The following is a 144179-nucleotide window of genomic DNA, read 5'->3' as shown; positions in this document are numbered from 1 at the left end:
TGTGTTTCCATTTCCACATTTAATAACATTCTCTTTAAAATGCTGTGCCGAATGGCTGTTATGTAACTTCAGCATACACTTACATAGCGCTTCCTTCCCCCAATCCTTTTTTTTTAATATATTTTATTGATTTTGTACAGAGAGGAAGGGAGAGAGATAGAGAGTTAGAAACATCGATGAGAGAGAGTCATCGATCAGCTGCCTCTTGCACACCCCCCACTGGGGATGTGCCCGCAACCAAGGTACATGACCTTGACAGGAATCGAACCCGGGACCTTTCAGTCCCCAAGCCGACACTCTATCCATTGAGCCAAACCGGTTTCGGCTCCTTCCCCCAATCTTTACCAGAATCTACTTCTCTTTCCCAAATGGTGGGTATTGGGAAGAGAAAGGTGAATGTTCCTATCCTCATCCAAGCCTCTGTGCTGATCAATATGGGTCTTATGCCAAAGAGTAAACAATACAATGTTCATTCCTTAGGAGGAGCTGCATCCAAATGGTCTATTGAGTAAAGTTCAAGTGCACATACCGTGTTTCCCCGAAAATAAGACATCCTCCGAAAATAAGACCTAGCACATGGAAAGATAAGACATCCCCTGAAAATAAGACCTAGCGCCACTTTGGGAGAAAAAATTAATATAAGACACTGTCTTATTTTCGGGGAAACAGGGTAGTATATGAGCTTTTGAACTCTGAAAAAATGTGGCTTAGAATCCCCAAATATCTGGCTTTTGGAATAGACATTCCATTTTCCAGTCAGAATAGAGATCTTACAAAAAATGCCAGGAAGAAGAGATTAGTTTATTTGATGAATACATCAGCTAAGAAATGGGAGAGAGCTCCAGAAATAGTCGGCTAAAAGTAATACGTCAAGTATTTAGATAGTACAAGCAAGTCTTCACAGATAATCTAAATTTCAAAAAGGTATGTTCAAAATTATTCTTAAAGTATAAATCATCCCCAAAATACCACCGTAAAATAGCTACCGGTATATAAATTAGGATGGCATCCATAGATCTAGGACTATGGCAAAATCTACCGTCAATATTTGTTGGTCATCAAACTACTGAAGTCTTTTATATATATTTATATATATATATATATATATATATATATATATATATATATATATATATTCGGATCTTATCACAGTAATTCTACAAATTGCAGATAAATACAGATGTACCAGAACAATTAGGTCAATAACTTCTCCCACCACAGTGTCCCTACTTTTCTTTCCCAGAACTAATGCATTAAGAACTAATGAATTTTACAATCTTTGAATAACATATTACAAGCCCACTATATGCTAAGCTTTGTGCCACAGTGTTTCCCAAACTTGTGACATATATGTACCCCTTCTATAATTTTCATAATGCTGGGTACCCCTCGTACTCATGAGAACGTAGAATTAGGCGCAGCTAAGCACGGTGCAGTGCATATCCCCACCAAACTCCAGTGCAACGCATACCCCCACCAAACTCTTCCCGTACCTCTGGGGGTACGCGTACCACACTTTGGGAAACACTGATAGGGGATGGCCATCTCTCTTGGACTCATGATCATGGAGCTCCTTGGTGAGATCAGATCCAGGAGAACTGGGCTTGGGGATGTGCGTGTGCTCCAACCTAGAATCAAACAGCTACTTCCTGGTTCACAGGTCCAAGATCAACCACTGAGCCAGCCTGCAGGGCAATTACTGAGGTTTTCAGTGCCCCTTTTACATTCTGCTCCTTAGGTAAGTGCCTCAGTCCTTCATCCTAACCCTGCCCTGCCCAGAGATTATAATCCACACCAGGAGCTGGAAACTTTTTTCTGAAAAGGGCCAGACAGTACCTATTTTAGGTGCTATGAGCCAGGTGCAACTACTCAACTCTGCCTCTGTAAACCAAAACAACATAGACAACATTTAAACAAATGAATGCGGCTGTGTTCCAATAACACCTTTTTTTTTACAAAAAACAGGCTGCAAGTCACATGTGCCCCACAGGCTATGTAGTTCGTCAACTCCTAATCTACACTAAATCCTCATTTAGTTGTCAGTGCTAGAGAGCAAAGTAACTCACATTAAATTTTAAAGAAAATTAAAAGCACCCATAATCACACTATCTAAAAATAACCACTTATATCTTCAGTGAATCATCTTTAAGTCTTTTTTTTTAACACATTTTAATAAAGATTAGCGTATTGGGCAGGGTAGGCCTAATTATACTGTGGTAACAAATTAACCCTTAGTCCCAATGGCCGAAAGCAATTAAAGCTTATTTCTCACTCATGTTACCTGTCCATCGTGTGTCAGCAGGGGCTTTAGTCCACCAGAAACCTGGGCTGATTAGGAAACCCCACCACCCTGTAGCTGCACCTGGAACACATGACCCTCAGTCATCTTAAGAGATGAAGCCACAGCTGGAGGTTCTCACACCAGCTCTTTTAAGCTTATAGCCTATTGTCTGTAACTAATTATATAATCACAGATGAAAGAATGGAAATGTCAGGAAGATAAAAGTGAATGTTTAGTGACCATTATTAGTCTCCTTGTCATATATATATATATAATTTTTTTCTCTGTTTGCCCTTAAAATTATGCCTATTATAAATTATAAGTATTTCCTGACATCATCAAATCTCTTCATAATCATATAGATAGATATAACCCTTGGTCACTGAGTCACTATTATAAATATTGCTATGTGATTTATATGCATTTCTCATGCAATTCTTACACCTAGTCTATGAGGAAGATACAATAGTATGCCCACTTTACAGTTCTGAAAATAGAGGCCTAATGAGCTTAAGTTCCTTTTCCAAGGCCATTTAGCCAGTAAGTGGCAGACCTGAGACTCAAACACAGGATTGTCAGACCTCAAAGCTAGTGCTCTTAACCAAGGAGTGTGAACTAAAGAACCACAGGGAAGACTCTCTGCCTCCATTGTCTCATGGCTGTCTCTGTATCCAAATTTCCAGTCATTGAAAGCCCATCCTATTCCAATATGACTTCATCTTAAATTGATTACATCTGCAAAGACCCTATTTCCGAATAAGGTCAGATTCACAGGTACCTGATATATATTGGGGTGACATTGGTTAAGATTATGTAGGTTCAAATGTACATTTCCAAGATACATGAACTGTATATTGCATATGTGCCCACCACCCAAAGTCAGATTTTAACTATCTTTTGGGAGGGCACAATTCAAAACACAGCAGATGGCATAAATATGTCTTCAGGTTTTCCTTGGTGTATGTGAAAGAAGCAGAAAAAAGAAGAGTTTACTCTCCACCAATTGTAGTGGAAGGCTCCGAGTTGAGTCTTGATAAATTTGTACCAATAGATCCACATTCAAATATTCTGCCATAGGGTTAACTCTTGAGTGGGTTTTGGGGAGTAAAACTTGGTATGAATACCCCATACAGAGCTTTGTTTACCAACCCATCAATAAAAAGGGCTATAAGTTCAAACAAACAACCTACAAACAAAATTTGGCAACCATCCCATTTGAAAATAAGAAACTGCTTATAATTTTGACCATTACTCATTTTTTCTCTTTTTCCTAATGACTCTGTTATTTGGCATAAACTATTGGTAAATGCTTTGAGAACTTATAATAATCCCTAAACTAAATGGTTAGCAACCAATATTAACTGGTGATGATGATGATGATGATGATGATAACAATAACGAGGCTGCTGATAATAAGAATAAATCTAAATGGACATGTAAGAGTACACTAGCCTTCTGTTTTTATAAGAAGTAAATTTTCAAAAGTAGATAACTGCATTCAAGTATTTATTATTTCTTACATAATAAGTACAGATAGAGATCTGGAGCTTATGTTAAAAATAAAAAATCAACCAAAAGCTCAAAATAAATATACTCAGTAGGGAACAATGGTCGTATAACAATGCAGCCTTTCGCAGAGCACCTAGGAGTGATGAATCACTGCACTTGATGATCTTAAACAAGGTTCCATATAATTAGAGAAGCATGGAAGTCAGGGGACTGGTATTGTTATTCTACACAGAAATGTAGCGCCAGACATCTAATAAACATTCAGAGGTTTGTATTTGTATTATGTAAGAATTACAACAACCCTAACAGAAAAAAATCTCTAGTCAAACTGTAAAATGATTTTTCACTTCCGTTTCTGAGTCATTTACACTGTGAATAGCAAGCCAAAAATAAAAGTACACAATCAGGAAGGGAATCAAGCTAATTTTGTACTATAAATACAGCTAGATGATAGATATATAGATAGATCTTGTATCTTAAGTTTATAATCCATACATTCTTAAAATCTGAGAAATTGTTGCAAGAGTATTCACAAATATGTTGTGATACTGTATTTTTATCTTATAATCTATTTTATTAAAACTTCTAGAGACCAAATTTTATTTCAAATTATCTTAGTAGAGGAATCTTTGGAACTATGTGTTATTTAATACATACTACCCTTTTCTTCTAAAAATTAAAAATCTTGAACAACATTCTTATCCCCCCAAATTCTGCCTTCTTATTGCTATGCCTGCCTACTAGGCATAACCTGGCTCATGTTATCTGGTTGTCCTTCTTAAAATTCTACTATAATCCTTAATACTTTGAAACCTTAATTCTCCAGTCTCTAACCCTAGTTTCTCATCCCCACTGCTTCTCTTTTGGTATTTGACACTATCAAGACCTGGTCCTCTCAGCTTCAACTGATAACTCCTCCAGTGCTTAATATGCAAGCTCTTAACAAGGGGTGCAGAGGGCCTCTCCTTTACCAAATCAAATATAATTGAAGATTTGAACGTATGAGTGATTCTTCAGGTGCCTCTGACCTTATTTCTTGCTTACCCTTTCTTTGGCCTCTCTTTGGCCAGGAACCCATCACAGTTATATCTCAAGGCCTAGAAATCATCCTCCCTGGTTGTTTGAACTCCGCTGGTCACCCCCATGTCATTAGGCTGTGCAACAAGCTCTATCTGTTTCCTCCATCCTGTTCTAAACCTATAAAATAAACCTCTGATATATAGATAAGGTTATAGAGGCCTCTTGTCTCAACCTGGCTGGTGTTTCTAAGTGGTTAGAGCATAGGCCTGTGCACTGGAGGGTTGTGGGTTCTAACCCAGGTCAAGGACACATACCTAGACAGCAGGTTTGATCCCTGCCCCTGGTGGGCACACGTATAGGAGGCAGCCAATCGATGTTTCTCTTTCTCTCGCCCAAAGCTCTTCCTCCCACTCTCTCTAAAAATCAATGAGAAAAAAAAAAAATCCTTATTCCTCAGGTGAGGACTAAAAGTAAAAATAATAATCTATACTAATAATAGGAGAATATACAAATTGTCTGGGATGCCATCACAGTAACAGTAACAACCAATAGCAGGCTATGTGGAGTGACCAGGCCGGCAGGGGGGTTAGTGAGGACAACCAAATGACTTAACGGCAGCTGCGTGGGGCGACCAGGCTGGCAGGGAGGTTACTGGGGGAAAACCAAACTACTGAACAGCAGGCTGCATGGGGTGACCAGGCCAGCAGGGGGGGGGGCAGTTAGGGGTGACCAGGCCAGCAGAGAGGGGCAGTTTGGCGTGAGCAGGCCAGCGGCGAGTGGTGGGGACGAGACAGTAAGGGGAGACCAGGCTGGCAGGGAAGTAGTTAGCGGCAATCAGGCAAGCAAGCAAGTGAGAAGTTAGGAGCCAGAGGTCCCAGATTGTGAAGGGAATGTCCGACTGCCTGTTTAGGTCAGATCCTGGGCATTGGGCCTAAACAGACAGTTGGACATCCCTCAAGAGTTCCTGGATTGGAGAGGGTGCAGGCTGGGCTGAGGGGACCACCCCGATGCACAAATTTCATGAATGAGGCCGCTAGAAAAATAATTAAAACCTCTCTTCTCTATGAATCCTATAAAATAGCCAAAGCTTCAGAAAGATGTGCCTATTTCTCTTTAAATCCCTGAACACTCTATCCTAACAGGTCTATCTCAACGACCAATTCTGTCTGATTCCTAAACTCCCTAAAAGTCTGCCTGCTTTCCACAGAAACCTTCGGTTGTTTTTCCTATAGCCTCACCAAATCTGCAGGCTCCAATAAAATACCTTTCCTCCACAGAATCCATGAATCAAGACTTAGCCAGATTCCCAACCCAATGGGAACGCTATTCCTGTTTCTTTCATGAGAATGAAAGAGAAGGTAGAATGATTTGGTCAATTGGTCATGTCCAAAAAAATTAATATACATTACACCAGGAACCTAAGTGAGCTCAGATAAATTTAAGAAACAATCAGGTAACTTTTGATGCACTGCTCAGTAGTAAGAGAGCAACCATGTTTTTGGGGGTTTTTTTGGATCCCTTAGATTTTTAGAGAACAAGAATCCCAATGGAGGCAGGAAGGGCTACGATGTTCAAATCCCAAGAAAGATCCTCAAGTCCTCCTCAATAAGCCTGAACACCCACATACACCCACACACACAGGATCTAACAGCTACAGACTCAGAGACAGTATTATTGGGCAAGCAGAACTTTTACCTAGAGGCCAGCATACTCAAATGGACAAGGTCACTTGATAAATTACATCTAGGGAGTAATTCCAAATAAAGAATTTAAAAAAAAAAAATGATCTGAAGCTGCTTCATATTGAAAATATATATAAATACAGTCCTATATGTAGATAGACATATCTTATTACGTTAAAAAAATGAAACCCATTAGTGAAGTTAAGCAAGAAAAATCTTTACCAGTCTTTGCCATGTTCAACCTCACAGTTCTGGCCACTTGCCTTGGTGTGATGAATGGGGGTGACAATGGAAGAATTGCTTCTAACACCAGACATTACATTCATGAGTTTGAGGCAAGGACAACTTTTCTCACTTGGAAAATTAAATTGCTGAATTAACAGCCGCCAGCCCAGTTGGAAGGATAAGTGTTATTACTTATAAGAACAAATATGACATAATAACAACTAACGGCTCTACAAATAGTACAGAAGCAGGTTTCCTTTATGAAACTGAACATGATATGCACTGTTTCTTGTCAACACTGGTGGTACTGAGCTTGGCCATATGTGGAAAGACTAGTATTTATAAATGAATTTGAATGAGCTATAGCATCACTTGATAATTACATTCTAAAAACACTGATTTTATAGTATCAATAGAGGCCTGGTGCATGAAATTTGTGCATGGGAGGCGGTGTTCCTCAGCCCAGCCTGTACCCCCTCCAATCTGGGACCCCTCAGGGATGTCCAATTGCTGCAACCCACCTCCTCCACTGGGACCCACCTCCTCAGCACAAGGCAGTAGAGATGCCCAAATTGGCCTCCTCCACTCCACACAGAACTGCGCGAACCCCAGGCCTTATTGTGCAGAGCTGCTGCCAGGCCCCGCCTCTGCTGTGCATGCAGCCATCTATGGCAGCCATCTTGTGGTGACGTCACATGCAAGGACCACCTATGCTTTTATTAGTATAGATGGGACAGACATGACACACAAAAGAGATGCCTTAGCTAAATACACAACCAGAAGTTCAGTATCCACATTTCCATACCCAAAAGCACTATGAAGCAAAAGAATCTCTTTGATATTCTTAAAGTCAGAAACAGAATTTACACATAAACAGGGATTATTATACATAAGTTTAATAAGTGATTTTTTAAAAAGATCACTAATCAGTGAGAAGAGAATACACAATAAATGGTGTGATAATAAATTTGTATCTGAATCTCATACATAAATTTCAAATGGATAACAAGTATATGCAAAAATTTAGTTTTATAATGCCTAAAGGAAAATATAAAGAATTATATGTAAAAATCTATATTAGAAAAAAAAGCCACATGTTATTTTAAAAGTCATGATTTTTTAAAGTAAAAACTCTTTTTAAAAATTTTACAGTGACAAAATATACAAAATGTAAAACTTACCATTTTAACCATTTTAAATGTACAATTCAGTGGAATTAAATATATTCATAATGTTATGTTCACCACTATCTCTAGAACATTTTTATCATACCAAACAGAATCTCTACCAAATAAGCAACAATGACTCTCCTCAATCCTCTCTCCCCAGGCCCTCTGTTCTACTTTTTGTTTCTATGAATTTACCTATTCTCTATCTTATACCTGTGGAATCATATGAGTTCTTTTGTGTCTGGGTCATTTCACTTAGCATAATGTTTCCAGGACCATCCAAGTTGTAGTAGCATATCAGAATGTCATTTGATGTGCATATCACGTTTTGTTTTATCTGTTCATCTATTGATGGACACTTGGGTTGTTTACAACTTTAGTTATTATGAATAATGTTGCTATGAACATTGGTATACACATACATTTTCAAGTCTGTTTTTAATTATTTCCAGTGTATCTAGGAGTGGACTTATTGCACCATATGGTAATTCTATATTTAATTTTTTGAGAATCACCCTACTGTTTTCCACCATAAGATCTTATTGTTATCTGTTTAATCTCTGCAATATCTAAACATATGTCCCTTATTTTATGGTGTGTTTTTTTCTTATGTTTCAACATATTTTTCCAATTCTTTTCTTCTTTTTTAAAAAAAATATATTTTATTGATTTTTTACAGAGGAAGAGAGAGAGAGAGAGAGTTAGAAACATCGATGAGAGAGAGACATCGATTAGCTGCCTCTTGCACACCCCCTACTGGGGATGTGCCCGCAACCAAGGTACATGCCCTTGGCGGGAATCGAACCTGGGACCCTTCAGTCTGCAGGCTGATGCTCTATCCAGTGAGCCAAACCGGTTTCAGCGAATTCTTTTCTTCTTTTATTTTTTTTTTATTGTGGTAAAATTTGCATAATATAAAATGTATCTTAACCACTTTAAAATATACTCACTTAGTAGCATTAAGTACATTCGTATTGTCATGCAATCATCACCACGGTCCATCTCCAGAATTCTTCACCTTGAAAAACTGAAACTCAACACTCATAAAATAGTCACTGCTCCATTCCCTGGAAACCATCATTTTACTTTCTTTTTTCTTTTTACCTCCCCTTTCCCCCTCACACCCCAGCCTCTTGTAACCACCATTCTACTCTCTGTATGAGACTGGCTTTTTGAGTTTGTTGGATTAGATTCACATGTAATTGAAATCATGAAATATTTGTCTTTCTGTATCTGGCTTATTTCACTTAGCATGATGTCCTCCAGTTTCGTTCATAATGTTGCAAGTGACAGACAGGAGGATTCCTTCTTTCTTAAGACTGAATAATATTCCGTTACATTTACCACATTTTCTTCATCCATTTGTCAGCAAACAAACATTTAGGTTGTGAGTGATGCTGCAGGGAGCACGGGAATGCAGACATCTCTTCCAGATACTGATTTCATTTTCTTTGGTGATATACCCAGAAGTGGGATTGCTAGGTCATGTGGTAGTTCTATTTTTAATTTTTTAAGGAAACTCCATACCATTTTCCATTGTGGTTGTGCCAATTTATAATACTACCAACAATGGACAAATGTTTCCTTTTCTCCACATCCTTGCCAATACTTGATACCTTCTGACTTTTTTAAAACAGCCATCCTAACAGGTATGAAGTAACATCGCATTGTGATCTTGATGTGTACTTTTCCCTGATGATTAGTGATGTTGAGCATGCTTTCAGATACTTGTTGGCCATTTGTATATCGTCTTTATTATTAAGTCATTCAATACAATTTTCCTGCCACATCATTCGATCACTAGAAGTCAGAGTACCACAAGTTTAAAAAGACCAAATTAAACCATAGACCTAAGTCACACGTCTGCACATCAGATTACCCCGCGATGGGGCCTCAGCCCCCTTCTCTCTGAGTCATCTCAGTCCCACAGAAAGCTGTGACCCGGTGTTTCCAGGAGGACCAGGCACGCGGCTCTGCTGTGCAGATGAGTCAGAAGAAACCTGGCCAACCATACTTGACATCCTCAAACCTCCTCCCCGGGAGCTGGCCATTTTCCTTCCACTCACCCGTGTTCTTTCATTTCCCTCAAATTTCTTTCCAGGAGCCATCCCTAACTGAATTAGTATAACAAGAATATCCTACCCACTATGCCACGGAAAGCACCAGGAGACTTTCAAGCATCACTGCACTAAAAGTGATTCTACTACATGACTCCTACTTACAAAAGTAAAAGACTTTTTTTTTCCCCTCCACCACCAGAAAACAGTCCAGATTCTCAACAGTCTCCAGGCTCAGTGTGGTACCAGTGATTGCCATAAATAAATTTCTTACGCACTAAACCCAGTTTTGCCCTTTTCCCAGGAGGCTTTTCAAACGCTCAACATAAATTCAGCTATCTCATATGATGCAATTGCGATTTAGGAAAAGCCAAGACCATCATCAATACACGGCTCCATCCTCCCACACCAACAGCCCAATCTAACCACCGCCAAGTCCCCAAGCCCTGAAACTCCCACCCACAAGCTGCCAAACCCTCTGGCTGCCCTGTCACTGGCAGATGCTACAATGCTCTGTCAGTAAAAGGTTTGTGAGGAACGGAAAAGTGTACCAAATCAAACAGAATGCAAAGGCGTTTTTACTAAATTCAGGATTTCAGGATCCTGGAGTACTTAATGTTTAAGAATTAAGAGGGATTTGGGGGCTTCACAGCCCTGTGCTTCTCTGTCTGGCCAACTTGACAACGGCCGTTCCCAGCAAACCTCAAGGGAATCCAAGGTGGCCCTTGGCGAAGACTTTGAACTTGTCCCATGAAAAGCATTATGAACATACAATTCTGTAGAAGCAAACTATTTCAATTACAGGAAGACTCGTGTGTGCCACGGTCACCCCTTTGGTGTTGAACAATACGATGGACACTCACCAGGGGAGCGGCATTATCAGCTAAGGGGAAGCCACATGCTACACGCACTGCATTGAGCTGTGCCCCAAGACACTGACCTAGTAACGCGGTGAGCTGAAACACTATAATCACAGTTCGGTTACCTAGCTTGCTTTCTAAGGTTTCACCACATCATGTACCACTTATTTCAGTCTGGAAAGCAATCTCCATACTCTGACCCCCTTTGTCACATAAAGTAGGCTTAAGTTGTGAGTACTAAAAATACAGTTTGTTCTTGTATTATTATTCATTAATTATTGTATTATTTTTCCATACAAACAACTGTAAGCCTACTTTTGCCCTACCCTGCAGATGGGAAAACAGAGGTCCAGGAAGTGTAAAGACTTACCTGTATCAGACAGCTCAGCCGGCAAAATGACCAAAATCTGGATTTCTTGATTTCTAGCTCCATGCTCTTTCCACTCCCCTCTTCTGTTCCCCAGCTTAAAACAAGCCCACTGTTTTCAGATACTCTTTCCCCCTCCAAGTCTCACCTCTCTATGCTACTGTCTGTGTGAACCAAACCCCCAAATTGCTTCTCTGACTGCTTGAGCCGAACCACTCTTTTACTCAATCCCTCCTAGCCTAGCACTGTTCCCCTCCCTAAGGCTATGCTCCCTAAACCTTGTGCTTCTTGTCCTTTCCAATCACCACCTCCTGTCTCAGCTTTCACTACACTCGGCCCCAGGACTCTCTTCCTTAATTCCTGAGGCCAGGCGTCCTTCTTACCCTGAGATCTTATGTAATGCAGTAGTATGTTAGTTTTCTATGGTGCTATAACAAGTTCCTACAGAGTCAGTGTCCTAAAACGACACAAATCTATTTTACTGCTCTGTGGGTCCGACATCTGACACAGGTCTCACTGGACTAAAATCAAGGTACATTCCCTTCTGAAGGCTTTGGAGAGAATTCACTTACTTGCCTTTCCCTGTTTCTAGAGGCCACCCGCATTCGTTGGCTCGTGGCCCCTTCTTCCATCTTCAAAGCCAGCAGGGTAGCATCTCTCTGATCCTGCTTCCATCATCACATCTCTTTCTCTGACGCTCCTCTCCTGCCTCCTCCCTCTTCTACTTTGAAGGACCACAGTGATGACACTGGGCCCACCACAGTAAACCAGGATAACTCCCTCTTCAAGGTCAGCTGATTAGCAGGCTGAATTCCATCTGCAATCTTAATTCCCCTTTGCCATGGAACCTAATACACCCTCAGCTTCTGAGGCTGAGTACATAGAAAACATTGGGAGCTGTTCATCTTCCCTCTTCCCTTCAACACCCTCTCTTCACACCCTGACGCTGTCCAGCTCGATCTAGAGAATGGATTTGAGATAGACTGCGTCCATAAATGACCATGGGATACATCTTAGCTCATGTGTCCCAGTGGTCATTGGGGAATTCTGTCCTCAGAGGTCAGGAGGGACACTGGCCACGCCACTTCACAGCCCTTTGTCTGCATAAAGCTAGAAGGGACTGAGCCTAGAAATGGGGAAGAGAAAGGTGGTATATGGTGTGGAATCCAAGGATCCAGAAAGTGCTCTTGCTAAGGCTGGCCTTGGTGCTGCTCAAACACAATATGAACACACTGAATGAGTGGGTTGAGCCTTCAATAGAAAATTCCTTGGAAATAGACTTCATAGTTAAATTGTGAAAAGCCACTGCATTGTCAGATTATCTACATTTTGTTTTATCAAAAAAAAAAAAAAAAAAAAAGAGTCCCAACTCAGACAATTGGGGAAGGTGTTATGGAATCAGTTCTATAGAGTCCTAATAACCACCTTGTAAAAACTAAAAAATTAAAAATTTTGAAATAATAAAAGATTCACAATATGTTACAAAGATATAACAGAGAGTTCCTGTGTGCCCTTTACCCATTTGCCCCAACAGTTGTACCTTACATAACTATAAGACAGTATCAAAACCAAAGGATCGACATTTGCATAACATGTGTGCATAGTTCTCTGCCATAAGACTGGGCTTGCAACACAGAAACTCACAGACATGAGAAACAACTGCTGACCCAGAGCCCTGCTCTTGCTCTCTGCATGTTTTTCTTGGAGTGGACACTGGACCAGATGAAAGTTGGTCTTGTCAAAATGCCCCAGCTTAGTTTTGTCTTCCCAGAGGGAAAAGCCAGCCTTATTTGTTTACTTCATAGAAAGAGAGGGGGAAAAAGAAGAAGAAGAAAAAGAGAATGGGCAACCCTCAAGCACTGTTAATTAAAATGTAAGTTCACAATGAAGAGAAATTTGGCAAAATTGTGAAAAGTTAGAGATGCATGAATGCTATAATCCTACTCCTAAGTATATGTCCAAGAGAAATGGATATGTCCATCAAAAAAGTCGTATAAGATTGTCCAGAGCCTCCTTATTCCTAATAATAAAAACTGTAAATAATCCAAATGTCTAACAAAAGGATAAACAAATTTTAATATGGTCATAAAGTGAAATATTACCTAGCAACTTAAAGAAAACTGACTAATATATGAATCAGATGAATGAATCTTAGAAATACTATGTTGGACAAAATAATCCATGACCTAAAGTTACATGCTATATGATTTCATTTACAAGACGTTTAAGAACGGCAAAAACAAATCTAAACTAGGTCAAAATAATGGTTATTTCTGATGGGACATGGGAAGCAGAGCTGCTGACTTGAAAGGGAACATGGGAGAAGTTACTGGAGTGATAGAAATATTCTATATTTAGAACTGGGTGCTGGTCACATAGGTGTACACATATGTGAAAAGTAATGAAATTGTACACTTGAAATATGTGCATTTTAGCCGTAGCTGGTTTTGCTCAGTGAGTAGAGCATCAGCCTGCAGACTGAAGGGTCCTGGGTTCAATTCCAGTTAAGGGCAAATGCCCAGGTTGCAGACTCAATCCCCTGTAGGGTGCATGCAGGAGGCAGCCAAGCAATGTTTCTCTCATCATTGATGTTCCCTCTCTCTCCCCATCCCTCTCTGAAACCAATAAGAATATGTATTATATATATGTGCATTTTACTGATCTAAAGTATACCTCAAAATGTATAAAATAACTATATTAGCACTCTAAAGTATTTACTCAAAAGGAGTAAATAAAAGTGTTCACTTCCTACCTCTCAGATATAAACACTGGTTAATTGGTGTGGTAGCCATATATTTTTAATTTACAAATCATCCTACTTTTTAAATCTATTATTTCCTACTGGACATAGTTATCATATAACTAAGGCTTGGTGCACTATTTGTGCACTGCAGGGGGGAGAGGGCCCTCAGCCTGGCCTGCACCCTCTCGCAGTCCAGGACCGCTCAGGAAATGTCCACCTGCCCGACGGATCGGGCCTTAGCCAGCAGTCAGACATCCCTCTAGCAGTCCAGGGCTCTTATAGTCCAGGACCCTTCACTTCTTACTGCCCCACCTGCAGCACAGGCAGGAAAGGGTTAGGGTTAGGGTTAGGGTTAGGGTTAGGGTTAGGGTTAGGGTTAGGGTTAAGGTTAGTGAGTCCAGCTTCTGGCTGAGTGGCGCTCCACCTGTGGGAGTGCACTGACCACCAGAGGGCAGTTCCTGCATTGAACATCTGCCCCCAGGTGGTCAGTGTGCATCACAGCAACCGGTTGTTTCACTCTTAGGTCGATTTGCATATTAGGGTTTTATTTATATACTGTTGTTTTTATAATATGTGATCTTCAAACTTTTTTAAATTTATTTATTGTCTGAAATTTTACATGTGTCTCCTTTCCCCCGATTGACCCCACACACACCCTCACCCCCACCCCCATCCCCACTCAGCCATTCCCACCCAGGCAAGTCCCTACTGCCCCAGTGTCTGTGTTCACTGGTTATGCTAATATGCATGCATACAAGTCCTTTGGTTGCTCTCTAATCCCCTTCAAACTTTTCGATAGCACTAACCTTACCTGAAACAAAATTTTATGTGAACCCTCAATATACCAATACTGCTCTGGTTAAAGCATATTTAGAAAGTCATGCCCTACTACTAGTCCTACTCTTTGTGCACCTCTGGCAGCCTCTGAGCCATCTTAATATTACCCCAGCAGTCTGAAAATCCCTGTCTTGATTTCATTTGTAATAACTGCACTCCAGTACATAAATAACTCACAATTTATTTAACTCTGATGATGAATTTTAAATGAATACCTGAGCCCTGGCAGGGTGGCTCAGTTGATTAGACCATCATCCCATACACAAAAAGGTTGCAGTTTTGATTCCAGGTCAGGGCATATACCTAAATTGCTGGTTTGATCACTGGTCAGAGAATGTATGAGAGGCAACCTATTGATATTTCTCTCACATTGATGTTTTTCTCTCTCCCTAAATTCAATTTTAAAAATCAATACCTGAGTACTCACAGCCTCTTCTCTTTTAAAACCACAAAAGCAGCCGAAGCCGGTTTGGCTCAGTGGTAGACAGGTCCCGGATTCAATTCGGTCAAAGGCATGTACATTAGTTGCGGGCACATCCCCTGTAGGGGGTGTGCAAGAGGCAGCTGGTAAATGTTTCTCTCTCATCGACGTTTCTAGCTCTCTATCTCTCTCCCTTCCTCTCTGTAAAAAGTCAATAAAATATATTTTAAAATGTTTTTAAAAAATAAAAAATAAAACCACAAAAGCAGAGAATTATCAGCTGGGACACAGATATAAGAAAGAGAAAGCCAGGGAGGAAGAAAATAAACCTGAGTCCAAAAGAGAATATGAAAGAAATTTTGGACAGAAATAGTGAAGAGGGTGGGGAAAATATTGGAAATTAGAAAAATTTGACTTTGTGAGGAGCAACTGGAACAGGAAAGTTCCAGAGGATTTTTCTAAGATGAGTGAACTAGTGCCCCATCCAATGCTATTATTTCAATAACACATTTTTCTGCTGATTTAAAATGAATCTATAATTAATTTTATGTAATGCTATACACACTTGTGACTGCTTTGTTCTTTTTTTTTCCCTCTGTTCTTTAAAAAAAAAAATTATTGATTTCAGAGAAAGGGAGATAGAAACATCAACGATAAAAGAGAACCATTAATTATCAGCCTCCTGCACGCCCCACATTGGGGATTGAGCCCACAACCTGGGCATGTGCCCTGAAAGAGAATCAACCATGATCTCCTGATCCCTATGTCGACTGAGCTACATGAACTAGGATGCTCTGTACTTCTGATTCTGTCTCTGTGATCTGTCTATTTCTGAACCAGTTCTATGCAGAACAAATTATCATAGCTTAGTAATTATCTTAATAATTTATAGGGCAAATCACCCTCCATTACTTTTAAAAATATTTTTCTTAGATATCTTGGAATGTTTGTAATGCCATCTAAACTTTGGAGTCATTTTGGCAAATTCCCCAAATCTGTCATTGGATTTGGTTAGAATTTAGGGAGTGATTTGGAAGAAATTCACACATTTGTAATTTTGAGTTACTTCATCCAAAAATATGGTTTGTCTCTCCACTTATTCTTCTCTTCTCCTCAGGAAATCTTGTAGCTTTCTTCATATAGTCAAATATATTTCTTGCTAAATTAATTCCAAGGTCTCTATTTTTATGATGCAATTGTGAGAGAAATTTTGTTTTCTATCTATATTTTCTAACTGGCTTGTGTTGGTTCATATATTTTGTGATATACATATATATTTATATATATATGATATGTGGGGATAGCATACGATATGACATATAATATCACGATATGGTATGTATGTATGTATGTATGTATGTATGTATGTATATTGGCACACACACTTAAATTTGCTCCTTTCACTACATGTATCAGTAGTTCATTTGTTTTTACCGAATAATAGTCTTTTACATGCATTAGACCATAATTTATACTTCTTTTGATGGATATTGTTCTTTCATGTTTGTGGAGAGTATGAATAAGTGCTGTAAACAACCTTTTGTGGTATGTTTTCATTTCATTTGAATAAATACCTAAGTAGAATTTTTGGCCACAGCACGGGCATATGATTAATTTTATAAGAAACTGCCAAAATTTTTTCCAAATGATTACATAATTTTATACTCCTACCAGAAGTTTCTCCACATCCTCACCAACAGTTGATGTTGTCTATTTTTTTCTAATTTCTTCATGAGGTTTGGATACGAGTAGGCTGTGGACAAGATTCAAGTGTGAGGCACGGCAAATCCAAGCCTGAGTTATTTATCCCTTTCACGTGAAACTACCTCCAGATTGTGACACACACACATGATGCTGGGGCTTTAGGAGATGTCCTTCATCCTTGGACACACATGGTCTCTGCACATGGCAGTATGCTGCATGGGATCCAGGGTCAAAGTCCTGAAGGATCAGGTTCCCTGCATTGGACACGTCTGGACAGTTTGCTGGTACGTCGTCATGGCCCAAACTGCACATGAGTCTGCACTGTCCGGCAAAGATAAGGTCCTAAAGTCTAAGGTCCTTTCACCAGTGAGAGGGGGGCAGTGGGAGGAGGGGGATCTAAGGATCGCTGTCTATATTTAGTTTGAGTTCTTATAGATACTAGAATGATGAAGGTTATTTACTCTGGATCATGGGCTGGTTATCTAAATTTTGCAGGTTTTAACACAGTGATCAATAAATAAGGACAAACAATTTGAATTAAAAATTATCAAGTGTTAATAGAGTTAGTGAGAGAAAATGTATATGGGGGGACACTGAAGTCTGGAGAAGCCAGTGAACAGCCAGGAGTGTTTAAACCTAGAAAGTGAGTTGAAACAATGAACTTGGGTTTTCTGGATGTCTTCTACTTTCCACAGATTATTTTCTCTCACCACTTTCTAACAGTAAATAGTGTGTCTCCAATAATTTGTTAATTTCCTTTATGGACTTAAATCTGTGGAAACTCTTCCATTGTAAAGTCATGCAACTGCAAAGGAACATGAGATGGACCTGTCTCCAACCTGGAGATCCCCTCCCACATTTGCTGAGGTATCCGTTCAGTTCCCTTACCATCAGAACCATACTCCGGGTAATCAAATAAATCTGGGAGCTGTGCGAGCTCTAACGTGGCAGTGGGGGGTGAAAGTGGGGCACACCTGCTAAGGACAATCTGCTCTTTAAAGAAAAACAATTAGGCAAGGCAATAATTTGGCCCTGGATCTCATTCAGTTTTTCTACAATTGAGTATCATTAAGGTATTGAATATGCACTGTATCTTGCCTTTTAGTCTTTCAAGAACTATTTATTGAATGCCTACTACTATATACTAGACATTGTGACAGGGGTAAAACGGTAAGTAAAGAAACAGAAAAGAAAGCTAAGAGACAGTTATAAATGGGAAGAGTAGGAATGAGTAAGAAACATGAGCTGCTGGTGGGCTCCTTTATTACAAAAACTTTGTGTGTTCTTGGGTCCTTGAATCAGAAAAAAAAATGAAGTAGCTATTCTGGATATCCTCTGACAGTCATGGCAGAGAGTGTGTGTGTGTGTGTGTGTGTGTGTGTGTGTGTGTGTGTGTGTTTGGTGGGTTTTGGAGAAGATGAAGGAGCATAAGGAGAATACCTCAATTTCTGCCCAATAGAAGTGGGAGGATGGAATCACTGATGTTCCAGAAGCTAAGAAAGGAAAAAATGTAAATTATTTTCTTTACGCATGTGGTTTGCACAACATCCTCCAACATAAGACTCCCACTTGGAGCCTAAAGTTGGAAAAATCTAGGGAGTATGAGGAAGGGGAACAGAGAAACAAGACCTGACACAGTATGTCAGGTGTTAACACTAGCAGGCCAACTCCTAATGGGAGACCTCTGTAATATGTTCTCCAGGTCCATTAGCCATGTGCATTATGAATATGGGCTTAATGTCATTTACCTAAAATGTATTTCTCACATAACTTATATATAGGCAGGGTATCAATGAATGAGTTCAAGTCCCATTCTGTTACTTAGTCCCTACTGCTCTTTAGTAAGTCTATTAGCTTCTCTGAGACTCCACTGGCTTTATTTGTAAAGCTCAGATAATCAAATCTGTGCTACTAACTATTCCCCAGAGTTCTGATAAGAATCAAATGAGATCGTGTATGTGAAAACACTCCAAATGCTGTAAAATTTTACATTGATATTAACTAACATCCTTATACTTTATGGGCAATTTCAAATGAGGTTTGAAGACTGGTCTCTTTATTCAAGCCCACTGCTGCAACCCTTTACACAAATCAATACTTGCCTAATTTTAGCAATACCAATATTGTATCAATTCTTAGTATCAAATTTTATTTATTGAATTAAGCTATCACTCCGTGTCACTTTAGTACCGGGGTTTAATTAAGGTTTAATTACTACTAACTTGTCACCTATTTCATTTCCCTCAGATATCTTCTAATAATGTCACATTAACTTAGTAAAGAAACCACCCAATTGATTTACTGGCCCCATATATATTAACAGTTCTGACTTGTCTTAAACAATGTCTGTAAATTCACTTACCATAATCATAACTCCTCTCTAGCTGACCTTAATTATTCCATACTGAATTGTTCTCATCTAGGAATACCATTAGTAACCTCTCCTTCCTATTTCTGGTTTTCCCCCAATAGATAGGTCCTGCTCCACTGCCAGACCTAGTTCTTTTGTCCTGAAATCAAGTTTATTTATCAAGTATAACCATAACTAAAGATATCAGTTCTACAAGTTATGCATAAAAGTTAATTTCATAACTCTAATCTCACTTTACCTACGTACAAGTTTGTATTTTCTAGAGAAATTTTTTATTTTCATTTCACAAGAAAAATCATCAAACATATTCCAAATTGCTGAGAGGCTGGTTCTATTGGAAGCTTCAGATTTCTTCCCTTTGGAGAAAGGAAACTTGACATTAAACATAAAGAAATGGCACTCTGATAATGCAGTCTTGTACCAGAATTTATTTTCCTGTGCTTCAATCATTCTTTCCTGTAGTAGAGTTGAGCAGCATTCAAATCTTCCTTAGGTCTGTTACAAGATATCATAAATACTTTACTTTCTAAAATGTTGCTTCTTCAGAGTACTTTAAGTAAATGTAAAAGAATTCTTCCCAAACAGGAAATTGAAACCGTAAAAACTTCAACAAACATTGAAATTTGTAATGTAATAATCACATGCAATTATTAGCATCTACAATATACATCCTTAAGATCAGATGTCCTTCAAGAATGCTACTGAATTGTGGATAATATGTTATTGTAATATTCTCAGCTTCATTACTTTCCACCAGTAGCAATTAAAACACTTCTAAGATGCAAATTAAACATTTAGTTCTCAGGATCGCCACTAAAAAATTTCAAATCAAAAAATCATACTTAGGAAATTCACAACCATTATTTTCTATAACTACAGACAAATACTACCCAGGGCATTGCCCATAACTTTAAATATAGGCTTTATCCCCCTACAAATTGGTTTATCCCCCTACCTATTATATCATCTGAGAAACAATAAGAAGTTTAGCAACAACAGTCTCCTAATTTTGATGATTTCTAAATGGCCTAAAAGTAAACTATAAACCTCTTCCAACAACCATACCCTCTACATTTTCCAGACAATCGATTACATGTGAGAATATACTACATATTCTGTGAAATATGCTCCTGATTTAAAGAAAATCTGGAGCTAGAGATCTTCCCTAATTATTCTAATTCTAGATTATCAGGATTCTTAAAAAGCCATCCACTCCCCAGTCACCCATCTTTACAATCAAGTGTAGAACCTGGCCCCTCGCCACTAGAGGGGGTATTTCTTCTATTGGTTTCCCTTTCCCCTTACTTGGCTTACCAGAATTTCTGGTTGAACTAGAAATAAGCCTCAAGATCTACATCCTGGCCTTTACTTCCCCTTCATATAGTGTGGCCCTTTCTTTTCAGGCTGTAAGCTGCCACAAAAATATCAACTGCAATCCCCAATTACTGTTATGTCCCACATCTTTCTTCATTGCCTTTTCCACATAGACTAACAAGCTACATAGAGCTGATTCTAGAGACTTTGACAATAGTTCACTGGAAAACAATCAGAAAATTGAACAAAGATTAAGTATTCTTTTTTTAATATTTTACCTTATTATATTTAAATCATAATAATATTCTTGAAAAATTAGACAAGAATTAGTAACAAATTTCAAAGAAACTCAATGTCTTTAAGTGACTCAAGTGTCCTGCCCTCTAGATCATTTCTGGTGCTACTTATTCTGTGCCAGGAATAAAAGGCACTAGATGAGAAAATGGACAAAGTACCCTTCTACACCAAATATCTTATGATTACTTATTTAACTTAACTCACTATTTTTTCTGGCAAAGGTTATATACATCTGCTTAGAATAGCCCCATTGACCACAAGGTAGTCACAAAGCGGGAAGGAATGGATCTGGAGAAAGAGGAGCAGAAGGAAGAAGAGAGGAAAATAAATCTATTAAACAATCTTGATGCCCGATATAAGATGCAAAATATGCAAGAGCAGGGACTGAGATCAAAGCAAGGAATCAGAATCAGAATCAGAATCAGGAAATGAAGGAACAGTGACACCACCAGATATCAGAACAATCCAAAAGTCTCCAGAAAAGATGAGTACTGATTGGTTCCTTGCTGCTTTCTTGAAAAACCCTGGTCTAAAATAGAGCCCCTGAGAGAAGACTGAGATTAGCCAGTCAGAATCTGCAGCTAGAAGACAGGGAAGAGAAGAACGCCCAATGTTATTAGAATAAAATAAAATCCATCTGATGTGAATTTGCTTGGGACAAAGTGAGCATATAACCCGAATGCTTTGGACTGCATGTGACAAAATCCCAGATCACACTGGCTTACACAACAAGGAACTGAATTATCTCACAGAACTGGAAGTTCGGAAGGTAGGGGAGACCAAGTACAATACAATCAGCAGTACAGTAAGGTCATCAAGGGTCCAGGTTTCTTCTGTATTCTGTCATCTAGATCAGATTCATTCAAAACTAGTTTCTCCTAAAATGGCTTGGGCCATTATTTTCAGACAGGACATCATCAGCAGAAGAGGCACCATCTCTTTCTTTTATCTCTTTTTAGGGACAAGAAACCCTTTCCCAGAAGCACCCTCTTCTAGACTTCCCTTCACATCTCACTGGGCAGAACAGGTTGCAGGCCATTCATTCTTAACTCTTGTCAAAGGAAATGGAATTAACCAAGATTGCTTAGACTAATCATCTGGGTGGAATGAATGCTGCAGGTCAATCACCATGACCAAACCAGGGGCAATTTATAATGATGAGTATTATTGTGACACGGTTTTTACTCCATAACAAACCTGTAATTTAATTACGCTGCTTCCATAATCTTAACTATTAGGCATGTGCTCTGCCTGAGATTCAGATAATTACTCTTTGCTCACATCCCATATTTACCATTATAAACTTATTTATCAAATATAAAACATTTATAACTTTCTTGTTCAATCCACTATTTGCAAAATACTTTAATGCAACATTTTAGAGCAAGAATATTAAACAGCCCTAGCCAGTTTGGCTCAGTGGATAGAGTGTTGGCCTGCAGAATGAAGGGTCCTGGATTCAATTCCAGTCAGGGGCAAGTACCTTGACTGCAGGATCCCTGGCCCTGGTAGTGGTGAGTGCAGAAGACAATGAATCAATGTATCTCTCTCCCATCGCTGTTTCTCTTTTGTCTCTCCCTCTTCCTATCACTCTCTCCAAAAAAAGAATCAATGGGAAAATATCCTCAGGTGAGGATTAACAATAACAAAAAAAAAAAAAAAAAAAAAAAAAAAAAAGGAATGTCTCCCACAGCAACTTCAATAGATACAGCGACCTAGAATAACATTTCAATAAAGACTCAGAACTTGCCGAGACCGGTTTGGCTCAATGGATAGAGCGTCGGCTTGGGGACTGAAGGGTCCCAGGTTCGATTCCAGTCAAGGGCATGTGCCTTGGTTGCGGGCATATCCCCGGTGGGGGGTGTGCAGGAGGCAGCTGATCGATGACTCTCTCTTATCGATGTTTCTAACTCTCTATCTCTCTCCCTTCCTCTCTGTACAAAATCAATAAAATATATTTAAAAAAAAAAAAAAAAAAAAAAGACTCAGAACTGAGTTTGGGATCCAATGGGAAGTAGTGCCATGACTGAGTAGTGATGTCTACCAGGGACTTGGGTTTGGACACAACACATGGCATATATTTGCTAACAGTGGTTTAGAGAAAATCTCTAGATAATTTCCCTACAAAGATAATGACTTTATTTTTATTTTAGTGAGAATCCAATCTAATCCTCCTCTCACTGAACTCTCCCCATCTAATTTACATACATATACACATAATATACGTCAAGCATGAACTCCAAAATTTATTTTATATATACTATGGGAGATTCCACGGGCATTTGGAACTGAGTCCCTTTTGCAAGTCCACAGGAAGACTTGGCAGAATGGCTTCATTTACAAACTGTCTCCCTTTAAGGAAGCAGCAGGGGCCTTTGGGACTGGGCACAGGATTGAGGGAAAGAAGAAAAAAGAATGGCAACCCACTTCCAATTAAGGTAGAATGGCCCACACTTGCAAGACAAAAGGCAGAAAGGAACCGAAACCTAATTAATCCTGGACAAAGGTGACTAATCGATAATTGGAGAATGCTTAAATAATGGCAGATTACAAACAGTATGTAATGTACGTGTATAAAATTTATTTGAAAAGACACTAAAGAACAACAGTGGTTATTCCTGGGTGAGTTGATTTATGGCTTTGTTTTTCTTTTGTCCTTCTATTCCTTATCTACATTTTTCTGAGTGTCCTGTACTGCACATGCATTGCCTTTTTAATGAAGAGAATAAAAAAATAAAGGAAAATGTTTTTATCTTATCGCTCAATGTTTTAGTTGTTCCAATTAACCTCTTATTGCCTTGTAGTTAAGATCAAGCTTGTTCAAAAAGAAATTGGAGAAAAAAGAAGAAGAAAAAAGATTAAGCTTGTTCAAATAGTCTCCTATTATTGGGCAGCTAAGTTGTTTTAATTGTTTTGTATCACAAACACTGTCTGCCAGGTTGCAGCTGAAAATTAATTTGAAATGTAAAAGAAAAGTTAGAAAGGCCTTAGGAAATGAATCAAAAGTATTAATTATCCTATAATACACTATAAAAACTACTCAAAAAAAACTAGTAATTTAGGACATTTGTTGTCGTTTCTTTACCAAATCATTATTTTAAACAATTTATCTAGTTCAGTGGTTCCTCATGTTGTGGTGACCCCCAACCTATTGAGAACCGCTAGCAGGGTCGCCTAAGATCATCGGAAAACACAGATATTTACATTACGTTCATAACAGTAGCAAAATGACAGTTATGAAGTAGCAACAAAAATAAATTTATGGTTGGGGGTCACCACAACATGAGGAACTGTATTAAAGGGTCGTGGCATTAGAAAGGTTGAGAACCACTGATCTAGTTTATTAGTTTGATTTCAACTGAACTGTATTTGGCCAAAACTGGTTTCAAGTTTTGGCCAAATTTAACTTCAAGTCAAATTGGTGGACAAACAATAAACTACCATCATCAAGGGAAAGTCTGAAGGGAGAGACAAGAAATATTATCCGAAAGACAAAGAGAGAATATTAAAAGCAGCAAGAGAAAAGCAGGTAGTTACCTATAAAGGAGCACCCATACGATTGTCAGCTGATTTCTCAACAGAAACCATGCAGGCCAGACGGGAATGGCAAGAAATATTCAAGGTGATGAATAGCAAGAACCTACAGCCAAAAATACTCTACCCAGCAAAGCTATCACTCAGAATTGAAGGCCAGATAAAGAGCTTCACAAATAAAAAAAAGCTAAAGGAGTTCATCACCGCCAAACCAGAATTATATGAATTGCTGCAAGGGGTTCTTTAGGAAGAGGAAGAAGATATAGATAAAAATTATGAACAACAAATATGTAACTATCAACAAGTGAAACTAAAAGCCAAGGGAATTAAAAAACCTGATGAACAATATTAACTGGTGAATATAATAGAATCAGAGGTATGGAAAGGGAATGGACTGACTATTCTCAGGGAAAAGAGGAGTGGGGGGGTGCGGGAAGAGCCTGAACAAAAACTGTGCATCTATGGATGAGGACAATGAGGGATGGGAAAGGGCAGAAGGTGGGATGGGAACCTGGTGGAGGGGAGCAATGGAGGGGGAAAAAATGAGGAACATTTGTAATAATATGAACAATAAAGATTTATTAAAAAAAAATAAAACATAGGCACTGAGAAAGAAAATGTTAATGGCAGCTATCTCTGTATTAATACGTATATATATAAGTTCAGTGAATATTGAGTGTAGAATTATGTATGATTTTTATATTCCTTTTTGTAATCTATAATGGATATGTATTTTAATTGAGAAATATTATAGTATCAAACATCAACAAATATATTATAATTTAAAAAAAAAGAAATATGACCCATCCCAAAAAGTTTAATAGTAAAGAACCAGCAAGATGCCCTAGACAAATTTGACAGAGAAAGATAATCTAGGGCAATGATTCAAAGTAGAAGAATGTATTTGACCAAGGAGCTGTAAAACTAGTCCAATTAGCTTCAAAAATGCTAGTAAGGGTTTCAAATAAATTCATTTTCGTTTGCCTGCTTGCATACTTTCCCTTAGAACATTGTTGGGGTTTTCGCTAAGTTCCCTAGATGAAAAAAACTTAATCTTCTTGGGGTTCAATTAAGGATGCATGTTCCCCAAGTCATTCACCCGCAATCACTTCCTCAAGTAAATGAGGTTCTGGAGTAACCACTGCATGATGGGGAATCCAAACCACTTTTCTCGCATGTTATGGTTCCCGCTCCAAATTACAAATATTAATATGGCTAGAGAGAGCTAGAAGACATCTCTGATTTTAACAGCCTTCTAAGGAACCTGATTATAGTTAGGATTTCTTTTTAGCCAGTTATAGTCAATAAATATCCTGGAGATCTTTCTGAGCAGCCTCTATTAATTTAAATATTCACTGTCTGCCTGGATGTTGCTGAGGAAACTGGGAAGGTAGCACAGTGAGAGACATTTTTGTCATTGAAGAAGGCGTTCTATAGAAAAAAAAGGAAAACCGAGAACTGTATTCATATTCAGTCACAGCAAAGTATGTAAGGGGGAGAGGGTTATAGATTTAACAGTTTTGTTGTTTTGGGTAAAAAGTAAAAAAAAAAAAAAAAAAAAATGTAGAGATGGACTATTCACTAATGCTATTGGGGCAATTGAGTAGCCATTTGGAAAAACAAAAAAAATAAGTTGGACCTATATTTCAACCATACACCAAGAAAAATGGGTCAAAACTTTAAGCATAAAGCCTTGGCTCAGTTGTTTGGACCATCATCCCACGCATCAAAAGGTGGCAGGTTCAATTGCTGGTCAGGGCATGTAGAGAGAGGCAACTGATCAATATTTCTCTCACGTCGATGTTTCTCTCTCTCTCTCTCTCTCTCTCTCTCTCTCTCTCTCTCTCTCTCTTCCCTCTAAAAAAAATAAAAGCAATAAAAACATCCTCAAGCCGAAACCGGTTTGGTTCAATGGATAGAGCATCTGCTTGTGGACTGAAGGGTCCCGGGTTCAATTCCGGTCAAGGGCATGTACCTTGGTTGCGGGCACATCTCCAGTGGGGGGTGTGCAAGAGGCAGCTGATCAATGTTTGTCTCTCGTTGATGTTTCTGACTTTCTATCCCTCTCCCTTCCTCTCTATAAAAAAATCAATAAAATACATATTTTTTTTAAAAATCCTCAAGTGAGGATTAAAAAAAATATTTAAGCACAAAAATAGAAACCATCAAAGTAGTAGAAGACAATATGAGAAAATTCTTTTATAACCTTGTAGTATGACAGGGTTTTCTAACTATGACACAAAATCCAGACGTCATAAAAGAGAAGACTTACAAATTCAACTACATTTTAGAAAAATATCTACAGAGCAAAAGCACCATAAGCAAAGACAGAAAAATAAATAACAGGGTAAGAGGATGTGATGTTACAGTTCATATTTTAAAAAGCCAATCTTCATAATAATCAACTAGCCTCGAGATTGTTTTGAAATGACCCTCCCCTCCCAAAACAGACAAAGACTACCAAGACACTTACTAATGGCTCTTAAACATATGAAAATATATTCAAACTAATTCATAAGAGAAACAGAAATGAAAACTACGCTAAGATAACATTTTCATCTATCAGAATGGAAAAAATCCAAAAGTTCAATAAAAACATTTGCTAGCAAGAATATGGGGTAATCAGGGATTCTCATACATTTCTGGTGGGGGAGGTGAGTTTAAACTGTACCTCTATGTAGGCAATTTGGTTGTACATCTAAAACTACCATGATTTAAACTCTTTAGTCAGCAATTCTACTTTTAGGAACTTACCCTACAAATATATTTCACAAGTGTGAAATAATCTATGTAACAAAACTATTGCAGCATTACTTGTAATAGCAAGAGATTGAAAATTTTTCAAAAGTCTATCAATATGGGGCTGGTTGAATAAATGATGCTATAGACACACAATAACATGGGAGAGATACCCAATTACGTTGTTAAAGTGAAATATATTTGGATATTTTTCCACTGTTATGGAAAGAACTCGACATTGTTAAATGTAAAATGCACAATACATATAAACTTCCATTTGAATAAAAGAGGAAAGGAAAACAGAATTTTTGTTTTTATTGGCTTCAATATGCATTCTATTAAAACTCTAGGGAATTAGGTAGATGGGAACAGGGGTATAAGGGAAACTTTTCATTGCTAGACATTTTGTTGTTTGAATCATGTGAATGCATTACTGTTGCAAACATTAAATCTTAGAATGTTTAATAGATTAAATGTTTAGAAGATATAATTCAAGCTCTCAGGTAATAGTCTACATTTGGGCCCCTTAGTCTATGGATGACAGATCTGGAGACCTTGAATAGTAGCATCTAGAAATGGAAACAAAGTCAGGGTTATAGATGGAAATCTGGTGGCTAGAAGAAAAGAACTCCCTGATGGCAGGTTGCATATACCTAGGGAAGAGACAGTGGGGAAAAAAAAAAAGAGAGGGAAGAACGCAGTCTTGTGAAAGTGTCATGGCAAAAGTAGCACATCAAAATAAAGAGATAAGCCCTGACTGGTTTGGCTCAGTGGATAGATCATTGGCCTGCAGACTGAAAGGTCTTAGGCTCGATTCCGGTCAAGGGCATGTACCTTGGTTGCAGGCACATCCCCAGTGGGAGGTGTGCAGGAGGCAGCTTGTCGATGTTTCTCTCCCATCGATATTTCTGACTCTCTATCCCTATCTCTTCCTCTCTGTAAAAAATCAATAAAATATACTTTGAACATCAGGTTGGAACATCAGCCTGCAGACTGGAGGATCCCAGGGTTCAGTTCCAGGTAAGGGCACATCCCTTGGTTAGAGGCTCTCGATCGCTAGCCCCAGTGGAGGAGAGTGCGGGAGGCAGCTAATCAATGTGTCTCTCTCACGTTGATGTTTCTCTCTGTCTCTCCCTCTCCCTTCCATTCCCTAAAAGTCGATAGGAAAAAAAAATATCCTCAGATGAGGATTAACCACAAAAAAATTAAAAGAAAAAAAATGATAAAGAAAATAGAATATTTTGAAAAAAGCTTCTTAAAAACTGCTTTCATTCTTTCATCAAATGTTTACAAAAAACCTCTGCGACAAAAATTGCTTTAAGTGCACAATAAATTCTTCCCCAAAAAATAAATACGACCAAGATATTTTAAACAAAAAAGACATTTTAAGAGATTTTGAGAAAAAAAAGAATCTTCTCTCAAAAAAATTGAAATATGAAAAAGTCTCTAAAAAGTCAATTGACAACTCTAAGGTGCTACAAAACTATGGTAAAGTGATTTCAAATTTTATCCAGTTTATTCTATTGTTAATATAGTAATTTAACATGTGAATTTTAAATAAGGCAATCATTTTTCAGAAGTTACAAATAAGATACTGTATTTCAATTTTACTAAATTTAAATAACATAAATCTTTAAAATATGACTTTCTATTCTCATCACTACAATTAATAAAACAGAAAAACATAACTGGAAAAGGAAACTAATTCAGAACAGATGTTAGGGAAGAATTTTTCCAGTAGTGAACTATAAATATGCGGAATAAATACTGGTAAATGTATTATGGTTTTAAAAAAAATTCAGTTACTAATTACAAGATCTAAGCAGAAAACCAAATACCTAAATATGTAGAATAGGCATTTAGGAAATTGCCGTAAATTAATGGACAAAATTGTTTAATATCCAAACTTAGATAATACATTAACCTGCAATGTGTTAAAATTCAGGTACGTATTTCCCAATGCCTGATGGTGGGGAAACTTTTTACTGTCAAGTACCATTTGGATATTTATAACATTACTAGAGGCCCAGTGCACAAATTTGTGCACAGGTGGGGTCCCTCTGGGTGACCTACAGGGATTGGGCCAAAACGCAGTCCAAAGCCGCCTGCAGCTCCTACTTGCCACTCCCGCTCATCCCAGCCCCACTGTGCCTGTCAGGAGCTTGGGCCCAATCAGTTGCAATGGGGAGAGGCTTGCATTGCCACAGCAGCACTCACCAGCCATGAAACCTGCATCTGGCACCCTCCCAAGGGAAGTGGCCTGCGGGATGATGCTGAAATCGGCTCTCCGACATCCCCCTAGGGGTCGCTATTGCAAGAGGGCTCAGGCCAAGCTGAGAGACCTCACAGGTGCACCATCAGGCCGGAGAAGGGCGGTCAGAGAAGGACCGCGGGAGGGCTCCAGGGTGTGTCCAGCCCATCTCACTCAGTCCCAATCAGCTGGATCCAAACAGCAAGCTAACTTACCAGTTGGAGCATCTGCCCCCAGGTGTTCAGTGCATGTCATTGCAACTGGTCGACCAGTCAAGTGTCTGCCCCCTGGTGGTCAGTACACATCATAGTGAGTGGTTGAGCAGCCTTAGCATATCTTAGCATATTATACTTTGTTTGGTTGTTCTGCCATTAGGTTTATTTGCATATTAACCCTTTTATTATATAGGATTCTCAGGCCATACAAAATTGTCAACTTAAACATTAGCTATATTTGTTCAAACATTTAATTAGCAGACCAAAAGATTTCGTGGGACTTACATGACCTGAGGGCCGGACATTCCCCAGCCCTGGTTCATAATAGTCAGTTCTTATTTATCCATAAAGATGTACCCAACTGCAAGCCTAACAAGATTGCAAACACAATGTATTCTTTCTGCTCACTTTGCTAGCATTTTTTCAACTTAATAGCTCCTTGGTACTTTTCTTTTGACCTGCCTTCTTAATATTTCACTTTCTCCATTGACTCACCCTCTTAAAGGAGACATAAAAGACTTGCAACCCCAGCATCACCAGTCCTTCTCTAGGAAAAAGGCAGACAGGACACTCCTGCCAATGCTGTGACATTTAAGAAATGGCTAATCCTTAGCATGCAGTGAAGATCAGAAAAGAACTGAAAAGGAACAAACAACAGAATCCATTCCAATGCAAGTTTATTAATTTGTATGAAGTCAATTTGTGACTCATCCATAGTCAAATAATTGTACAAAAACAAATTTCAACGCTAAAAAATACAAAATGACTTTTGGACTATCCAGGTTTCTGCTTGTTTCCACTTTACGGACAGGCGAAGGCTGTGATGGCTGGCAGTACATGAACTCTGTCAGGCCACCAAGATCACACTCAATGGCTACGGTTCGTTGTCATGCAAAGCAAAGCATTTTAACACAATATTGCTACTCTAAGCACACGCGTTAAATACAAAAAGAGTTCAGGAGCCTCCTGACAAAACAGTCATAGAACAGGCCAGAGTTGACCCAGGAGTCACAATATTGAACGAACCTAAAAAAGCATTCAACTTGACAACCTGAAAGGTCCTTAAAGATCAGATAGTGAGCCAAACACCATCACTGTACAAGGCCCCACCAAAAGATTAATTAACTTGCCCAAGGCAGGGAGGGCTGCTTTACAGCAGCAAAGACAGATTCAGGCCTCTGAGAAGCAATCTAGCAGTCTCCCTGAGATACAGCATTCCACTCTTGGAGAACATGCTGAAGGAACTGAACTTGTACAATCGGGATTTTACAGTTTGGGGGTTTGTGTGTGGGGCTTTTTTCCCAGAGTTAGGTGATGGGAAAAAGGTGCACAGTGGAAAGGGATGTTAACTTCATACATCAACTGTAGCTCAAATGCATATCTTATTTCACACGCATAAATAATATTCTGAATAGGTTTAACACTCATGAGTAATAACTTTTCTCCTCAAACCACTTGTGGTCTTACAGAGTTTACCAGAGACTGGGGAAAACATGACTAAGAAATAAAAACTACCTTTTTAACTAGAATGCAATAGTGAAGAGAAAAATATTCAGTAGTGAAGAGAAAAATATTATTTAATGAGATTTTAAAAATATTATTAGCACTTATACTACCAAGTAATCTTTCCATCTTGGTTTTTCACTCTTTCCTAAACTTGTCTAAAACATAAAAAGTCTTTCCTGATCTACTGCGTTTTCTTTATTAAGTTTTAATTTCTAAGTCACATGGGTCTCTCTCTCTGAAAATTCTAACAAATCATAATTCCAAATTTTCTTTGCCCAGTTTATTACTGCATATATAGAGTCAGACAAGTCTATATGAATATACTTTGGAAAAGGTAAAGGATTCAAGAACTTTTATATTTAACTGTTTCTCAATTTTCTAAACATTAAGAAATTTTTCCAAAAGAAGGTATTAACATTTCCTAGCTTTTAAGCATCCAGTTTATCACTATGACAAAACAGTCTAAGAGAAAGTGCAAATAGAGGAAAGAGGGTAGAATGAGAGTCAAACCAAAAGTCTACCAGGAGGGGAAAAAAAAAATCATAGCAAATCTTCCTACGCAGATATTTCAGATAAAAGACAAACTGCAACTTCCTTGTATCACCATGCAGCTGTCTGGACTTGTGGCAGGCACCTTGACAAGGTATGTTCAATCACGAGTATCGAAGTTCAGATAAAGAAAACAACTAATGTATGATCTCATATACATCCATTCATGCTAAGATACCCATTCAAACAATTTGTTACTTATATTATTAATTCAAATTTAAGTGGGGGAATATTTACTATGGTAAACTGAGTTGCCACGGAAATCTCCAAGATGTGTGAAACATGCTCCTGAAGTGTATGGTTTGACAGGGGAACAAGCAATGAACACAGAGCACAAAAACATGGCAGTAAAATAAGAATTTTATGAAAGACTAGCCGAAACCAGTTTGGCTCAGCGGTAGAGCGTCGGTCTGCGGACTGAAAGGTCCCAGGTTCGACTCCGGTCAAGGGCATGTACATTGGTTGCGGGCACATCCCTGGTAGGGGGTGTGCAAGAGGCAGCTGGTTGATGTTTCTCTCTCATCGACGTTTCTACCTCTCTATCTCTCTCCCTTCCTCTCTGTAAGAAAAATCAATAAAATATATATTTTTAAAAAAAAAGAATTTTATGAAAGACTAAAGCACAACCTGAGCTAATTTTAGAGGAAGGGTAAAATTTCAATAAGCAGAGAAGGGGAAGAAGGAAATGCCATAAAAAGGGAAACTATGAATAAATGTGGCAGGGTAAAAGGATGTTTGAAGAACAGTGGAGATATCAGTTCGACGAGAACAGAGAAATCCTGTGGAAATTAAGAGGCCACCCTATAGAGGCTTTGATGTTTTATGGTAGAGATAAGATCCAACTGCTGAAGACTTTTGAGCCAGAGAGTTATATAACAAAAGCTATATTTTGGAAGATCAATCCGGTGATAATAGAGTTGATAAAGAAGGGATTGTATGGGGTAGGTCAGGTAAGCTACTGTAGTAGTCCCACGTACCTGAGCCCCATACACTTAAGTATATAAGTCAATGTAGCTCAGGTTATTAAATTTTATATACATCTCTTACATACAATATTGAATTTCTACACTGATTCTAGAAAACTTGAAGTTACACACAATTTTTTTTTTAACTTTCCTTCCTATATTCATCTTGGTTAACTTCTGGCTTGGAGTTTTTATTTTACCTTTCTTCACCCAATCTTTGCATTAATAAGACTCATCATCAAAAAAAGAAAAAGACTCATCATCATTCTTTACCTCTTTACCTAGCAAAATCAACAAGATTACATGCCATTGCTTAATCAGAAGAGCACTTAAAGCAAGTCCCACTTTGTTAAAGCAATTGCTTTCTATCACATATAATAATAAATGTCCCCAAATTTTCATGTTTTATTGTCAAACTTTCATTCTTGCAGATAGATTAAACCTACAAAACCAAAACAAAATGAAAGTTAATTATCCAGTGAACCATCTAAAGAGCCTTTAAGAGATTGGCTGCCATAAGTATTATGAAAGCGCAAACTACTTTTGTTTCTTAGGCCACACATAAATGTCCCTCTTCTAGAAAAAGGGCAAAACCAGCTAAGTTTTCAACATTTCATAAATTAAGGTAGTCTTATTCTATCTGATTTCCTAAAATGAGAGCTTTATAAAGTATTAACTTTCCTTTAATAATAAAAAAAAGTCATCCAAAAGGTAGATTACTGAAATAGTCATACACATGCCCTATAGAATATTACCCCTGACTTCTAGTAAATTAGACTTTTGAAAAGTTATAGCACATATATCAACTTGAAAAGAGAATGATTCCACCATAGCTCAGTGGATAGAGCATCAGCCTGCAGACTGAAGGGTCCAAGGTTCGATTCTGGTCAATGGCTGGGTTTCAGGCTCAGTCCCCAGTGAGGATCATGCAGGAGGCAGTCGATCAATGATTCTCTCTCACTGATATTTCTATTTCTCTTCCTCTCTGAAATCAATAAAAATATATATTTTTAAAAAGAGAATGATTCGCCGAAGCCAGTTTGGCTCAGTGGTAGAGCGTCGGTCTGCGGACTGAAAGGTCCCAGGTTCGATTCCGGTCAAGGGCATGTACATTGGTTGCAGGCACATCCCCGGTAGTGGGTGTGCAAGAGGCAGCTGATCGATGTTCCTCTCCCATCTAGGGACCTAGGATTAAGCAGGAGATAGTGTCCCATTTTGTAACAGAGTCATGTCTCTGCTTCTAAGACTTTCCATTTCGGTGCAAAAATGTTACCACTTATCAGTGACCATTGGAATCCTCCAACCATCAGTCCAGTTTCCTCCTCAGAGAAGCCCTACCTATGCCAGCTGATTGGTTCAGGGCAATCAGACAACAGCCCAGAACCTAGTAGTCATCAAGGAACAAAGATTAGTGACCACGGGGGTAGGGAACCACAAAATTAACCAACACAGATGTCCAGAAAGATACACTTACTCAAAAAAAAGAAATGCTTTCCCTGGAGATATGCAGCAAGGAATAGAATTATTTTTAATTCAAGGTAAACAAAAATGCAGGGTTGAAACTGAGAGAGCACAACTCATAAGAACAAACTCGGTTAAGTCGTTTTATAACTACCTTGAGTGGGCAAGGGCCTTTTACATAGTAACATTTAGAAAATGGAGCTTATGAAAAATAAATTCGTTGAAAGATGTCCCGTTTCCTAAAAACGGTGCCTAATTTTAGGGTTCCTGCTTTAGTGTGATTCCAATTCGGTGTGAGATTTCAAATTGAAGGGGGGAACGGGTGGGGTGCAGAACCCATGAAATTTTTACCGCATGGAAATAAAAGTATTTTTAAACCTTCTTGGGGGGGGGGGGGGGGGAAGACTTAGGCAAGAAGCAATACGTGGAAATTGTCAAGTGCTTCTCTGCACACCCACCCACCAGATACCATCGCAGCCGGCTCAGGGAGTCTCCCTCCTCCTGCCTTGACAGCTTCACTTTCTTTGAGGTCTGAAGCTGGTGATCACACTGGCCCGTCATGGTATTTTTCAGTTAACAAAGCAGTTACTCAACAGGGGAAAAAGCCACAAAGGAGCAGAGCAACTGCCTGCTGCACCCGTGAAGCAAGTGCAGGATGAGCCCGGGGCCGCCACCGCCGCCTCGGCTCCTCCGTGACGTGCGGGAGGGGTATCCCCGGCGCTCAGGAAGTGGCGGCCGCGGGCGGCTCCGCCCCCACGCGCCTCGGGGCCGGCCAGGCCGCGGGGTGGCGGGACCAGCCGCGACCAGACGGCCGTCCTCGCGCTCGCCCCCCCGCCCCCCCGCACTCCCCTCCCCCCCGGGCACATTGCGCCCCGCGCTGCCTCGCCCGCGCCCCCGCTCCAGACGGCGGACCCCGCGCCCCCGCGCGCGCGCGCGCGCCCACCCTCCCCTCGGGCCGCAACCCGCGCCGCCCGCGCTCCCGCCGCTCACACCCACTCACCCCGACCCCCAGCGCGCGGAGCCCGGGCCGGCTTCGCCCGCCAGCAGACGGGATCGAGCGGAGACCAAGATGGCTCCTCCGCCCCCGCCCCTCTCCGCACCCCTGGCGGGGGGTCAGGGCGCCCCCCTTGCCGCGGCGCGCTCGCCCCCGAGTCCCGGCTAAAAATAGCCGCGCCCGACTATATTTGGTGCGGCCGGATCCCCGCGCGGCGGCGCGCAGCGCGCCCCACCCCGCCCCGCCCCTCCCGGCGCGCCCCGCCGCGCCCCGCCCCGCCCCGCCCCGCGCGGCGCTGAATGGAGCAGGGGCGGGGGTGACCGAAGGGGAACCTACTCCGCTATCTGCCGCGCGCGCCGGCGGCGGGGCCGGGCCAAGCGCCGAATTTAGTAACATCGCCTGCGTCAATCATGCGCCTCGCGTGCGTCAGCGCCGCGCGGCTCCGGGTCCGCTCCCCGCTTCCCCCCCCCCCCCCCCACCTCCCAGCCTTTGAATGGATGCGAGGCAGCAGCGCCCTCCTTCCTGCCCAGGCTGGATCGGAACCCGCGGCAGGCAGCGCGCAGGCTGGGTTCCTCTCCGCCGCCGCCGGGTCAACTTTCGGAGCATCCTCCCACGGTCTCTCCTCTGCGCCACCCTGTCTCAAGGGGGAGTGGAGGCGAAGAAATAGTATATATCTATGTCCTATGGAATCCCGGTTGTGTTTTCAAGTTTCTGGTTAACTAGCTAGAACCTTCTTGGAGTCCTTCCCCCTCACACACCCCAAGATTGTGATAGGTTAAAGAAATACAATGTCACATATGATTTCAGTGGACACACGGGACCCATGTCTGTCTGCATGGTTGCACTCAGAAATGTTCAGATCTTTCAAAGAGGATGCTTTCCAGCTCGGATGCAACCTTAGAAACTAGGCGCTTTTTAACTCTTCTAGATTTTTTTTAGTTTTGTTTTCGGCAAGAAATCCACACTTAAATTCATCGTTTCCAGTAAAAAAAAAAAAAAAAAAAAAAAAAAAAAAAAAAAAAAATTACTCTCCCTCATCCAGTCGCCCAGGCTCTCTGCACACCACTTAATGACAAGTGTGTCCCAGGAGACCAGAGAAAATCCCTTAGGGAGGGGCTGGCTAATAAATCTTGTTGATGGATTTCGAAATGTTTAATTTGGGAGATGGGAAGGGAGGCCTGTCTTCCACCATCAAAAAGTGAAAGTGCAAACTGAGGGTTCCGTCTCAGATGGGGCGGAGGGGGGCGGGGGGGGGGAGACGGGGACATTGCAATAGTCAGACCCGCTCAGGCGTTCAGCACGTTTGTGTCTGTGTTACACACATTTCAATAGTTTCTGCTGCAGCGCGGATGTACATTTAGCTGGGTTACATTTATAAAACGCACACCTTCAGTATAAAGGAATAAAACCTTATCTCCCCAGAGCCATCTGCATCCCTGGGTAAAACCCGCAGCCAGCAAAGGATGGGAGGCGCGGAGGGCCGGCCGGACGTAAACAGTTCCAGAACTGTGCGGCTGGCGGAAAGCGCCGCTGCACCTTAGGGAATCTCTGGTCCGGAGCCTGCCTCCTTCTGCACCCCCTTGCCAGGTCACTCGGACAAGCTGGCTGGCGGAGCTTTCCTTTTCGGAAGAGCTGTCCTCTCTCTTACCCCCTCGCCCTGGCTTCCTGCCTCGAGGCAGCCTCGGAGGCGCGCCAGCAGCACTCCTCCAACTCTGCTCCACCCGAGCCTGACAGCTGGGCGGTCCCGCCTGACCCGCGGGCGGGCCGCCGCGCTCTCTCTCTCTCTCTCTCTCTCTCTCTCTCTCTCTCTCTCTCTCTCTCTCTCTCTCCCCCCCCCCTCTCTCTCTCAGACTCGTGCCCGGGCGAGCAGCGCCACTGCACCGGGGTTGCCAGCGCGGGTCGGAAAGGCCTCCGGGCTGGGGCTGGCTGCACCGCGTAGTTTCCATTGTGCCACCCGGCGAATGGCCGGGCAGCGCGCGCGCGCACATTCACAACACGCGAGCGCGCACACACACACACACTCCCTCGCACACGCGGAACCGGCTGGGCCAGGGGAGGAGGGAGGAGGAGGGTGACGTAGCGTCCCATGGCGTCACATTGACGTCTCGCATTCCAGGCACTCTATGGAGAGGCCGCTAGGGCTCCTGTGGCATAAATGACGTGCCGGGAGGACGGGCGAGCGCGCAGCCGGGAGAGCGGAGTCTCCTGGCTCCCGCCCCCCAGCCCTCCAGCTCCCGCTCCTCCTCCGCTCCCCACACACAGACGAGCTCACACCCGCTGCCTCGCTCGCACACACAGACACGCGCGCACACACGCTCCAGCGCACACACGCTCCGCTCTCTCCCGCGCGCTCACACCCCTCTCGCCCCGCGCCCTCGCGGGTGCAGCGCGGCGGCGCGGCGGCCGGACGCCCCTCCCGGGCTCACTTTGCAGCGCTGACAGCGGTGGCCGTGGAGGTGGGAGCGGCGGCGGCATCCTTGCCCCCGGTCCTGGTCGCGGCCGGAGGAGCCGGGACGCCAGCGGAACCCCTCGGCGGCGCTCTCCCAGGAGTCGGGATCGCAGCATCCCCTCCTGCCAGCCGCTCGCTGCCGCCTCCGGGAGCCGCTAGACTTGGACCCCGCAGCCCCTCCGGGACAGCAGCTGTGACTCCCCCTCCCCAGCGCGGATTTCGGGACAAGCTCTCTAGAAACTCGCTCTAAAGACGGAACCGCCACAGCACTCAAGTACGTATTCGAGATTCTACCGGTGAAGTGGGGGGACTTGTTAAAAAGTTGGCACGCCAGGAAGCGTCGCTCCCGACATGGACAACTTTGAGCGCGGGGTGTTCCTGCCTCGCCTCCTCGCCGCTGCCGCTTGGGTAGCCGAGAGGCGGGTGGATGCAGATCCGAAACTTTTCCCCAGGAGCGGACCCCCGGGGATCTCTGGAGCTAGTGGGATTCCAGCCCCCAACCCCGAGGGGCGAAAAGCCTCTAACAAAGAGGAGAGAAGCGGGATTTGTGCGTTAGCAGCTCCAGAGATGAGATTCAGGGTATTTCAGCTCTAGTTGTCATGGTAATGATGCTCTCGGCGGCGGCGGCGGCGGGGAGTTGCAGCTCCGGTGATGAACCGCAGTCATTTTCCTGCCTTTTTAACTAAGGATTGGACCTAGGGGCTGGGGGGCGGGGGGATGTCCAAGTGAATACCCCTCAGAGTGACCCCGAGTTGGTTGATTGGGAGGTATATAGCTTGGGAGGAAAGGGGCCAGGGCAGCCGCGGCCGCCGGAGTTTGCAAAGGCGCTCGCTCGGAGGATCTCAGGAAAGAGGGCGTCATTGTGGGAATGTGGCTTATTGTATTGAAATGAGCCTGGGGCTCCTCCAGGCACGTCTGCCCGGCCTCGCCGACCTGCCCGCTCACACTTTTCCCTCCGGAGGCGATGGGGTGTAATTGCGGGCTCCCGCGCTCCGACACGCGTGGGGACGGCATCCCTCTCCTCCAGACTTGGCTTCGGCGCGAGAAAGGCATGTTCTCCTCCCAACTGTCAGGACTCGCGCTCTGGGAGAAGTTGCTCCCGAGTGTTTTGATAGAATTGAAAGTTCTGGGTAGAGAGGAGAGAGCGCAGAGCGGTCGTGCCTGCGCAGCCTGCGGAGACCGGCTCCCACGGGGACCTCTAGAACCTGCTGGGAGTTTTGGGGGGTGGGGTGCGGTCGTGAAGTGTCAGCATTTGCTCCTGGATGCCCAAGAACGTGTTTCCAGGCGCGGAGGTCTTTGCCTAGGTCTTACCCCTTCTTGATGCCTCCATCACTCCAAAGGGGAAGAGCTAGCTAGCTGCAGGGAGTTTGGGGGGATCCGAAGTCTGGGGCGGGGGAGGGGGTCGGGGGAGGGCGTTTGTGATCCCAAGAGCCTTGGGGTGCCGCCGGGAGAGACATTCAGGGCGCTTGATTGGTCATTTCATAGCAGATTCCATCTTCTTTTCCCACGACAAAAGACATGTTTTCTAGAACTAAGTTTGGGGAAAAGAAACGTGTCCATCGTGGCGGCCGGGCACAATGAATGAAGTTAGAGTTTATTCGAGTTATCGTAGCCAAACACGATGCTCCCCGTGTGAGTATCAAAGGCTCCTCCTCGAGGCCACAGCAGCCTCCACACCCGCTCGCTTCCCCCGCTCCCACCCACCCACCCTCCCTCTCCCTTCCCTGGGGCCGTGCGCTCGCAGGATCTCTCCCCGCGGTCGGTCTCCTCTCCGTCGGTCTTTCTGAGAATCTCAGTCTTTCCCATCCCGCCGATCTCCTCCACTCGCCCTGCCCCCGCCCCAGCCTCCGCCCCCGCTCCCCTAGGCTGGAAACTCCGCGGAGGGACCGGGGTCACAATGGTGCGTTTCACGGTTTCCTCCGCTCGCTTCGCCACCGGGAGGGGAACACGGGGGTGTTCCTTTCGTCCGCCCACGAGAAAGAAAAGGGGCTTTGACAGAGGCGGTTATTTCTTCCTGATTTACAACCTCGAGGCTCCGTGCTCCCCATTCCCCGCGGCCGCGAGCAGGAGCCACCGAAAGTGTTTCCAGGCGCGGAGGCTTCGCCTAGGTAACCGGACGTTTGGAGGGGAGGGCGGGGAGGGTGTGTGTGCAGAGAGACCCAGGGGCGCTCGGCTGGCTCAGCTGTAGGAAACGTGCTGTGGCTCTTCCCCTCCAACGCTAGTGCCCCAGGAAACGCGACCCTCATTCCCTCAAGTCAAAGGCGGGTCGCTTGAGAAAGGCTCCGCTGGAAAGGCCCCGGGGCAGGGCGGGGATGCGGGCACCTCCTGGGAGAGGGGATGGGAGGTTTCCGGAGACCCCACTGAAGATGGGGGGCGGGGGGAGAAGGGCTGGAAGCACCAGCTACAGCCGTGGGAAGATCCTTCGGTGCTTGTACTAGAGTCAGCTCAAGCTTTTCGTAGGATCGGCTGGGGCTGCGGCTGGGGCTGGGGCTGAGGATGGGGCTGGGGCTGGGCCTGGGACTGGGGTGTCAAGGGAATCCCCCATTTCCTGGCCTTTGAGGGCTCCCCGAACCGGTAAACTCTTGAGTACCTCTCCTTCAGAGAAGCCATGGGCGTGGAGGTTGCAGGCAATGAAACTTACACGACCCTCTGGCAGCCTGCGCACCCCGGAGGATTTGGGGGGAGGGGTGTTTATTTTTGGCTCCACGTTGCCTGGGAGTGGGTCCGGACAAAGGTGGCGCTATAGGCCGGCGCTGGCGGCGGTGGAATCCTTCCTCGAGGCCCTTCCAGCTACAAAGTTTCGCTGGGGCTGTGCGCGGACACGCTGGGCCGGGAACCGCGCCGGCGCCCTCCGGAGGTGCCCTCTCCGGGCCGCCCGGGGGTGTCCAGAGCCTAGGAGTCGCCCACCCTCCAGGGGACCGCCCGCTGGGTGCAGGGGGGCATCCCTCCGACCTCCCCTGCAGCTGCAAACGCCGTCCGCCGCCTCGCCTGGCTTCCAGCACGGGCCTGTGTTCCCTGCGCCCTTTTGTTTGCTTGACCCCTGGCTCCCTCGAAGCGCGCGGCTAACAGACGCAAAGCCCCATTAGCATTTAGAATGAAAGGCTTGACTTTCTTAATTCCTCGGGGGCATTCGCGCATTCGTTCCGGACCTTGTGCATTTCCTATGCTGCGTGGAGATCTGTGTTGAAGAGGTGGGAGCGGGTGGGATTGGAAAATGACTATTTCCCCTTTCGTGCACACTCACGGATCCCCCCACCCTCCGAATCTGGGCGGGACTCTTCCCTCCACTGCTTTTCTTCTGTTTCCTTAACTTCGTGAGCGAGCTCGGGACCAATTGCTGGGGACAGAGGATCGATTTCTGGGCGATGTCAGGCTTTGCTATGTTAGCCTGGGCTCGGTGCCACAGAAGGGCGGTGAGCGCGGCTGGCAGGGACCACCTTTCCCCGGCTACCTGATGCTGCTGGTTTCAAGACTCCAGGCTCCTTAGAATTTTTTTTGTCATTAACATAGCATTGCTAGAGGCCTCCCCCAACTCCCCATAAGCCCCAGGCCCCGGTGGCTCGGCCTGGACTTGCTGTGACCTTTGTTCTCCCTCCGGGTGCCCGCAGAGCCCACTGCGGAAGAGCGCAGCCCGGCCAGCCCCGGCCCGGAGACTGGACCCACCGCGGAGCTGGGCAGCACCGCCACCGCTTCGCCTGGTCGTCCGTCTCCGCCTCCTTCCCTCTCAGCCTCCGCTGGAGAGACCCACAGCCCCACCATTCAGCGCGCAAGATATCCTCCAGGTAGGTCTGAAGGCGCGACCCCACCCCTGATTGCAACCCGGCTGGGAGAGGTGGGTGGGGGAGCCACACTACCAGCGGGCAAGGCGGTCAACTTGCCCAGCGGCCAAGACAGTGCCTGCTGGCTGCGCATTTCACAGCACAGGTGGCTTCCTTGCAGGGAACTCCTCTGGATACCACACCCTGTTGCTACAGAGCGGAGCCGCCAGATTACATTAAGCATTGCATTTCCCAAAAACATTTCTCCTAAGAAAAATACAAATACACCGTAGATTAGGATATTTTACTGTCCATGTCTTCATTGCTGCTCTTCCTTTACATGCAGTTTAATCCTTTAAGAATTATGGGGTCACTTAGAGCACTATATCGAGTATTTTTGTTTACATGAAATCCAAATCACTTGGGTGCAGAAGTGTGGGATTCTTGAAGCCCAGAGGGAAAGAGAAAAAGCATTTGACCTGACACCCAAGGAGTCAATTTTAAGCTGGCAAAAGGAAGGGTGGCGGACTTGGCTTGTAACATCTCTTTATGCATTTTGTCAGGGAGATACCAGGTGCCAGGCCTGTGTAGGCACCAAAGATATGCAGATAAATAGAATTCAGTCCCAGCAAGCTCACTGTGGAGCTGGGAAACACAGAAAGGCACAGGAGCAAATAGGCAGGGATTGGCAAGGAAGAATGACTAATAGGGAAATCCTAGAGGTCTAAAGGGGGGGGGGGGAGACAAAACCTCATGCAGTGTTCTTCCTTTTAAATGACTCGCCTCTCATCTCACTCCCAACAACTGCAAAGCAGGATAGGTAATCCTCTGACTTCAAACCAGTGAGTGTTTTTAAGGCCCTGTTTGAAAAATAGAGGCTTGAACTGGCCTCCATTGCTTCTCACGACAGGCCCACATCACCTTTTTTTTCAAGTCAAGATTTCATCCCATACACCCATGACTCAATCAGATTTGGAAATGTGGGTAAGAGAACGATGTCAGAGGAAACGGGAAGTACTCACTCTTCTATTAGTCACACATTTGACACTAAAAGCTCCACATAGACATGAAGCACCTGGTTTTCCTTTGGTTCAGAAAAAAAAAAAAAAACCAACCACCAGAAATTGCCCATTTTACCACTTACATTTAGCCACAAAGAAAGGGAAATCATTAGGTAAGTTATTCATTAGGTCCAATGCTTCTCAGGGCCCTCAGCCAGCTCAAGCTCTCTGAACAATAGTAAGCACCCTGGGTACAGTCGCTTTGGGGGGCTCAATATAGTCAAACTGGCAGAGAAACAAATACTAAGAAGCTGCTTTCTTTTTGTAGGGCTCCCAATTATTTTGTCATCAGATAATATGTAAACTAACCTGTTATGACAGCTATAACGTCATAAAACAGCCACTGATGTATTTTACTAGAATTGAGGAAAAGTATATTATATATATATGCATATATATATATATATATGCATATATACTGTATATCATATATTGCATATGGCAGAGAGCAGGTTTGGTGGGTGCTATGTTGCAGCTGCTGATCTTTCTCTTTGCAGATGGTGCAAACTTCCCCCAGTCCATTTCCTGGGCCTACTTTCCCACCTCAACACCTAGCTGGCTGAAGTCATCAGCAGGGTTCCAGCTTGTGCAGGCTGCTGGCCCTGTCTGGAAGAGTGGGAAGGGGGTGGAAGAAAAAGCGACCACAATATGTGTGGGTACCCTTAGTTGGCACTTATAAAATGTTAGAACGTGGCCGTTTCCCTTGGCCAGTAACTCCCATGTAGGACACCTTTGTTCGTTTATTTATTTATTTATTGTACTAACTCATAGAATTCATAAATCAGTGTGTGTGACTTGGGAGACCAGTAACCTCTTCCCCCCAAAAATAAACTAACAGGGCATTCCCTGGCTTTCTTTAGGCACCCTTCTCTTCTCCCTCCACCCCTCCCTCCCCCTCCCAACTAGTGGCTGAAGTCACTCCAATTTTCCCAGATCTGGTGTGGGATAGGGCAAGGGAAGAAAGGTGGGCACCGAGGTCCCCAGGAGGCTGGGTTCTGACATCCTGTAGGCCCTCCCACAGTCTGTAAGGGGTTCAGCTCTCCCCCCAGCCATGGAAGGAAGGAAACCCTGGGGTTTGGATCTGGGCTAGCAAGAGGAGAAAAGGATGTCACTTCCTCTGTGTCTCCCAGGCCTAGACTCCAGAGCCATGCTGGGAAAGCGTGCTGCTGACCTCCTTCTGAAAGACCCTTTGCCCTGTCCCCGCAGATATGCCCTGCGTGCAAGCCCAGTATAGCCCTTCGCCTCCAGGTTCCAGTTATGCAGCACAGCCCTACAGCGCAGACTACGCCGCGGAGATCATGAACCCCGACTACACCAAGCTCACCATGGACCTCGGCGGCGGCAGCACCGACATCACGGCCAGGGCCACCACGTCCCTGCCCAGCTTCAGCACCTTCATGGAGGGCTACCACGAAGCCAAGCCCTCCTGTCAGTACCAAATGCAACCCCCGGGGCCGCGACCCTTGATCAAGATGGAAGAGGGCCACCCGCACAGCTATCACCACCCCCATCTCTCCCACCACCACCACCACCATCACCACCACCACCACCACCATCCCCAGCAGCAGCCGCAGCCGCAGCCAGAGCCATCCATCCCGCCCTCCTCCTCCGGGCAGGAGGACGAGGTGCTGCCCAGCACGTCCATGTACTTCAAGCAGTCCCCGCCGCCCACCCCCACCACGCCGGGCTTCCCCCCGCAGGCCGGGGCGCTGTGGGGGGAGGACGCGCTGCCCGCGGCGCAGGGCTGCCTGGCGCCCGGCCCGCTGCTCGACCCGCCGCCGCCCATGAAGGCGCTGCCCGGCGGCGCGCGCTTCCCGCTCTTCCACTTCAAGCCCTCGCCGCCGCACCCCGCGCCCAGCCCGGCCGGCGGCCACCACCTCCCCTACGACCCGACGGCCGCCGCCGCGCTCAGCCTGCCGCTGGGGGCCGCCGCCGCCGCGGGCAGCCCGGCCGCCGCGCTCGAGGGCCACCCGTACGGGCTGCCGCTGCCCAAGAGGACAGCCGCGCTGGCCTTCCCGCCGCTCAGCCTCGCGGCCTCCCCCGCCGCCGCGGCCGGCCTGCTCGGGGAGAGCCCCGGCCTGCCGTCGCCCCCCATCCGGAGCTCGTCCTCCGGCGAGGGCACGTGCGCCGTGTGCGGGGACAACGCCGCCTGCCAGCACTACGGCGTGCGCACCTGCGAGGGCTGCAAGGGCTTCTTCAAGGTGAGCCTCGCCAGGGCCTCCCCCTGGCGCCCCTCCCTCCCCCTGGCGCCCCTCCCTCCCCCTGGCGCCCCTCCCTCCCCCTGGGGCCCCTCCCTCCTCCTGGCGCCCCTCCCTCCCTCCGCAGCCAGCCCCCTGGGCCACCTGCTCAAGGGAGCATAGAAGTGGGTCCTTCCCGATTCAGATCGGAGAGGTGTAATGATGGCTAAACTCTGCGTGCCTGCAGCCCAGCACCTTCACGTCTGTTTTCTCGGGGTGGCTGAACGTGAAGGCCATGACAGAAGGCCCTCCCCGGGTGGATTGGAGGAGCTGTGAGCTTCCTGACTTGGCCATTATCTTAGCATCATTTTTCTGGGGGAAGCAAGCTGCTGGCAGGTTCTCCAAGGGCTCTGGGATCTCAAAAGCGCACAAACCTAATTGCATTTCTCCCCTGACCATCTGAGGAGAAGGGTTTATGTGCCAGGCCAGTGGACATTTGTATCTCATTTAACCCTTGTAGTAAGAGCTAGGACTGTTGAGTCAGACAGACCTGAGATTGGATTCTGGCCCCGTACTAGTTATTTTTTAGGAAGTGTCTTGAAGGTGGATCTTAATTACCCATGTTTCATAAGTGAGGCCATGGAGGCTTGGAAGGGTTCTTCAGTGGCCCAGGACAAACACTCAGAGAGGGAGAGGGAGACTGGATGCCAGCGCATGCTTGCATGGCCCCAAAGTGCACGTGGTCTCACACCTCTGCGACAGTAGAACAGGCCCCTGCCTAGATGCAGTTTGTGACAGCTCCCTCCGAAGAAGATAGAAGCTGGGGTTTCACCAATTCACTCTACCTCTGGGCCACACGCACTGCCAGGTGTGGAAGTTGTTCATGATCTCATAGACCAAGAGGAGAATTTTAACAGGCAGGGAAAGAGGCCCTGTCCTCTTGCTACTCTGCTTTTGCTATTGACTCCCTGGCTTCTTCAGACACTTAATTCTGTGCCACTTTCCCCAATCCCCACACCCCTGGCCATCATCTCGGGCATTTGCAAAACCACAAAGGCTCTCCTGCAGTCATCACTCCCTAGCCTACAGGCTGGGCGGGGTGGAGGGAAAGGGGAAGCTGGATGCTGATTGGGTAATAGGATTTAGGAGGCCAACAGGATGTATCTGGGAGCAGGCTGGACTTGGAGAACCCTTAAATAGGAGGCCTTGATCTGTCCCCTACCAATTGTATGACACTGGGCATGATACTTCTTTGTAGGCCTCAGTTTTCCTAACAGGTGAATTAAGTTCAGAGAAGGGCTGTGAGAATTAAACAGGATAAAACAATTATGAAGGCATTTTATAACTTTTAAAGGATCATAAAAAAACAATAGTTTATTGTAAGTCAAAACTACAAAGTAGTGGTAAAAATTCACGTGTGTGTGTGTGTGTGTGTGTTAGTATGTGTATTGGTTATCATACCCACAAGCAACAGTTAATTTCGATCTGGGAGTAGAAATCATGTGATTAATTGCATTCTGCAGGAAAGTGAGAAAATGCTTATGGAAGGACTTTGCAACCATGCAGGAGACATGTACAGGTCCATGATATGTTAAATGTAGAGCCCTCAGGTTAGCCACTTTTTTAGACTTCACTACTCAAGCTTTACCAGGGCTACTTTCAAGGAACTGCATTCCTTTCACAAATTGGTTTTTATATCATTTCAGTGGAAATGCTGAAGGGCAGTGAAAAAAGATAGGCAAAAGGAGGAAAAGGAAGAAAAACAATTAAGAGAAATGCACGTAATTTCACATACAACCATCCCTGAATAATTGCGAGTTGACCAAAATACAGGAGTGGTAATACATTCCTAGTCCAGAAATGTCAATTAAGTGTTCCCCAACAGGGTTCCTTTTCTGTAGCAATCCCTTGAAAACAAATCTATATTTGAAAGGGCGGGGGGTAGGATGGGAGAGAACCATCCCACAGATCTGTTAATTAAGGGAATGGGAGCAGGCTTTACCCAGTGGCTTTCTACCATTAAATTGAATTCTTTAAAAATGTGACATGAAATGCAGTTAATGATGGAATTCAGTGATTGAACTGTAACGATCTCTCCTTGTCCTTAAACTGTGCAGGCACATACGACTGTGGGAAAGGTTTCAGGTTATTGGAAAAATGTATACCTGAAGCAAAATGCTGCCAAGCACTCAAATTGGCATATAACCTTGAGGACAAATGGCAAGAAATAGAGTTTTAGAAATTACTGCATGTTCGATGAAGAGAACTTCAATCAGAAAACAAGTTTCCTACCCCTAAAGAGTGCTGAGAATTTAAATGCTGGAAACTCAGAAGCGTGTTTGTGTTTTGGAATTTTGCATTTTAAACTAAAATCACCTACAAAGGCAGGGAAAATGTATCTGGCTTTGTTAGATTTTTTTTTTTAAGTATCATATAAGCAAAAATGATCTTCTAAAGTGAAATTAAAAGATGGAGAGGGTGAAAACTGATAAACGAGGGCTGAGAATTGCTGAAAGTAAAGATTGAAAATAAGCCTAGAATTTTGGGCAAAGAAATAGATTACCAATCCCAAATTACCCAGATTTCTTTTCTTTTTTTAGGCTTATCAAATAAATTTCAACTTTCTGCTTTATTTGGAATTGTATAGATTCAGGTAATTTCTGAATGATTTTACCCTAAGAGGTAAATAACACACATCCAGTTACACACGTTTTTTGTGGGGTTTTTAAATCAAGCCTCCCTTATATTGAGAGCATAAAATTATGCTCAGTTATTTCTCCATGTGCCATTTTAAAATTACATCTGAAGAATACAACATTATTTTATATCCAAGCCCAAGTTTTATGAAGTATGTTTTACAATATGGCTATTTTGATGTCTATGTCAATAGTCATTTACGAAATAACCAATCAATGGGAATTTTAATTGAAAATATATGGCTCTCATATTCCTTTCTTTCTCTCATTTCTTTTTGTTTTGGTTTTTCTTTTTTCCTTTCTTGGATGTGATAGTGGTTTTTAGTGTCCAATTTTAGGATTTTGGTTTTAAGTATCATGGCCATTTACCCTTGTAAATATAAACTACAAAGGCTGAGTAAGGGATTTGGGGGCACTTAAACATTATTTCCTATATATTGGAAATAGGTAAATCCTGATTTTTGCTTTTTTTATGAGTTCATCTCTATTGGGAAACAAAGCTAGTTACTATAATATTTGACTTACAAAAGTGATAGCCAACAAAGTACATCCCAGATAATTTTGATTTTATTTTAATAAGGTCAGCAATAATCAGGGGAGTGGAACAAGTAGAAAATTGTTCCCAGAGGGATATTAAAAGTGGAGATAATCTAATCCTCCAAGGTATGATATGTTGACCTGGTAATTTCAGATATGATTTTATCATTCAGACTTGGATGTCTCCTGAGACTTGCTTCAGAACAATCTGAGATGATTTTCATTGTCAGCAGCTAACACTAATAAAATTGTTTTTCCTGCAGGCTAGCGTGTTAGGAAATTAAATTTATCTAATTATACGAATTGCACTGTCGCTTTTCACGTAATTAAAATACATCTTGTCAGGTTCTACCTCTTTCCAGAAACTATTAGTTGACTATCTCTGTATTGTATTTTCTCAGAGAACGGTGCAGAAAAATGCAAAATATGTTTGCCTGGCAAATAAAAACTGCCCTGTAGACAAGAGACGTCGAAACCGGTGTCAGTACTGTCGTTTTCAGAAGTGTCTCAGCGTCGGAATGGTTAAAGAAGGTATGAACATAATGCTTTTTACCCAACTTATATGGATTCTCAGATATCACTGAAAAAATGCTAATATTTACATTAGAATGGTGAATTTTCCTCGTTTTCCTTTCCTCCCAACATCTTGTTGTTACAGTGTATGTTTACATTTAAAAATAGCTGAGGACTACTTTCTAATTTCTCACAATCAATAGAGAGCTTGTGTACATACATCTTTGTTCTATTTAAGAAGGAGACTTTTAGGACTAATTCATCACCAAATAGAAGTATGGAGTGGCTTTTATGCTGCTTGTTTCAACTCTTATTACAATGTTGTGTGAATATTATTCCAAACTTATTGCTGCTTTTAAATGGTTGGTCTCATTAATGATTGCTCGACTGTACAGCGTTTTAATTCCTTTTGTGTGTGTGTGTGTGTGTGTGTGTGTGTGTGTGTGTGTGATTTATGGCTATGCATGAATATCTTTGAAGACATTCTTTCTCTTTTTCCTTTGCCATCAGTTGTCCGTACAGATAGTCTGAAGGGGAGGAGAGGTCGGCTGCCTTCAAAACCAAAGAGCCCGTTACAGCAGGAACCTTCTCAGCCCTCTCCACCTTCTCCTCCGAGCTGTATGATGAATGCCCTCGTCCGAGCTTTAACAGACTCAACGCCCAGAGAACTTGATTATTCCAGAGTAAGTTTTATAAAGTCCTGCTTTTGAACGAATGATCAGGGTCTCTACTCATGATGCTAGTTAATGAGTTGCTTGATTGACTTTGTGCCTGCCACTGTGCTAAACAGTTTTCATACCTTCCCTACATTTCTCACTTCATTTTGCAATTCCAGGGCATCCATTGAATCAAATAATTTTGCCTTACTGGGTCTCTGAATCCCTTAACAAATGGTCTTGACAGGGCTGCATCTGTCATACCCATTGTTGCAGGATTCCTGGTGGTTGTGCCAATGAAAATCTGCACAGGTGAATTACAATTTGCAGATTTCTCTCGTGGTTTAGACAAAGTGACTACTGGTTTTTTTCATATTGTGATCAAACCTTCTGGGTGAGCTTTAAGTTACCCTTAAGCAGTTTACCCAATTGCATTGGCATTGATTGATCATCTGCTTATTCGAGGGATTAGACCATTGATAGAGAGGAGTGGCTCTGGCCTTGACATTAGGAAGACTGGGATGGAACACCACCTCTGCTGCCTCTTAGCTGTGTCACCAGGCTTCTGCTTGGGCCGCGCCAGCACAGCCAAGGGTTCGGCGAGCCTGAGCAGGCGCTACGAAGGATGGAGAAATGATAGACAAAGAGAATAAGCTAGGTCTGGGTGGATCTTCTGTGCCTGGCTGAAGGCCACAATACAGATCCAGGCTGTAAACTGATGGTTTATTTTATAGTCAGGGGCAAACAAGGTAATTTACAATGTTCTTGTAAGTTTCACTTGTTTTGGCAGCACTTGCTGCCCCTCCCACAGCCCACTAGCTACCCAGGAAAGATCTAAGAAGCAGTCACAAGATCAAACTTAATTATGCTTAGAGGACTGTGCCCTCCAAGCTGGGATTTGTTTGCAACTTTGCCAGCAGATCAGTCCTAGGCTTAACCCTATAACCACTTCCTACACCTGCTCTTGGCTTTTTGATTCCTACAATAGACATGATTATAATATTTAACCTCAGATGGATATATTGATCACCAACCACACAGGAAATATGGTTGAGAAAACATTTGAAGACCATAAGTGATCACCAGTATTGTTATTATAGTCAACCAAAACATATCAGCATTCCTATTTCATATGGGATGTAGCAAAATATCATCAGTTTGAATTCTGAAAATTGCCAGAAATTTAGATAACAAAGAGAAGAACCACGAGAAATGATTTTCTAAACAAATGTATAAATACGACTCTCAGGCAGCTTTTAAAAAGGACTTGGAAAAGCAAACTTCTAGTAACACAGAGTCTCACCAAAGATGGAAAGGAAGAAAAAAATATCACAATTATTGGGCAATTTCTGCATGCTAGACATTGTGGTTTATTGTCTCATTTAACTACTTAAAGAACCATGAACTGTAGGGATAGTTACCCTCACTCTAAGATGAGAAAACTGAGAAACACAGATTGCCCACAAATCAAAGAGAGACCAGTCCAGGGATCCCCAGTTGGTTGGTCTGGCTTGGCAGGTCCTACCAGATTTCCCTGCCCAGGTCTAATCAGCATTTCTGGTTGAACAGCTGGGAAAGAGCGTGTGAGTGGGCCCATTGTGTGTTCTCCTTTTAGGTTGCAGTGTTATGATTGGCGCACACCTTCCCTCATCCCTACCCTTACTCTGGGCTGGGAAGCCTCTTCTCTGCACCTGATCACAAGACTTCATTGGAGAAGCGTGGCAGATCGTTAGCACCAAAGGTTGAAGACTCTTATTCTGATTACAAGTAGCATCTCTTGAAAGTCAAGTCTCAAATAACAGTCCAACATAATAATGCAGTGGTTAAGGGCTTGGGCTTTGGACCCATGCAGATCTCTAGATTAAAATCCCAACACCTTCATTTAGTAGCTGTATGGCCTTAAGCAACTGCTTAAACCTTTTAATGACTCCGATTCCTCATTGGTGTTATGGAATAGTGATTATAATATCTACTTCCTGGGGTTTGTGAAGATTAAATAAGATGATACTTGTCAAAGCTTTAGCACAGTGCCCTCCCTGCCATCTTCACATGTCAGGCGCCATGTAGCAATGCCATGGAGGAGAGTGTTATGATCTCTATTTCACAGATGAGGAAATTAAAACTGAGAAAGGCTAAAGGACTAGTTGCCCTAGGTCACAAAGCTAATATGCATCAGAAATAGAATTAAAAGCCAAGTGTATTGACCCCAAAGTCTGTGCTCCTAATATCAAGCTTTCCTGCACCTCTGGTTTTGGTGAGAGAGGGTGCTGAAAAAAAGCATTCTGGAATAAAGACCTCCTCCCTAGGGGAACTTTGGTCTCCTCATGCAATTTTTCTGAATTTATGAAGCTATTTCACACTACCCACACTGAGACTGTATAACACAGTCTGTCATTATTCCAGGATATTTGAAATCACTTTTGGTGGTCAATCCAGAGAATTTTGGTGGCTAAAAGTGTGAATTTTTTTTTTGGCCCCAAACTATCCAATTATTGATCTTTGTGGACTATTCAGTTATTCAGTGGCAAACCCTCCCCAGCACTTTGAGTTGTCCCAGCTGGGAACTGTCTCCACACGGAAAAATCAATCCAGCTTGTTTGCTTGTCTCTGCACCATTCAGTGTGTTAGACTAGAGTCATCATCTTCATCAACAAACATTTATCCAATTTAATTGTTAACTTTGTCCAAAATAGTGGATTGACCAGGCCAGCGTCTAGGCCATCCTGATACTACCTTTGGGGCCTGGTTCAATTTTGTAAAGCATATTTATTTTAATTGCATTGTTTTGGAGTCAGGTTGAACCTCATAGCTTGGATTCTTCTGCTTTTAGATAGCTTTACAGAATTATCAAAAATTGGACCCAAATCAATAAATTAAAAGACTTTTTAAAAAATACAGTGAGCTTTCATCAAAAACTTGGATGAAGACAGAGAAGGCATGCTGATCACATTTGCAGATGACAGAAAGCTGGGAGGGATTGCTAATATGATGGATGTCAGTATCAACATTCAGAGTGATTTCGACAGGTTGGAACACGATGGGCTGAAACCATCACGCAGAAAGTTAACAAAAATAAATGTGAAGCTGAGCATTTAGAATTTTAAAGCATGGGAGGGCCCTGGCCCGTCAGTAGTTAATGTTAAGAAGATCTTGGGAGTGTATATACTCGCTATGAACCAACAGAGGACAATGTAGTAGAAGAGAGAGATGCTAAATCACCTTGGGCTACCGCAGTATGGTACCAGGACCAAGTTGGGGGAAGGTACATGGGCTCTGTCCTGCCAGACCACCCTTCAGGGTTGAGGCTAATTCCAAGCTGGGGTTTAAGAGGGATGTGGACATGCTGTGTCTGGAAACGTGTAAGGGATGATTGGATGAAATGACAAAATATGTGCAATTTGTAGGAAGCGAGAAGGTTCGACAGGATTAGGTCACTCTTTTGCTCTGTGGCAAAGAGGACTGTTGCTCCCAAGGACAGAGCTAGAGGGAGAAGGAGGGAGCCCCTTTCAGCTCCCTCTGAAGACAAGGGCATGTGACCATCACACAAATAACTAAGGAGAGCACGTAACAGGGTTTCTCACCAGCAGAGAAGTTACTTTGGATTTTATTAAGTTCCTCCAGTTCTAAGATTTTATGATTCTGGGGGTTTACCTTATTATCCCTAAATGCAAGTGATTATATATACATACACATATAAACATAAGTGTTGTTAAGTAACTTGTTACTTAACAAGATTGAATTTGCTTTGTTCCCTAAAAAACAATTAACCTATAATGAATGAAGCAAAATTAATGTATTGAGGGCCTACTACCTAAGTCCCTTCCTGTGATACAATTTATGGGCTTGGTAATTTTCTTAAGAATGTCCCTCAGGCCTGGTTGGTAGGAGCATTATCCCATACACCAAAAGGTTGCAGATTCAAGTCCCAGGCAGGGCACATACTTAGGTTGTGGTGTAAGGGAGGCAACTGATGGATGTTTCTCTCTCTGTCTCTCCCTTCCTCTTTCTAAAACATAACCTCAAGTGAGGATTTAAAAGAAAAAATGTCATCAGTTGAAACTCATTTTTCATAATACCTTCTCTTTAAAGTTTTATACTTAAATTTTATACAACTGGAGGAGACCTTGAGGTCAGATCATCTAATCCAGCCCCCATATTTTTTTTTTAAATATGTTTTACTGATTTTGTACAGAGAGGAAGGGAGAGAGCTAGAGAGTTTTAGAAACATCGATGAGAGAGAGTCATCGATCAGCTGCCTCTTGCACACCCCCTACTGAGGATGTGCCCGCAACCAAGGTACATGCCCTTGACCGGAATCGAACCCGGGACCTTTCAGTCCCCAAGCCAACACTCTATCCATTGAGCCAAACCGGTTTCGGCCAGCCCCCATATTTTAAGAGGAGTAAATAAAGGCTTCCAGGCAGTTAAGTGACTTGTCTCAGGTCAGGGGCAGAGCATGGGGGATCCAAATCTCACCACTCAAGGTATTTGAATACACCTTTCTGTTTCACCATACTGCCACTTCCACTCAGTGGCAATTTAACTAGGTGTGTGTGTTGTTTTTAAAGAAGCTTTATTTACTTTTTAAAAATTACAATAATAGTACTGTATACCCATTCACTTTTTAAAAGGCAAACCATTTCGAAGTGAAAAACGAAAGTGCCTTTATTTGTGTCTGCCTAATTTCACTCTTTAGCAGTAGCCAATAACAGCAGTAGTGTGTATTCACAATTTATTACATTTTTAATAAGAATGTGCCTTGTCAGGTTTGAGTCAGAAGGTTGATTTGATGCAAACAATTTATAAAAGGTGCCAGCTCCGCTCAGTCAATCAGGCTAATCGAGAAACAAGGAGATGTTTGCCAGGCAGGTGTGTCCTAACCTCCTTGTACCAGCACTCGCGCCCTGAAGGTTGTCCGTGGGTGGTTTTCCTCATTTGTGGGAAAAGAAGGCGGAGGGGTGGTGTTCCAAGTCACAGAGGGAACAGACGTCTCAGAGCGCTCGCCTTGAGAAGCGTTCCTGGCTCTGGGACCTCCCCGTTTCCTTTGGGCCAAGCTTCTCTCCTTCAAAACCGAGCTCGGATCATTGTATATCAGTGCCGTCAAAACATGTCACATTTGATTTGTTTCTTCTTGAAATGTTGCTATTCTCTTACCCCACAGTTGCTTTTAATTTAGCAATACAAGTATATATATAGATACGGGCTTGGCTTCAGAGCCTGCATAATTACCAATGAGAAAATAAACTTAACGTCCTCATTAGCTGGTCATTTCAAGTATTTTTTCAGCAAGCCGCGATGTTTTCTGGTAATTGGTGTCACTTAGTGTAGCAACAGACGCCAAAACAAGAGATATTGCTCAGATAAAATACCAGGCACCGGCAAATGGCGTTTAAGTATGTTACCAAGATAGCTTGAGAAGCAACATGATTAACACATGTTAGACCTAACCAAGGAATCAGCCTGAAAACTCTGCGGAGAGAGGCTCCTCAGGAGATCCTCTCAAATTGCCACCAATTCATTAGATGCTCTCAGGCCAGTTCCTGCTCCACTGTGAGCCCGCCTCCTCATCTGAAGGGTGAGGAGATTGGACAAAGTGCTCTCCGTGACCACTTCCAGCCTTCTCAGTCCCTGATTGGCATCCTTGCTGTCATTCCACCGTTGGTACAGGTCAGCATTTCCCAAAGTGTGGTGCCCCGACAGCCTCTCTCCGAAAGAGCCAGGGGATTTGCTTAAAATGCAGATTCCTAGGTCACACCCAGGCCTACTGTATCAACATTGAGGGAGGGGCAAGGCAGGCAGGAATCTATATTTTAAAGTATTTTTTTAAATCTATTTTTTATTGATTTTTTTACAGAGAGGGATAGAGAGTTAGAAGCATCGATGAGAGAGAATCATCGATCAGCTGCCTCTTGTACACCCCCTACCGGGGATGTGCCCGCAACTAAGGTACATGCCCTTGACCGGAATCAAACCGGGATCTTTCAGTCCACAGACCGACGCTCCATCCACTGAGCCAAACCGATTTCGGCAGGAATCTATATTTTAACAAGCATCTCAGATGATTCATTGGCACGCTAAAATTTGAGAACCACCAATGTAGTTTAATAAGAACAATTTTATCTGAATCTTCCATTTTCCAGCTTTTCTTGGGCTGAGAAGGAATGAGCAATGGAGATATAAATGTTCAAGAAAGCAATCAATTCATTTAATAGATAGGTATTGAATGGCTTGTGGAGGTCAGGCATGTTAGAGCAATGGACCCGTTATTGAATAAGAAACACTCTCCTGGCCACCATTATTCAGTGGTAAGAGCATCGGCCTGCACACCAGAGGGTCACAGGTTCTATTCCCAGTCAAGGGCACATACCTGGGTTGCAGGTTTGATCCCCACCCCTAGTCCAGGAGGGGAAGAGGGGTGCTAAGCAACCAATCAATGTGTCTCTCTGACATCAATGTTTCTCTTCTCTCTCTCTCTCCCTCCCTCCCTCCCTCCCTCCCTCCCTCTTTCCTTCCACTCTGAAAAGCAATGGAAAAAATATCCACTCCTCAGGTGTGGATTAAAAAAACAAAACAAAAAAATGCTCCTACCTTCGTGAAGAAAAGAGAAAGTAACCAAATAACTATGCCATTGGGAGGGGGGCAGTTTGTTTGTTTATTTGTTTCTGGTTTTGTCTTTAAGGTGAGTTAATTAGATAAGAAAGGAATAAATGTGGGGGGAAATATATTCACTGCCAATTTTTAAGTGTAAGAATTTAAGAATATGTATATGTAGTTTGGCTTCTAGAGTGATCACATCTAAACTATATAAAGACCCAGGGAAAAGTAACACTGTAAGGGGAGATAAAATGTTCTTAGGGTATTTTACATGTTTAGCCTGGACTGATAAGTGAGATAGAGTAAACGCCAGATTCCACATTGCTATGACAGCATCATATTGCTAATTTTTTTAGGCCTGGTGTTCCCATTCAAATAATTCACTTTAGGCCTAGGCTCTGCCTCACGTCTGACCTGTGTAGCCACATTATTGCCATATAAAATGTGTAGACTCGTTTCAGATTAAATAGCTTTCACTGTTGTTTGTAGCTCTAGATTCTCATTCCAGGTACTTTGGTGAAATCACGATTAGACATCAGTAATTGTAATACTGTATCTTTGACTAGTTGTAAAGCCCTATTTAAAAAAAATTTTTTTTTATTAATTTCAAAAAAGGAGAGGGAGAGAGAGAGAGAGAAACATCAATGATGAGAGAGAATCATTGATTGGCTGCCTCCTACATGCCCCCCACTGCTGGAGATGGAGCCTGCAACCCAGGCATGTGCCCTTGGCAGGAATCAAACCCAGGACACTCTATCCACTGAGCCAAACTGGCTATGGCGAAAGCCTGATTTTTGATGGGTCAGTTATCCATACAGACGAGAATAAAAAGTTAGGATTCATTTCTAAAGTCTTTCTCTGTGTGGCCTATGTTTGATCAATAAACAAATATTTCTAGACTTCCTTTGGTGAGCCCCAAACCTGCTTGGCCCTGAGAGAGTAATGCAGGGGCGCACACAAGCAGAAATGGGGAGCTGGTTCTTCCAACTCCAGGTCCAGCAGTCCTTGGTGGGGTTTTTATAAAGTGCTAGGTCAGGCAGAGAAAAAAATTTTTTTTAAATCTTTTGTTATGTTTCTTCGTCTTCTATTCAGTAGAGGGGAAACTTGGTTTGTCTTTTCCCTCAGCATTGGATGCTGACCCTCCATTCACCCCCAAGTTACTGGTGGCCCAGGAGTCCACTTTGGCTCCAGAATACTGGAACGTGGACTAGAATCAACGCAGGGGAAGCCCAGAGGGCCTGGCTGCAGCCTGGCATACCAGGCCTGCTGGCTTTTCTCCTTGCTGGGCCTCATCAGGGAAAACGGCACACACAGGGCAGGCAGGGGCCGCATTTCCCTGTGTGCAGGATGCGTGAAATGTGAGCCCAGCAGGGGCAGAGGCCTGCGGGGGACCCTGGGCGAAAGCTAAGTGCTCTGGGGGATGGTGAGCAAATATTGGAAGCGCAGAGATTATTGAGTTGTGAGCCATGGTTTCAGGGAAGTCAGTGCAAGAGGGAGCTGTGAGGTCCCATGCCCAGGGAAAAGTTTTCATTCTTTGGTCTTTTTCTCTCCATTTTACTCACTGTTTTAAAACAAAACAATGCTGAATCGAAGTCAAATTCTAGGCAATGTATATAAGCCTAACCAATGGACACAGACACCAGGGAGGTGAGGGCATGAGTGTATGTGTGTGTGTGTGAGTGAGTGTGTGTGTGTGTGTGTGTGTGTGTGTGTGTTGGGGGAGAGGGGAACAATGGGAGGATAAGGACACATGTGTAATACTTTAATCAAGAAAAAAAAATTTTAAGTCCAGGCAATAACTTTATACCTGTGTGATTAGCCACATTTAGAATCACTGCATGCAAGAGCCAGCACATGGAACATTCACCAGGACTGCTGATAGTCTGGGCCATAAAACATATCTTAGCAATTAAAAAAGATAGAAAAGAAATCAATAACAGAAAAATGGCTGCATGCAAGAGGCAGAAGGAATCTTAGGGATCTGCTAGGGCAGTCACTTCCTACTTCAGAGGCAGAAACAGGCCCAGAGAAGTGAGGTGACTTGTCTAGGGCTGCACAGCAAGTCAGTGCCTGAGCCTGGAGGAGGTCCCCATGATCACTGCCTCTGCTCCATGTTATCACTCCTTCGGGGGTTTCACATGTAGTGCTGTCAGCTTTCTAACTGTGGTCCTGCCCCGCTTTTCATCCTGCCCTTAGAGAGCATGTGGAATTAGATTAATATCAGAGGAGAAAGAAAGCAAGCAAAATAAAATCCCCTTTCCCACTCTCCTGCAATTAATACAGAGAGTGTGAATTGAAAGGAGGTGATGGGGAGTATCTGGCACCAGGATCAGGCTGCTATCCTTGACTATCCATAGGAAGGAAGACTGGTTCTCTCTCCCGTGGTTCATTGAACCCATTACAGAAACATCGGGGCTTCATAGAGTCTGGACAGTAAGGGGTATGATCCAGGGCTCTGAACTGGACCTGATGTTATAGGACAGGGGTCGGCAAACTCATTAGTCAACAGAACCAAATATCAACAGTACAATGATTGAAATTTTTTAAACTTAAACTTCTTCTAACGCCACTTCTTCAAAATAGACTCGCTTGGACCATGGCATTTTTTGGAAGAGCCACACTCAAGGAGCCAAAAAGCAGCCACAGTTGGCAGACCATGGTTATAGGATCCTAGATAGTCAGGGCTGAAACGTAGAAACCTTCTCTCATTTTATAATTGTGGAGGCTGAGGGACAGTGAGCGTTTCAAGTATCATTCGGAGCATCACTGTCATCGTCTGTGAAACGTGTTCCACGTGTCAGGCCTTTCACATATGCTATCACCTGCAATCATCACAACAAAATATTGAGGAAGGCTCCGTTCCCGTTTTACAGAGGGGAAAAACTGAAGCTCATAAAAGTGGAGTCGTTTACCCCAGATATCTAAAGTCAGCAGCACAGCTACCCTGTTTCGCAAATGAGGGGCTTGGACAAGTCAAGGGTTAAAGTAGCTCGGCTCCTTGTCTGATGTTCCTTTTGTTACTTCATGATGCCTCTTGGGAAAGCAGAAAAAGGGGTGTGGGTGAGGGAGGTCCGAGGAGCCCAATTGAGACAAGTGCCTCATTTCCTCATGCCTAAGTAGCTCTACAATAAGGACCTGGCTGCTTATTGGCTGATTCTCCTCCAGCCAGGTTAGGGCATTGTGGCAAGCCTAGGCATTCCCCTGACTCTTCTTTCATCAAAGAGGATTCAACAACTATTGATTGAGAGTCATTCAGGTGCCAGTCACTGAGCTGCTGACGAAACATGGGACCAAAGGAATACATACCTGGAGACCTCCAATTAGAGCAAAATAAAATGCTATACTGTGAGCTACCAGCAAGAAACATCAGACATATTAACAGCTAAGCCTGGAAACCACAAAGCCCCGTGGAAGTCTTGGCGATACCGCTGTTGGAGACTCTCTGAGCTTCTCTGGGCCTCGGTTTCCTCATTTGTAAAAGAAGAATTAGAATCTATACCCCAGGAGGACTAACCTAGAGAAGGGAGGCAAAAGCACACGCAGCTCTTAGTGTGAAGGGAATGATGTGCTTATTCGCATGTGTGTTGCGCAGGTCTGTCTGTGCTGCTGATTGTCCCTTGATGATTACCTTGCTGTATCAAACTTTTTGCCTCAAGTAGGAAAGCTTGTCTTCCTGTGATTCCGACAAAACCCTGACTCTACAAGAATATCCAAAAGCTGGGCAGAGACTTTATTCCTACTTGTATCTTTCTTCTCCTGGGACTTTCTAGATCAATGCTGTTCAACAGAATGTTCTGCGGTGATGGAAACGTTCTGTATCACAGGTGGTTACTGAGCTTGAAATGGGGCTGGTGTAACTGAGGAACTGAATTTTCATTTTACGTTCATTAATTGAAGTAGCCACAGTCCCGAGTCTGATGGCACACAGCCGCCCGTGCCCTGCCCCTGAGACCCCCTCCCTTTTCCTCTTCCTGGTTTGTCTTGTCTCACAGAAATCTATCTACAGCAAGCGGAAATCATTCTCTTCTCCTATCCCTTAATTCTGTCTTCCCCAGACTTCAGTGTGCATGAGAATCACCTGGAGATCTTGATCAAATAGTGTATTAGGCCAACTTGCAGCGTTACTGATTCTGTAGGCCTGGGGCAGGACTCAAAGTGTTCTTTTCTGGTACATTCCCTGGTGTTGCTGATGCTGCTGGTCCAGGGACCACACTTTGAGAGCCACGGATTAATGAAGCATCTTGTTTGGAGGCAGCTGTACTTTAGTGGAGTCAGTAGGTGAGGGAGATTCACTCAGACACAGACCCCCTGAGATACTGGTTCTCAACACTGGCTGCCCTTGGGAATCACCTGATGACCAGTCCTCAACCCAGACCAGTGGAATTAGAATCTCTGTAGCGATGACCCAGACATGAGTGTTTATTAAAGCTCCCCAGAGGATTGCAGTCAGGACTGAAAACCACCGCAATGATGGGACCTCAGCAAATTTCCTTATTAAATGGTAACAGCCTTCACTCTATATCATGGGACCACTGTGAGAATCAGATGAGACCATGAATGCAACGGTGGGATCTAAAAGTAAGGATTAGACAGCCTTGGGAGAGCCCATTTGCAAAGGATGCTGTCATCCCCGTTGAACTGAGATAACACTGCTGCCTGTGGTTTGCATTCTAGTACTGTTCCTCCGACCAGGCTGCTGCAGGCACAGATGCTGAGCATGTACAACAGTTCTACAACCTCCTGACAGCCTCCATTGACGTCTCCAGAAGCTGGGCAGAAAAGATCCCTGGATTCACTGATCTCCCCAAAGAAGATCAGGCATTACTTATAGAATCAGCCTTTTTGGAGCTGTTCGTTCTCAGACTTTCCATCAGGTAATTACTATTATTTTATCTACCTCAGTCCACTCCTTCCTTTGAAGAACTTGGAAACCTGCTGTGTTTGCAAATAGGTCATCGGGGAGAAGGTTGCTCAAGAAGGAAATATCAAATATGATCAGGCATTTAAAAACTGAGTAGTGGGTAGTGCATTGGACTGCAAGCCAGGACTCCTGGGTTCTACCCTCATGGATTGCTGTACGACCCTGACCAGGTCACTGGCCTCATCGGAAGTTCAGTTCCCTTTCTTTGTATTGTAAAATGAGGAGGCGGGGTGTGGTGATCTCCGAAGCTCCTGGTAATGCCAGCTCTCTGGGATTCTATAGAGTCTCGTGGTGCATAAAGTATTTCCTGGGAGCACGAATTTGTTGAGAACATTGCATTTACCTCACAGGGTTTCTATTTACAAGTCCCCGTTCCAGTACACCAGATGGGGCTCCAAAGAGTTCCCACTGCCTCTCAACCCCCAGTGTTTACTCCAAGAGAATAGCTCCCAGATCAAAAGCTTCGGTTCAGCCTTTCATGCTCAGGGACACCAAACACAAAGCAGAAGTTCTTTTCCAAAAAGCCGGGACCTAGAATCTTAGCATGAGGAACACTTTAAATTCCTTGCTTCCCTGCTGTTATATCATTTTAGGAGATGGTACCAACATTTCACCAAATATTATAAGGAAAGTCCTTTTCCCCTCATTCTCTTCCTTACCCTCCCCTCCAATTTCATATTGTGTTAGCAGAAATTCTTGTTTAAAGTGCAGATTCCCAGGCGTCATTCCCAGCTATATTTTTTTGTTTTAGAAGCCCACAAATCTGCATTTTAACTCATGCTCCAGTGTTTGATGCCAGTGTTCTGAGGTCCAGGTTTTATTTTTTATTTTTATTTTTTTTAAATATATTTTATTGATTTTTTACAGAGAGGAGGAGAGAGGGATAGAGAGCTAGAAACATCGATGAGAGAGAAACATCGACCAGCTGCCTCTTGCACACCTCCTACCGGGGATGTGCCCGCAACCAATGTACATGCCCTTGACCGGAATCGAACCTGGGAACTTTCAGTCCACAGACCGACGCTCTACCACTGAGCCAAACCGGTTTCGGCTGAGGTCCAGGTTTTAAACTCAGATTGAGAGGTCATTGTGTACCTCTGTGGAAGCATCTGTGGGAGAGGCAGTACGCAGGAGCCACGCCAACGATGTGACTATCATCTGTTAGGCAGGCAGCATAGGATTGAGCGAATGACTAGCTCCATGTGAGCAAGCACTCTACCTGCTCTAGTCACGCCATTTCCTCCAGTGCCTGGCTCTCGGCATGGCACCTATGTGGTGCTCAGTGAATGAATGACTAGTGAATGAATGAATGAAACTCTTCATCCAAGAGGCACAGTTAGAGATATGAACTTGTTAGTGCAGTAGGCTGAAAGGATAAGTATGTGGAAAGCAATTTGGAAATTAAAGGAAGGCTAAGATTAAAGTTAGGACCACATAGAATTGAGAATTAATTACACCTAATACTCCTCTGGTATACCAGGCATTGTGCATGATTTCAGATCCTATATTTTATCACTTCCCACAATAATCTTAGAAGGTAGCCATTAGAACTCCTGTGTATTCATAAGGAAAAGGAAAGCCAGAGACAGAAAAGGAGTGCCCAGAGCCCCACGGCTGAGTGGTGAATCTAGTTGGCCATCACCACTAGAAGATGCAGGGCGCCTTTCATGAGAGAAGTATGGGACACTGATGGGCTGATATACACTATCAGGGCAGGTTTAGAAATAGCCCTCTGAACCCCATTGTGGGAAGCAAGGTGAGCCCACAACAGAGTCTGGCAGCTTCCCCAGGGATGGGTGCTCGCTCACTCAGGAAGTTAGCATAGACAAGTGGTGGTGGGTGTTCATCCAGGGTGTTTGAGCCGGTTTAACGGCACCACCCCGGGTTCTGAACACCACACCCGTGGCTGTCTGCAAGCCCATGTGTTGCAATGTTATCCCGTTGGATAGACTGAGCGGACCTATTTTAATGTATTTCTATCCCCAACCCCCCATGGCTTTCTCATGTAGGTCAAACACTGCTGAAGATAAGTTTGTATTCTGCAATGGACTTGTCCTGCACCGACTTCAGTGCCTTCGTGGATTTGGGGAGTGGCTCGATTCCATTAAAGACTTTTCCTTAAGTTTGCAGAGCCTGAACCTTGATATCCAAGCCTTAGCATGCCTGTCAGCGCTGAGCATGATCACAGGTAAGCACCGCCCTGCTGACACCCGAAGGGACCACATCCCCCCTCTCTCCCCTTTCCTGTGTTAAGGTGGAGTCTGGCTCCGGCTGGCATACACACCAGCAAATTGGGAAAATTGCAGACTGCCACTGTTCTGAAATCTGCGACATTTTCCTTAGTTTAAACAGGAGATGTATATCTGCAATGTGTTGTCATGAACCTCCAGGAGAGAGGATTCCTATTGAGTTATCATTGCCAACAAGCCCAATATATGAACATCTAAATTTCCACAGGCACTCTGCTGAGTGTTGCACTGCTGCTCCAGGGTTATTTTCACGCGGGTTTCATAGGAAGATTAGCTTAACTAGCCTGCTCCTGTGGGACTGAGGGGCGAGTCTTCCCCTCTCTCCAGTCCTTGGCTATCGACCTAAAGTAAAACCAAAGTACTACACATATAAAACACACCTCTGTTTATTGATTTACAACTTTGATTGGCAGGGGAGTGAGAGAATGGATACTTGTACACAGCAAAAATGGCTCAACTCAATAATATTTAAAAGAAGAAACAAACATAAAACTTACTTGATTTCTATATTATGCCTTTCTGACCTTAGATGTGTCTCTCTTTCTATCTTTGGGGACATAAATGATCCCAAGATGGAATGAGAAAGTGGTGGTGGAGGGAGTGGGGAATGAGAGAGAGAACTAGAAAGGCATATCGGATAAGAGAGGAGATTCCATCTCTCTGGGGCTGGTCCCAAGGCCTGAGCTCCCTTTATGTCTTGATATTTTCAGGACTTCCAGTGTGATCTCATCCTTCTTGGCCAGACTGGGGCCTGGTGAGGCAGTGACAACAGGTGGACGCTCCCTAAGAGGCTAGCCACACCTCGGGCTCATCTCCCATTCTTTCCATCAGACTGAAGCCCAGCCTAGGCTGTTGGACTAAGAATAGAGGTTCAGATTCAATACCTTCTTGATGGTAGAAAACATGCTTTTCAGGCAGGTGATGAATCTCACAGGGGACCAAATGCGTCCTTTGGCAAGATGGGCCCTTCTTTCTGGTCATCAGAGATGCGCAGTGTTTCCATGCACCTTCTTGGGGCCTCACTGTTAGCCAACATGAGGTATGTCTGAGTACCTTAAGATGCTAGGCTGGTTCATCCCTGAACGATGTACATGTAGGCAAAGATAATTAAATGGCATGTACTACAGTAGGAATCAGACACTAGCTTATTCCCTCGGAATTCCAAGTGGGACTTCACCTCCTCCAGGTGGTCTTTCTTCTTTTGATGGGACCTGACAGAGACGTCTAAGGGAGACAGCACATCAAGAATAAAGACAGTCTTAAAGGATATGGACTCCATTAAAAGAACTTCCAAATGGCACACAGGAGCACCCTAAGAAAAATAATAAGCACATTCAAGGACAAGCATATCAGGCCAGCAGGACTGTAATGAAATGGCTTCAAAGGCTGTCTTTCCACTAAAGCTCTCCAGCTCAATTTCAAAACCATTCAGTTCTTCCTAGGACATTTAAACATTCAAAACTGGAGAGAATGGAGTTTAGTTAATTAAAAAAAAGAAAAGAAAAAAATAACACCCAGAAATACAATCTATAGTCAGCCTTGGCTTTCTGTAAATAAACCCAGTACATTGCCACATCTCTATGGAAATCAGCAAATCTCTGTAGTTAATCAACAAGTGTTCGCTGATGTAGGCACTCTGGCATGTCAGTAGGTTTTCAGAGATGATGCATGTGATTCAGGGCATTGGGTGCCAAGGTGGGGATGAGGGATTGGGTACAAAGTCCTGAGAGACCAAAGGTGGGGGGTGGTCTCTCAAAAGAGGTCACACGAGGTCTTCTCAAAAGAGGATACGATGTCACCAAACTAAAATGAAAGGAGCGTGATTTCTAGGCACAAACAAAAAATTACCTAAGCCATTGAAACTGTGGCTGTTACAAGTTTCAGGAAGGAAACCTCTAAAGAGAGTAGAGTGATGGGAAATGAGACTGACACGACAGGTAAGGGTGGGGTTGGACATGAAGAACCTTTGTCACGTAGGTGAGAAGGTTCCAGGTTATCTTGAGAGCAGTGGGGAGCCACAGAAAAGCTTTGAGCAGAGGAGCATCATGTGAAAGCTTGCCCTTTAGAAAGATCTGCCCTGGCAGTGGGTTTTGAGCACAAATTATAGCAGAAAAGAGACTCGGGGGTGTGGGGGGGGGGGGGGGGGGGGGAGAAAGGCCAGTCCAGGTGTGAGAGCTTAGTAGTTTAAGAGGAGGGTCCAAAGTCAAGTAAATATTAGTAGGCAACTGTGAGGCCAGGAAGCCCCAACATGGAGAACATTGGCCGGTTCAGTGCTGAGAATACAGAGTAGGGATTAGGAAAAGGTGGTGCCAGTCCTGTCTCTGCCTGCACGTTGCTGTGTGTCTTGTGGTCATGGCTGCTCAGCCTGCTGCCCATTGTATGGAGGCATGCTCCAGAAGGAGGCAGTCTGGAATGGCAGACATAGCATGGACTTTGGGATCCAGCGCCTCCCCCAGGTTTTAATCTGGGACCCCCTATTTAATAAGCAGGTGCCATGGAGTAATGCGTTCAGTTTCCACACCTGTAGCATGGGGAAAGCAACATGTATTCTATGAGGCAGCAGTAAGGATGACATAAAATTAGCTTTGTGTTCGAAACCGGTTTGGCTCAGCAGTAGAGCATCGGTCTGCGGACTGAAAGGTCCCAGGTTTGATTCCGGTCAAGGGCATATACCTTGGTTGTGGGCACATCCCTGGTAGGGAGTGTGCAAGAGGCAGATGCTTCTCTCTCATCAACTTTTCTAGCTCTCTAGCTCTCTCCCTTCCTCTCTGTTTATATATATATATATATTTATTTATTTATTTATTTTTTTTTTTTCTTAATTAGGTTTGTGAGGCAGCCAAGCTGAATTCAGAATAAGCAGTCATTCCATGCTGGAAGGATGGTGTCAAGGACTCCCTCAAATAGGCATATGCCTGTCCCTTCCCTTTGGGGTCCAAAATCAGTCCCAGTGCATGAGGAAACAGGCAGTGTGTTCGGTGAATTTCTCCTTGGGTGTTTGAGAGAGGCTCAGTAAAGGACAGTAATTCTAAAGTAATTAAGCTGCACTTATCAGAGGCCAAGTCTTTTATGGTGGAGTTCCAGGTCCTGCCTGCAGCCCTGCCAGCCAGTGCAGAGCGGGTTGTTTTAGGTGCTGAGGTTATAACATAAGTCCCCCTTCTCTCCTTTCTGGACCTGACAGCATTCTTTTTGTGATTTGCTGGATGGGAAGGAGTTCGAAATGTGTGGAAGCATCAGGAAGTGGCAGAATAGACAGCGCCTGGGAAGCAGCAGTGCGCCTTGTTGTGGATATTAATTTCATTTGAACACGGGCTCCCATGAAATCTTGACTTCTGAATGAACTCCGTTGGGTCAAAAAGGGTGATTGTGGGATATCACTCGGGTTCTTGGCATCAGAGAACAAGACAGCCCCGAATTGTCTGTTCCTAAACCACAGTGAACGCATGAAAGGAAACGGGATCTTTCAAGTCAAACCCGTCTGGCTTCCGGGAAAATTAAGAATCTGGACAGTATTGCTAGTTTGTACAAACATGGCTTTTTTTTTCTTTTTCTCTTTCTTTTCCTTCTTCTTCCCCCACCTCTCTCTATGTGACTGGTGGAGAGGTGGGGCAGGAAATGGTTTCTTTCTGATCTCTCTTCCTCCGTACAGTAAAAGGGGGTTCCCCGCAGTTATGGCTGTGAAATGTTTTTAGGTCTCACTTCATCCACCCTAGCCATTCCTCTCTGCCAGTGCCATATCCCTGTCCGAGGAGTAATGAAAGGGCTTAGCTCCTGACAGGATACCAATGAGGTGATCATCTAGTTGCAGTTCATTGTGATTAGTAAATAAGAAGCCCCTCCCCCCAATAGAAAGTTTGTGTGACATTGTCAGTTCATAAGCATCCATTCATTAAACAAATATGGAGTACTGTCTATATTTCAGGCACATTGTCAGTCTCCAGGGATGCAACAATGAGCCATGCCCGAATTCTGCTGTCAGAAAGTATATAGGTTACTAGGAAGTCATATCTGATTATGATGCAATGGACTCATGTATGGTGGTTAGTGCTCCAGTCCTTAAAAGGGACGGAGTCAGTGCAGGGGAAGTCCAGATTACTGCTAACATGTTGGGGGGTGTAGAAAGATGGAGGTGCTGATCATGAATGACTTCGCAAGGAGGTGGTTTCTAGACATGGCAAGGTATATAGAGGAAGGACACAGCAAACCAAGGGAGCAGCAGACCAAGGTCATGGCAGTAGAACACGTCAGCCCATTTTGGGGGAAAGCAGGTACCATGGAATTGCTTTGAGCATTTGTTAAACCACATATAAAATTTCATAGCAAGAAGAGAAAAAGAGGACAGGCTGTTGTACCCAGTGACTGTAGGTCCTGGAGTGAGCGTGAGAGTGAATCCGCTGTGGGGCCTGGTCTCTGTGCTTCTGGCGTCTCCTAGGCTTGGTGCTGGAGATGTGACAAGGAGCAAACACAATCCGTGCCCCCATGGAGCTTACATTTAAAGGAGGAGGCACATAAATATCTGATTCTATATCCTTCAGAGAAAAACAATAGAAAAACATAATCTAGACTGAGAATAAAAGGAAAAAACTTGCTTGAAAAACAATTTGATCTGTGATTTAAGAATGAGGAGAGTTTAACTAGGTTAAGTTAAAATCTCTTTCCTCTCTCTCTCCTCTTCTTCCTGCCTCCCTTTCTCTCTCTTCGCAGAGATGCCTATGGCATGGATAGCTAAATACACAGTAAACCAGCAGTGTCCTTAGGTACCACACAGGTTAGAAGCGTGATCTGTGGTGTGTTTTGTTCACTGCTCTAACCCCAGTGGCTATAAGTAGGTCCTCAATAAATATTTGTGGAAAGAGGTAATTAATCAATTAGTTAATGAGGTACCCAGAGTGTAGGAGGGAGTTACAGGGAGGCTGAAGGAGGAGGGACATTCTAACATAATGTTCAAGGCAGCCTGGTATTTCTGGATTTGGAGTGAAAGAAATGAACCACTTGTAAATTTTGACCATGGGCAAGTAACTTAACTCCCTGAGCCTTACCTTATCTATTAAACAAAGATGAGGTGTGTCCTGCCTAATCCGAAGGGTAGGGTGAGGGTGTGATAAAATAATGTAGGTAAAAGTGTAGTACAAAATGCTTTCAAATATAGCCAAAACTGGTTTGGCTCAGTGGATAGAGCGTCGTTCTGTGGACTGAGAGGTCCCGGGTTCGATTCCGGTCAAGGGCATGTGCCTTTGCAGGCACATCCCCAGTGGGGGGGTGTGCAGGAGGCAGCTGGTCGATGTTTCTCTCTCATTGATGTTTCTAACTCTCTATCCCTCTCCCTTCCTCTCTGTAAAAAAAAATCAATAAAATATATTTTAAATATATATACATATACAGGGGTAGGCAAAAGTAGATTTACAGTTGTGAGTATGCAAAAGGGAATTCTTGTATTATTATGTATTAATTATTTCATTATTTTCCATAGGAACAACTGTAAACCTACTTTTGCTCACCCCTGTATTTTTGTTATCAGGTGAAACAGTGAACTCCTAGTCCAGCCGGTGCCTGGCATTCTCTGTAGTGTCTTGTAGTGGAGATTCTTATCTTAGGTGGGAGTTGGAACTAAATGACTCAAATCGTTTTGGTTCTGACACCTAAATTCGCTACTTAACCATTTCTAGAAGTTGTGTTTTAAAGTTTTGACTTACATAAAGCTGAGTTAGAATACTGAAGTATTGTATAAAAATGATGTAGATGAAAATGCAAGAAGCACCGAGAAACTTGTTTTGTTTAATGGTGGACAAAGATCTAAAACTAAAATCTGTGAGTAATTCCTATTACACACAGGGGTAATTCAAATGTCTGATTTCCTCCCGAGTTAGCGAACTCTCTGAATATCAGCTCTGCAGCCATGTTTACCGAGCTGCGAGAAGAAAGGGGGTCCCTTAAGCTGAACTGTCAGTGATTGGGGTTTTGAGGAATTTCAAATTACTAGGAAGCGCCTAGACACTTAGTGACTCCCTAGTGATTTGAAAAACCTTGCTGGCTGCTGGCAGTAGTTTGCATGGAGACTGAATTTTATCTCAGCCCTTTTGAAAAAAGTAAAGAAGCCACAAATCCAGTAGCTGTTCAGAACAACAAAGGAGGTGCCTCTGGCTTCTAACAGGAGTGTCTCTGAATTCCTCAAGGAATTCCAGGCCTAGGGTTGATCCAGCTGGCAGGAGGTATCGATCTCCACTTGAATTCACTGAATAAATAATGGTTGCCATAGTTATTGAGCAGTCACCACTGGTTGGAGAGCAGGGAAAACTCAGAGGCACCTTTTGTGAGTTTGGCCATGAGAAAGTCTGGTTACAAGGCTCCATAATCGACTCTCTCTCGAAATCCAGCCAACAACATTGCTCAGTTTCTTTATCCTGATCATGAATATGGCATCTTGTGTATAATTCAAGACATGAGGCACGGAAAGGAAGGGAAAGCCTAAATCAATGGACTGCTATTTTATTCTGGGAGAAGCATCTCTCCTCTGAGCTCATGAACCTAATGTGAGATGGCTCAGTATCAATAGAATGTACTATCAGCAAGATGATTGTGTGATCAGGTTGAGGCTAGAAGTCCTCACAAAGGACTGAATCCCCATTTGTCCTATTTTAACATGGTTTGTTATACAAACAGCATTAGCCTGGATTTTTTTTTTTTTAATAAGGAAAGTGTTATTTGACAGTCTCATAAATATTTTCACTTTTCCGTTTTCTTTCATCCTTCTCTAGACGACGAAATAATCTTTACATAGATGTAATCACCACTTAGAGACCATTTCATGTTCTTTTCTCTATTTAATGTGATGTTATGTATTTTCCCATGTTGCTTCATAGCGTTAGTATTTGTCCTTTCTGATGTCGATAGAGTCTTCCATTGCGTGGACATACTATTTTTTACTTACCGGTTCCTCTGTTCTTCCTCCCTTTATCTTTTCCCAGTTTTTTTTTAAATAGATAATGCTCATACAAAATATCTTCATGCATACAGTTTTATTCTCCTGTTGAATTTTTTTTTCCAGATAAATTTCAGTGAGTGGGATTACTTACTTGGTCAGAGGCAATGAACATTTCATAGCTCTTGAAATATACTGCCAAATTTGCACTATTTTTGGGGTTTTTTTTTGTTTTGTTTTGTTTTTTTGCTTTGCTTTGCAGGGCAAATAAAACTTTTAGGCAGAACACTATTTCAGGCTGGGTTACTCTTGAAGTTCACTTTTTTTTAAAAATATATTTTATTGATTTTTTTGCAGAGAGGAAGGGAGAGGGATAGAGAGTTAGAAACATTGATCAGCTGCCTCCTGCACATTCCTTACTGGGGATGTGCCCACAACCAAAGTACATGCCCTTGACCAGAATCGAGCCTGGGACCCTTAAGTCCGCAGGCCAACTCTCTATCCACTGAGCCAAACAGGTTAGGGCTGAAGTTCATTCTTGAGTGCATGTATTGAGAAAAGGTAAACCATGGGAACAGATTTGCCTCTAGGTTGATTAGCTAGTTTCCTGGAGAAAGTAAAATTATACACTGCAAAGCTTGGTATTTAGGGGACTGTGTTGGTTTTTTGTTTTGTTTTGTTTGTTTTTGGCTATGCTACTTGCCACACGTTGGGCATTGTCTTAGGTTTACAATCCATTGGGATGCTGCTGGCAATGTTCACGGTTGGACCTGAATATAATTTTAACACCTCAAAGCTGTAAGGGACCTTAGAGGTCATTAAGTCCAACCGCCTCCTTTTAAGATGGGCCCTAGAAAGGGAGCAACTCAAACTCATCTAGCCAAGCTAGGGAAGAAGGCAGATCTCCTGGCTCTGGGCCTCCTTTAATTTAGGGCAAGAGAAGAAGAAGAAGAAGAAGAAGAAAAAAATGTCTGGAGAGTTGCTTCATTTTTCTGATGACTTATGCTTTAAGGAAATAACTTTTGTAACAAAAATATTCCCAACTAAAAACATCAATGTTGGGAAAATTAGAAACTCAAACGTGATGTCCAATTGGTTGGATATTTTTCATCTCTCACAAGTTATTATTTTACATGTCCAGGTACTGAGAGATGAAAACTTTGAGAGAACTGGGGCCAAGGTGTTCACTAGGAAAGAGGCTTTGATACCTGCATGCGGAGGGAGCACGGTGATTGGTGCTGGATGGCAGGCTCGTTGTCATTACAGGGAGAAGTTGCATTGCTCTGGGGCAAGAGGCAGCATCTGCCTCAGAAGACTAGAAAAATCACTTAACATTATACACAAACTAGGAGGTCATAATATTTAACTTGAGGCTCTTTTATATATTGTTTTATTTATTTATTTATTTTAAAAGATGCCGGTGTTTGTGTCTAGCACATGGTAAAAATGCCTGCAACTGTCTCTTTCTGGGCCTCCTCCCTTCTCTGTGACTTTGCCATCTCCTCAGCAGGAGGACATGCATGTCTAGTACAGACTGCCAGGTACAGGTGCCTGAGTGTTTCATGGAGGAAAACAAGGAAAAAATAAACTGGATTTTAAAAAATGTTGGTTACCATGAAAACACAGGAGTGCACTTCGTTTGGGGTCTTGCGGGGCAGCCCTTGCATTAGCCAATAGGACGTAGGGCCTCCCCCACCAAGAGGGTTTGTTGAGATGGGAACATCCATTCATGTGCCTGGATGTGATTCCAGGTCCCTCTGAAAAGGAGTTGCCTCCTGACAGAGCTTTTGTAAGACCTCAGTAGGATAAGGTGTGCAAAATAATAACCATCCTGTCATTCGGGCCATGTGGCTACCTGCAGGAAGCTGTGTACTTCATCTGCATTATTCACCTTGGCTCCTCTTCCCAGAAACCCTGAGCTGGGTATGTTGTCTTCATTTTACAAGGAAACCAGGACTGAAAGGTTAAGGGACTTATTCGAGGGCACACAATGAGTGACAGTTTGGGATTCCAAGAACTATTACCTCTAAGGAGGAGGGTACTTTGTGTTTGTTTGAAATATATGTTATTGATTTTTTACAGAGAGGAAGGGAGAGAGATAGAAAGTTAGAAACACCGATGACAGAGAAACATCGACCAGCTGCCTCCTGCACACCCCCGCACTGGGGTTGTGCCTGCAATCAAGGTACATGCCCTTGAGTGGACTAGAAGCTGGGACCTTTCAGTCCGCAGACCGACGCTCTATCCACTGAGCCAAACTGGTTTTGGCAACGGAGAGCACGTTGTAAAATGCCATCTCCACCGGCAGGACAGGACACGGGCTTTGCTTAGGGGCTCACGGTTTCTTGAGATGTAACTGCCTCCTAAGCGTGTTCTTTCCTATGCCTCTGCAGAACGACATGGGTTAAAAGAACCAAAGAGAGTGGAGGAGCTATGCAACAAGATCACAAGCAGCTTGAAGGACCACCAGAGCAAGGGGCAGGCCTTGGAGCCCCCGGAGCCCAAGGTCCTGGGAGCCCTGGTAGAACTGCGCAAGATCTGCACCCTGGGCCTCCAGCGCATCTTCTACCTGAAGCTGGAAGACTTGGTGTCCCCACCTTCCATCATCGACAAGCTCTTCCTGGACACCCTGCCTTTCTGAGGAGGAGCCGCCTGAGCAGGGAGCCGCCTCCTCTGCCCGCGAGCTGCTTGCTGAGCAGCAAAGGGTGGGGTCTGGACACCTACCATTCCTGTCCTTCCTTCAGAGAAAAAAAAAGCAGCTCCTGACAAAATGAAAGACTTTTTTCTTTTTCTTTTTTTCTTCTGGCACTTTTCCTTACAACCTAAAGCCAGAAAACGTGCAGAGTATTGTGTTGGGGTTGTGTTTTATATTTAGGCTTGGGTTTGGGGTGGGGAGGGGGTTATAGTTCATGAGGGTTTTTTAAGAAATTGCTAACAAAGCACTTTTGGATAATGCTATCCCAGCAGGGGGAAGAAGAAAAAAAAAAAAAGGATAGCATAACTGTTTGAAAACTGTTTCCGGAGGATACAATTATAGTTTCTTTGTATTAAAAAACAAGAACAGCCAAGGGTTGTTCGCCAGGGTAGGACCTGTCTTGAGATGATTGCTTTAGAATATACTTTCCTGTATCAAAGGGTACGTATGTGGTGCAAACAAGGCAGAAATCCCCTCATCTTAATTTCTTTCTTCCTTTATATTTTAACCAGTGGTGAAAGATGGACGATAACCTATACATCAGACATCGCAAAGTGATAATGGCTGTTCGCTTCCATATACAAGTGCAATTTTTAAAGTGCTGTCTTACTACGTCTTGTCTATTAGCTCTCCTTTATTTTATACAGAAATAAAAAGGAGGCACGTTAGCAAAGGACAAGTGCTAATTTCCTAGCAGAGGTTTTTGTCTACCTGCCCTCTAGATAGAACCCTTCTGAGGTATGGTCCATCCAATATTTCAGGCCATTCTTACGGATCCAGATCCCTGCCCTGGCTGTCCAGCTGTCCGGAAGGGGGCTCAGATGATAAGGTGGATGGCATACAACTGTTTAGTTCCCTCAACTTCCTTCAGGTATAGCAACTGACCGACACCGTCATGCAGAAGCCCAGCTGTGTTCAGTGAGTCTCACGTGTTTGGTCCCTAGGTAAGAACATGCAAAAAAAAAAAAAAAAAAAATAGGAACTGGATCACACAGGGTAAACACCAGGGGTAATAAGGTTTTTAATATGTACAACTTAATGTTTGTTATCAGTGACAAAGACAATGATGGAGAGTAAGCAAGTCTTATTTTTTAACAAGTAGTATGAATGTGAGTGCCGGAAGGATCCATGGGCTGCGTTTCAACATTCCGTGCTCGTACTCCCTTTTGTATGTTTATACTGTTCAATGCCATATTCCTGTGAGGTAATTTGTTGCCTAGTGTTCTTATTTGTATAAAACATTTGTATGCACGTTATATTGTAATAGCTTTGCCTGTATTTATTGCGAGACCACCAGCTCCTGGAAGCTGAGTTAAATGGGGTGTTCACAGTGACTGGGATACGCCAACTAGAAATTAAATAAGCAAATTATATATAAATATAGCAGGTTACATATATATATATTTATAATGTGTCTTTTTATTAACCATTTGTACAATAAATGTTACTTCCCATGCGGTTATTTTATGGTTCATTTGCAGTGACTTTTAAGGCAGTACTGTTGAGCACTTTGATATTAAAAATTTTGCTTACGTTTTGCTAAATTCAAATATAATGTTTGAAGATTTCTAGTCTAAAAGTCTTTATATTATATATTCTGTACCAAGTCAAAATATGTTTGGCCATTTTGCTAAGAAACCAACTTTGAATGTCAAACTGATGTCACAGTAGTTTTTGTTAGCTCTGAGTCATTTTTGCTTTTTAAAGGAAAAATAACAAAATTATGCTGTTTATATTGTCATTAAATTATACAATCAAACAGATGCCAAATGAATTGCCTAACTGCTGCAAAGAAGAATCCAGATAGCAAACCATATATGTTTTTCCCCCCAAGAGTCATTCTGACAGTTGATCATATGTTTATGTGAGCTTTTATGAAAGATTATTATTTTTATATCGAGATGATAGCATCTGGAATATTAGGATCTTGGAATGGTAAAATTTGGAAAGGGCCTGACTTGTCAGCTAGTCCACCCCAACCCCAAAATTCATAGAGGAGAGAATGGACCCAGCAAAGGCTAAAGAGTTAACCAAGGTCTAAGAGCTAGTACCAGAATCAAGTCTAGGACCTAAGTCTCTTTTCCATAGTCTTTTTACTCAACTTACTTCATCTATAGGAAAACAGGCTTTTTAAACTAACCAGAAATACTTATATTTTACCTAACAATAACCGTGAGTAAAGTACTTTTTGCATTACTTTTTTTTTCTTCAGCTTATATGTGAACATAATAAGCATTATTCAATATCAGGAAAGCTAACATTTCATATAAGGTAGCTTCAGACCAAATTCAAGTTGAATTTGAATGAGTTAGACATACTGTGCATACATAATCCTTTCGTGCACCATTAGTATTGGAAAGTCAGTCCTTGTTTTTTTTTGTCATGTCTGAAAAAGAAAAGAAAAAGAAAACACAGAGCTCTAGAGGAATGCTGTTCCTTTTCATTTTTACACCCATCAGATTTAAGGAAGAAGACCTTTTAATTGTAATATCGATTGGTTGGAAGCAATGAAGAAGATTCTTAGTGAGAGACCCAGACACTTAATGCTGAAAACAAAGATAGCCAGCGTTCTGCTGTCTTCCATAGTCATTGCAACTAGGAGAGCCTGGGGAGACTCCCACGCCATCTATCAACTCTTTTTTTGTCTTTATGTGGATACACAAGTTTATACGGAGTGGATGACCTAACTAGCTCAGAAGAGGACAGCAAGAATTAAAGCAGGTGATTCCTCCCGTGGCGGGGGAGAGCTCTCAGCGTGAAGAGGCCTCCTGTGGGCAGAAGTCAGGAATCCACCAGCTGTTAGTGGAGAGTGCCTTGCTTTCATTTCAGACAGCAGAGTTTTCCAGAGTTGCTCTGCCCCTCAAACAGCATTGCTCTTTAGTATGTGTTTAACCTGTGGTTTGAAAGAAATGCTCTTGTACATTAACCATGTAAATTTAAATGATTAAATTAAATTACATTTTATCAATGGCTACTGGTGTGTTGAATAAGCATGCTTCATTTACCAGTATTTTCTTTATCATTTATGTAATAGTGTCTGCTGTGAACTCAATACATCCCCAAATTGATTTTTTTAAAGGCTTACTAATGCTGAAAAATTAATAGGCATTCCAATTGGAAATATATTAAACCTCACTGATTGGGAAGAAGGACATTCTGAATTCAATAACCATTTAACCATGACTCTTTCCTGCGGGCAAAGAGCTGTTGGGTGCTTTGAGATACAAATGCACAGGGTGTGAAACTGTTTTTTGTTTCAATTGTATATAACTTAAAGGGAGCTAACAATTCATGGCCTAAGTGTATTCTTTAGGCGTATGAAGGATTGATCTCCATATCAAGATGATGGGATATCAATTGTCCATGAATCAGTATTTACAAGAATCAGGATTAGAGTTCTCAAAGATTGATTGGTACTCTGCCTTTTTGCAGAAGCCATTACTACTACATTGCTAGACACCCCTCTCTGGGAGCAACGCAAATGCAACTTTTATTCAATTCTACACCGCACAGCATATACTGAGTTAGTGCAAACACATTTTTCCTGTGTTTTGGTGGTTCAAAAAGAGAAATGTGGAGCTCTCGTGATTTACTTCATCAGTTTATGCATAAAGCATTTTCTGTGACACTGAGGTGCCATGAGTGGTCTAAAAGCCAAACAAACCCATCTTCCTGCTGCTCAGCAGTACTTTGATTTCCTCAGCAATAAAAGATGGTTAGGGAGGAAAAAATGAGATATAATGAAGCATCATCTTGCATTTGAATTTAAATATAGGGGCCTGGCAAAATAAAAAAGGAAAGAAAGGTCACTAGGGGCAAAAGTTGGGTTTTAAATGGGAAGAGAGGCAAGAAGGTCAGGACTAAGTAAGGGGTACTTGCCTGTAGTTGAATTTCCATAAGTTAAATACAGAAAGATAATACAAGAAGTCAATGTTGACTTCTTTAAAAATTGTAGTAAGTCCAGCCACAGTGGCTCAGTGGTTGAGTGTCGACCTATGAACCAGGAAGTCATGGTTCGATTCCCAGTCAGGGCACATGCTCGAGTTGCAGGCTCAATTCCCAATAGGGGTGTGCAGGAGGCAGTCAATCAATGATTCTCTCTCATTGACGTTTCTTTCTCTCTCTCCCTTTCCCTTCCTCTCTGAAATCAATTTTTAAAATATATTAAAAATTGTGGTAAAATACACATAACACCATCTTCACCATTTTTAAGGTTTATGGTTCAGGGATGTTCAACACATTCACATTAACCCATCTTCAGAACTCTTCATCTTGCAAAACTGAGACACTTATAGTCTTTGTGCGAACATGTTTCGTTTCTTTAGAGTAAATACATAAGAGTAGAATCGCTGGGTAGGTCTAACTTTATAAAAACTGCCACGCCTTTTTACATAGAAATAGAACATTTGGCACCCACATGGCCCCTCAGGATAAACATGTTTCTCACACTTCCATGCAGCCAGGGGTGGTCTTGGCAGCCTGTTCTGGTCAATGGGATATAAGTGACATTGCCATCTGGGTACTATGTCCTATATACCCATCTCCTTCCAGATGGCATCTGACAGCAGACTTCTAGGGACATTATTATTGTCTGGCCCCAGAAAGTGTCTCTGCAGGTAGAAATTTCATCTTGGAGAAGAATCGAGAGCAGTATCATGATAGGTGATATTTTAGGATGGCTCATGATAGGCCTGATCTTGGAATATGCTGTAGCCCACATTAGCTGAGGTCTCTGCTCTTTAGGATCTATAAGGGATTGTTTTGAACTCCCTATTCCATAAATAGGGAGGTCCAAAGACCTCCTCGCGATATCTTCAAATTCTGCCAACTTCTACAGTAGCCCTGGCTTTAAGGTGCCACTTCTGTTAATGAATTGTCTTGCTGTACTGCTTTCTGGTGTCACCCCTATTTCTGGAAGTACAACTTGGATCTTTCCTTAATTTTCACCTCAAAATCATACATAAGATGTTTCCAAGCTCTAAAAACCCATCTTAAGCAATACCTGGTGTCATTCACCTATTCTTATTCTTCCCTCTCTCCATCTTCTATCTGAAACATGAATGGTGCTTAGACTACGGAGATAAGGGTACCTCCTAGGAATTGTGGAAAAATTATTTGGAAGGAATCCTAGGTCTCTGAGTTTTGTGGAGAAGAGCTATCCTTTTAAGTCCTGGGTTTCTTATATTAAACTATTCATGAGAAAGAAACTCCTTATTTAAATCACTGTTTATTTTGAGTTTTTCCATTATTGAAAGCTGAACTAAAATCCCAATTAAGATACACAGGACACAAGAAAAATAGCCCATCTGCAGCACAGGTTTTTGTTTGTTTTTTTTTTAGTGCCAGCAATATTAAGGATGATGACTCAGTGTGAGTCAGTCATGTTTTCACCCTACCAAAAAAAATCCCAAGACATCTTAAGTCATAATTATTTGTTCATTTATTAATTCCTCGATTCATTCACCTTTGAACTAGGTCCTGTGTTTCTGCATCTTCATAACCTCATAGACCGGATGCAGCCTGCCCCCTCATGGTCATAATTCTCTCTGTCTTGTGGTTCTTGTCTTATCACCGTCTAATTTCACTTTTGCCACTCACCCCCTTATTCAGTATTTCCCAATTCCTATTCCTGAGAGAGAAAATGTAATCATGCCAGGCCAACTGAGGACCCTGAACAATCTGTGGATTTGGTGCCCTGGGGTCACGGCTGGTCCAATCAGCTGTGATGGAGGAAGAACACAGACTGACCCTTCAGAAAATATTATAGCTTGAATAGTTTCTGTCTGCAGGGGTTGTGATTATATTGTCACTGTGACTAACATGTCTAGTATAGTAGGAAGTTGACTTACTCATGGGGCCAATTGCAGAGGACAGTTTTAGTAGAACCATTCTTTCCCAATCTCTAACGGGCCTAGCACAATGCCTGGTTCCCTGAAACCCTTAGAAAATGCCTGTTGAGTAAATTCAAGTTACTATTTATTGATGGAGGTGGGAAACATTCCAAATTCTCAAGAGATAGACTATGTCATGATTTTCAAAGTTGGTATCTATCTAGAGCAAAAGTGTCTAGTTTCATATTTTTTCTGAACTTCAATGCAAAAAAAAAAAAAAAAAAAAAAGACAGAGAGAGTGAAAATTAGAACAACCTCAAGGAAGGTTTGTTTTTTTTCTTTCCTTTAGAAAGCAGCTGTCAGTTTAACTTATCCCAAAATACTGTCAGTGATGAGCATGACTGAAAATGCATTTTATCTGTAATTAGAGAGATTACATTAAACACTATTATTTGCAGACACACATTGAATTAACCCTAATCGAGGCTAGTAAATAGTAGAGCCTGCCTATTTTTTGCCTCAAAAATTTTAGAAAATTGTGACAGTTGACACATTAGGGACGATGCTAACGATATTTCTTTCCATCAAATGCCAGACAGTAATTGTAATTGCCTTTAAAATATTTTAAGCAGTTTCTTTAGTAAATCAGAAGTTGCTACAAATCATAGTTTCTAAACATGGGGTTGTTGACTATGCATTCCAATATGAGTTTAATGAATTGATTTTCTAAGGAATTTAACTTTGCATCTGTTTTCAGGTATAATTAATTCACTGTGGTTAATGTGATTAGCATGGATATCAGTGGATTATACATGATCCCCTTTATTTATTCACTTATTTTTAATCTGCCATACTGTCCATTGGGAAATTATGTATGTTTTAGGAGAAAACATCTTGCTAGTAGCTTTGATCACATTGGATTTCTGCAAAGCAGAATCCTGGCAGGAATTCACTGATTATTCACAGACTGTGAATCAGTGTACTCTTGTTTAAGGGGCCTATTAAAGTTTACAGACTCCCTGTCTTTAAAGAGTTTATAATCCAGAGGGGAAGGTGACACAAACATTCTAATGGAAGTCATTGTAAGAAAAAAAAAAAAAGGACTATACCCAGATTCTTCTTTCTCTGAGCACCTCTCCTTTCCAAAGGTCAATGCATGTTCTTCCTCAAACACAGCTGATTCCCCGGCTCTCCTTAAATAATGCTATTACCTAGGGCTGTGGTCGGCGAACTGTGGCTCGAGAGCCACATGAGGCTCTTTTGGCCCCTTGAGTGTGGCTCTTCCACAAAATACCACGGCCTGGGCAAGGGAGTCTGTTTTGAAGAAGTGGTGTTAGAAAAAGTTTAAGTTTAAAAAATTTGGCTCTCTGACCAAACCAGAGACGGTTGGACCTGCATCACCACCATTTGTCCACCAACCAGATCTGAAATAGCATGGCTGACATGTACACATAAGGAAGTATTTGACATTGAAATTGGGATTCAAAAGAACTGTTGGCCCAGAAAGGAACTCACTACAGACTGATTCATTTGCCTCTCAGCATAACCATTATGGCATAACCTCAATTTAGGTTCTTACAAGGGTATTTCTTAGATCACATGATCTCACACATCTAGAGGAAAGGATGAACAACATAGACTGATGAACAAAAACAGACCCAGAGAAAGAGAAGCAGTGAACAGACTTTCAAACCTCAGAGGGAAAGTAGGGGAGAGTGGGAGTAAAGGGAAGAGATCAACCAAAGGACTTGTGTGCATGCATATGGGCCTGGCCAGCGGCCATGGACAATGAGGGGGGAGGGGTTGGGGGGGCCATATGTAGGGAGGGGTTTGGGATAGGATTGGGGAGATGAGGACAATTATGTGATACCATAATCAATCAATCAATCAATCAATCAATCAAAAATACTATGAAAAAATTTGGCTCTCGCCTTATCAGGTTTGGCTCAGTGGATAGAACATTGGCCTGTGGACTGAAGGATCCCAGGTTCCATTCCAGTCAAGAGCATGTATCTTGGTTGCGGGCACATCCCCAGTAGGGGATGTGCAGGAGGCAGCTGATCGATGTTTCTTTCTCATCGATGTTTCTAACTCTCTATCCCTCTCCCTTCCTCTTTGTAAAAAAAATCAATAAAATATATATATTTTAAAACACATTAAAAAAATTTGGCTCTCAAAATAAATTTCAATCATTGTACTGTTGATATTTGACTGTTGACCAATGAGTTTGCTGACCACTGACCTAGGGGATGTCAATGGCCTGCCTCTCCTCTAATGCTTCCCACTGTCCTAGGCCGTTGTATTCATGGCTTCAAACACCACTTTTGAATCCATATCTCTAACTCAGTCCTTATCTCTGAGCTCCCAACTTGGAGGTTCTAGATGCCTCCATATCCCACATATACTTCCAATTTAACGTACCAAACCCAAATCTGTGATCTCCAACCAAACTTGCCCCTCCTGTCTTCCCAATCTCTGTAAACAGTTCCTCTATTCCAGTGTTTTTCAACCTTTTTTGGGCAAAGGCACACTTGTTTCATGAAAAAAATCACGAGGCACACCACCATTAGAAAATGTTAAAAAATTTAAGTCTGTGCCTATATTGACTATATATAAAGTAATTCTCTTGAATAGGAATCAAATAAACACAAAGAAAGTATTTTATAATTACTTTATTATGAAATATTAAGTAAACAAAATAGTGAAAAATTATAAAATTCTTGTCTTGTCTGCACCTACGGCACACCAGGCAACATCTTGCGGCACACTAGTGTGCCACGGAACAGCGGTTGAAAAACGCTGCTCTATTCACCCAATTGCCTAAGCCAGAGATTTTCAACTGATGTGCTCCAAGAATTTTTAAAACATGTAATACCTGACTATTTAGTCAGAGGCACTGACCTCTTTTCCCTTTGATTATCTAATTTAAAAAAAATGGCAACAACTGGATCAGTGTGTTATAGTGGTTGAGCATCAACCTATGAACCAGGAGGTCATAATTCAATGCCCAGGTTGTGGGCTCAATTCCCAGTGTGAGTCATGCAGGCAGCAGCCAATCGATGATTCTCTCTCATTATTGATGTTTCTATCTCTCTTTCTCTCCCTTCCTCTCTAAAATCTGTAAAAATATACTTTTAAAAAAAATGACAACAGCCAACAGAACAATAGCTATCCAGTGTAAATGAATCAAAATTATTCCTACTTATTTTTCCATATTGGCAAAAAGGTACTTTTTCAGTGTGCCAAAGAATTTCAGTAATTAGGTTATGTGTGCCAGGAGATGAAAAAGGCTAAAAATTGCTAATCCAAGCTAAACTATTGTTGTGAGTTTCAGAACACGAAGGTACTCGTTTATTCTCTGCGGTTCTCATAATTTAATGTCCACTAGAATCATCCAGAAACCTATTTAAAACAGTTTTCTGAAATGCATGTCCAGAAATTTTGATTTGGCCATCTAAAGTGGGGCCCATGAACTTGCATCTCTAACAAGCCCATGAGTGACACCAATGCTGTTGGGTGAGGGACCACATTTTGAGGAAAATTGCCCTTAGAGCAGTGGTTTCCAATCTTTTTTTGGCCATGCCCCACCTAAGCATCTCTAAAGCCCAATGTCCTCCCTGTGACTTATAATACTTATTCAAAAAATAAACTCCTATTCATGTGGAAGAAGCCTAAAAAGCCATTAACTTGGTTCAAACAAGTTTCCAAAGAACATGGCATCCATGAAAGAGAAAAATAAAAGAACAAAGACCAGTTGAAGTACTGAGGAAGAAATCACTAAAAAATTGTTAAAAATATGAAGTGATATGAAAAAATAGCAAAATTTCAAAATATACAATAGAGAACTGAAATGCATAAATATGTCACAATGTATATTTATATACTGTACATGGGCTCCTGAGAACCATAAGAAGCAAAAAAAAAAATCACTATTAATAACTTATTCTTGAATTGCCACCTTTAAATATCAATTTGCCCTCCTGTGAGGCATATGCCCCACATAAGGAATCACTGCCCTAGATAATGAAAAGAACTCAAGCACATTTCGATGACTCTGTGAGTAATCACTGGCAAAGAGTGAACATCCAGGAAGCAAATCTCTTTCACGTCAGCCAGAGGCAATATGAATTCGTGAAACAGCATGTGACATATATTTCTTCCACCAACTGTGTATGGAGTGCCTGCCCGGTGGTAGGCACAGTGCAAGGCACTGAGCTAGGCTCTGAGATACAGTGCTGAGTAAAACTATGACATAACCCATGTTTTAACAGGGCAACTGGAGCAATTCGTTGAAATCTAGATGTCTCATCTGTAAAATGGGGGTAAAATGGCCCTTTGTTGGCTTTATGAGATATTGGACAGAGGACTCTATTAACGGCCTAGTCAGCACCTTTCACATTGATTCTCAATAAGGGTGCTTAATCAATAGCAATTAGTTCTTACTTTTATGTTAGAATTAGCCACACTAAAATGCTATCAGATATGAGTTGTCACAAAAAAAAATATTAGTTGTCATTATTTTTAGCATTATTTCATAAACTCTCTCAGTGAGCAAGAGAGCAGTTGTCTAGGCGTTAACAATATGACAAAAGACCCCAAACAACTGAAGACATAGAGGAGCTTTCACGATCTTAGAGCCCAGAGTTTGTTTGTTTGTTTGTTCCTTCCTTCCTTCTTCCTTCCTTCCTTCCTTCCTTCTTCCTTCCTTCCTTCCTTCCTTCCTCCTTCCTTCCTTCCTTCCTTCCTTCCTTCCTTCCTTCCTTCGTTCCTTCCTTCCTTCCTTCCTTCCTTCTTCCTTCTTCTTCTTCTTCTTCTTCTTCTTCTTCTTCTTCTTCTTCTTCTTCTTCTTCTTCTTCTTCTTCTTCTTTTCTCTCTCTCTCTCTCTCTCTCTCTCTCTCTCTCTCTCTCTCTCTCTCTTTCTTTCTTTCTTTCTTTTTCTTTCTTAAGTTTCTTTCTTTAAGATTATTGGGGCTTAAGTGTTAATAATAGTTTCCTGCAAAAAAGAGACTCTTACACATTGGCACACAGTTTGATTAATTGTAAATTCTTCCAGATAAATTGGAGTTGGCTCAGGAGCAAAGAGAAATTAGAGAATCTAGTCATTTTTACTAGATTCTGGGATTTCAAGTGTCACCTTGCCTGAAAGGAAGTGGCTATGGAGATAAAGAGAAAACTCCTCTTTGTTATTAAAGGCTAACTGAGGGACAGCCAAACAATGGAATGCTATTGAGCTTTGGAAATGATATTGATTTGAATGTACTGATATAGAAAAAAAATGGCAAAGACAGCAGTATGTGTCATTTTGGTTTTTTTAAAGATTACAGGCTTGGCCTGGCCCAGTGTCTCAGTCTGTTGGAGTGTCGTCCCATACACCAAAAAGGTTGTAGGTTCCATTCCCAGTCAGGGCACATTAGGTTGCAGGTTCGATCCCAGTTAGAGTGCCTCTCACAATGATATTTCTTTGTGTGTGTGTGTGTGTGTGTGTGTGTGTGTGTGTGTGTCTATGTTCCTCTCTCTCTCAAATCAATAAATATATCCTTAGGTAAGGATCTTAAAAAATATATATTATAGGCTTATTTGTATGTCTCTATATAGAAAAAAGTCTGGAAATGTATAGTCATATTTATTTGTCAAATGATTATGATTAACCTCCAAAAAGATTAGTCTATATTTTCTAGATTTTATTCAATGACTAGATGTGGTGTAAAAAGGATTTAGAAAAGAGGTGAAGAATGAGCCCACAGGTTCTATGAGGAGCAAATAAGCCATGTAAGCCCTCAGACAATGTTTCTCAATCTGGATGCACATTAAAATCCCCTGGGGAGTTTTAACAACATCTCAATAACCAGACTGCTCAAGACCAATTAAATAAAAATCTCTGGGGCTAGAAGCCTGGCTTCCATAGTGTTTCAAGTTCCCAGGTATTTTCAATGTGTAGTCAAGGTTGAGAACCACTGTCTCAAGAGACCTGCAATTTCTTGCACTTGGTGAGGCCATGGGTCCCCTCAACCAAGCGAGGCCCCAAGAGAAACATCATGCTCCTTGGCTCCCAATATCAACATGATTTTATTCATATTTCAGAATAATTTAGAAATGGGTCCAGGCTAGAAATTATTTTGGCTACTGGACAGATTTAAGAAGAAATGGTGGACCTAGCTGGTTTGGCTCAGTGGATAGAGCATTGGCCTGGGGACTGAAGGGTCCCGGGTTTGATTCTGGTCAAGGGCATGTGTCCAGGTTGTGGGCTCAATCCCCAGTAGGGGTCATAAAGGAGGCAGCGAATCAATGATTCTCTCTCATCATTGATGTTTCTAATCTCTCTCTCCCTCTCTCTGCTTCTCTGAAGTCAATAAAATATATATTTTAAAAGAGGAGGAGGAGGAGGAAGAGGATGAGGAGAAGGAGGATGAAGTACAAGAATAGGATACCAGTTAGAATATCTGGGTTTTTTGTGATAACTGACATCTGAGAGCTAGTTACTCTTCTCTGAGCCTCAAATTCCTCACACCTCTTGTTGTCAGGATTAAAAATAAAATTCATGAAAAGAGGTTTTTAAAATATATATATATTGTATTGATTTTTTTTTTTTTTACAGAGAGAAAAAGAGAGGAATAGAGAGTTAGAAACATTAATGAGAGAGAAACATTGACCAGCTGTCTCCTGCACACCTCCTACCAGGGATGTGCCCACAACCAAGGTACATCCTCTGACCGGAATCAAACTCAGGACCTTTCAGTTCACAGGCTGATGCTCTATCCCCTGAGCAAATCGGTTAGGGCCATAAAAAGAGTTTTGTAAAACGTAAATTACTACGTAAGTATTATTCTTTTTTAGTATTTTATAACTAATAGCATGAAGAATGTGCTCAGAGAAAAAATGATATATGAGGAAGACACAAGAAAGATGGACTTACTCCCCAGTAGGAGATCTCAGCTTCAGGATGGACAGGGAGACCAAACCTCAAAAAGAATTAAATAAGGGATAAGTCTGTGAGCTGATATTAAAAGCAACCTGACAGGCCAAACATGAAACACGTCTTTCTCAGAAATCCAGAGAAGAGACTCTGAGAAAGATCTTCCCTTTTCTTTTCTGTTGGCTTCCAGGAATTTATACCAAAATAGTGATGTCCCAGAATAAATAAGTTTTCTTCTCATAATTAAGCCAGAGGTTCTGGGAATGGGCTGAACACAAGGCTGAATTCATTACTGAGATTGCTTCAGGTCCTAAAGAGGTGGTCCCTATGTGTCATCAAAAAATGTTTTGCATCTAGACAACAGTCTACATATATTTACAGATTGACATTTTCTTTTTCTCTGCACTTCATTTGTTCTCTGAAAGTCATGGGCCATGGAAAGAATTTCAATGCAACACTGTCTACGGAAGGAGCTCATTAGATAGGGCCATCTTTGAGACCATTCAACATAATGGGTAGTGACTGAAGAAAGTTGAGAGCCCCTTAAGAACAGGAACCTTAATGTTGGACCCGAAAAGTACCAAATGAGTCAATGCCTTGGAAGTGCCTCCTGCAGGCACAGTGCTTAGCTCTTGCAAGGAAATCAGTAAATATCCGTGGAATGAATAGCATTGTAACCAGGTCTAATAAACTAAAAAAATGTCCCCTCTTGTACAAGTGTGTTTTCCTTTTGTTCAATTCAGGCTACCCAATATTGGCTGCAACTTCTTACATAAAGTGGACTTATAGTCCCATATTTTCAGGGTCTACACTGAAGATAACCCATAGCATTTTTATGGCACATAACAGTTGTATTATTTAATTGAATCTTCACAACTTCAGGAGTCATGACTGTTGCAGTAATCCAGGCAAGAGATAAAGGAAATCTAAATAGTGAGAGTGACAGTGGGAAGAGGAAAAGTGGGAAACTTTCAAACCAGGTTTCTGGTTCAGACACCTGAGTGGATGATGATAATGTTTACTGAGATATGCAGGAGGTACAGTGTTGAGGGAAAATATGATGAGTTTAGTTATGGACATGCCTAGTTGTAGATGCCTGTCTATCATCCAGGTGGCAGAGTTGAGTAGACAATTGGATTACAGGTATGAAACTCAGAGAAGGCAAATTATTTTTTTAAAAATATATAGTTTATTGATTTTTTACAGAGAGGAAAGGAGGAGGATAGAGAGTTTTAGAAACATCAATGAGAGAGAAACATCGATCAGCTGCCTCCTGCACATCCCCTACTGGGGATGTGTCTGCAACCAAGGTACATGCCCTTGACCGGAATTGAGGAATCGAACCTGGGATCTTTCAGTTCACAGGCCGATGCTCTATCCATTAAGCCAAACTGGCTTGGGCAAGAGAAGGCAAATTCTTGAACACCATAAGCATATAGCAGTAATAGAAATCCAGAAAGAATGAGCATTAGGAGAAGAACAGTTTCAGGGAAAAGGATCTGACAGAAACCAGCAGCAGAGGATGGAGGAGAAGGTGAAAATGGACACAGCAGAAAAAGAATAGAGGTTAGTATGGAAGGGGAAATGAAGTCCAGTGAAAGATTTTTAAAGAGAGGAAAGACATGTTTAAATGCTAATGGGAAAGGATAAAATGAACCTGCTGGGCAGCTCTGTCTCTGTCCATGACCATACCTGGTCACTGCTTTTACTTCTGTCTTTCAAATGTAGAACAAGTCTCTCTGTTGACTCACTCTAACTCAGAATTGTACAAAAATGAAATTCTAGAAAATGTAATTCTCAGTTCATCCAAGTTTGCATAACACAATCCAACACAGTCCATCCCTTGTCAGCTTGATATCTACACACACTTCTGTAGACATATATAACTTCCAAATAAAAACACCAACAAGCCCATGCTTTTGTATAAAAAAAACTCAACTGTCTATACTGTACAACTGAAAATACACAAAATACTGATAAGAGGATACACAAAATCCACATTGTCCACTCTAAAGGGCAAAATTTTGCCATCCACCTGGCACTAAACTGAGTCTTCAAAAGGCTACTGCATAATTCAATCAGGTCAATTACTTCCAGGTGATGGGAAGACTAGTGCTTCACCACTCATTATCTGTAAAATAAGTTCTGTAGTTTAAAAAAGAGAGAGACTGTATGGATATCATGATGATGAATAAGCAATTCTATAAGTCTATAGATGGGGGAGGGAGGCTTGAAAGAAACACCATGGGAAGGAAAGGCAAATCTCTTTCCAAAAAAGTATCTGTTCTAGTAAAAACAATGCCCTTCCACTTCCATGATGAAAATAGCCCAATGTAATCAGCCTGATGCCAGGTGGCCTGAAAAGCAGTGTCAGACCCCCAATTAGTGTTGATCTTCGCAGTCAGCAGTTGGGGACTCGGTAGAGTAGCTTTAATTAATAGACAAGATGACCTGTTTTGTAGATATCAGTCAGCCTCTTTCACCAGTCATCCTGTTCTTGCCCAGTCCACTCATATATAAAGTGGCCATGGTCATCTTGTCTACCTGATGATTAGATCCTTCTCTGGTAAAATTGCTCTCAGTGAGCATTCACCAGGCACAGCAGTATTATAATATTCAGAGGGGACTATCCTCATATCTCTTCTCCATATTTCATTTCCTCCAATGTTCTAATCATCTTCTTTCCAAGTCCATAACCAATCAACCAAACCCTTAGTCATTACTCATAAACTAATGTAATCCATACCTTTAGCCATTTCTCCTTCTAAGCTAATGAACTAACCAGGTGCAATGGTTGGAGTTTGGCCCACTGTGAAAATTTCTCTTTCACATTTGACATTTCAGTGGGGGTAGAATGCTGTAGGGTAGGTATCCAATTTCAGTTCTGCCAACATTTTTGGTGGAAATACCTGTAAATTTGACCAGTTTTTTCTCCCTTAATCAGATGATCATAAAGATTTCCCTGTGAGACCACAGAGGCAGATTGAAAGAGGAAACCCAATGTAACAGGAACAGCATTTATGGTAATATGAGCCACTTATTAATGAAATTTACTTGTGAATTCAGGACCTGCTTGAGCTGATCTCTTACATATCATTCCCATTTGATGGTGTTATCACAGAAGTACATAATAATTTACTATTATTACTTATAAATTTACCACAGGCATACCACATTCATTTTTCATTATATTAAGTTAGTTTTACTTATTTATCTTTGGAATTTTATCTTTATTGTTAGGTGTATTACAGATATCCCTCCCGCCATTGACACTCCCTCCCCACTCCCATCTCCTCCCCAGGCCTTTCCCACACTTGTCTGTCCATGGGCTATTCATATCTGCATATAAATTCATTGGTTAATCTTTTCCTGCCCCCTCCCCCCCGTCAAGATTTTTTTTTTTTTTTAATGTTATATCTTTCATTTATTGCACTAACCATCCAGTATCCTAATTCATGCTATTTCTGAATTTAGGTCATATCTTCTGGAGTTTGTCAAACTATTTAGTCCTCACTACCAGGAATATTTTAGCACCAGGTGGCAGCAAAATCTGAGAGCTGAGATAAAATTTCTTGGCAGGAAGGTAAACAACTAATTAAGAATTTATCTTAAACCTCAAGATGGTTAATAAGGAGTAGCAAATGCATCTCTTCCCCACTCCTCTTGTTTTTATTTAGACATCTCCCTCCCTCTCATTTTAGTGAGTGATTATCCAAATTGCACATACCCTTCCTGCTACCCCCCATTCACTCACGTATACCTTTGCAAACACAGAGAGTACTTCTCAGCCAGCCAAGTGGATTGTCCTGGTGCTTAGCTTCAAATGGACAAAAACTAGGACAGCCCAGAGCATAGAAAGTCAACAGAATAAACCAAGGTGGAGTCTGTTGGTAAAACCCAGGAACTAAAGGAACAGAGAACAATTTCAAACACCAACTGCAAAGGGCCAAAAGCAGAACCAAAGTCGGGTAACTTAATGAAACAAAGAAGAGATGTAAAGCAAGAACAAGTAAAAACTAACAGTAGCTCACCTTCTGAGGTCAGCGAGGGTAGGTGCTTGCTTGGTCCTTTCGAACTGGCCTAAGAAGACAAAGAAATGCTTTCTTCAAAATTGTCTCCAACTGTTGACTACATCACCCCTACAAGATTCTCCATTCTTTAGGGGGCTGGCTAAAGAACAGAGTTCTGGTATTCTTCTCTGCTTTACCCTGAACTTGCTAGGGAATCCAAACTGGCTGTTTCGAGCTTGAGGTAACTTTCTCATCAGATGAGAGTTAGTGCTCATCTAGTCTTGCCCGAGGAGATGGTAGTGATTTGGGATGGCAGGTTCAATTTGCGCTTATTTAAGAAGCACTGCCTTAGTCACTACAGATTTTATCTTGCTAGAGCCTGGTACTTAAGCTGTCAAATTGGATCAAGATGCATACTTTTTAAACACAGATACAAAATCATCTTAAAGTCCGTGAACCAGAGTTTTTAGTTGGAAAGTAACTCAAAATTGCCAAGCAACATCCTTTCAGATGCTTCTTTCATCATCATGCACTTCCAAATAGTATTTTTCAATAATTATGTTTTGTAAGCATTTTATAAAAAACATAGGTGTTAGAGCTTTTAGGCATTCTCAATCCTTTTTCCTACTTGTTATAAAGATTCACAATTCAGTCCTTGGAACATGTATCAAATTCTCAAATTAGATATCATCATTTGAAGAATCTCTAAAAGGTTTGAAAGGGGATTTATTATAATCCTTCTCTAGTCCTGAAGCTTTCCACACAACTGCATATTTCACTGTATGTCTGTAAAATTAATGTTCATGTCATATGTCTAAAGACAACAACAGTCTTTGTTCCATGGAGCGTTTCAGAAGATTCACAGCTGTTAATAGGTGGGAGAATTCCAGCTTTTGCTCTTGGAAAGAAAGGAACTTTTGTGGTCAGTAACTGTGTCCCGAGAAGTAGCTAGTCTTGCAAACCAAGAGGTGGACTGTCTTCACAGAGTGGGTATTTGTGGACAACTAGCTACAAGATGGAATCAAAGTAACCCATGCTAAAGAGTTGCTAGTTGCCAAGAGAAGTCTCAAAGTGTCCTGGTGTGATTTCCATGTTCCTGAGGCTTCACCTCTGGAACCTGATTTAGCAGCATGGTCAGAGTAGATTCCTCTCTCTCTCTCTCTCTCTCTCTCTCTCTCTCTCTCTCTCTCTCTCTCTCTCTCTCTCTCTCTCAAACAGATATCCACTAACACGTTTACTTACCAGGGGCTTGGATCCTCTGTTAAGTATATTCTTCATCTATAGACAAATCTACAAGGAAAGCCTAATTATTACCAAAAGTCTGCTTCATATAAGCATAGACTCAGAACGAGGGGAATTAACACTAAAGTCCATTATTTAATAACATTAGCTTTGAAATATAGCCCCAAAATCTAATGAACAAAGTAAACTGATGAATAAAATAGATCCGGAGACAGAAGAGTAGAACAGACTACAGAATCTCAGAGGGGAGAGAAGGGAGGAGGGTGAGAAGTGATCAACCAAAGAACTTCTGTGCATATATGCTTATCCCAAGGACACAGACAACAGGGTAGTGAAGGCCTAAGGCAAGGGATGGGAGCAGGCTAGAAGGGATCAATGGGGGAAAAGGAGGACATATGTAATACTTTCAACAATAAAGATCAAAAGAGAAAAAAAAGGAAGAACTATTGCCCAACACACTTGTCTCCATAAGGAATAAGACAGAGGAAATCCCTCACAGTTTGTTTATCTAGACTTGATCTAATAACTTTTCTAGTTCTGACCTCTTATATTCCACTTCAACTTGATAACTTGATTTCCATCTTCTTCTGGTGCAAATGGAAAAATAGTAGAAACTCAAAGGGTCAGACCAACCATAACAGCAGAGAACTGTGGCTCAAGATATGTGAGCAGGAAGAAAGAGTGACATTAGTTGCTCTGCATGACTTTGTTAACATAAAAACATTGAAACCTGTAAAGCATTTTTATGAGTTTATTTGAGCTAAACTGTTGACAATTCCCAGGAATCAGAACCCTAACAGATTAAGATGCTCCGGAGAATGGCAAGTTTCCATCTATTTTTATACATTGCAATCAAAGGAGGGGACGTAGGTGGGTTACATGACATCCACTGGTGATAGTTTAGAGAGGCAGGAGAAAGCAAAGGTGGGGAGGGCATGGGATTGGATAAAAAATAAAATGATAGACACACATTTAGGTGGGCGCAGAACAGTCAACAGTCAACAATTAACATGATAACAATAACAATGAAGGACCCCAGGGGGTCCACAAAAGTTACCCAGACATTTCAAGGGTATGTTATCATAGACTCAAAAAGACAGATAGGCTCAGTTAAGGTAAAGGTTGGCCTTGTCAGTAAAGATACCAGCCTACGACGTAACTACCCACCACAACTGCTTTAAAGTTTCATTTCAGACCATCCTTTGTGGTGACTTTAGGTCTCTGAGTTTGCAAGACCGCCATGCAGGCCTTCCCTGAGCTTGTCAGGTTAGCATGTGGCTCCTTTGGTCTACACTTTAAATCTCTACACCTTGATATATCCTATCTCATAACATACAAGAAACACGGGCACTGTTTAGGGTCTTCTGAGACATTTTGAGACATTTTAGAGTTGAGAAGAGGTGTTTGAACTCTAGAAACAAGCATATGTTCTGATTTACTAAATAGAGAAATGTTTTGAGCCTAAAAAAAAAAATAATAAGTCTAACATAAACTTTTGGAAAGGTTTAGGCAGATTGTCGAGCATAGAAAAGAAGGCAGGGACCCCTAGGAAGCAATACGAGTTCACTACAAATGTATCAGCCATTCCTCAGACAAGGACAGTAATTCAGTTCATAGATCACGTGCTAGGCTGGGTTATTAGCAGATATATATACTTATTGGTTTATCAGGTTTAAGACAAAACTGAAATCTACAATAATAAAAGCATAATATGCAAATTGACCTAATGGCCGATCAGTGGAACGACAGAATGGACAACCTTCCAGACAAAGCCAGGGCTGCAAAGGCCTACCCTTGCACAAATTCCGTGCACCAGACCTCTAGTATAAATAATAAAATCAACTCGGTGGTATGTGATGTTCTTTCTGTGTTCCAAACCAGTTAACATAGCAGCAATTCTTTGTTCTTTAGAAGTCTGGGTAAAACTGTAGTGAGTCCATCTTGACTAGGGGACCTCCTGTAGTCACCCTGAGGGCAAATTTTTAGTTCTGATAACATTGCCTTTATTTGGAACATCAAATTCTTTCTGAATTCCCTCCTGAAGTTCACTTTCTGTCTTCACAGGTTGAAAATTATTGCCCTTTGAAGAATAAATTTAAAATTTTTTAGAAATACTCAAGTCTATTAAAAACAAAAACAAAAAGGTAAACTATGATCATCTAGTCAATTAGATGAGGGGGTAGGAAAGTGAGGAAGGCAAAGATTAAGAGAATATATATCAACTAGGAAAATTGATTTACTTGGGGGGACGGGGGGCTTATAAATTGGCCCTAAAACAATCTCTAAACAGAGTTTCTTTTTTTTTTGCTTTTGTTTTGGTGTTTGTTTGTTTCATCACCATTGCCATGTACAATAGAATCATGCAATAAGCATCATAAGACTTAAGCAAAACAATGGGGTTGGGGCAAAATATTCAAACACTTTGTTAGTGACAGGTAAAAATAAATAGAAACATACTAAAAAGGGTAGTGCAGGGTCTTTTAAAAATATTTTTATTGATTTCAGAGAGGAAGGGAGAGAGGAACATCAATAATGAGAGAAAATCATTGATCAGCTGCCTCTTGCACACCTCCTTTTGGGGATTGAGCCCAAAACCTGGGCATGTGCCCTTGACTGGAATCAAACCCAGGACCAGCTCGCAGGCTGACATTCTATACACCAAGCCAAACTGGCCAGAGTGAGAGTAGTGAGTTTTATACCTGTTAGGTGATTGAGAAGTTCTTAATTCTATCAAAAATATGGGACTTTACCTTGAAAAAGACCTGAAGTTTGCTTGTGGAAATGGCATCGGAAGGGTTTTAGTTTGTGAGTTACTATGAAGTGCAGGAAGGAGGGTTGTCTTTGTGGTGGGAGGAGTTTCAGGGAGTCATCAGAGTGAGGCCTGCAGAGTTTATCAGACCAAACAGACCAAGCTTTGGCCACATGAAGGGAGGGCTAGGATCTGGCTGGGTATGTGAGGAAAAAACAGCCCCTGTGTTAGAGCCACCAACTCAGTCAGTCTGGGATTCTGCCCTGACTTCCTGGAAGGTTTGAGCTGAGCAGGGTGGGCCACCACAAGTTCAAGTTGGGCTAAACAGGGCTTTTTTGTGTGTTTGTTTGTTTTGTTCAAGTGGAAGGGAGGGGAAAATGGAGGGGGAGAGAGAGAAACATCAATGTGAGAAAGACACATGGATTGGTTGCCTCTTGCAGGAGCCCAACCAGGGCTGAGGATTGGACCTGCAACTCAGATACATCCCTTGACTGGGAATAGGACCAGTGACTTTCATTTGGTGCACAGGCTGATGTCTAACCTCTGAACAACACCAGCCAGGGCCACAAGGCTTTTTTAATGGAGGAAAATACTTTTTAATTTTTAAAAATATATTCTTATTGATTTCAGAGAGGCAGGGAGGGGAGAGAGAGATATAGAAACAACAATGGTGAGGGAGTATCATTGATCAGCTGCCTCCTACACACCCCACACTGGGGATCCAGCCACAACCCAGTAGCTACACTGACTGGAAATTGAACTGTGACCTTCTGGTTCATAAGTCGATGTTCAGCCATTGAGCCATACCAGCTGGGCTACGTTTGCATTTTTAAAGATTATTTTGCTTTCAGATGTTTAAAAATGCAAGCTTAAAGTGATAAGAGAGATTGAATATAGGAAGATACATAGACTTTTCTTTATCTTCCTTTCTTCTAATCTAGCAATGTAATCTGAGTATTAACAATATCTTTTAATAACAAAAGAGGTTTCACTCCACTTCAAGTACATTTTTATATGTATGATTTTTAAAAATCAGGATTACAGACTTTGTCTTCTAATGTTCTGATAGGCTCTGAATCTTACCTCTTTTATTTAAACTTAAATTGAATTTTTAAAACACATAGGAACAAAGGTTGAGGTAGTTTTAAGTTTGTATCTTTTCTTCAATACTTTTGAAAACAAAATTCAAACTTTAACACGAAATGCAAAAATATTCAGTTACCAATAGATTTATTTTTTTATTCTTGTTATGTTATACATGACTTTAACCAAATTTTAAAAGTTAGAAGATCAGCAATATACCAGAAAAAAAATGCATGAAATGTTATTTTTTCAATATACCTTATGCATGCATATTTCCTCGGGGGCGGGGGGGGGGGGGGAGAAACATTTCAAATACTCTTTACCAGCAATTAATTGAATAAGAAATTAAAAAATAAGAAAGGATCTTTATTTATAATTTAACCTTCTTCAAGGAAGTTTAAAGATGACTTATAGAACTACATATAATTCAACAAGGTATTTTTTAATATGTTTTTATTGATTTCAGAGAGGAAGGCAAAGGGAGAGAGAGAGAAACATCAATGATAACAGAGAACCACCTATCAGCTGCCTCTTGTACGCCCACCACTGGAGACCGAGCCCACACCCAGGCATGTGTCCCTGGCCAGACTCGAACCTGGGACCCCTCAGTTTGCAGGCCGACGCTCTATCCACTGAGCCAACCCAGCCAGGGCTCAACAAGATATTTTAAAGGCAAAAAAGGATTAAAAAATTAAATATGGGAAAAGTAAGCCAGGGCTGAAGTACTGTACATTCATGCTTTGATGTTCTGTGTACTTGTTAACTTTGACTTAGGCATCTAACAGACATCGCAAAGAAGGACATAATCAGATCTGTGATTCATAAAGTTTTAAAAGATAAAGTCTATTTAGAGGAGCAACATTCTAAAAAGTCCAAGCATGGAGAAGCTCAATCATCTGCTAACCTAAAATATTTCCTGGTGGTAAACTGAGCTGGTATTCATCAGGAGTACCTGGAATGCAATTCAGGCCATTTCACTCCTCTGCTCTGAAAAGTTCAGGATTTTTCCATTGGCTATAAATGAACTATAAACATCTTGGTCTAATATCTGAGGCCATCCTCAAAACCAAATCAAGATGAGTTCCTGAATGCAGACTGCATTTCTTATTCAATACCAGTGCCAGTCACAGGCCTTTGGGACAAAGTAGGTGTCAACCGATGCTCAAAGACAGAGGGACTGCGGATCAGCTAAGAAAGTCTGTGGAAACCTCTCCAGCTCTCATCTCTCTACCTATAAGGCCTTTCCCTGACAGCTCTTCCAGTTGAATGGTGACCAGTATCCTCAAAGTCAGTAACATTATCTCCATCACCATGGATAGCCACAATAGCATCTCTTTGCATTTGTATAGTGCTCTATAGTTGACACAAACATTTTTTTAAATATATTTTATTGATTTTTTACAGAGAGGAAGAGAGAGGGATAGAGAACCAGAAACATCGATGAGAGAGAATCATTGATCAGCTGCCTCTTGCACACCCCCTACTGGGGATGTGCCCGCAACCAAGGTACATATCCTTGACCAGAATCGAACCTGGGACCTTTCAGTCTGCAGGCTGACTCCTATCCACTGAGCCAAATGGTTTCGGCGACACAAACATTTTAATCTATTCTCAAAACCAGCTTGCTTTGAGGTCTAGCAGGGATCATGATTATGCTCTACAATGCAGAAGCCTTGTAGAAGGTACCTCCTTATTAAGTGGTAGAAGCCATTTCCTCCCCATGTCCACAGCAGGGTGTGGTCTCTTCCTCTCCCTCAAACCCTTGTGGCATTTGATTTACACATTTCTTATGATACTTACCAATAACTCTATACATTTCATATCATGTGTCACAGTTTACAAAACATTTTTTTCTGCATGCTAAATTCCTATTTCTTTTTCATTCTCACAACTTTTAGAGAAAAATAATTAATCCTCTCCTTACCTTAAGGACCCTGCTGCTCTCTCCACACTCTCTAAAAATATAAAAAGTAAAAGCTACTCAGGAGATTACATAAACCACAACTACTATCACATTTACCATCCCCCAAGGACAGCAGAAACCTAATTTTTTCCCCCCTAACATTTCTTTTAGGTTCGTACTCTCTGCCAGATGCTTTATATCAATAGATAAGATAATACTACTTCAATTTACCTTTTTTCTTTGCTCATAGACTATTAAATTTGATTCTCCCTCAAAAAAGCACAACACACCAATTCTGGAAAGAAAAGTGTTTTCCATCTCTGTGGATACTTTGACTAATGAGGGAAAAGGGTAGTGATGCTGGGAAGAAACTGACACCCTTTCTGAAACTCCGCTGCGGTGACTCATTTAGGGACCAGTTCTGGCTGGAGCTCTGTAGGATGGTGTAACACATTGGGTGGATCAAGAATGTGTTGATGAGAGCTGTCAGCTGGGGGAATTTCTGATGAAGACATCACCAGGTCGGAAAAGATGCCAGTAGAGGTAGGGCTGGGGAACAGAACCTAGATGGAGGCCACTACCAGGAAGCTCCTGGGTCTAAGGACAGGAAAGTCCCTGTGCCAAGAGCTGGCATTCCACAATTCCAGGAGGCCCTCTTCCCGTGGAATACAATGTGCACGGTGCCATTGGAATGGTGCAACCCGGGGTCCTAACCTCGGCATCTGGCTGTCTCCCTCCATGGCACTGACTGAGTGCCATAGGGGGATATCCATGTTGGAGACTCTCAACAGAACTGCAAACGCTCAGGCTCCCATCACTCATGGATGATGCCTGCTTGGTGCTTTCATTTCGGTTCATGTAATCACTTCCTGTAACTTCCTGTCAAAGATGTCTGTGTGAGTGTGGGGCACACTGGGATTCTTAGACACACTGAGTGGGAACATGAGGCCCAGTGCCATGTCCAATGTGTGATTCCCCCCTCAGCATGACTCGGACTCTGTGGCAAAGATTCACCCTGAAGAAGGTCAGCTTCAGGTGGACGGTGTGGCCTCCATTCGTGTAGCTATGTTGTTCTGCAGAAAGCATTACCTTTTGAGAAAAGTGAATTAGACATTATTCTAATTCATATCTGGGGCCTGGCAACTATTTCTCACCTGTCCTTTAGCACTGTGGTTCTCGAAATTATCTGCACTTTAGAATTATCTAGAGAACTTTAAAAACACATCTTGATGCCTGATTTCTATTTCAGAACAATTAAACCATGACCTCTGAAGCAACTATATTTTTTAAAAGGTCCCCAAGTGGCCTTGTTGTGCCATCAAGGGTGGCGAATCTATGCTTCAGGTGGTTTTCTTTATTCTTCCTCTGATCTCACCCTCAGCGACAGACAGAGCTTCAGAAGGCTTGCCCAGCTGGAAGAACTCAGTTGTGAAACTGAAAAGGGGACCAATGAGACTACAAAAGCGATGTGACATGCCACTTAAAACAAATATTTACCAAGAGTCACATTCCAGGTCATGTGCTGGGAACACACAATACATAACACAAGGTGCCTACCCTCCATAAGTTCCTGCTCTTGATGGAAAGACAGGTATGTGAACCACTGTTCTGCTGAGCAGCATTCAACTGAGGAGCTGGGGGAGCTCGGCTGGGGAATAAAGGAAAGGCTTGGGGGGAAAGAAGGGATTTGAGGTGGATCCTGAGAGTCAAGCATTGATCAATGGAAAGGAGGCAAGAAGTATTCCAAAGAGAGGAGTAGTCTGAGCAAAGGCATAGGAGCAAAGAAGTGGATGGGCTGCTAGGGAATTATAGGAACCCAGTGGCGCTTCAGGAAATGGTGAACTGTGAGGCTGGAAATTTAAACGAAAAATTGGAAGGCCTCCGAAGCCCCCACAAGGATTGGATACATAGGTGTGGTGTGAGTTTGAATAATGTGTGTCTTAGATGAAGGGAGCACTGTAAAGGTTTAAAGCTAAATAGTGCTATGGCCAGATCTGAAACAAACAGGAATATGAGCAACACGAACTTTGATAAACATATTTCCGGTAATTACTCATCCTGCTCTCTGGCAACCTTCTCTCTGCTTCTCCGCCCCCACTACCCTGGTGACCTGAACACACGTCTATTGTATTCTTTCTGCCTTTTACATAAGTTCCCTCTCTTCAAAATCCTCTTTCCTCCCTTTGAGAACTTCTACGTATGGAAGTCAGCTTCTCTGTGCTCTTTCCTACAGCACTTTTGCAGAGATAGCTAATAATATTGCTTGTCGATGGTACTGTTATTTATTGAGATGTCTGTCTTTACCTCCAGACTGTGAGCCTGAAGCAGGAAGGGCCTTTTGGTTAGTTATAACATCATTTGCAGGCAGCACAAAATTATCAAACATTAGCCTGCTATATATTTGGTCAAATATTTAATCAACTCACCCCTAATGCTCTATCAGGGCCAGACCAAATGATTTCGAAGGCCTTATAGGGCCCCTGGAGGGACATCCCCACCCCTACCTAGAGGATAGGAATGAGATTTTTTTTTTTTTTTTAAGTTTCAATCACCAGGACTCAGCACAGCAGCTGGCACATTGGCCTTCTAGACTTACTGAATGAATGAATGAATGAATGGGAAAGCACTTACCAGGTGTTGCAAAGATTCAAACTCAGTAATGATATTCTTTAGTGTTTGAGTACAAAGATTCAGAAATTTTTTTTCCATATTTAAAACCACTTGCTCAGACTTGGATCATTTCTATTCTGAAGTGTTCACTTGTATAAGCAAAGTTACAATTGCTGAATCTCTCCATTTATTTCCATATAGCAAGCAACACTTCCTTCTTTAGTAATAATCTGTGAAAGAAATATTAAAGTTAATGTTGTTTTTGTCTAGTATCACTCAGAAAGCCCCTGCAATCTATCGAGGCCCACAGAAGGGAAAACAATCCCCTAGGGGGTGTGACAATGGGATTTGGGGGCTTGCTGGGCTGCAAAGAGGGGAGGTGGGGTTCTCTGTGAATTTTGTTGATTTTCAATTCTTGAAACGTATTTCACTAGTTGGGGGATTAAAAGGTTTCCTGGTGAGAGTGTCAATTGCCAAAGGATTGAAAGTAGATTCTATAATCCTATAAAAGAGAGCTCCAGCAGCTTCTCCAACAGGAATCTAGAAATATTTGGTATCTTGGAAATCATTTTGGTCTGTTGTTACTCTCTTAGTTCTTCTATAACAATCTTGCTGCCCCTGGAAGAAATGGCAACTTTCATGAACTTAATTTTTGCACTTGTTACTCTCATATTCTGTTTGCAAAGCACTTTGTCTATTTCTCCTTGAGGTTCTATTGGCTTTTCCTGCGCTTATTTTAATGTTCTGTTGTTAGGCCCATATATATTAAGAATTGTTAGGTCTTCTTGGAGAATTAACCCTTTTATCAATATGACCCTTTTTATCTCAGATAAATTTCCTTGTTCTGAAGTTTGGTTTGTCTGAAATTCATATATCTACCCTCACCTTCTTTTGATTCCTGTTAGTATGGTATCCCTTTCTCTTTTCAAGCTTTCTGTTTAAAGTGGTTTCTTGCAGAAAACATAGTTGGGTTATGTTCTTTTTGTTCACTTTGACTACCAAACTAACAAAAAAAATTGGTGTTTTTGAGCATTCATATTTAAAGTGGTTATTGATATAGTTGGCCTAATATTTACCAGGTTTGTAACTGTTTTCTATTAGTTGTACTTGTTCTATATTTTCTCTCTGCCCCTTTTCTGGTATATCAATTATACTTCTTTTTAAAGTTTTTTTTTTAGTAGTTACTCTTGAGTTTATAATACATATTTCCAACTAATCTAAGTGTACTTTACAGGTGGTACAAGAACCTTAGAACAGAGTATTCCCAACTCCTCCCTCCTATCCCTTAAAACATTGCTATTATTGCTGGGACTGGTTTGGCTCAATGGATAGAGCATCAGCTTGGGGACTGAAGGGTCCCGGGTTCGATTCCGGTCAAGGGCATGTACCTTGGTTGTGGGCATATCCCAGTAGGGGGTGTGCAAGAGGCAGCTGATCGATGACTCTCTCTCATCGATGTTTCTAACTCTCTATCTCTCTCCCTTTCTCTCTGTATAAAAATCAATAAAATATATTTTTTTTAAAGAAAAAGAAAAAAAAGAAATCAAGCATTGGCTTCCCTGCTTAAAAAAAAACAAAACAAACAAACAAACAAAAAAAATTGCTATTATTTATTTTATCCAACACATTGTTACTATTATTACTTTATCTATTATCTATTATCTATTATCTAGAACTGTTATCTATTAGATCAATTAAAAATAAGAAATAAAATATTTTATTTTAACTTCATTTATTTCTTCTTTTGGGCTCTTACTTTATGTAGATCCAAATTTATGATCTATATTATTTTTCATCTCTCTGAAAAACTAATTTTAACATTTCTTATTGAGCAGGTGGGCTGAATATAAATTGCCTTTTTTTTTTCTTTATTGTTCCTTGACTTTTTTGTCTATTATTTAAAGTATTGTTCCTTGACTTTTAAAGGAAAATTTTGCTAGATAACAAATTTCAGGTTTGTATTTTGTTGTTTTTCCCAACACTTTAAATATGTCTCTTCTTGCTTGCATGGTCTCTGATGAGAATTTTGATGTAATTTTTTAAATATATATATTTTATTGATTTTTTATAGAGAGGAAGGAAGAGGGATAGAGAGTTAGAAACATCGATCAGCTGCCTCTTGCACATCCCCTACTGGGGATGTGCCTACAATCAAGGTACATGCCCTTGACAGGAATGAAATCCAAGATCCTTCAGTCCACAGGCCAGCTCTCTATCCACTGAGCCAAACCGGTTTCGCCTTGATGTAATTTTTATTGTTCCTCTATAGGTAAGGCATTTTTCCCTCTGGCTTCTTTCAAGATTTCCTAATTATTTTTTGAGTTTGAGAACAATATATATAGTTGTAGATTTGGAGCATTTATCGTGCTTGGTTTCCTATGAGCTTCCTGCATCTGTGGTTTGGAGTCTGTCATTAATTTTGGAAAATTCTCAGGCCTTATTGCTTAAAATATTTCTTGTGTTCCATTTTTTTTCTCCTCTCCTTCTGGCATTTCAACTACATATATATTACATCTTTTGAAATTATCTCACTTTTTACATTCTGTGTGTGTTTTCTTTGCATCTCAATTTGGGAATTTTCTATTGATGTATCTCAGACTCACTGATTCTTTCCTTGGGACCATATCTAGTCTACTGACAAGTCCATCAAAAGCTTTCTTCATTTCCATTACTGTGTTTTTCATTCCTAATATTTCCTTTCGACGCTTTCTTTTTTCTTTTCTAAAAAATTTATCTTTATTGTTAAAAGTATTAAAAATGTCCCCCTGCTCCCTTCTTTCTTAGAGTTTCCACCTCTCTGCTTACATTAGCCACTTGCTCTGCATGTTGTTCACTTTTTCCATTAGACCCCTTGCCATATAAATCATAGTTATTTAAAATTCCCTGTCTGATAATTACAAAAGCTATGCCATAGCCGAATCTGATCCTTGCTATGTTTATATATATATGTGTGTGTGTGTGTGTGTTATATATATATACAGATGTATATATATACATACAGATGTATATATATGTAACATACGTATGTATATATATATATTGATTTCAGAGAGGAAGATAGAAACATCAGTGATGATAGAGAAGCATTGATCAGCTGCCTCCTCACTCCCCCCTTTTATATATATATATATATATATATATATATATATATATATATATATAATTGATTTTTTACAGAGAGGAAGGGAGAGAGATAGAGAGCTAGAAACATCGACCAGCTGCCTCCTGCACACCCCCCACCGGGGATGTGCTTGCAACCAATGTACATGCCCTTGACCGGAATCAAACCTGGGACCCTTCAGTCCGCAGACCGACGCTCTACTGCTGAGCCAAACCGGTTTCGGCATGCCTCCTGCACACCCTTTACTGGGGATCAAGCCCATAACCTGGACATGTGCCCTTGACCGGAATCAAACTGGGGACCTTTCAGTCTACAGACCAATGCTCTATCCACTGAGCCAAACCATCTAGGGCCTTGCTTTGTTTCTTTAGACTACACTTTTACTTGCCTGTTAACAGTGTTATCAGTGAGGAGCTCTCCATGTCCCCACCTGTGGCCAGTGGAAGTGACCTTCTTGCAGTGTCACAAGAAAAGGAATTTTCTGTGACTTGCATAGGAAAATGAGTGATATTTATTTGTGTGGAATTAAATTTCTGAGTTCCCAAGGTTCTCTCTCCCTCCATTCTGCCATGGAAGAAGTCCAGCTGTGTTATCAGTGGGGCTAGGAGTAAAGGTGTTGCCCATTCCATATTTGCACAGTCCAGTCCAGTCTCAGGCTAGCTTCACTTGTGTTCCCAGCTGCAGCCCGGTAAGTGTGGGGTCCACATGGCCATGGGCCATGCAGATTCTAGGGCCACATAGCTATGGAGGTAACATGGGTGAGGGCAAGGAAGCAGGAGCAAAGCCAGAGGAACAAAAGAGAGAGAATCCCTTTGGGGATTTTAACCTTCTAAGATTTCATGAGCTTGCAGTGGCTCCACCCTCTCTAGCCAATTATCTTTGTTCCAGTTTAGACTGACAAGCACTTTCCCTACTTTATCTCAACTTTACTGAGCTCGTATCAGTCTTCCCTTTGTTGGATCTCTTCCTCCAGTGATCTGCAGGAAATGGACCAGTGGTTCCCTGGGGATTGTGAAATTGCAGCTTCCTGGTGAAGCTCCCTAGATGGTCATGCTTATAAAGTCTGGCCTTCCCTTTGCTCCTTATAAAATAAAAGGCTAATATGCAAATTGACCAAATGGCAGAACCACCAGTCACTACTGTGTTTCCCTGAAAATAAGACCTAGCGCAACTTTGGGAGAAAAAATTAATATAAGACACTGTCTTATTTTCGGGGAAACAGGGTATGATGTGCACTGACCACCAGGGGGCAGACACTAGATGCAGGAGCTGCCCCCTGGTGGTCAGTGCATTCATGGGGGGAGCGCCACTCAGACAGAATTTCTGAGCCAGGCTCACGGCTGGTAAGTGCAGTCTGTGTCTGTGGCAGGGCTAAGGATGTCTGACTGACAGCTTAGGCCCACTCCTCATGGACATCCCCTGAGGGCTCCTGGTTTGCAAGAGGGCTGAGCGACCTCCTGAATACATGAATTTTGTGCACCAGGCCTCTAGTTATTAATAACTACTCTAGCTACTTACAACAGTAACAATAAGCCTTGTAATTTTTGGTTAAAATCCATTTATAATGTATATGGGAAGTGAGGTGAATTGGCTTTTAAGGTCAGGTTTTATGTTAATCTGTTTAGGATCTGTGTTTAATGTTTGCCATACAAGTAGATATCAGAGGCTTCAATTTCCTTCTTTGGATTTTCCTAAAAAACTTCTTATATACTAGTAGAGACTGCACAATGCAGATCTTTCAACTGTAACCCAATTATTTTACTGGAGCCCTGTGGATGTGGTGGTAAGGTGAATGGTGAGGGGCAGTATCTATAATCTTGTTTCAGTCTTTAGTGGGCCTGTGTCCTTGGGCTGTGACCTTCACAAGTATTTCTAATCTTTCCCCCCTATTGGGAGAAACAGGAAGACTAGGAGGGGCTGGAGTTGGATAATGACTTCCTCTTCCCCCCCCCCCCCCCCCCCCCCCCCCCCCAGCTAAATATCTGGCTAAGTCTTTTCCTCCCTTTGAGTAGGCCTTTCTTGCGGAAGAAAACTGGGTATATTTAAGAAATGGTTTCTTTTCTTCTCCTCTGCCAGAAACATGAAGGTTTTTTTTTTCATTGTCTCTTCACCTTGAGAATCTGGTGAGGTTCCCGGAGGAAAAGCCATGGACATGTCCCCCTAAGACTACAGCTCCAGGAGTTTCTCACTCACACACTAGTCCACACTCAACCTCTGATATCTTGTCAAAGTTACTGTTTAAATGTCCTTACCAGCTTAAGGCTCCAGGGGCTTCTGTTTCGGGGAAGCTGATCGTGGCTATAATTCTCTGTATTTGCCTGTCTCTCCCGATTCTTGGAGGAAGTTTGCCCTGCAATCTCAATTCTCTTATGACTCCAAGAAAAGTAATAGGTTTTCAGTTTGTTCAGCTCCTTTTTTTTTTTTTTTTTTTTTTAAATAAGAATATGATGACAGCAGAAACCGGTTTGGATCAGTGGATAGAGCATTGGCCTGTGGGCTGAAGGGTCTTGGGTTCAATTCCGGTCAAGGGCACGTGCCTTGGTTGCGGGCACATCCCCAGTGGGGGTTGGGGGGTGAGCAGGAGGCGGCTGATTGATGTTTCTCTCTCATCGATGTTTCTAACTTTTTATACTTCTCCCTGCCTTTCTGTAAAAAATCAATAATATATATATATATTTTTTAAAAAGAACAGAGTAACAATTTTCAAGTTCTTCGCTTACTTTTTAACTTATTTTAGAAATTGCCTTTCAAGGTTTTCTTAATGTTCCTTGACCTTCAATTTCTACCTCTACACCCATTCCACTGGAGGACGCTAAGAACTGAGTTCCCTTTGTGACTTGTGAGGACAATGTCATTAGTGACTAGATTCTAACTAAGCAAGTCATCTTAATATTCACAAACACACATATAAAAACAGGCTGGGTGTGGAAGTTAGGCCATCACCTATAACCTGGACATGGCTTCAAAGCCAGCCACCTGCGTGTTCATTGATGGCAGCTGGTACAGCAGGAAGAACGTGGGAAGGAAATTAGCAAACCCAGTTGAAGTTCACACTGTCATTAACTGGGTGAACTGGAGTGAGTCACTTAACGCTTTGTGTTGAGCTTCAGTGTCACTAGCTATAAAACTGAAACAAGGACAGTGGCATTAAGGTCTCCATCAGTTTTGGGGGAAGATCACAGCTTATCTGAGCTTCAATTTTTGCGCTTGTTACAACGAAGTCTTGTACCCCTCTTCACCTCACAGTTGTTGTGTGTGTGTGTGTGTGTGTGTGTGTGTGTGTATGTGTTTTGTTTTTTGTGTGTGGGGGGGGGCAAGAGTGGGGGCGAGAGGGAGAAGGTACAACCTTTCTGAACGTCAGTTTCTAAGAACACAAAGCCAGCGCAAGTAAAATTCCTAGAAAAACAGAGGAAAAGGAACAGAACATTTTTGCAATATGCAGAAGGTTACACAAATGTGAACTGTCTCCTACTTAACACACAACAAACTGACTTAAAAGCATTGATGTGTCTCTTCCCTTTCTGGTTCCAGCATGACTCCCCCGTGGCAGAAATCAAGGCCACTTTTGAAAAAAAAATTCGCCCACCCTGTGTTCCCACCTGCGCGCTGGCCACGCCCCCCAGGGATGGGCCCCGGCGGAGGGGGCGTGGCCTAGCCGGCCAGCCGGACGCGACGCCCCGCCCTCTTGTGCCCGCGCCTGCGCCCTGCGCACCGACCGCTCTCGAGCGCCCGGGTGGGAGGTAAGGGGCTCGCGGGAGGCCGCCGCGGGGGCGTCGGGCCCCGGCCCTCAGGGCGGGCTGGGCGCGCGGGAGAGGCGCCCCACGGAAGCCGGGCTTCCCTCGTCCCTGCCAGCGGCCGTGGGGGCTCCTCTCGGCTCCAGGCAGTGGCGGTTTCGTTTTGGGGAGCACTCATCGCAGCGGGTGTAGAGAGGCGGCCGGCGGGACGGCTGTGCCGGCCTCCGGAGGTCGCGGGGTGGAAAAGTTCCCGGCGCCGGCCCTGCCCGTGACGCGCTGTGGGCGCCGGGTCCTCAGGGTCCCCGGCGGCTCGGACCCGAGACCGGCCCGCGCGCATCCGTGCCCCGGCGGGGGGCGGGGGGCGTGTTGTCCCAGGTGCGCCGCGGGGGACGCTGCGAGGGGTGACGCGGGGCTCGGGGTGCGGAGGGGAGGGCCGGGTGCGAGAGGCCCGCGCCTCCTGTCAGCCCGACCGGCCGGGAGGTGTGGGCTGAGGGCTCCCCTTTCGCACATTCGGGGTCCCAGGCTCAGAGAGGAGACCATATGGTAGGACCCAAGGCCTGGACTTTCCAAATTCGGGACACCGTGCCCCAGGCGGACACTCGGGGCGACCAATGTAGGGGGAGAGGGTGGGGCGGCGTTCCAAAGATTTTGGATTTTGGATTTTTGTTTTGTTTTCTGAGAAATGGGGCTTTTGGGCTTTCATTTTTTAAATCATTTTTTATATATATTTTATTGATTTTTTTACAGAGAGGAAGGGAGAGAGATAGGGAGCCAGAAACATGGATGGGAGAGAAACATTGACCAGCTGCCTCCTGCACACCCCCCAACCGGGGATGTGCCCGCAACCAATGTACATGCCCTTGACCGGAATCGGACCTGGGACCTTTCAGTCCAAAGTCCCAGGCTCTATCCACGGAGCCAAACCAGTTTCGTCTGGGGCTTTTAGATATAAATAATCTTTTAAGTGATTTAGTTAACTCCCGGCGCTATTTCCTCCTGGGAAGCGTGAGCATCCTGGTGCTCAGCTGATGCAGTTAAGTGCTGAATGGTAAAGCGAGTAGCGCCTGGAAACCCCTCCCCCGAGGTGTTTGTGCCCTGACAAGGTCGCAGTTCTTTGGCTTCTAATAAAAATTTTTAAAAATATATATTTTATTGATTTTTTACAGAGAGGAAGGGAGAGAGATAGGGAGCTAGAAACGTCAGTGAGAGAGAATCATCGATCAGCTGCCTCTTGCAACCCCTACTGGGGTTGTGCCTGCAACCTAGGTACATGCCCTTGACCTGAGTCGAACCTGGGACCTTTCAGTCCGTAGACCGACGCTCTACCACTGAGCCAAACTGGCTTCGACTGCCTGCTAAATGTTTGCCCTGTTTATGTAAAACATCAGTTTACTTTAAAAACGTATATATATAGAAGCCCCTTAAGAAAAAAAGACTTTGTTTTGACATAATTTTACAAATATAGAAAAGCTATAAAAATAATACAGAGTCCTCTACAGCTTGCTTTAATGTTGACACCTGTATAATTGGTACAATGATCAAAAGTAAGACATTGACATACGCCCAATTCTATACCAATTTTCTTCAATTTGCCACCATTTTTTATACTCTTGACCTTTTTCTGCACCAGGAACCAATTTAAGACCCCACATTGCATTTAGTTGGCATGGCTCCTTATTCTCTTCCAATCTGTGACAGCTCAGTCTTTTTCTGTCTTTCATGATCTTTATGCTTTATGGTCAGTTATTTTGTCAGTTGGGTTTTGCCTGAAATTTTTTCATGGTTAAGGTTGTGCATTTTTGTTGATACCACAGAAGCATATGTGCCCTTCTCAGTTAATCATTTATGATGTAACCGCACTGTATTTTATATTACTTTTGATTGTTTAGTTAAGGTTTGGTCTGCTGGAATTCTCTAATGTAAAGGTACTATGAAAAAAAAAAAAAAGGTACTATTGTACTTTACATAGGGAACTTTGTAAACAATTGATATCCTGGGAGAGAACTTGTAAACTATACAAACATCCTATTTCTCCTCAAACTTTCACTTTCTTATTTTAGCATCCATCAATGGATCTTGCCTTCAGTAATTATTATTGTAATGGTATGTTGGTGACTTTGTTTCCCTCACTTCTTCATTTATTAATTTAAGTACTTCTGAAGGAAAAGCTGCCCTTCCCATTTATTTATGTGATATTGTTATTTATTAGTATCGGTATGGATTCATTTATTTTTTTATTGTTTATTCTATACTCTTGTCATTTATTTTATGTTCACATTGTCCCAGCTTTGGCCTTTGGGAGTTTTTTCAGTGTGCATCATAGTGCCTGTTTGACAAACCTCTATCCTTTTTTTTTTTTTTTTTTTTTTTTTTTTTTAAGAATTTCTGGCACCTTAAGATGGGTTTATCATGCCCCACCCCTGGAATCAACCACTTCTCCAAGGATCCCTGGTTTTTTGTTTGTTTTTTAGAGTGTTACTTAAACACCAAGATCTAGATTAGGCAATAGGAATGCTCTTTGCTAATGGGGTATCATTACTTGTAGTGCCTGACACACACACACACACACACACACACACACACACACACGTAAGCTATTTATATATGGAGATACTTATAGAGTATGGAGATATATGTGTGTGTGTGTGTCTATATACACATATATCCAGGCATAAACAAAATTTTATATTTGTGTATATAGACATCTGTGTATATATATCTGCATATATATTATATTTATATATATATATATATATAAAATAAAAACAAAAGTTTATTCTAGTACCTCTGATTCTAATCTAACACCACAGGATTCATTCTGTTCTCGCCCCTTACTTGTAATTTCTTTGACAGTAAGAAATCTGGTTTTCATTGTCTACAAAATATTTTATTTCAATCCTAGTAGATACATAATTTCAGTATTTCTAACATTAATGTTAGACAGATAGTTCATAATTTATGTCTATTATATGTTACATATAATAAGAAAAACAGCCAAAACCGGTTTGGCTCAGTGGATAGAAAGGTCCAGGGCATGTACCTTGGTTGCGGGCACATTCCCAATAGGGGTTGTACAAGAGGCAGCTGATCGAAATTTCTCTCTCATCAATGTTTCTAACTATCTCTCTCCCTTTCTCTCTGTAAAAAAAAAACAATAAAATATATTTAAAAAGAAAAACATACCTGATAGTAAAACCAACATTTCACATGAGCTGGCGTTTCATGAAAGAAGACATGCAAATGGCTAGTACCGTGGTCAGCAAACTGCGGCTTGTGAGCCACATGCGGCTCTTTGGCCCCTTGAGTGTGGCTCTTCCACAAAATGCCACGGCCTGGGCAAGTCAATTTTGAAGAAGAGATGTTAGAAGAAGTTAAGTTTAAAAAATTTAGCTCTCAAAAGAAATTTCAGTCATTGTACTGTTGATATTTGGCTCTGTTGACTAATGAGTTTGCCGACTACTGGGCTAGTAAATCAATCCCATTAGTAATTTAAGAATCTCTCTCTATACAAAAGTTTAAGCGACCTTTCCAACCTAACTACCAGAACGACAGGTTGACTAGTCGCTATGATGTGCACTGACCACCATGGGGCAGGTGCTCAATGCAGAAGCTTCCCCCTGGTGGTCAGTGTGCTCCCTCAGCCAACCTCCTGTGGCCAGCCAACCTCCCACTCCTTCCCCTGGGCAGCCCTGAGCACTGGCCAGGCCTAGGGACCCCAACTGTGCACAAATTTGTGCATCAGGCCTCTAGTTGAAAAATAAAACAAGAATGAGACACCATTTTTGTGACCAGTTAAATGTCTAAGAAGAATGATAATAGCAAATATTAAATCAATAAATGGGCATTTTGATGTGTTGTTAGTGGGAATGTCAATAGGCACAGTCTTTTTAAGGACATTTGGTATCAAACATTCTAAAAAATGTGTATACCTACTAATTTTCAAGGTATTTAACTTAAAAATATAACTATAGATGGTATTTTGATTTATGTGTAAGGAGGGTAATTACACTGTGGCATCTATATTAATAAAAGGGTAATATACTAATTAGACCCAGTTGACTGGCCATCTTCCAGACATCCGATTTTCATTCAGACAAAACCATGGTGGTGGGGCTGAGGCAGAGGCAGTTAGGGGTGATCAGGCCAGCAGGGGAGGATATTTGGGGGCAAGATCAGGCCAGTAGGGGAGGGTTGTTGGGGACAAGATCAGGCCAGCAGGGGAGGGCAGTTAGGGGTGATCAGGCAGGCAGAGGCAATTAGGGGCGATCTGACTGGCAGAGGAGTTAGGAGTGATCAAGCAGGCAGGCAAGTGGTTAGGAGCCAGTTGTCCTGGTGTGAGAAGGATGTCTGACTGCCGGTTTAGGCCCCTAAACTGGAAGTTGGACATCCCCTTAGGGGTCCCATATTGGAGAGGGGGCAGGCCAGGCTGAGTACTCCCCTCTCCATTCATGAATTTTGTGCACTGGGCCTCTAGTAGTTTATAATGGAGGTAAATTAGAAACAATCTATATAGCCAACTATCGATGATTAGTTAAATTATAGAACATTTATGCCAAGTAATACCATGTGTTATAAAAAGATGCATTGTAGCCCTGGCCAGTGTAACTCGGAGTGTCATCTCATACACCAGAGGGTGGCAGGTTCGATCCTCAGGCAGGGCACATACCCAGGTTGTGGGTTCAATCCTGAGTTAGGATGAGTGTGGGAGGCAACCAATCGATGTCTCTCTCTAACAATGATTTTTCTCTCTTCCCTTCCTCCCTAAAATCGATTTAAAAAGAAAAACAAAAAACATATCCTCTGGTGAGAATTAATAATAAAAAGATGCATTGTAGAAAAATAATTTTAATGGAAACATTTTTATTATATGTAATCAGGTTATTTAAAGACCCTTTCTTTAAACCCTTTCTTTATTCATTTTATTTGTTTATTTACCCAGTAACAGTATACTTTATTATATTGATTGCTCTTTGCCATTCCACTCCATTGAGTTTATTTTCTTTATTGTTAAAGTATGCACTTTAGTAGTTCTTTTAATCATAGGCTTGGTAATGAACTCAGTCTTCATATATCTGATAATTATTATTTTTCCTTCACTTCTAAATAATAATTTTCCTGGGTATATACCAACTCCCTTAGCTCTTTGAAGATATTCGTAACTTTTGATATCCTGCTTTGATGAAAAGTTTGCTGTTTTTATTGGTTTAGTTTATCTTTTATCTTTGATTTGCTTTTTAAGATTTTTCTCTTTGTCCTTGATGTTCTGCAGTTTCCCTTCCATATGTTCAGATAAATTTTTATTTTTCTATTTATGCTAGTTGGGGTTTATGTGCATCTTCAATTTGAGGTCCTACATTCTAATTCTCAGCATATTCTCTTTGAATAATGAATGCCTTTTCACCACTTTACTCTTTCCTTATGGGACTCCTTTTTGTTGTTGAGCTTCTCATTTTATCCTTTAGGTCCCTAGTTTTCTATTTATATTTTGTACCTCTTTATTCCTCTGTGTTCGGACTGATATCTTTAGCTACAGTGTTGAGTAAAAATTTTAAAGTGTACTTTTTACTTGGTTTATTTTTAGATTGGTCTGTTACTGTTTCATAATATCTAATTTTTAAAAAAGATTCTATTCTTTCCATTTTACCTTTGAATATTTTTAATGTACCTATTTTAATTTTCTTTTTAGATTGCTTTATCATTTCTAGTTCCTTAGTGAATTTTTCTGTGTTGTTGGGTTTGAGGACTAACTCTTTTGGCATTTAACTTCATGTGTCTCTAATTCCCACTCACTATAGGACTCATTATTGGTGTCTGGAGATTTTCCTTTTTTTGCTTTTGAACTTAAACATTAAATTCAAATTACAAGTAAATAAGGTAGTCTGTATAACCAACACTTCAAAATTTTCAACTGTGAAAGAAAGAGAAACAGAACATTACTTAGAATAGTTCTTAATGTTTCTAGAGTGATAGATCTCTTTGATAATCTCATGAAAGCAGTGGACACTGTCCTTCAAAATAACTCAAAATACATACACAATTTTTCATAAAGATTTAGTGATTCCACAAAGTCTTTTTGTGAACCCTTATCTCTGTGGACCCTGGTGTAAGACATAATAACCCAATGGAATTAACATGGGCAATGAATTAAAAAAAAAAAAATATGGAAGAGGTTGTGGCTAATGAGATGCATGGAACTGTGGTGCATAACAATGGTTTTAAAGCTTGGTTAAGCAGTGGAGCCCTTTATTTATATAAAATCTAATAAACTCAAGTTTGTGGGATCCTGGAGCCTGCTCGCTTGCCAATCCCTACTTTCTTCTACCCTGGCCTCAAATGCATACCCTTGGACCTTGTGGAATACTGGTAGTAACCTCTTGTGAATTAGAAAGAGCATTTGATTGTATGCTGAGGAATCCTGGGTTCTTATTCCAGCTGTGTCACTAATTTTTTTGGTATTGTTTGTAGACAGTGCTAATCACTGTAAGAAAGGGAAGAGGCAATTAAAGGATATTGATGAAAAGAATTACATACTATGTTATAGTATACTAGAGGACCAGTGCACAAAATTTGTGCAGGGGTTGAGGGGGGTGGGGCTCAGCCCAGCCTGCAACCTCTCCAATCAGGGACCCCTCAGGGGAAGTCTGACTGCAAATTTAGGCTCAATCCCAGGGATCGGACATCCCTCTCACATTCCGGGACTGCTGGCTCCTAACTGCTTACCTGCCTGCCTGCCTGATCGCCCCTAACTGCTCCCCCCTGCCATGCTGGCCTGGTTGCCCCCAATTGCCCCACCCCCACCGACCTGGTCACCCTAACTGCCCCCCCCCCAGCCTGGTCGCCCCTTACTGCCCTCTTCTGCCAGCCTGCTCACCCCCAACTGCCCCTCCCAATCCCCACCGGCCTGGTTACTTCCAACTTACCCACTCCTGTTGGCCTGGTTGCCCCTAATTGCCACTCTGCCAGCTTGGTCGCCCCCAACTGACCCCTGCCAACCTGGTTGCCTCCAACTGCCCTCTCCAACCGCCTGGTTGCCCCCAACTTCCCCTCCTGCCAGCCTGGTTGCCCCACACAGCCTGCTGTTCAGTTGTTTGGTTGTCCCTCATGCCCGTCGCCCCATGCAGCCTTTGTTCAGTCGTCCGTCCATTAGTTTCGGTCGTGACTTTTTATATATATTAGAATAATTACATAGGTACATTATGATAACATTAAAATGAAGATTGACAATGGACACAAAACTCTGGGGAGGGTGGGTATGTATGGGAGGGGGCAATGGTAAAATATGTACACAGATAATAATTTAATTTTAAAAAAATGAAGATTGATACAAGCAGAAATGTTAAAAATGAATTTTTTCCTCCAGTTGTACCACTTGACACCTTTTATATTTTCTAAACATTCTAAAGGAAATATATATTATTTTTTTTCCAATGGTCTTAATCTTTTTAATTTTTATTTTATTTTTGTTGTTGTTGTTGTTGTTGTTTTTAATATGTTTTATTGATTTTTTTAATATATATTTTATTGATTTTTTTTTTGCCCCCCTCCCTCCCTCCCTCCCACACATCCCCTCCCTCCCCAGAGTTTTGTGTCCATTGGTTGTACTTATATGCATGTGGAAATATATATTACTTTTGATCAGAGAAAAAGCTTTTCAAATAAAAGGTTTCTTGAAAAAAGTCACTGAAGTTCATCATTAAGTTGAATATGTATTTAGAATAAATTATAAAATTACCTAATAGGAACACATTTGAAAACATTCGTAAATAAATATTTTCCTTTTAGGTTTTTCTATATGAGTAGAGAATACAGTTGTTGCAAGTAGAAGACAACATATTTTAGGATGTCTGAAGATGAAGAAAAAGTGAAATTACGCCGTCTTGAACCAGCTATCCAGAAATTCATTAAAATAGTAATCCCCACAGACCTGGAGAGGTTAAGAAAGCACCAGATAAATATTGAGAAGGTAAGTTTTTCTATTTCTACCACAAAAAATCATGTACATATTCAGATTTATATTTGTTGTACATTTTAGCTAAATTCAGAATATTAAATAAGCTTTGCTGAAACATCTTGCTTCTATTGATTTAGCAACATTCTTTCATCTGTGCTTTTGTTGTTGTTGTTGTTCTGCAAATACCCCTTATATTATTATTTTTTTAGGAAGGGATATAAGAATAGGATCTGCATCTTTTTAGTTGTACATACTGACATATTAAGCAATTGATAATTAAAATACAAACAATTTGATAATGCACTAAAACATGAAGGTGGCAAACTTTGGCTGAGGGGGCCTATCTTAATTTTATTCATCTGATGGCAAATGTTTTGAACCTTGTGTCTGTCAGTAACTCCTAATCTCTTCAGATGCATTAAAGAGGCAAATCATTATGTGATACAAGGGAATTTCCCAATTTCACTGCTTTGAGGAATGACTCAAATTCAGAAATATTGTCAGTAGGGGTGTTGAACTCAATCAGAGAAGGGGCCAAAATCTAAAATCCAGCCTAAATCGCGGGCCGAATGGTTTACTGAGCAGTCATAAACTGTCATTGTGATGGAAACGCAGTGGAGTGCAGTGATGACAGTGCGGTGCGGGCCACATTGCAAGGCCTGGCGGGACGGATTTGGCCCGCGGGCCTTGTGTTTGACACATGTGGTCTAGAGGTCAGTTTAGGAGATAAGTAGAGGGAAGAACTAGTCTCAGGGACTCTGGTGGAGGTTGCATAGAACCTAGACTGGCCAGGGTCTGGTGGAATGATTATGGTATTTATGGGAACATCAGGTTTATTCAGTACTGAGCATTGATTTTGATATTTTATCTTTAATTGCTGTGGGACAGATTAGTGGTATTTTATCTTTCAAAAGAACCTTCCTCACTATAAATTTTAAGCTATATGCCCTCTGTTGATTTGGGGAGTGGGATAGAAGTGATCATTAAGCCTTTATCAAAAATATTTATCACCCTCAACCTACTACCTTACAAGTTAAAAGAGCATCAGCTTTTTCCTCCATATGTATCTGTCTTCCTAATATTTAAGTATTTTTTTTTAAAGTATAGAAAATAAATAGCCCAGCCAGTGTGGCTCACTTGGTTGAGAGTCGTCCCATCAGTCAGGGCACATGTCAGCGTTTCGAGCTTGACCCCCAGTAGAAGGTGAACAAGAGGCAGCCAATGGCTATTTCCATCTCTCCCCCTTTCCCTTTCTCGTTCTTAAAATAAATAAATAAATAAATAAATAAATAAATAAATAAATAAAATAAAAACACATTTTAAAAAAACTATAGAAAATGAGTGTCAAGAATATTACAATGAAAATTTCCATACAAATATGAAGGTTTTCATACAAATATGAAGGTATATAATGGGGGTGAAGGCCTGGTGAGGGTGAGGTCTGGGGCTGGGTGGAAGAGGGCAAAGGGGAGGGAAATGGGGACATCTATAATAGTGTCAGCAATAAAAATTTTAAAAAGCAAATATCAAGGTATCTACAATTCAAGATTCATATTTTGTCATTCCTTAATTCCTGTTGTGTTTTTTTTTCTTAATTTCTGTTTTATTCATAAGCAATAAGTACTGTGGCTTTTAAATAAACCTTCACCCCAGGCTATGTTTTATTGATTTGAGAGAGAAAGAGAAACATCTATGTGAGAGAGAAAAACATTGATTCTGTGCCCCAAATGGGGATTGAACCCACAATCTAGGTATGTGACCTGACTATAATAGAATCCAACTCACAACCTTTTTGGTGCATGAGATGGCACTCCGACCAGTGGAGTCACCCGGGACAGAACTATGACTTTTAAGGATGGAAGAGTTCTCCAGTAAACTGGTTATTCTGGTCATGAGCATAAACAAATTAAAGGGTTCCATGCTTTGTTTAATTAGGAAGGCTCATTTTTTAAAAAAAATATATTTTATTGATTTTTTATAGAGAAGAAGAGAGGGGGATAGAGAGTCAGAAACATCGATGAGAGAGAATCATCGATCACCTGCCTTTTGCACACCCCCACTTGGGATGTGCCCGCAACCAAGTACATGCCCTTGACCGGAATCGAACCCGGGACCTTTCAGTCCGCAGGCCGACGCTCTATCCACTGAGCCAAACTGGTTTCGACAGGAAGGCTCATTCTTTTAGTACTGTAACAGCATAGAAATAGAGTTGCTTACTTTTGATTGATTAGTTCAAATTCCTGAGCTCATTTTGAAGTGCTTGATTGTAAAGATGACAAAAATTTGCAGAATTGATTATGAAAGGCAGAAATAAGTAGACTATGTTCTATTGAGACCATATTTTCCTCTTTATTGTCCTATTTTACATTTGAGGTTTGGCATGTTTTAGATTTCCTTTTTATTATATTTATTCTATAGGAAAGTGCCTGCTGGTATCTTCAGAGCTTAAACATATGTATCATCCAGCCATCAGTGTAAAAGTCAGAACCCTGAGAGAAAGCTGGGTTGGGATAGGAATGGATCTATTACTGACTTGGTTAGTTGTACCAGACTTTATAAGAAAATTATTCTAGAGTTATATTGAATGTTCTTTGCCAGAACAGTATTTCTTTGTTGTTGTTGTTTTTAATTTTTACTTACTGTGAAAATGTTAGACAATATCATAATACTTATAATTCACAATATAAGTGATATTGTTTGAAGCTAAGCAGTTAAACTCATATTGATTTATGTTTTATTCCATGCTCTTGATCATTTTACTTATTCTAGGATTTCTAGTTTAGTTATGAAAGTGATTTGGTATTTATATCAGATTGAATAGCATATCTTAATAGATAGTTTATGGCAATGTAAAATTATATAAAAGCAGCAGTGTTCACTGTGGACAGGAGTTAAGAACTAATTTTGGACTTCAGGTGTCTAATGGCGCCTCACTTTAAAAAAGGCATATTTTCCTGGGTGAAGAGTGTAGAAAGATAAAGTATTTATTATGTTAGCCATCAGTCATCCAATATGAATTTAAAAGAAGAAAGTCAGACTGAAGGGAAATTGAAGGTAAGCCTTAGTGGAGTGATTCTGCAATATCTGAAAACAATGAGAGTAGTGTGCTGTGGACACCTGGGACTATATTCCATAGGTCCTTCAGCAGTACATTTTATTATACGTGATAGACTTGATTAGCATTCAACTTTTTGGCTAATGTAAGATAGACGTAAGAGTAGTGAATAGGAACAACAAGCTTGGAACATAATTTTTTTGTTTCATATTATAGGGACTTGAGGGAAACATATTGTGTAGCATGTACTGATTTATTGATCTATAGTTAGCATGCAAGTTTGCAGGAAACTCCAAATTAGTATAGGAAATAAGACAGAAGTTTTGTTTTTGCTTTTATATTTAATCTCATAGAGACAATCTAGGGCTACAGTGGCAGCTCAAAAGTCATTAAAGGTCCTGGCTCTTTTTAACTTACTGTTCAAATCTCAAGTTATTTCTGTCTCTTTTTTTAGAGAGAGGGGAAGAAAGAGAGAGAGAGAGAGAGAGAGAGAGAGAGAGAGAGAGAGAGAGAGAGAGAGAGAGAGAGAGAGAGAGAGAGAGACACCCCACATTAATGTGAGAAACACCAATTGATTGCCTTCTGCATGCAACCCAACTGGGGTTTAAACCTGACTGGGAATCAAACCACCACACTTTGTTGTACAGGACAAACATTCCACACTGGCCAGGACAACTTGCATATAAATGGCAACTGCAGCTCTTACATTCCAGCTAAGATGAAATAATGAGAACCATATTTTTTGGTGTTTCCCCCCCCCCCCCCTCTTTCAGTAATCTCTCAATTCATTCTTCCTTTCCCTCTTCTCTCTTCTTCTTTCTTTTCTCTCTGTCTCCCCCCTCCCTCTTAGCTAATATGTTTATGTTTGGGTAGGTGACTGAGGATTTTTGTGGTAGCTAGTAATAATCACTTTACTGATAAAAATTTTTTGTTCCTTTTCTTTCTCTTTTGTGTAGTATCAGAGATGCAGAATCTGGGACAAGTTGCACGAAGAGCATATCAATGCAGGACGTACAGTTCAGGTAAGGCTATGTTTCTAGTAAATCAGTTTGTAGACCGACTTAAGAAAATTTTGTAAAATGAATACCCTTGTAGCTGAATCCTTTTATGCATATTGAGAACTATTTCCTTATTTATTTCTACGAGGAATTACTGAATGAAATGTTATGAACATATTTAGGATTTTGGTTCATCTTATCAAAATTTCCTCCAGAAATGATTTATCAACTTATATTCCCACAATCATGGTATTTTTTTTAAATCTTGCCAACATTAATATTTCCCATTTCTCAAATTTTTGCTAATTAGTAGATTAAAATAATGTTGCATTTTTCTGTTTTAATCTGGAATTTTTCTTTTATTGCTTTGAAATGTGAAAGGTTTTTTCATATACTTCTTGGGTGGTAATATTTCTTTTGTAAATTGACTGTTCATGTGCCTTGCATATATTATGTTGTCTTTTGTGAGAGTTTCTTCCAATTTGAAAATACTGATCTCTCTGTAATGTTGTTGAATTAATATAGTGTTATGATTATTCTTTGCTAGTTATTGGCATTTTAATAAATAAATTTTAATTATTTTAAATTAATTTTTTAAAATAATGTTTACACAGTTAAAAGCCAAATAAAATTAAAAGTCTGATAAAACCCTTCCCTTATCCATCCCCAAGTCCTACTTGGAAGAAACCACTTTTAATCCTTTGGGTCATTTTCTCTGTTTTTTAAAACTCTATTCCTAAATACAATGTGTAAACTGGTATTTCTTAATCAGGTTTAGTCATGATCTCTTCATTTCTTGCCATAAAGGGTGGAGACCTAACTTTCCACCTTGCTCTTTACTTTCCTCTCCTTTACATAATTATATAATATATAACTTATGGTTAAATTAGTTACTAGTATCTCATTATTTGATTATAAAGATACTAGAGGCCCGGTACATGAAATTTGTGCACTGGAGGTGGGGAGGTGTCCCTCCGCCCACCTTCCCTTGGTGGGCTGGGGCACACAGGACACTGACCAGAGGCCCACCCGCCTGCCTTCCCTCCATGGGCTGGGGTGTGCGGGACGTATGGCTCGTCGCTGGGGTGATGCTGCCCCAGCATCCTGTGCAGCATCTGGCTAGAAGCCTGCCCTCCCTCTGCTGACTGGGGTGCTGTGGGCACCACCATCTTTTTGAAAGAGTGATGGTTAATTTGCATATTATCCTTTATTATATATTGTAGAATAGTTTCTTGCTAAGCCAAATTAATGAAATATAGTACATCATTTTGTGTGTTTTTTAAGTTAATAATTGCCTCATTTTTTAAATCTCCTGGCTTTTCACATATTGTGTTTTTTTCCTAAATGCTGCACATTTCTGCGACATGCTGTCAATGTTTTTCATATGCTCAATTACATGACTTCTTTATTCTGAAGACTCTTTTCTGAAGCCCTTTCCCCAGTTTCAATCTGGACTTACTTTCTAGGCTTGTTTGAACTTCCTGAGCTGCTCCTCTGTGTTGGGTCCTTGTTTTCTTGGATATCATGTCTTTCTCATTTTTTTGTTTACTCCACTGTTTTGTTGGAGTACATCTTCCAGTAGCTCTGCAAATAGGGAATCTTGGTGGTAAAATTTTAAGATATTCTGTGACTGAAAAATACCTTTATTCTCCCTTCATGTGTAATTGCTAATTTCAATAGATAGAGAATTCTAGTTGGAACTCTTTTTTCAATAATGAAGGCATTCCAAGCTTTCTAGTTTAGTGCTTTTAAAAATGTGTATATCATATACAAGCCTGTAGTAATCAAAATAGTAAGATACTGGCATAAAAACAGATAGATAGATCAATGGAACAGAATAGAGAACCCAGAAATAAATCCATACCTATATGGTCAATTAATATTTGACAAAGGAGGCAAGAACATAGTTGTTGGGGAAAATTGAACATGCAAAAAAAATTAAACTAGACAACCTTCTTATACCATATAAAAAAAGAAACTCAAAATAGATTAAAGGCTTAAATGTAAGATTCAAAAGTATTAGAAGCAAACACAGGCAGTAAAACCTCTGACATTTCTCATAGCAATATTTTTTTCTGATATATCTCCTAGGGCAAAGGAAACAAAATAAAAAATAAAAAATAAAATGGGACCACATCAAATTAGAAAGTGTTTGCACAGCAAAGGAAACCATCATCAACAACAAAAAAGGCAACCTACTGAATGGAAGAAGATATTTGCCAATGATACATCTGATAAGGGATTAATATCCAAATTTTATAAAGAACTGATACAGCTCAACAACCAAAAAACAAATAGTCCAATTAAAAAATGGGCAGAGGACCTGGCTTGACACTTCTACAAAGAGTATATACTGATGGCCAATAGACATATGAAAAGATGCTCAATATCACTAATCATTAGAGAAATGCAAATTAAAACCACAATGACATATAACCTCTGGCATGTAACTCTATCAGAATGGCCATCATCAATAAATCAATAAGTGTTGGCAAGGATGTGGAGAAAATGGAACGCCTGTGCACTGTTGGTGGAAATGCAGATTGGTGCATCAACTATGAAAAACAATATAGAGGATCCTCAAAAAATTAAAAATGGATCTGCCTTATGACCCACAACATTGATTTGAAAGAATATATGCACCCCTATATTCATTATAACATTATTTACAATAGCCAAGATATGGAAGCAACAAAGGTGCTCATCAATAGACAAATGGATAAAAAAGAAGTGGTGCATATATACACCACTTTATTACTCAGCCATAAAAAATAACAAAATCTGCCGGGACTGGTTTGGCTCAGTGGATAGAGCATCGGCCTGCGGACTGAAGGGTCCCGGGTTCGATTCCGGTCAAGGGCATGTACTTTGGTTGCGGGCACATCCCCGGTGGGGGCTGTGCAAGAGGCAGCTGATTGATGTTTCTAGCTCTCTATCCCTCTCTCTTCCTCTGTGTGAAAAATCAATAAAATATATTTTAAAAAAAAATAACAAAATCTTACCATTTGTGACAGTATGGATGGACCCAGAGGGTATTATGCTAAGAGAAATAAATCACTCAGAAGAAGACAAATACCATATGATTTCACTTAATGTAGAATATAAAAAACAAAATAAATGAACAAACACATTTGAAACAGACTTATACAGAGGGAAATTGGGGTGGGAGGAGTTAGAAGAAGGTAAAGGGGGAATAAATGGTAATGAAAGGAGACTTGACTTGGGTTGGAGAACACAATACAATATACAAATGATGTATTATAGAATTATACACCTGATTTATTAACTAATGTCACCCCAGTAAATCCATTTTTTTTTTTTTTTAAAGGAAACAGACAGACATACAGAGAACAGACTGATGGTTGCCAAAAGACAGGGGTTTGGGGAAATGGGTGGAAAAGGTGAAGAAATTAAGAAGTACAAATTGGTAGTTTCATAATATTTGCCAATATGACATCCAATAAAGCTGTGTGTAATCTTTTAATATACTGTTAAATTCAATTTGCTAATATTTTAATTAGAATTTTAGCAAATGTAAATTTAAGTATGCATATGTGAACAGTGTGTGTCTATACTACTTTTACTAGGTTTAAACTCACTTTAATAGGTTTAAGGTGTGCTAACTTCATAAAATTGGGAGCTTTCCACCTTTCCAATGGTTTATACATTGAAAACCATAAAAATCAACTATTCTTTGACAAGTAAATAGAATTAAATTTTAAGAATGATCTCAGTACGAAGATTTTAAAAATTATAGATCTTGTCCTAGCCAGTTTGGTTCAGTGGCTAGAGTGTTGGCTTGTGCACAGAAGGGTCCAAGGTTTTTTTTGTTTTGTTTTGTTTTTAAATATATTTTATTGATTTTGTACAGAGAGGAAGGGAGAGAGATAGAGAGCTGATAGAGAGTTAGAAACATCGATGAGAGAGAGTCATCGATCAGCTGCCTCTTGCACACCCCCTACTGGGGATATGCCCGCAACCAAGGTACATGCCCTTGACCAGAATCGAACCCGGGTCCCTTCAGTCCCCAAGCCTACGCTCTATCCATTGAGCCAAACCGGTTTCGGCCAGGTTTGATTCTGGTCAAGGGTACATGCCTAGATTGCAGGCTCAGTCCAACGTGCAGGAGGCAGCCAATCAATGATTCCCTCTCGTCATTGATGTTTCTACCTCTCTCTTCCTCTCCCTTCTTCTCTGAAATCAATAAAAATATATATTTAAAAATAAAAAGTATAGATCTCTATTCATACAATATTTAAATTCTTTTCCCCTAATGTATTTTCAAAAATACTAATGCAAATTCTACGTAGTAGACAGGAAAAAAGTATTAATTTTTTTAATTTCTCAAGTGCATACTCTGAGGTGTTATGTTCCATATTATTACATTCCACATTATTACATATAGAAAAATTTAAAAAAGTAGTTCAAAATTTACTTCATTATATAGAAGCAAAGTTGGGATTAAAATCCAAGTATTCTTTTTTTTTTTTTTTTTTTTTTTTTTTTATTGATTTCTTACAGAGAGGAAGGGAGAGAGATAGAGAGCTAGAAACGTCGATGAGAGAGAAACATCGACCAGCTGCCTCTTGCACACCCTCTACTGGGGATGTGCTTGCAACCAACTTACATGCCCTTGACCGGAATCAAACCTGGGACTTTTCAGTACGCAGACCAAGGCTCTACCGCTGAGCCAAACCGGTTTCAGCAAAATCCAAGTATTCTTACAAATCCAGCAGTCATTACATCCTATATAATAAAGAGCTAATATGCAAATTGACCATCACTCCAACATAAGATGGCCGCCCCCATATGGTAAAAAATGTCTGTCACAAAATGGCTGGCAGGGGAGGGCAGTTGTGGGTGATCAGGTCAGCAGGGAAGGGCAGTTGTGAGGGACCAGACCTGCAGGAGAGGGCAGTTAGGAGGACCAGGCCTGCAGGGGACGGCAGTTGGAGGTGACCAGGCCTGTAGGGGAGGGCAGTTAGGGGTGAGCAGGCTGGTAGGGGATTGTAGTCTGGAGCAATTGAGCCAGCAAGGGAGCAGTTAGGTGTGGATCAGGCTGGCAGGGGAACGGTTTGGGGATGATCAGGCTGGTAGGCAGAAGCAGTTAGGGGCAATCAGGCAGGCAGGCAGGTGAGCAGTTGAAAGCCAGCAGTCCTGGATTGTGAGAGGGATGTCTGACTGCCTGTTTAGGCCCCATCCCACTGAGGGATCCCAGATTGGAGAGGGCGCAGGCTGGGCTGAAGGACACACACATCCGTGCATGAATTTCATGCACTGGGCCTCTAGTTAAACTATAAACATAGTCCATATCTATATGGTACCTTAATACAATATAAAGTATCCATTTTATCCTAGTAAAATTAAAGCTAATATTGGAAATAATAGTTTAGCTACAACCTAAAACATCTTATAAGATTGGGTGAATAAAAATTTTGTGCCTCTATCTGCCATGACTCTACTTCCTTTAACCTTATGTATACTCTTACTATTATATTCCAACGTGAGCTAGAAAACCTAAAGATAATTGGACTGTAGATTAATACAATCATTAATATGTAAAAATCATAGAACCTTAAGAAAGCTATGTGCTCATTCAATCCAACTCCATGATTTTACAATAAGTAAATTGGCATCCAGATGAACACAGTGGCAAAATTAGGATTAGAGCTCAGTTCTCATATCTTGAAACAGTATTGTCTCCAACACACCACCATCTTTTGGCTGTGTGGTTTCTTTCTGGAAGTATATATCAGTTTGATAGAATAAACATGGTAAATTAGTGAATACTTTATTATTTTCTACAGTGACAAATCAGTGGTCCAACAACAGAGATCTCCAACTGTCAAGGAACTAGCTAGAATTCTTCCCTAGGAAACCATAATATAAGTCCCTGGCATGTGAAACATTGCATTTTACATTAGTTTTTTAAAAAGTAATGAGCCCTGGCCAGTGTTTCTCAGTGGTTAGAGCATGAGTCCATGCACTGGAGGGTCATGGATTTGATTCCAGGTCCAGGACATGTTCCTGTTGTTCCTCTGTTGCAAGTTTGTTCCCTGGCCTGGTCAGGGTACAGCAGGAAGCTACCAATTAATGCCTCTCTCACATCAACGCTTCTCTCTCTCCCTTCCCTTTCTATTACCCTCCTTCTTTCCCTCCCTTCCACTTTCTCTAAAAATTAATGGAAAAAATATCCTCGGTGAGGATTAACAACAACAAAAACTAATAAAAGAATTAACTCTTTTGGAATTAGTTCTGACATACAACCATAAAATAGTGAAGTGGGAAGGAAACCCATAAGAGAAAACAATCATGCTAGCTTGGAATTCATAATAGTTATAAAAATAAATACTAGAAAAAGTGATACTTTAGGGAAGTGAGTCAAATTGAAAAAAAATAGTTGTATGATAATATAGCAGAAATTATATTGCGATAGGATCTTTTCTAAGAGAGTTTCTAAAAAGTGAACTTCTGACACTACTAAAAAAGATAATCTGATAAGTGGCATTTTAAGAATCCAATGTAGTTGTGTAAGGCATGCTATGATAAGTCATGCTATGATAAGTTTGTAAGTTCATGGCTGATTTTTTTTGTATTTACGCAAACTTGGAATCTGTATAGCAATACCTTTCTAAATGTGGTCTGAAATCTACTGAATCAGATAATTTTCAAAGGTGAACAGAAATCTGTGTTCTCAACAAAATCTGTGTTCTCAACAAATTCTGTGTACTTTCATTGCTATGGGAGACTAGCCTAATTAAGTTTCTGTAAAAGCCAGGTCAGTGAATTATTACAGTAGAAACAAATTTTGAACTTTTTACTTAGTTTCAAAAGGAATATATAAGAATATACATAGCTTAAAAAATAATAACCAAGCCCAGCCAGTGTTGCTCAGTGGTTGAGCATTAACCCATCCACTAAAAGGTTGCTGGTTTGATTCCCAGTCAGGGCACATGCCCAAGTTATGGACTTCATTCCCAGTGGGGATTGTGCAGGAGGCAGCCAATCAATGTTTCTCTCTCTCCCAAATCAATAAAAAACATATTAAATAATAATAACTGAACCACCAAATGAATAAAAAATCAAAGGAGAAAAAAAGCTTCACTCATTTCCTCAACAAATATCTAAAGAGGACCTACTTATATAGGTATTAAGTGCACTTTCTATCCACCTGATTACTATTAAAAATAATTCCAGATGAGTAGATTAAAAAACTGGTACATCTACACAATGGAATACTGTGCTTCAGTAAAAAAGAAGGAATTCTTACCATTTGCAACAGCATGGATGGAACTGGCGAGCATTATGCTAAGCAAAATAAGCCAGTCAGAGCAAGATAAATACCACATGATCTCACTCATTTATGGAATATAATGAACAACATAAACTGATGAACAAAAACAGATACAGAGACATAGACGCATTGAACAGATGGTCAAACCTCAGAGGGAAGAAAGGGGAGGGTGGAATGGGAGTTAAGAGATCAACCCAACCAAAGGACTTGTATGCATGCATAACCAGTGGACACAGACAGTAGGAGATGAGGGCATCTGCTGGGGGGTGGGAGGGAGGTGGCAATGGTTGAGGGGTAGCATTAGTCAGGGAGAAGTCAGTGGGAGAAAAAAGGAAGCATGTAATACTTTCAACAATAAAGAATTTAATTTTTTTAAAAAAAGATTACATACACATGTACATACCAGGCGGGACTTTATTTCAGAAATATAAAGATGGGTCTGTTTATGACTCTTGTTCATGATTCATTATATTAGCACATTAGAGGAAAATTTATGATTATGCCAATAGATGGTTTTGAAAGAAGGGAGAATCATTTGGACAAAATTCAGCAATTTCACTCAGAAATGTAAAGTAAAAAACAATGAGATAACATGTAGTACTGGGGAAATGGGTACTCATATTTTAGTAGTAGTATGAATTGTTATAGCTGTTCAGGAAAAAAGCTGATGATAATAGCTATTGAAACAAAAATGCACATTATCCCTTGACTGTGTACTTTCACTTTGGGGAATCATTTTTATGAAATATAGTATATAGTATTTACCATCATACTAATATATATATATATATATATATATATATATATATATATATAATTTTAGTGTATTAGGCTTTATATTCAAAATAAAATATAAAGAATATTTGTTTCATAATTAGTAATAATTTAAATTGGAAACATGAATGACGACCACTGGAGGATATTTGAATAAATTACATTCCATCCATACTATGGAATGTGGTACAACCATTGACTAGGAAGGATATCTGTGATGATATTAAGTTGGGATGTGGAATGACAAATTATAGATTACTAGAAGCCCACTGCATGATATTCATGCAAGAATAGGCCTTTCTTCCCCTGACTTTGCTCCTGGCCATCTGGGAGCCTGCAAGTCCTCCCTCCTGGCTCTAGCACTGCTCCTGTAGCTCCCTCCACCACCCTCCTGCCCCTCATAGCAGGCGTCCTGCCCCTCCTGGCTGCTCCGTGCCTTCATATGCAAATTAACCTGCCATCTTTGTTGGGTTAATTTGCATACTCCTGATTGGCTGTGGGCATAGCGGAGGTATGGTCAATTTTACATGTTTGTCTATTATTATGTAAGATTGTGCATAATAAATAAATAAAATTCATTTCTTGTAAAAAAAAAAAAAAAGGATTCTGTCTATCCGTGTTTGGATGAATGAAGAGAAATATGGATTAAGAGAGGTAGTGGAATTGGTGAAGCGGAGAAATCACCAAATTTTTCTTGATATGTTTCTGCAGTGTTTGATATATTATGAAGAGCATTTGTTCCCTTGTAATAATCATATTTAATAAAGGAAAAACACTAAATAAATTCAAAGTATGAGGATATGAGTTTCAAAAGAAGTTGGTTTTGTACAGAGACATGAAGCATAGCAATGTTATGCATACTTTCTATTGCAGTCATTTTCATTCATAATCATTATCACAAATTATCTCTGAAAATAAAGACATTTTATACTAAGATATATGGTGGCTTTAATGATACTTTTTTCTTTTTTAGCAACTTCGCTCCAATATCCGAGAAATGGAGAAGCTTTGTTTGAAAGTCCGGAAAGATGACCTAATACTTCTGAGGAGAATGATAGATCCTGTTAAAGAAGCAGCAGCAGCAGCGGCAGCAGAATTTCTCCAGCTCCGTCAGGAATCTGTAGAAGAACTTGAGAAACAATTTAATGATGAAGAAACTTTATTACAGCCTTCTTTGACCAGATCTATGACTGTTGGTGGTAATGTACTAGTCTTATTCTTGATCATAGTGATGCAGTTAATTCACCTCTTTGTATAGATATTGCAGATAATACCAGGTATACTGATTAATAATTCGGATTTTTTTCAATAGATGGAATTACACATATATTGATATATATGTGATTTGATATGTATGCTATTTTGTTGTATTGACAACAAACTTTCTCCAAACTGACTAGTATTAAAAAAAAATTGGCAAAATTTGAAAAGCATGTATACAGAGGAAATGAAAAAGATTAAGGCAGGCCAGAGGATGAGGGGAAAGAAATAACAGATAAAGTTTGTTTTCCAACTCTCTTATAAATACCGCGTGTTAACCGATTGCGCCACTGGAGCTCCTGCAAAACTCTCTTGATCCTCAAACTTCTCAATTCATGGAATACCATATTGGCCTAAGATCTCTACTCACTTGAACACTTGGAGAAACTACAAAATTACATCTCTGCAACCAATTCGAATTTGATTAAGACAGTCATTCCCTTTATAAAATCAAATACCTAAGTTAGACCTAAAACAGTGTTAGAATTTCAAATTCTGAATGGTCTGGGTCATATTGCACCATTGCCAACATTAAGCAGTTCAAATAACTGTCTCACCAAGTGCCTGAGTTTTTCATCAAATATGAGAGTTTCTTCTAAGTTGCCTCAACTCCAGAAATATTATTTAAAAAATTGAGAGAATGGGAGGACAAGATTATGAAAAGAAAGTACTAATTTACGTAAAGCTTTAGTAGTGGGATTGGATTTGTTCCACTCCATGTCTAGTCTTCTTTTAGCTATAGAATTTTTTTCTGTCATTCTGCATGTTTTTATCCAGTGTTCTCTGGCTTTTTCTTATTTTTGCTTTATATACTCAATATAGTAGTGACAGTCTATACAGGAAAAAAAAAAAGTTTGATTTGCATAAAGTGAAGGGCCTTAAAATACTTTTTCCTTTAAAAATTCAATCTGATTCTAAGTAAATTGGTTGGAAACATCAGCAGAGATATTTGGAGTAATGTTGCCACATTTCCGTGAGCGAGATCAGAATACAAAAATAGTTTTTCATTTACAGATAGAAATAACAAGTAGAATAGGGCGTTTTATGTTCTCTGGAGAATGAAAGAAATCTGGGATGATTTTTCTGTTTCTTTTGTCCAGCTTCTGAGAGTTTTTAAAGTAAGTCTTCTCTGCCAATCTTGCTAGATCTGAGAAACTCCCTTCTGTCTCACTTGTGTGTCTAGTTTCATTTTTAGCACATTGCTTCCCACCAACAGATTTGAATTGTATTTGGAAAGGTGTTCCAAGTCATACAGAGTGGATCATTGCTTCTCTCCATCTTGTCTTTCTTTCTCCCCATCCAGCACACAACTTCACCAGCGCAATAGGAACAGAATTGTATTACATTTTAAACAAATATTCACAAAAGAAAATAATCCAATCTTAAAACTTACGTTAACTTCAGACCAGCATATTGAATTTGATGAAATTTTAGATTTTATCACAGGTATATACATGTACTGAACCATTTTGTGAAACATGTAAATGGTTTTTGTATATTATTCAGAAGATGTGTTTTCAATTGGTTTTAATTTCCTTTGCAGCTAGGTTAAGCCATGATTTAGAAGTCATTTTATTTTGATAGTTAGGTTTATATAGATGATCAGTAAATTATTTTCAGTAATCTTAAACTGTCAGAAAGTGAAAAAGAAATCAGGAAATACTTTTGAATTAATATAGATTCATAATGACATTTTTCCTAGTGTAGTAAAGTTTAGTGGGGAAAAAAATATTTTTAAACCAGAATATCTGTTTCACGACCAACCTTTGAAATCCTTATAATGAACTGGATGCTGCAGTAACTGCCCTCTTGTGTTTAGGTGTTGTTCCTTTATGGAATCCATGGTATACAATTTTTAGGTGCCTCATGCAACCAGTTCCAGTAATGTTTTGTCATTCCACCAGCTTTGACACTCCAGTTATACTTCCTGTTCCGCTTGGCGGGGCAGCTGCACTTGCCCAGGTAGACTTCTATAGGTGGTAGTTCTTTCAGGCACAGTGGCACAGCGCGTGTGCGTTTTGTGCGCTTGCTGAACAATGACATTCCTTTCGTCCCCTCGTTTCTGCAGCTGAGACCAAAGAGCTAGTGGAAATTTTTTTTATATATTGTAATTTATAGTAGAATCACTGACTTTTCCTGAAATATGGAGGGGGGGGTGCATTGTGGTGAGGACAGAATGAGTATGAATAAATGAGTGAATGAATGGATGTTTAGACAGAGAAAGGGAAAGTCTTATGTCTATATATTAAGCTTATTTCTCACTTCAACTAAATCTATCTTGAGTTTATAGCCAAAAATACGATTTTAGAACGAGTTTTAAAAACAGTGGTGAGTGATATATTTTGTGCCCTTTACACTTGCAATTGTTTGCATGTAGATAGAACTAGCTGAGATTAATATGTCATATAAAACAACAGCAATTTTGACTTATGTGCACAGAATAATAGTTCTTTAGCCTTCTTTCCTGTAGCTATAATCTGTTTCAGTGTTTTCCTTCCTTCTGTCTATAGCACTTTGTAAAAGTTTAGTCAGTGGGTGACCACTGAAGTACAGATTTTTAATACAAGCTGGAATAAATAAATTACGGAAGTTGTAGAAATTAAAGGGTTTCCTTTCTTAATTACTTGTCATGCCTTGAATTGATTAATGATGTTCTGCCTTGTAAGTTTACAACAGAATTTTCCATGGAAGAGAACAGATTTCTTTGTTCTAGACTTCATTTGAACATAAGATGCATATGCAGTTTGGTTTCAAGTGATATGTAAATGACTTAAACATTTTTTTAAAAATATATTTTGTTGATATTTTACAGAGAGGAAGGGAGAGAGAGATAGAGAGCTAGAAACGTCGATGAGAAAGAAACATCAACCAGCTGCCTCTTGCACACCCCCTACCGGGGATGTGCCCGCAACCAAGGTACATACCCTTGACCGGAATCGAACCCGGGACCTTTCAGTCCGCAGACCGACGCTCTACCACTGAGCCAAACCGGTTTCGGCGACTTAAACATTTTTATTTTTTGCTGAGGGAAATCTTTAATGTTTGCCTACAATGTCAAATATTTCCCAATCTTTAATTGTTTAGATAAATAATTTATATATGATAATTTCTCCTCATTTTGTTATATATCCTGGCATAATTTATTTGAATCCTCTCTATAGTACAAAGATAATGCTTTAAAAAATATTTAGAGTGGGTGTTATGTTTATGAAGTTATGCTTTACATTTTGTTTGTTAGTAATGAAGTTACTAAAGAAGTTGGAGTTCTTCTTATAATAGGCATATTAAGTGGAAGAAGGTCTTGGAGTATTTCATTTATTTTGATTGAAATTAAAATGAAAGTGTCTTTGTGTGATATTAGGACATGAGATAAATAACTCTTAAGCATTTGTAAAGATTATAGAGAGTTTTTAAAATATTACAGGATGCCATAATTTTGTAATGTAAAATTTACTCTGTATCTCATGTTTTTGCTCTTCCTTTAAGATAAGGAAATATATTCAGGTAAGTTAAGATTCAAAATTAAAAGAATACCATCAGCCCAAGCTGGTTTGGGTCAGGGGATAGAGCATCGGCCTGTGGACTAAAGGGTCCCAGATTCAATTCCCGTCAAGGGCATATGCCTGGGTACAGGCTTGATCCCCAGTAGGGGGCGTGCAGGAGGCTGCTGATCAATGATTATCTCTCATCATTGATGTTGAGATGATGAGAGATATCGCTCTCCCTCTCCCTTTCCCTCTAAATGTATATATTATTGATTTTTTTAAAGAGAGGAGGAGAGAGGGATAGAGAGCTAGAAACGCCGATGAGAGAGAAACATCGACTAGCTGCCTCTTTCACACCCCCTACCGGGGATGTGCCCGCAACCAATGTACATGCCCTTGACTGGAATCGAACCTGGGACCTTTCAGTCTGCAGACCGACGCTCTACCACTGAGCCAAACCGGTTTCGGCTAAATATATATATATTCTTATAATAAAAATAAAAGAATATCATCAACCCTAGAGAGAGTGTTAGCTAATACTGAAGGGTCCTGGGTTCCATTCCGGATGAGGGCATGTACCTTGGTTGCAGGTACAATCCCAGGGCACCTGTGGGAGGCAACCAATCTATGTGTCTCTCTCACATTGATGTTTCTGCCCTTCCTAAACAATTTAAATCGGTGTGTGTGTGTAAAGCTTTCCTGAATTATGAAAGTAAATTAGTAATGCTATTGTATAAAATACCATTGTCATAGGCTAGAATGGAAAAAGAAATTGAGAGAGAAGTTGGACTTAGTGTTATAATAATTATACTTTTAGGATTAGATCAGGTGTCATATGTTACTATCATCTCCCTGCTTACAACCCTTCAGTAGCTCTCCATTGTGTATCAGATAGTCCAAAGTCTTTAACTGGATTATAAGGCCCCTTAAAACCATCTATAATATCTTATTCTTGTAACTTTATGGCTTTTACTTTATGCTTTGGCAAGACTAAATTGCTGATTTTATGTTAAACTATATTATTTCCTCTTTGAGGCCTTTTTCATGCTAGCTTCTCTACCTACATTTATATTATCTTCTTTGGTTAGTAAGATCATTTTTTTTAGGAAGCTGTCCCATACACTGTACACCACGCTAGCTGGGTCACATGCCACCCCAGCCTGGAACACCCACACAGCCTATGTGTATCTGTATCTATTTACTTAGATATTCATGAACTCTTACTATTTTTAGAATTGTTTCTTTTTATGTCTAACTTTTCTAGAATATACTTTCCTTGAGAGCAACTATTTTGTATTACTTTTTTATCCCTAGTACCCAACACAATACATGAGTGCTCAGAAAATATTAAAGTGGTAGGTATTGTTTTAAGCTTGAAGTATGGAGAATAAAAGGAAAGAAGACTTTCAGATTTCTTCTTTACATTTCCACTGCCACAATCCCAGATTAGATCATCATCGTTTTACATCAGATATATTGAAAAGCCTTCCAACTTGTGTTTCACTTTCTAATTTTTTTTACCTTTCAAATCCGTCCTTAATCTATTATTTATACCACAGCTATACCCTTTCTAAATCTGAAATCTGATATGACACCTTGCATCTTACCAATAGTCTTCTGATCCTTTTAATAGTTTTATATTGATCTTATGAGGACAAAACTCTTGAACATAATTTACAATGCCACGAGTAATGTCACTCTTGATTTCCAACCTCAACCTTTTCTTTTCTTTTGTCATAGAATATGCTTCAGCTATACTGAACTCCTTTCAGTCCCCAAACCTATGCACATATTATTCTCTTTGACCTGAATACTCTGTTTCTGCCTTCACTCTTGCCCCAGTTCAGTTATAGAATTTCTGTTCATCCTCAGGCTTTAGCTCCAGAACTTTCTTGGACAACTCTCTTCTCCACAGATCTAGTTAACTAACTCTGTGCTCATATAGCATTCAATACTTACCCATATCACAGTTCTTATGAGACTATACTGAGTTTGCCTGTTAACATGTCTTTATCACATATATGATAAGCTCCATTAATAATAGTAGCAGCAGCAATGGCAGTAATATAGTAACTGCTAACCACTTATACTTGATATGTAAGCCAGGCACCATGCAAAGTATCATCTTATTTTATAAACTAGGAAAATAAGTTTAAAAGATGAAATACCTTCCCAAGTAAAAGAGCTAGTGAATAGCCAAACAAGGATACTTACCCAGGTCTTTCTGATGAGGCCTATACCCTTAACCAGCATACTATATTGACTCCTTGGAACTATTTTATGGTTTACCATTGTGTACCCAGCATCTTATCACGCTGATTGGTAATATAGTAGGCATTGTATAAATATATGTTTAATGAATGAACAATTGGTAAAACTAATACAGGGAAATAAAGATTTGAAGATGGAGTTTGGAATGTAAATTAATTCATCATCATAACAGTGTTTAATGAGGAAAACCATAGTGTGTTGATGACTTCTTAAAACTCAGAAAAGAATTAGAAGCAATGGAGGGATGGGTCAGAAAATGACTCTGAAGAGAAATAGGGTATTAATAAATACAAAAATATACATTTAGTAATAGGTGTTAGTTTTTATGACAAATTTGTTACCAAAAATGACTGATTTCATTGCTAAAAACACATCACTTCTCTACTTCTAACAGCTTAAGGATCTGATGTTGATTATTAAAATAACCAAAGAAAAAGGTTAATAATTTAGCAATGAAAATGTTAAATCTGGATATCTTTTCATGGAACATTGGCCAAATAGAATAGTTTTCCTTTGGAGGTGCTTTCACATCTAGCCCTAGTTATTCAGAGTGGTAGATAGTAGTTATAGCATTTTTTTATTTTAAGATGACTTTGTAGAATAAATAAAAAAAATATTTGTTAACCTGGGAACAATCTGCCTATAGATAAATCTGTTTTTATAGAATAATCAATTTGCTTTCAGCCTGAATTTAATTATTAAGCATTTTACATGACAATTGTTTTTGGAGTCGATTAATGTTGTTGCCTTTTTAGCAAAGCAGATAAACACTAAACATGAGGCTATGTTTATCCAGGAGCATTTCACACTACTGAAGCTGAAGCTGATTCTCAGAGTATGACTCAGATATATGCATTGCCTGAAATTCCTCGAGATCAAAATGCTGCAGAATCATGGGAAACCTTAGAAGCGGTATGTTAATTTTTTTACTTTATTATTTTTTTGTAACTGTGAGGCATAAAAGTAAATAACCTCCCCTCTCTCTTTCTTCTTTTAAGGACCTAATTGAACTTAGCCACCTGGTCACAGAATTCTCTCTCCTAGTGAATGTAAGTATATGACAATTTTTGGTTCAGAGATGTTAGATTAATAGCTAAAAGGCTTTTATCAGTCATTAGACCTTTGACTAGAATTTTAATAGAAGTTATAATTTTTAAGACTGCTATTATGTCATGGATAGGAGTCTAATTGTTGTCAAATTCCAGATAAGTTCAATAAACATTTATTAAGTACTTTTATGGAGCCATAGAAGGTACTGTATTATATCCTTGGCATTGTGGGTCTGATAAGGTTGGCTATAGAAATAAATGAAGCTTGTTCTCTGCCTTTAAGGATTTACAGTGGGTAGAGATATGCTTGGATCTCCAAACTTGAAATTTCAAGCATGATTGTTAAATGCAAAAATATATGACAAGAAGTAATATAAGCTCTAAGAAGCAACATTTGAGGGAGGAAGGGCTTGTGAGGTGGAAGCATTAAGGATAGCTTCACAAGATAGGTAGCCTTTGCTTGAGCCTTGAAAATAGAGGAAAGTGTCCACAGGTGGAGTGAGAGGCACATTTGAAAATAGCTGAACAAAGACATGGAGTACAGTATAATTTAGGAGTGACAAGTATTGCAGTATAATCTAAACATAAGGTACCATGGGCAAGCAAAGCAAGAATGGTTAGGGTGAGATTCAGATGGCATTGAAAGCCATACCAAATAATTTGAACTTTACTATGTAGGAGCCAGTATAGATTTTTGAACAGGTAGAGTGCTGTGATCCATCCCATCTGTGCTTCAGAAAGACCACAGTGTGAGGAATGGCCTTGGAGAGGGGATATAACCAGGCAGGATGACTGGTTAGAAAACAATCGCAAGAGTTTCACCAAGAGCAATGGCAAAGCAAGTATAGTACTCCCCCACACCCCTTACCTGTGGTTTTGCTTTCTACAATTTTGCTTTCCATGGTTTTAGTTACTGTGGTCTACCGTGGTCTGAAAATGTTAAATGGAAAATTCCAGAAATAATAAGTTTTGTACATCGTTCTGGGTAGCATGATGAAATCTGGCACTGTCCTACGCTGTCTTAGCTCAAGACATGAAACATCCCTTTGTCCATAGTATCCATGTTGTATATGCTCCCTGCCCTTAGTCACTTAATAGTATCTTGGCTTATCAGCTAGAATGTCATGGTAGGACAATGCCTGTGTTCCAGTAACCCTTGTTTTACTTAATAATGACCCCCAAGTGCAAGAGTAGTGATGCTGGCAATTTGTATATACCAAAGCAAAGCTGTGAAGTATGTGTGTGTATGTAGGAAAAAACAGTATATATAGGGTTCAATACTATCTGTAGTTTCAGGCATCTACTGTAGGTCTTGCAACATATTTCCCATGGATAAAGGACAACTGGGATAGAAATTAGAGGAAGATGGAAAAGTCAAAGATAAGAAACATTAAGGCTTTATTCTGCCTAATCAGGAAGCCAGTGAAACTGTTAACATAGATTAGAGAACATAAAGTAAATTTAGTGGAGAAAATAGAATAGATTTGGTTACTATTTTTCTAAATTCCTTTTTCTTCCCAGGAATTGTGTGTGGGAAGGTTGGATGTATGAGTTATGTGTGTGTGTATGTATGGATGTACCTGCAGGAGCAACCCTGTTTCTGCTGATGCTTCTGGCTAGGTTTAGTTCTTCGTTCTTGATCAAACTATGATTTGGGTTGTACATTTTTGAGTTATGATTTCCTTGACACCTGGCTTTAAATTATAAGAGGTTCCTAGATTAACTAATCTCAGAATTGGAATTGAAAAGGACATAAAAGGTCAACTAATCTACTCTTGCCCCAACTTCTCAAATAGATGGTCTTTCGCCTCTTTTTGAACAATTACAAGGCAGGAACACATCATACTTCAACCATCCCATTTGGAGGCTCTTAGAAGTTCTTCTCATGTAAAGTAAACTCTGCACCACCTTCTCTTTCCTCACACTATCCCACCTCACCATGTTTTCTTCTCTTAAAAACCCTTGATTCTCTAATGTATTACTAAAATATAATTTCTAGGCTTACCAGTACTAGACCCTTTCTCTTCTTGTTTTCTAACATGTGGATTTTTTTTCTTGAAATATAATGCTTAAATTGAATATTGTTTAACATTTTTTTTTTTTTTTTTGGTTAATCCTCACCCAAGGATATTTTTTTAATTGATTTTTAGAGCGAATGGAAGGGAGGAATAGAGACAGAGACAAACACCAGTGTGAGATTCACACATCGATTGGTTGCCTTTGGCAGATACCCCAATAGGGGCTGAGGGTCGAGCCCACAACTGAGATATGTGCCCTTGAATTGAAACTACAACTCTTCAATTTGCAGGCAAATGATATAATATAACCACTGAGCAACCAGCTATGGCAAATATAGCAAAATCTTTAAAGCATTTTCCTTTTTTTGATATCTCTAAGTGCAGAAGAAGCAAAATAAAGTTTCTGGATTAGATATCTGTACAAGCTATTAACATATTTATATATAAAAAAGAATGATACAAGAATCCCAAAATATTTGTTGTTTTTAGAATCAATATTTATTTAATTATAATGCATAATCTCTGATCTAATGTACCTTGTAAGATCTGTATGACAGGTTATAAAGATATATACATTTGTCAAAAGTCATTGGTATGTACACATGAGATGTATGAGGTTTAATGTACGTAGATTATACTTAAAATTTATTTAAAAAACAAATTAAACATCTTAAAAAGTTCTCATTCAAGACAAACACATTTCCCTTCTAATGAGATCAACACATGAAAGGAAAAGGAAGGGTTTTAGGCCATTTAACTATTATATATATTAGTACTATTAGGTTATTAAGCAGTTCCTAATCCCTAATCTAAGGAAGGTTTGTGCAGGGAAAGTTAGACTATAGCCATAGCTCTATACAAATGTCCTATTTATAATAATCTGTGTAAGGACAGATTGTTATTAGGCTGTAGCTCAAAGGAGAAACCCTGATTACTATTCCCAGGGTGACTGAGTTCTCATGACCACATGGTCAAGGACTCACAGAAGCTCCATTAAGTCAACAAATGACTTGGGAACATAATCAGAGTGACCACATCCTCTCATTATCATCACATGGACATGATAGTATCTAAGCAAGTTAACCATTTATTTATGGAGCACTTTCTGTGTTCATTGTACTGAGCTAAGAATAGAGAATAATATAAAAAAGAACCTATAGAATAATCATGACAATTACTCAACATTGTGAATGTACTTAATTCCACTGAATCGTATACTTAAAAATGGTTAAATTATGCTGAAACCAGTTTGGCTCAGTGGATAGAGAGTTGGCCTGCGGAATGGGAGGTCCTGGGTTTGATTCCAATCAAGGGCATGTGCCTTGGTTGTGGGCACATCCCCCGTAGGGGGTGTGCAGGAGGCAGCTGATTCTCTCTCATCAATGTTTCAGGCTCTCTGTCCCTCTCTCTTCCTCTCTGTAAAAAATCAATAAAATATATATTTTTAAAAATGGTTAAATTGTGCCCAGCATTTTAAAAATGCTGGCCCAGTTGCTTAATAGCAGGTCACTCTAGCTATAGGTCCAGTTTTGTCTCTACATTTTGCCTTATCCACTATGGATTTTTAAATCCAGTTTTATTCTGGATGTATAAAATCTGTATTATGGATTAGATCATATTCCTCCATTTATTACCTATGTGACCATCAGGATGTTATTTGACAATAATGAGCTTTGTAAATTGATGGGAAGAGTAAATTAAATAATGCCTATTACTTCTCACCCCTTCCCTTCTACTACCACAACTGTACGTATCCAATGGATGTTTCCTCCCACATAGATGTTTCTCTCTCTCCCTCTCCCTTCCTCTCTTTTTAAAAATCACAAATATATTTTTTAAAAGAGAGAAAAACAATTCTTTATTAGTATTGAAATTTAACTTCAAATGTGCAAATTGCATTCTTCTTCACTGCTGATTATGATTCTGTTATTTTTCTAGGCAGATGTGGACCTAACTCAATGTTTCTTAAAATGAAATCCATAAACATATTCTTAGTCTTTTGAATTTTTTTAAAGGAAAATGTCCGTGTATTACTCTAGAAACACTACAGTTATTCTCATAAGTGATTTAATTTATTGTTAAAGGAATGCTGAGAACATACACAAGCCACCAACGTATATAATGTCAGGAAGAGTTTGAAGATTATCAAATGTGGGCACTACAGGCAGATTAGTAGATATAGGAGGTTAGTAGATATAGGTGAGGAGGCTCCTGAGCCACTGTTGTTGTTAAGAGCTTGGGTTTCTGTACTGATATAAGGTTGTGTATGTGTGATTTTGCCCAACATACACAATGGACAGGTAGTGATCAAATTTGGCTCCGAGTCTGGCTGGTCATGCTGTGGACAGTGATTAACACTTTGACACCAGTTGCCTAAATTGAATTTTCTGTCATTTTGAGTCCTTACCCAAGAAGCTGAGTTTAAAGATATGGGCAAAGTTTGGGATTCAAATCAAGCAAAATAGAGGAAGAAGAAGGCAGATCTATATAACTGAGGAATGACTACTGATCCCAGGATAGGGGGTGGTCTGCTCTCTGCCTCATTTCCATGCCCATATTTAAGCAAGCTTCCTTATGTCAGTGAATAAGTACTTAGAGGTGTGGTCTACTCCCCAGGTGATATAGGCCTCATTTAGTACTGGTGATTGCAGTGATAGTGAGCCTTACAGTTCAAATAATCAGTCATCTCAGGCTTTGTTTTGTCTTGAGATCCCTTCTCCAATTATTCCAAAGTATTTTTGTGGGGGGGGGGAAAAATTTAAAGAAAATTATTTTAGAATTTTACTTTATTTAAAAAAAAAAAAAGGCCATAGAGCTTCAATATCCAACCTTTTAGGAAGGAGCATTAAAAGATATTTCCCTAAGGTCTTGATATAACACTTGAGGTATTAGAAATGATAGTAATTCTGCTAGGTTCTGCCATCTTTTAAAAAATATATGTATTTTTAGCCGAAACCGGTTTGGCTCAGTGGATAGAGCGTCGGCCTGCGGACTGAAAGGTCCCGGGTTTGATTCCAGTCAATGGCATGTACATTGGTTGCGGGCACATCCCTGGTAGGGGGCGTGCAGGATGCAGCTGGTCGATGATTCTCTCTCATCGACATTTCTAGCTCTCTATCTCTTTCCCTTCCTCTCTGTAGAAATTCAATAAGATATATATATATATATTTTTTTAAATATATATATATATAATATATATATAAATATATATATTTTTTTAAATTAATTTCAGAGAGAGGAAGAGAGATGGAGAGAAAGAAATATCAGTGATGAGAATCATCCATTGGCTGCCTCTTGCATGCCCCCTACTGGGGATTGAGCCCCCAACCTAGGCATGTGTCCTGGCTGGGAACGAAGCATGATCTACTGGTTCATGGATCTATGTTCAACCATTGAGCCACAGTGGTTGGCTCAGGCAGGTTCTACCATCTTGATGGAATTCTTTTGGGTTCTGAGAAAAAGGGGACATGCTGACTATTTTCAACTCATCAGGATATGGAGGTAGATGATAGAACTTTACATCTGTGATTTATATTCTAGCATAGACTTTCAAGCAAGAATGGAAAATGTGAGGTTGTCCTAAAGAGAAACAAGGGTAGGGGTCTAAACTGGCATTTATGCTTCTATGGGTTGTTGGGGGAGGGGAGCTAGCATTAAAGAAGTTTTATTGTCTGAGCAGAGGTTCGGTAACCACTTGTCAGAAGTGTTGTAATTGGGTTTTACACATCTTAGGGAAAAAGCCCACTCAATGATCTAAGCATCCCTTCTACCCAGAGATTCCGTGAGCCACAATTTCTGTTGTGTCAGTGCAGGTGCTGTCCTTTTATGTAGAATGATTTATTAATATAGTTGATCAGAAACATTTTAGCTTGTCATGATTTTGAAATGTATTAGATTATAAAGGTACAATATAAAACATAGGACAGTAAATTCATTCTCTGCTCCTTACTGCTTATCGGATCAGAATTAGAAAGATTTCATGGCAGATCAAACCATACTGTATTCTTATTTCTAAAACATAATAATTTGTATTTATTGGGACAAGGGAGTTTTACTCCTATTTGCCTGTTTTTAAACTGAATTTTTAAAGAGATAAGCTAGGGAGGGTTTTGTTTGATTTTGTTTTTGTTTTTTTCCTGTCAAACTCATGTGCTTATTTGATTTTCTTTTCTCCTGGAAAATAGATTCATTTGGAGAATGTTTGTATGCTTGAATGATTTTAGTGTGAGATGCTTTTTCTTATAAAGGTGCCAGCCTTTCATTACCTAATAAGTAAGTCATCCTCTTTTTTTTCACACAAGTGAATTTGTACTTTGGACATAGTTTATCAGATGCTATTAATGAACCACTATTAAGACTGCCAGGATGCAGTACACAGGGCCCTGATTACAGGAATTAAAATAGTGTGTATTGGCTCTCTGCTGCTCCCCAGCAGGAATGCTCACTCATAATTCCTTTGCATCTAGTCTCAGCAGGAGAAGATTGACAGCATTGAGGACCATGTCAACAGTGCTGCTGTGAATGTTGAAGAGGGAACCAGAAACTTGGGGAAGGTAAGATCCTGCTCCTGCTGACAAATCAATGTTACTCTGGCTCCCAGGAATTTGTAGTATTAACCCAATTGATCTACTCTCTTTAATCTTGAGGGAACCAGCAATTAAGGAAATAAGGAAGAAATGACACATAGGTAGTGCAAGAAATCAATGGCTGTAGTAATATTCTACTCTTTCATTCTGTTAGAAGAGAAATTTTTTTTCACAGAGAGAATAGGCCACACTATATGTTTAAATAAGCCAGTGAGGTAGTTAGTGGTTTGATTGCTTTGCAAGTAAATTCAATTTGTAGCAGTCCACTCTGTGTAGCCTGTTTCTCTAAATTCTGAGGTCTGGAGCAATTGTAGTACCTGTGGAATACTTTTTCTACCCCTTCCCTCTAATACAATCTCTAAGGTTAATTATGTACCAAGAGTTAAAGAGGCATTGGCAGGAGTAATGAGAGGAAAATGCACATCACCACAGGCAGATATTCTCAACTCAATTTCTAAATTGAATTTTTTTTTTTTTACAGGCTGCAAAATACAAGCTGGCAATGCTGCCTGTGGCAGGTGCACTCCTCGGAGGAGCCGTAGGGGGTCCGATTGGCCTCCTTGCAGGCTTCAAAGTGGCAGGAATTGCAGCTGCACTTGGTGGTGGGGTGTTGGGCTTCACAGGTGGAAAATTGATACAAAGAAGAAAACAGAAAATGACTGAGAAGCTCATTTCCAGCTGTCCAGATCTTCCCAGCCAAACTGACAAAAAATGCAGTTAAAAACCAAACTTCAGTATTATTGGCTCCAACGAATGGACCTTTGTTGCTGTTGGACACTCAGCTTTTGGAACATGATTATATCAAGCCAGAGGCTCGGTGCACAAAATTTGTGCACTTGGAGGGGAGGTCCCTCAGTCTGGCCTGTGCCCTCACCCAGTCCAGGAACCCTTGGGGGATGTCCAACTGATGGCTTAGGCCTGGTCCCTGCCATCAGTCAGACATCCTTAGTGCTACCACAGGGGCGGAAGAGGCTCCCGTCACCACCACTGTGCTCACCAGCCGTGAGCCTGGCTCAAGGCTTCTGGCTGAGCAGCACTCCCCCTGTGGGAGCACACTGACCAAAGGGGGCAACTCCTGCGTTGAGTGTGTGCCGCCTGGTGGTCAGTGTGCATCATAGCGACTGGTTGTTCCACAGTTTGGTCGATTTGCATATTAGCCTTTTATTATATAGGACAGTGGCTGTAGATGCTCAAGTGGGATTGGACTGTGATAAGTGGATATATTTTTTTGTTTGCTGGGATGTTAATGGAATTGAGGGGCCTGGGCTGAGGCTGTATAATATTTGTCAGGTAATTTGAAGACTGCCAGGGAGCAGATTTTCTTCCTCGAAGTGTGAAAACTGAACCCATAACTTTGATAAGGACATGTGATGTGTGGACATGTTGGGTTATGAAAGAATAATTCCTTTCCTAACCCTGATTTGGAGATCCCAAGACTAAGCATATTATAAATATGTGTTTTTTTTTATCTTCTAAATGTAGGAGATTTTTTAGGTCTATTAGTAAAGGAAAGAATGGGAGTTCAGGAACCTTTCTTATCAAATAGGAAATCCAGATCTGGCAAGGGCACAGGTGAAGTACTTGGAGTCATTGGATGAAACGATTGCAGTTTCCTATAGGTCCACTATATTTTCTGATGAAGGAAACTAACAGTGAAAAGAAAGGCCCAACTTCTCTTTCAAACATCTTAATCTGTGGTACTGGTTCTCGGAGCTCTTCCCTTTGTCTCTCTTTAAATAAAGACAGAAATCTCAGGTGGGAGGAGACGGTGTTATTAAGCCAGCTCTCAGCTGTTTGTCAGTTTGTCTCTTCGCAGTAGTGCCCTCTGCCTCCCTTCCCTTGCACTTTTCGAAAGTTCTTAGACTTGTGGGGTGAATTCTACCCATGTAGAACGAGGGCTTTCCTCATAATTTGCTTTTTAAAAATATGTTTTTTATTGAATTCAGAGTCAAAGGGAGAAGGAGATATAGTAGCATCAATGAAGAAAGAGATTCATTGATCGGCTATTTCCTACATGCCCCACACTGGGGATCAAGCCCATAACCCAGGCATGTGCCCTGACCAGGAATAGAACCGTGACCTCCTGGTTCATAGGTTGACACTCAAACACTGAGCCACACCAACCAGTCCTAATCTGCTTTTTAAAAATTGTCTCCCATTTTATTCATCCTTTCCTATAATCTCTAGATAAGAGAGGGAGGGAGGCAGGAAGGAAGAGATCTCCAAATATTTCAAACATGGTTAGAATTTGAGCTAAAAAATAAGCAGGCAGGGAATATGCCAGATCATTTCCTGGAGCATTTTCCAATCCCAAGTGGCTGATGTACCTGCCACAGAGGGTGTTTCTAACTCTGTGTCTTTTCAAAACTAGCTTTCTACCTCATATCTCTTACTACCATCCTTTTCCCCAGGCTTTCCTCTCTCCTGTGCTTTCCTTCACTTTCACAGCTGCTATTTCTTCTCAAGAGTGGCATTCTGCTTGCCTTTTCTCATATTCATGTTGATGGACAAAGCCTGGTGCCAACACTCAGTCCTGATGAATTTGTGGTGCTAATTCCAACACTTGACATTGACAGCTAGCTTGGCCCAGCTCAATCCAGTGTCTATATCAAAGAGCAAAAAGGTTTTAAATTTAGAAAGAAGGAATTTAAGGTTACAGGCAGCCTCATTCTGTTCCACCAACTCATTTGAAATAGCAAAGAACCACCTTTTGCCTTACTCTTTTTTTCTTTTTCTCCCCCCCCCCTTAATATAAAACCCCCTTTTTAAAATTTCTTTATTGATTAAGGTATCACATATTTGTCCTCAACCCCCATCCCAAACCCCCAACCCTCCCCACTCATGCCCCAGCCCCCCCTATTGTCCTTGACCACTGGTTAGGCTCATATGTGTGCACATAAGTCCTTTGGTTGATCTCTCCTTTTTATCCCCGCCCTCCCTTTGAGGTCCAACAGTCTGACCCATTGCTCCTTATCTCTGTACTCTTTTTCTGAGGACAGAAGAAAGGGTATCAACACCACAAAAGATCTGAGCTTTCTCTGCTCAGGAGCCAGTTATCAGCAGTGGAATGGTTTATCTTTTCTCTCTTGCTGATCTTACTCTTAACAACTTTTATTGATTGCTACCTTTTATTTCTGTCTCTAAAGAGACTTTCTCTTTCATACTTTTTGACTCTTCTCACCAGTAAATTCCAAAGAGAGGAAGCACCATTTCTTATTGTCTTTAAATAACAATACAGTATCAAGTACTATATTGCTGCCTGTTGACTTGTTACTTTAATATAATACTTTGAATAAGTGTCAGATTCTGATCCAGTATTTGATATTGATACCTGTAAGGCTAGGATAATTACTTTTCAGATCCACTCTTTAAATTTTCTGATCTATGTCCCTTTAACACAAGTCATTCAAACCAGAATGAGGATCAGAATTACTTGGTGTGCCTGTCTACAATAAGATTCCTAACCTTCAGTTCCACATGTGATACTAATAATGGTCAGTCTAGCCTGATCAGCTAAGATTACAAATTTAAGATAGTTACATCAAGATTCAGCTGTATCATTAAATTCTATAATTTTTATTATCCCCTTCAACAATGCCCAGTCTTCATCACGGCATATTATTCCCACTCCATGCTTTGAAGCCCATGACCTTAACACAACCAGAGAGTTATTACACTGTCGGGCTGGTTTTATAGCAGGACCTGAAGGAGAGGTCCATAATTAAAGCTCACATTTTGGTATGGGCTCTCATTTTTATTGAGCCAGTGTGAGACATCAGTGTGTGTGCTCATACAGGCCTTTGATTTTTAGTTATCAGGATTGGACTATTACTCTAAAAGTCTTCATGATTAGGCAACGTTATAGTCCTTTAAAGAAAGTTTTATTTAAAGTTATTTAGAACTTGTATCTAATTTTCCAATAATAGATCTTAATAGCCAACTTTTT

At 41.0% G+C, this 144179-nt stretch overlaps 2 protein-coding genes and 1 long non-coding RNA gene across 12 annotated transcripts; 2 read left to right on the top strand and 1 right to left on the bottom strand.

The window, feature by feature from the left end:
- The first annotated feature begins 36947 nt into the window (after window positions 1-36947).
- NR4A3 (nuclear receptor subfamily 4 group A member 3) lies at window positions 36948-75266 on the top strand. Of its 7 annotated transcripts, XM_036433199.2 has the most exons (10): window positions 36962-37794; window positions 41129-41302; window positions 42189-42262; window positions 42837-42991; window positions 43546-44540; window positions 48151-48280; window positions 48773-48945; window positions 60187-60386; window positions 62443-62621; window positions 71995-75266. In XM_036433199.2, exons 4-10 carry the CDS (start codon window positions 42988-42990, stop codon window positions 72240-72242), a joined length of 1929 nt encoding a protein of 642 aa, XP_036289092.1. In that variant the 5' UTR covers window positions 36962-37794; window positions 41129-41302; window positions 42189-42262; window positions 42837-42987; the 3' UTR covers window positions 72243-75266. The 7 variants fall into 7 exon arrangements, with proteins under 7 accessions (XP_045435917.1, XP_045435916.1, XP_036289092.1 ...); XM_036433198.2 differs by lacking the exon at window positions 42189-42262; XM_036433202.2 differs by lacking the exon at window positions 42837-42991.
- Window positions 74715-90545, bottom strand: LOC118716260. The gene is made up of 2 exons (XR_004987098.2): window positions 89072-90545; window positions 74715-75189 (listed from the first exon to the last, which is right to left on the bottom strand). It is a non-coding gene; the product is annotated as an uncharacterized LOC118716260 (long non-coding RNA).
- A 14837-nt stretch (window positions 90546-105382) lies between these two features.
- STX17 (syntaxin 17) lies at window positions 105383-141736 on the top strand. 4 transcript variants are annotated; one of them, XR_004987097.2, is made up of 9 exons: window positions 105383-105498; window positions 113275-113455; window positions 117455-117520; window positions 126538-126763; window positions 133377-133492; window positions 133579-133629; window positions 140114-140200; window positions 140715-141038; window positions 141406-141736. XR_004987097.2 is itself a non-coding variant. In XM_045579957.1 (8 exons), exons 2-8 carry the CDS (start codon window positions 113333-113335, stop codon window positions 140952-140954), a joined length of 909 nt encoding a protein of 302 aa, XP_045435913.1. In that variant the 5' UTR covers window positions 105383-105498; window positions 113275-113332; the 3' UTR covers window positions 140955-141736. The 4 variants fall into 4 exon arrangements, 3 of the variants coding, with proteins under 3 accessions (XP_045435913.1, XP_045435915.1, XP_036289104.1); XM_045579957.1 differs by having other exon boundaries at window positions 140715-141736; XM_045579959.1 differs by lacking the exon at window positions 105383-105498 and adding an exon at window positions 106011-106035 and having other exon boundaries at window positions 140715-141736.
- The last annotated feature ends 2443 nt before the right edge of the window (window positions 141737-144179 follow it).

This window comes from Pipistrellus kuhlii, unplaced genomic scaffold (assembly GCF_014108245.1).
Source record: "Pipistrellus kuhlii isolate mPipKuh1 unplaced genomic scaffold, mPipKuh1.p scaffold_m20_p_12, whole genome shotgun sequence".
Lineage (NCBI taxonomy): Eukaryota > Metazoa > Chordata > Mammalia > Chiroptera > Vespertilionidae > Pipistrellus > Pipistrellus kuhlii.
The sequence above is the reverse complement of the archived record's forward strand: the minus strand, read 5'-3'. Positions and strand labels throughout refer to the sequence as shown.

What these genes read in the sequence shown, in the direction of transcription:
- NR4A3 (XM_036433198.2), top strand. An exon ending in CGTCGGAATGGTTAAAGAAG is followed by an intron (nt 48,281 to 48,772) that starts GTATGAACATAA and finishes CTTTGCCATCAG; the next exon opens with TTGTCCGTACAGATAGTCTG. An exon ending in GAGAACTTGATTATTCCAGA is followed by an intron (nt 48,946 to 60,186) that starts GTAAGTTTTATA and finishes TTTGCATTCTAG; the next exon opens with TACTGTTCCTCCGACCAGGC.
- STX17 (XM_045579957.1), top strand. Translation starts at nt 113,333, where the DNA reads ATGTCTGAAGATGAAGAAAAAGTGAAATTACGCCGTCTTGAACCAGCT. An exon ending in CATGGGAAACCTTAGAAGCG is followed by an intron (nt 133,493 to 133,578) that starts GTATGTTAATTT and finishes TCTTCTTTTAAG; the next exon opens with GACCTAATTGAACTTAGCCA. An exon ending in GAACCAGAAACTTGGGGAAG is followed by an intron (nt 140,201 to 140,714) that starts GTAAGATCCTGC and finishes TTTTTTTTACAG; the next exon opens with GCTGCAAAATACAAGCTGGC.